Source organism: Maniola hyperantus, chromosome 17 (genome assembly GCF_902806685.2).
Source record: "Maniola hyperantus chromosome 17, iAphHyp1.2, whole genome shotgun sequence".
In the NCBI taxonomy this organism is placed as follows: Eukaryota; Metazoa; Arthropoda; class Insecta; order Lepidoptera; family Nymphalidae; genus Maniola; species Maniola hyperantus.
This window is the reverse complement of record NC_048552.1, coordinates 6,979,867-7,124,045: the sequence shown is the minus strand read 5'-3', so window position 1 is coordinate 7,124,045 and position 144,179 is coordinate 6,979,867. Positions and strand designations below refer to the sequence as shown.

The window sequence follows — 144,179 nt, the reverse complement described above, 5'->3', positions numbered from 1 at the left end:
AAAAAAAACTTTTACCAAAGTAAATATATACGAAATGTATTGACAGTATCATTTTTTCGACTTTACGACCCCAAGGTATTGTCACTGTGTGGTGGTGAACGATATCATATGAAAAATCACGAAACCGCGTTCACATTGTTCCCAGCCGGACCTGAAATAAAATAAATTTTACGATAGCGTCAATAACTTGACTCTTGCAATAAAACTATTGTGAACGGATTTTTATCTTGAGTTATATTTCACTGTACTGTTCCTCCGAATTGTTTGGTTTCTTTTTAAAGTAACTAGGCAGTAGGCACTTACTATCTTTATTATTAGCTCTTTATATTTGTACACGGCAGCTATGATAGCGTAGCTTTGCCAATAGACGTTCGCCTACTATTGGGAGGGCAGAGGTTCGACTCCGGGCCCAACCTCTAACTTTTCGGTATTGTGTGCTTTTTAAGCAATTAAACATCACTTGCTCGTGAAGAAGCCCTTCACATTCTGAGAGGAGACTTGTGGTCAGTAGTGGTCTCTGATTTGAAGACAACTGAGTTACGTTCAAAATCTTCTAAAAGCACGAAAGCCTACTAAGCTTGTTTATACTAATGTTAAAAAAAGAATGTTGCTTTAGCAGATAGATTGCAGAATAAGCTGTTACTACTGTAAGACAGGCCGGAAACTAAAGACAGAGATGTTCTAGTTAAACATGTGATAGTTGGCATGTCTCTTTTCATTGAAATAACTGCAACGGTTTATAGGCTTTTATCTATTTTGGCGTTTTGCCAAGTCTTTAGTACATTTCATCACAGAAGTTAGAACAAACATTGTGATAAGAATAAGGTTTTTTTTAAGTATAAGTCCCGCAAATCACTATTGCACTGGAACCATGTCTCAATTACATCGAAATGACGTCATTTTGACGTCCTTTGACGTATATTTAAGTACAAATATACCATCAGCTCGAAACTTTAGTCTAGTGCGACGTCACTAAAATCTAATTGAGCCTCAATAGCTCAACCGGTAAAGGAGTGGACTGAAAACCGAAAGGTCGACGGTTCAAACCCCGCCCTTTGCACTATTGTCGTACCTACTCCTAGCACAAGCCTGATGCTTAGTTGGAGAGGAAAGGGGAATAATAGTCATTCAACATGGCTAATGTTCTCAAACACACACACATTTTTAAATAAACATTGAACGTTCAATGTAAATGCAAATGTTTTTTTAAGTTAATTTTAATCGGAATAAAATTTATAGGAAATAAAATTTCTTAAGCTAAGCTTCAAGTACCTAGACCTAATATACTCAGTCAGTCTAAGTGCTTTCAGCGCTCTGCATTAGCCGGATGCCGAAGGCCATCATTTGAACGAAAGTATTGTGATCTGAGCGAGGAAAAAATATCTATTCCGTTTATTTTCCTTTTACGGTCCGTTTATTATAATGAATATTATAGTAGATTTATGATTTTTTTTATTGAAAGTATTACAATAAAACTTAAAGCTAGCCTTATCTGTGTAGTATATGATTGTAAGTGTTGTATCTTTATGGAAATCGATATATACCTATATCGTTATTTTTTTTTAACATTAATAATAAAAAGTTATTCATAAGTTTTTAAATAATGTATACCCACCTATGTTATTATAATATAGCGTTTCATGTTAAAAAAAATTCTCCTCCGTTAATATATTGTTAAACTTTAAGGACATCTGGCAAGGGGTTGCCACGACATGTGTCTGGCAGTGCATGACGTGAATACTTATACTATTTCGAAAATAAAATAAAAAAAAGTAGGTTTTATATTTTGATGTAAGATTTTTACACCTTTATTACCTGTTATCTCCCGAAGCCACCATGATTCAAACAAACATTCCTCTCAGTATTGGGGACAATGCGCATAGAAACTTTCAGCTTTTATAAAATAAGGAAGATCTGGCACGCGCTGGCTCTTACTCACTATATTGTGATTTTTAATTTGGTGGATTTCTGACAGATATAATTTTAGACATTGGTTGGGTTATATGTATAAAATACCGGGACACCACCAGTTTTACCTCAAATTATCCTAAATCCTTGTCAACATAAAAAAGCCATAAGCCGTACCTAATATTAAGGATTTCTTTAAAAGTGGAAATCCTTAAAAGGTTTGTGACATGCATCCTATCTTGGTCTGGTCTGTTGAATTTTTTTCTCCCACATTAATTGTTTCGACATTGATAATAATAACTAATACTCGATATCTCGAGTCCATACTCGATAAAGATTAACTATAAATCATATTATAGGTAAACTATATCTGGTGATCGCAGTTAAGAATGATAACGAGCAAAACGGAATGCAGCACAGTGCACAAAAGCGTGCCGGTCGTGGAATAAAGTAAATTTTATTATATGACCGATATATAATCCAGCCTCACCTGCGGACTGGATTTTTATATTTTGCTCAGAAAATATTTATTTTGTATTTCTATTTTCTACACAGTGCTTAAGTGTACCTTTTGGTAGTGGCCGCTTTTTACCCGGCAAAGCCGTAGGATAGGAAGGTTATGATTTGGGCAGTCTATGTAGGTATGTATGTGTTTGTGTTTGTATCTATATATTGTGTTCCAATGTAGCAGCTAAGCTACTGGGCTGATTTTGATGAATGAGGTGTCAATTGATTCGTTGTTATGGTTCGGGAGATATAGGCTACATTTTATATTACGAAACTGATCTGACGGTTGTTACATCCAAAAAGTGGGGTCTTTAATTTTTTTTTGGTATTGTATCGAGTGGGATGTCAAATGAATGAAGAAAAAAATACTGCGTTCATAAATATAAATATCGTGTATATTAAAACATACCAGGTGACAAAAACCCAATTTTACTATAATATTTCAGCGTTTATTAAGACGATCGTAGTTGGATTTTAGTTTTCAACTTTATTAGAAAAAGTACCTCTGATTTATATAAGTATTATAGGTACCCACTACTTGTTTTAAATATTGTAATTCATTGATAAAATATAATCTATTGAGTACTTAATGCGGTATAATTAAAGTTAGGTTCCATAAATTAATGTTATGTCATAGACCTATAAATATTCTTTTAAGAATTTATTATTTTGATCAGAATTTTGTGTTTTTAAATAATAAACGACATCTAATATTTAAGAGGGGTTAATTCGCAGTGCGCTACAAAGTAGTTTGGCTCTCATTTGAATATTAACCAATCAAAAGAGATTGCCCATTTTCTTAGGAGCTTTGGGTCCCCCCTAATATAATTGTTATGTCACCATGGTTTTAATTTTATTTTGTAGACAAATAATTAACTCTTTATATTCTGCAAACGATTTATATTTATTCACCCTGGCTATAAAGAAATCTTATTTTTTATATTGCTGATATTGAGGTTATATTTAATTAATACTTCTTCAAAATGCATGCATTTTTACGATTCTAACTGTAATTGTGGATATTTTCAATAATAGAGTGAAAAAAAGTCGTTATAAAACATAATCGTAAAAAATAACACATTAAAAAAAATAATTAAGTTTTGACACGACGCCACAAAAGAGGGCCCGTTCACGGGCGATCTCCTTTAATTATTTTGTACAATACGTTGTGGTTTTCCAGATTTCCATTAAATTATTCAGTTTCAAAGTAATGCGGTATCAAGAATTTACATACAAATCTTTAAAACCGTATAAATTTATACGAAATAAAGGTCAGATCACTCACTCTATAAAAAGGTGGTAGGAATTCTTTATAGACCATATTAAATTTGAATTGAAGCATTACTAGTAAAATATTCACAATTATAGATATACCTATATGCTCCTCTAGATATTACATTTTTCTAGTCCAAAATATTCCAATTTAATACACGACTATTGCGAGCATAATATTCTCAAATATTATGCGGCCAATTTTCTGCGCACTGACAAATCTGGGTTGAAGTAATATTATGAAGATAATGCTTGGAATGCTTTTTCAACAAAAGAAAATTTGTCAAGTTAACAAACGTGATAACTAAAATACTCTTAAATTTACGATACTTCAGCTACGCGAGTCTCGAAGATGAGTCACTGAGGAGTATCTCACATACATTTGTATGGTGATTCGCACACTTCGCTACCGGTATCCTACGCGTCTGCTATAACAAGTCTCGCGATACCCACCTTGTCGTCGCCCGCGCGTCACGTCTCCTACGAATCTTGGCAAAATGGCGCCGGATCAGCAGTTTGATATTAAAGTTCAAGAAGAATTCTTTGTTTTTAGTAGCACAATGGACGAAACTTGAGTAGCAAACATGTATTCTACTGGCATGCAACTGAGATATCGTCTTTTGCGAGTATCGCAATGTATGAAGGGCCTTAGGGTTATCGGCCACGGTGATTTTTTGCAGCGATACGTCTACAAAAAAGTCACGATACAGTAGCGAGTAGCGACGCATTGCTGGCCCTACCTTCGCCCACGATTATGTATAGCTACTGTGGTGGTTCAGAATTGCGTTCAAGATACGCGCGGCTGTAGCGCTACAAAAGCCCGATATCCCTAAGTAGGAACAGCTTATCCGGCTACACTAACGTTAAATAAAAGGGCAAAACAGATAGTATTGTGTCGTTGAAACCGTGCCAAAAGTTTACAATTTTTGTAGCTAATACACGGAACGTTGCAGCCGATGTTATTTATGTTGAGAAACGTTCCAAGATTCTATCTCATTTTCAGATTCAGGATCTCTAGGGGTTATTCGCAAGTTATATGCAATAATTTTGGATTTAAAATAGGCTTAATTTATGAAGACTATCCAAAAAGGAGAGTACCTAATGTGTTCAGGGTTCATGTACGTAGGTATGGATATTAGCTTCTTTATTCGTTAATTAGATAGGTATAGGAAATTAATTATCTCTTGCTTACTCTCTGGAAGTTTTACTTGAGATGGTGATTAAAAGATTTCAAACGGTGTTAACCGTAACAAAGATTACGAAGTCGCTAGCAAATGCTAGTATTATATAAGTTTTGCATCAAAGTCAAGTTACGAGTAAGATTATTATTATACTTTGATAGGTATAATAATAATCCATCCATCCATCCATCCAATCCATCCATCCATGCGGTAATCCATGCGGATTCAATGATTTGAATCCGCATGTTAACGGTGCTGTGTAAAAAATATGGATGCCAAGCGATGCAAAGTAAAACGCACAAAGAAAACGAGATAAATGATTTTTCATTTAGTGCTCTTTTGTGCGGGTTAAAAGCGGACAGCAATATATGGGAACATTAGTGAAAACAAAGCGCCTTTGTGTTTAGTTTGAGGTTCTGTGTTTGATATGTAGGCAAATATTGAAGGATCGATCGTTTATTTTTATATTAAGTATGTATAGTTATTTTTAACTCTCTCCCTAAAAGTCAAAAGTCTCCCTAGCGCGCTCTCTAGCGCCCTCTATACAAACGTAGTTAAGTTATCATTTAAAAACCATAAAACGAACCAATCGAACTCGACGACATTTTGTAGTCTGTGTCTGCAGTTTGCCAGATTTCTATTACTTATGCGCGTTAGGAAACTTCTTTTAACTGGCTGATCCATCTTCACTTGCATGGAGTTTCTAATATTCTTACTTAGTGGGGTCATTTAGTTGAGCACTTCATATAGAGAAAATATACATTAAAACACCTATGTCTAGACTCAGCAGTTTAAAGCTATAGCTACGTTAGGATTACGTTCTTAATTTTTTCTGGTTGGCCATAATAGGATGTAAAATTGACTCTCTGATCTCAAAGAAACCGCAAAATTAAAAAGTAACTTTTTCAGTGTACTCATGAAAAACTTTCTTATTTGTTAGCAGAAAGTAATAATAAGTCCACAATCCTCTTTACTAAGTTTGAATTGCAGAAATTTTATCTTAAGGCTACTTCGAGGGCTGCCATTTAGCTAATGCGGGCGGGGAAAGTACTAAAATTGTTCCACGCAATTAGGGGCTACTTTGTACTGAGTAAAGATAATATTGACTGCGGAAATAATTTCACTCCTATTCTTTGTAATAAGTGCATAATAACTCCATTTAGCAACGAAATTAAAACAATTTCACAGGGAAAGCTTTAGATAATGGCCAAAAATACTAATGCAGAGAATAGTAGATTTTTTTGATTTTTTTTCTTGTGGAAATCCACAGAAAATAGTACAAATTTATATACCTAATGCTTTTAAAATATGCGGTTTTAATTACAGGGCCATTTTTTAAAATTATGCGGCAATTAAAACCTTTAAAGTTGTAAACAAATGTTCTGTTAGCGATTAGATACGCTATTAACTCCACTTAAAGCCAAGAACTTGTCCATTATAAGTTTATAAACTACGAGAAGTTTGTGTTGTTAGTATCGCTTTCAAGAAACTGTTTACCTCCGATAAAACACTATATTATTTTTGATGTTTGTCTTCAACTCTACATACACTACTATACATTCCACAACCTCCCTCGTGCAGTGGTTTTTTTTAATTTCTGGTAGGTAGCTCTAAGTACAATCTACCCACTTTCATCCAAAAAGATATTATCAAGGACATCGGAAAAACACTTCTCAAGGAAAATATTATGAGCTTTGCTATAAATATTTTGATTTATGCATTGAATTAATGAACTCATATTATTTTACAATTTAAATAATATTGCAAAAAATATTTAAGGAATACTTTAAAATCTATCTGAGTATGTTGTGGGCTCTTCTCAGACCTGGGTATGTTTGGAACCCTCATTTAGCTTTAGTTTTAAGTTCGCGTGATAATTATCACCACTATATCTTACAAATCTAACAACCGAGCATCAAAAGAGTAATTTATTACCTATTTTGAACAAATTATTTGAATTTTGAATTTTTACCTTTATGTTCGCTTTTTGTAAAGTAGTGAACCATTTTACTTTCAGTGTTTAAACAACGTTTGTATCTTAAATTGGCAAAAGCCTTCGTTTAGGGCGGATCATTTGTTAATTAGTGGAAAGCATTTATAAGTGAACGTTCTAAAAGGCTCATTAGGGGGATTTTCTTTTTGAAATCCATTACAGCGGAGCCTTTTTAGTACGTTTGTAATGAATAAGAAATGTCGTAATTAGGAATAGTCATTTATATTTTATTATTGACTTTGTTTCATCGATTTTATTACCTTAGATATAAATAGTTTAAACATAAATTGCTCATTGAGATTGAGATAATGCATAAACAATGTCATAAATTATCTATAGGACCTATTTTATCATTAATTTATATTTTTAAACATCGACATTACTACTATTGTAATTTAAGAATCATATTATTGTACTAGGGGACGCCCGCGACTTCGCGTGGATTTAGGTTTTTTAACTCCTGTGGGAATTCTTTGATTTTCCGAGATATGAGAAAATAGCATATGTCACTCTCCAGTACTTTAACTATACCCATGCAGACGGGTACATACGACGATTAATTTGATGTTTTTTATTTGCCGATATTTCAACCCAATTGCACTTAAATTCTTAGATTAACTATAGGTCAAGGTACAATTTGAAAGGTCATTACTTAAATTATACAATTTTAAATTATGCATTTTAACTATACAAATAGGCGTGCACATTCAATACAACAAGACTTTAGAGCATCTATTAGAGCAAAGATTGATGATAATTGAACGCATTGCATTAACAGAACGTTAAATGGGCGAGGACTTAAATTAGTTAAGTTTAAACAAATGATGATTGTCTCTGTGTATTCGTAAATTACTAAAAGTGTATGCAAGTAGGTAGGTACTTTTAAAATAAATAGCTATACAAGCTTATATACAAGATACTTTTAGGGCCTACACAGATGCTTCGAATTTGGAAGTGGATTGTTTATAGTCTGTTAGATGGATTGGCCTGGATACGTCCTGACTCCTAACTGTCTGACAGTTCTCTAGATGTCTATGCTTTCGGCAAATCAATGGAATCTCTGGTGACGCTGGATGATGTATGACACTTGTAAAATGTGTGGAATTTAAATATAAGTAGGTATATATTAAATCGTTTAAACTCAGTTAACATTTAACATTAGTTACGGTGTTTGTCATGTTGTGTATGACATTTAATGTCTGCCTACAATCTTTATCTCAAACTACGCACTAGACGAGTCATTCCGGACACTTAAAAATAAATATTTCACTTTTTGTGAAATATTTATATTTCATGGTTCAAGTTCGAACAAACTTTGCAAACTCTTTATTGCCAAGTCACTGTCTCTTGGTAATCAATCTACCAGTGAGCGATGTGTATCGCTGATTCTACCAAGTATTTGCCAAGAAATAAGACCTTTTCAGCCCATCTTACAAAAATGAAATAATAAAACATCAATTTTCACAATACGTATTGCAATAACTAAATTTTTAGGTTTTTGAATGATACTGGAATGTTTCTCTGTTAACTTTTCACGGCTAAATTCTTGAACTAATTTTAACGATAGATATCACAGAGATAGGTAGGTACTTTCATTCCAGACAGACAATGTCTAAGAAGTTTGCAATAAGTTTTTTTTAAATGGCGAGCAAACGAGCAGGCGGGTCACCTGATGTAAAGTGAGTACCGCTGCTAATGAACATTTGCAGCACAAGTGGAACTGCCGATGCATTGGCGGCCTTTCAGGAATCTGTTGGTCCACCCCATGAATAACCCCATAATGTAATCTAGTGGGAACACCCCCGCGTTTCTTACAATATAAACGATACCTACAGAAGCCAGCTTAACTTACGGCAGTTTGAAACTTTGAACTGTTCAAGACGTTCAACTCGGGTGTATGAATACTAAGATGAATGATCCGTGAATAAGAGATATTACCATTATAACTCTCCTTAGATAGACAATAATAGGACTTCAGTATAATCCAATATAAGCTTACAATTTATTAATGTTTTGACTTTGGGACTATTCGTTGGCACGATACGTTATGTTTAGTTCTGTTTGTTATTGTATTTGTATTGTGTTTACTATGTGTTGGATCAACTAATAAACGAAATTCTTTTTTATTATTTTTGACGGTTAGGTTAATTGTAATTTAGAAAAAATTGTTTAACTTATAAGACCGACTTTTAAAGTGCGAATTCCGATAGGAAAAAGTTGTTAATCGAACTTTTTTGGAGCTTTAAGTGTTAATTTTTTGTTAAAAACGTTAGCTTTAGAAACAAAATGTTGTTTAAAGATTTATTTGTAGAAATTCTAATATTATCAGATAAATAGAGAGTGGAATGTACTCGTAATACTTCGGAACAAACAATAAAGCAGGGACATGACGCGGACGCTAATGGTAGGTCGGAGCGTTGACATTTCATGATATTATGATCTCATGCAAACTGTTTTGTATTTGATTATACTTGAGAATTTTCCTGACTATTTTCATGTACCATGCATATGCATATGAAAACCAACCCTGAAAACGGGCATTTATTTTTTGAAGAACGCTTGGAGGTGTTAAAAGGTGCGTGAAATCCACGCTTATCTATAATTAATCAGTATCGCTATGCATATGTGTGTCATAGACCCTGACTTTTTAAAATACAATTGTATGAGCTTTGCATATCTAGAGTCTTTGGTGACATAAAAATATCAATTACATTACAAATCATCATTATCATCATCATCAACCCATCCTCGACGGGTCTCTTTCAGAAGAAGAAGGGTTTTTGCCATAGTCCACCACGCTGGCTAAGTGTGGATTGGAAGACTTCACATGCCTTGGAGAAAACTCAGGCATGCAGGTTTACTCACGATGTTTTTCTTCATAGTTAATGCAAGTGATATATATTTTAAAATAGGTAGGTATATTTTTGGGCCACATCTTGATATCAATGAGCAAACAATATGATTTCCAAAAACAACAATGGGGCCGATTCTCTTGTACACAAAGTACATAATAATTTAATGACCATTGCATACTTAAAGCAGTTTAAGTACAACAACATACATAATGCTAGAGCAATTTAGATATGATGTGGTTGAATCCATGCCAAAATCTGCAGCAGGATATTTACATAATTAATGCACAATGCACTAGATGTTCCAACTGTTTTCAAAATTATAACGCGGAAGTTATGACCTCAAACAAATTGTAAACTTTACTTTGCGATCGTCTCCAAATAATGGATCAATCATCATCGTCAACCTATAGGCGTCCACTATTGGATATAGGTCTCTTGTAAAGACATACCATGATCTTGCGCCTCCTGAATCCAGCGGCTCCCTGGCTGCGACTCGAGTGATGTTGTTTGTCCACTTAGTGGGGGTAACTTCTATTGCTGCGCTTTTTTTTTATTCAGATACAAGTTAGCCCTTGACTGCAATCTCCAAGATGGAAGCGGGCTAACCTGGAAGGGGTATGGCAGTTTTTATGAAACACATGCCCCTTTGGTTTCTACACGGCATCGTACCGGAACGCTAAATCGCTTGGCGGCACGGCTTTGCCAGTAGGGTGGTAATTAGCCACGGCCAAAGCCTCCCATCAGACAAACTTACCGGTGGGATGATTCCATTCCAGCACCTTGGGACCCCAACGTCTATTGAGGTTTCGTACTATGTGCCCTGCTTATTTCCACTTCAGCACCGTAATCCGCAGAGCTACGTCGGTTACTCTGGTTCTCCCACGGATCTCCTCATTCCTGCAATGGATCAATAACCTAATATAAAACTTTTGACTTTGAAGTCGGGTCATTTGGATTAGTAGATTGAATTTCTAATGGACAAGCAACCAATATTTTACATTTTGACTTTTAGTACACTGGGAGTTAAATTAATCGCTCCTGAAAACATACACTTTCAATTATATTTGATTTCTTCTGTCTGTTAGGTGTGTATAACTAAAAGTTATTCAGTTATTCTTGTTTTAGACTGATTGATGAAATCGATTAAAATGTTCGACGTAGTCAGTCATAAAGTATAATAAGTAGGTATAAAGGATTAATTTGCTATTAACCATGATCGTGTGTGTTTTTGCAGAAGTTGCCTGGTTGCCTGTAATAAAGATTTTATTTCGTTACCGTTACCTATTCTCGTAGGTATGTATTATAATATTATCTAAAGGTGAGTGTACCTAATAACGAACAGCAATTTGTTGTTTTGATTGTAACACGAAATGTTCATCCGGGGAAATAGGAATAAACTTTTTCAATTTACAGCAGCTTTTTTTTTCAATAATACCTACTGATCTACATATATATCTGATGCCCGCGACTTCGTGTGAGTTTAGGTTTTTAAAAATCCCATGGGAAACACACTTTCGCATTTATAACATGGGTAGTGGTTTATACATATACAAAACACTGTACATATTATACAAAATAATGTATGCTAACACTAATAAACATACACATAATTAATTTTATTTAAGTAATAAAATACTTGAATAGTTATAACGTAATATTTATTTATATGTTCATCGTTAATTTTACGAATTTACAAATATTTCATGAATAACTTCACCGTTATTTTTTCCTAATATTTCTAACTAAATCAAGAAAAATATAAATGTGGACCTATATTTTTCTTTTTTTTTTAATGAAAATATTACAATAAAACTTAAAGCTAGTCTTATCTCATTACTATACAAATCATGCTTGCGTGGAATGGTGCCAAGAATACTGGCTGCATTTCCGCGCTGGACAGCCAAGCTGATGTTGTTTCAATTTTTACTTGTTTCGTGTATATATAATTCCCTACAAGCAGCTTACTGCAGGAAATTATTTCATTATTCATATTCATAAAACGGACGACCCTGTCTCGCCGCAGACATGTATTGTGGGTAAGCAATTAACTTTTCAGTTAGATCTACTCCAGCGTTGAATAGTTGTGGGCATATTATACCCGCTATTGTGGACCAAACATAGCCATATTTGCTTTTATTAGGGTCTATTAAAATATATGAACGAGCCTTATTTTTTATAACGTTACTAGATAAGTACTATACTTACATCGGGAATTTACTTTTTGCTAAATTAATAGTACCCTTAAATTAAAGCGTGTTAAAATAATAAAATAGATAAAAATATACGAAAGTGTTTACCAAAAATATTAACTGCGTCTGTCTTTCCGTCTATATGTTACATTTTCATGGCCCATCTGCTTAACCGATTTTGAGAAGGTAAAGAAATAGCGTGCATCCCGGACTTTATCATGGAAAATTGAATCGTACACGGGTTTGAAAAAAAAACCTAAATCCACGCACGCAAAACAAAATCACGGGCATCAAATTTAATAAACCTATTTTTTCTAGCAATTACGGACATAATTACGTACCTATTTCGCATAAATATAAGAGAAAACAGATACTTCCATCTCATTACGTTATTTGGACCTTCGTCCTATCTTATCTTTAGTCCCGTTTATCGCACCAACCCATCTTCGAGGGAATCTGGTTCACGAAGAAAAGATACATTTATTTTTCCTGCAGTACAGAAAAAAAGTAATTTACTTGTTACATATCAACCTTTTATTTGAGGAATTTCAAGCCTCGTACATACTTTATTTCTTCTATTTTTCCCAACAAAGAACATTTTATGCTCACATAGTACCTACTCGTATTTGTATAGAGTACTTACTTTGTTCACTTTACATCATAATATTCATATTTTAGTCAGGTATAGAATTTGCGCAACATATTTAGCTGGCTATGCACGATTTTGCTATAATATTTTGCTTTATTTATAAGGGTAGAATTCAAAGAAAAATTATTACTTGATAGAAAATTTTTATGCATATTACTATGTTTTTATCAAAGATATAACTTTTTTTATACGCCTACCTGCTAGGTAAGTATATTATGACGTGTAAGAGGTTGATCTTTAATTCTTACTCATATTTTGAAGATTTTTTAATTCAGGTCATATATATTTTTTATTAAACTATTTTCACCGATCTTAGTATTAAGTACTAAGTTTAGTCTAAACTTAAAGTAAAGTTTACTTTTGTAATCAATTATTCATATAATATTAGGTAGATATATATCACGCTCTGTATTAAATACTCCAATGTACTCGTGTAGAAGTGACCCATCCATCATTTTATTTTATTACGTTAAGATAATTATAAGCAGGGTCTGAAAGTTCCCTAATGGAAAGACGATGACAAGAAATATTTTTGACGTAAATTACACCGAAACACATCGGTATTGCCCCTGAAGCTTCCCTCCTGTCGAGTCGTATTACTTTTGCTAACTACCCACAAGTTAATAAATAGGTTTGCGAATATTGTGCTTTTATATGGATTAGATTGATGCTCTATAGAATTATTATTTACAAGCTGATGCCCGCGACTTCGTCCGCGTGGAATTAGGTTTTTTAAAAATCGAGTGGGAACTCTTTGATTTTCCGGGATAAAAGTTAATAAATAGGTTTGCCAAAATTGTGCTTTTATATGGATTGATTTTCCGGGATAAAAAGTAACCTATGTCACTCTCCAGGTCTCCATATCTATATCAACGTTGCGACGTGATTGAAGGACAAACCAATAAACCAACAAACAAACACGCTTTCGCATTTATAATAAGGGTACTGGTTACAACACATTGTTATCCCTGTTTTGTCGAACTAAATATTTATAGTATACAACAAACAACAAGAAAATATCTGCTAAGTAACAGCATCGATTTGATGCGGCAAGGAAAAATATTAAATGAAACTGCTGTGTGCTTTCTGTTTGTTACTTGTACATTTATCTTATTTTCCCAAATATTTTTTAATTTTATTTGTTTATGTAAATACCCATTAATGTCTGAATGCAAGTTATAAGGGTTTACACTACAATCATCTTTGTAAAGAGGGAACACTTGGTCGAAATTCACCATTCATAACGCATTAAAAAACCGGCCAAGTGCGAGTCAGGCTCACGCAATGAGGGTTCCGTACTACAGTCGTATTTTTTCGACATTTTGCACGATAATTCAAAAACTATGATGCATAAAAATAAATAAAAATCTGTTTCAGAATTTACATGTGAAGACCTTTCATATGATACCCCACTTGATATAGTCACTCACTTCGAAAGTTGAAAACACTAATTATTAGTTCATGACTACAATTTAATTTTTTTTGTGTGATCTAACCCTAAATTCACGGTTTTCAGATTTTACCCCAAATGTCAGCTATAAGATCTACCTACCTGCCAAATTTCATGATTCTAGGTCAACGGGAAGTACCCTGTAGGTTTCTTGACAGACAGACAGACAGACAACAAAGTGATCCTATAAGGGTTCCGTTTTTCCTTTTGAGGTACGGAACCCTAAAAAGGAGCTATGAAGGCACAAAATCATATACCTTTTATATAAAAGCACACCCAACGTCGTCATTTTCAACCGGTAAACTCCTCTGCTGGCTGCTATTTGGAGGTATAGATCTCTTTTTGGGGCATACGCCACGGCTACCCTAAGACTCATTAATAATTGACTTTATCCGTTCACCTAGTAGTTCAACGATCCGTAGATTTCATTTCGATTTCATTAGCTCATGGAATTTTTCACTTCTATTCATAAAAGAGTCTTTTACAGTTCATTATCTACACATTTGGAATGTGAAAGTTATAATTGAACTTGTTTGAAAGAAAACTGAACAACATTGCGATTTCACATAGACAAAAGAAGCGCCGAAAGGAAAACTCATTCTATATTTATTTTCTTCTCTTTTTTTATTTCTACACAACGGAATGTTTGATTGTATCTACTCAAACTTTCTATGTTCACGTTAATTTTAAAACGAAAGATCAAAATTATAGTATTGGAAGGTACTAATAAATTAATACTTGGTACAAAACTATATAAAATATGTTTTCTGCACTATTTTTCATCATTTAGAGTGTCTTTATCAGTGCACCCTATTGCTCTAACATGAACTCGAAAGTATATTATATTTTTAGGGTTCCGTAGCCAAATGGCAAAAAACGGAACCCTTATAGATTCGTCATGTCTGTCTGTCTGTCTGTCCGTCCGTATGTCACAGCCACTTTTTTCCGAAACTATAAGAGCTATACTGTTGAAACTTGGTAAGTAGATGTAATCTGTGAACCGCATTAAGATTTTTACACAAAAATAGAAAAAAAAAAAATTTGGGGTTCCCCATACTTAGAACTGTAACTCAAAAATATATAGGATAGGTCTTCAAAAATGATATTGAGGTTTTTAATAAGTATGATTTTTTTCTAAACTGAATATTTTGCGCGAGAGACACTTCCAAAGTGGTAAAATGCGTGTCCTCCCCCCCCCCTGTAACTTCTAAAATAAGAGAATGATAAAAGTAAAAATGAAAATTGGTTTGAATGAGATCTAGTAAGTAGTTTTTGATTTATCGTGCAATATGTCGATAAAATACGATTGTAGTACGGAACCCTCAGTGCGCGAGTCTGATTAGCACTTGGCCGGTTTTATTTGTTATAAAGAAGTAAAATTTGTTACTTTTTAAACTAAGGAGTACCTACCTATAATCTTCGAAACTAATGATCCGATTCAGAATTTTTTTCACAGCTACATTATATTCAAAAGCTTATAGACTATAATATATGAATTATATCACGCAGATATAGTACAGACAAAAAATAGTTAAGTATATTGTCTGTTTGTCAGTACCGAATGTCATGAGCATGATTTTTTAAACTTTATAGACTACCTAGCGCTTGGCTGCAATCAGACGTGCTGGCAAGTGATCATGTAGCCTAAGATGGAGCGCGCTTGTCTAGAAGAGGCCTATTCACTCTTGACATGAAGTTTGATGTTTATTTAAGTAAGTAACACATCCAACTCTATTCATGATCCAATTTCCAAACTAAGAACCAGAAAAGCTAGAAAATGATGAGGTATTATAATAGTTCTTTTGTTCAGTAACAATTTCATAGTTTGCAATTTACCTATAGTGTTCCATTTGATAGATACTTTGCGTACATTCACACCCAAATCACGTTTAAGGATTGGTTGATACGTGACTGGAGACAACGTAAAATGGTGTAGGAAAGCGCTGTTTTTCCCCCGTAATGCCAATTGGGTCCTGGGTGTCCATGCCGGTGTGAATTGAAATAGACGCTAAATGGACGGAGCGGTTCGGGTACGATTTTTATTTTGCCTCAGTTAATAGTTGATTCTTCAGTACAAGTACCGGTTTTTTTTTCCTATCTTTGGAAACGCAGATAAATAAACCGTTGTCCTGCCCTTGCGAAAACCAACAATATAATAACCAAAAGAGAAATACTTGACAGATGAACCTAAACCATAATATAAATACAATATAAGTACAATATTAGCTATGCCATAAAAGTAATTGCAGTCCCGCCCATTGCTGGAACAAGCTGACTTGTGCAAGTTTTATTGATAGTAGACACTTGATACCTACTATATCAGCAGCAGCAGGTAGGCTCCGGTTTATTTTAAGTATTTAGCGAGTTTTTTTTAAATAAATATAAAAACGCGGGTCGTGAACGCAATGCCTAAAATCGTTCTCAAAATAATTACAAATGTCAAATGAGCTTTATGTGGCTTTCATTCTGTGCTGATCTTTTCATCAGCTCTCCAACAACAATTCCTACGTACCAAAATAAAAGTAAGATTAAAAAAAATAACGACATATTTTAATGTAGATAACGGGTACACACCACGATTAATTTGGCGTTTTTATTTGTCGATATTTAAACCCAATTGCACGGGTCGCCCGTCGCGTCGTGACCACGGCCCGTGCAATTGGGTTGAATTATCGACAAATAAAAACGCCAAATTAATCGTGGTATGTACCTATCCGTTATCCACATTAAAATAATACTAATTTATATCGAGCACTCTTGTAAACTTTCAATTATCTATGGCTTCGGGGACATCAGCTGCTCTTGACGGTACACAAAGGCTTTAATATAATTAAATTTTCAGAATTCCCAGACAAGTTTTAATTATTTGTAAACTTTGACGCCACCTACCTACGTAGGTTAAAATTTCTCAATTCAGTAATTTTTCCGTAGAAGTTCCGTAAGCTTATTGCGTAGGTGGCGGATTGAAGGAGGCATATTTTCGACAACATTCTTGGCGTAGTTGTGCGTACTGTGATTTTATGTGTCAAGTCTCGTATTGGATTTGTGGCTGGGTGAATTTAGAGATTTGATAATGATGATGATGATTCACATTTCCCCGTGGAAATTAGGCAGCAGTAGTTTTCCATGTCTATAGTTACTGCCTTGACATGAAACTCCGCGAAAGTCCCACTCTTAGGTAAGTTGTCGTTAGGTATCTATTGTTTTGAACATAATTATTTTGCTGCAGTTTCCTTCCTAATTATTATTATTCATTAATATTTAAGAATATGAGAGTGATTAGCCCCTAGTACTCCGATCACGGTGAAGCAGCTGCCTTGAAAATAGCCGTGCCCGCTATATCTTCTCCCAAATCTCTAACAGGCATTTTAGGGGTAATATAGCCCACTATTTTTTCCTTTTTCGCCGTAATGTTAACCCTATATCTTCTCCTAAATCTCTATCAGACATTTTAGGGGTAGTGTTAACTCAATAATCTTCCCCTAAATATGTATCTATCTGACTTAAGGGGTATTGTTAGGCTGCTGCGTATAAGGGTTCTATCATTTGGAAATTAAAAAAATTTATACTCTTGTAATTTGTGATCAGCTATACACGTAACTTTTAGCAAAACACTCAAGTTTTGCTCACTGAAATCTTTTTTAGTACGCTTTGAAAAATTATTAAGATTTACTTATTAGTCTGAAAATAATTTGAACGACAAAATAAAACGCTCTGAGTGCTGTCTTTTGTTAAAATCACTGGAAAAAAGCGAAGTGGATTTAATAACGTGAACAACTTGGACCTCTTGCAGACCCTAATCACCCTTCAAGTTTTACAAAAATATTTTACGAAAAGAAAATAAATAAAGTTAAGTGCTACTGGAAGGTTTTTCAATAACTTAAGTAATAAAGCTTTACATTCCCAAGCATTAACTATTTATTTGAACTTTTAAAGGCTCATTTAAAAAAAATTTGTATCTACTATCTACACTATTTTTTAACGACTTCATCCAAATGGATTTTGGTTTTATAATATTAATAGGACCTAAATTGCTTGTCGCATCCACTCAAATTCATCTCGTCAAAGGTTGTCTGGAAGAGATTATTTTAGGTATAAGACAGCCTTTGCGAGTTGAACTCGCGTGAAGAGGGTTCCGTACGATTTATATGTAAAGTATACGCACAATCTTACTTACTTAGATTAGTAATCTATAAGTAAAGTACTTTGTGTAATTTTTTTTCAAAATTTCAGGCTCAGTAGTTTCGGAGAAAGGATAGTGGGGAAAGTTTGATCTATTTTCTTAAATAATAATTATTAAAACTATTTAAGTATGTTGAAAGGTTCCCACTAGTGACTAGACTACAACATGCCGGTTATTCAAGGGGCGGACGAACAAATTCCTGAAAGTATGGCAACGCATCGGCAGTTCCTCTGGTGCTGCAATGTTCATGGGCGGCGGTAATCACTTAACTTCAGGTGACCCACCTGCTCGTTTGCCCATTATCTATATTAAAAAAAAGACTATTAAGTATGATAAGACCCTCACAACAAGTTTCTTTTCTAAATCGTTTAATTTTTTAAATTGCCACCAAAAGTGACCCCCATATTCAAAACTCATTTAGTCAGTTTAGTAAGTAGTCAAAAACATCCATGGGTCACAGTAATTATGGGTCCAGTAGATTCAGAGCAAATATGCTCTAAACAGGTGGACAGACAGACAGACACACGAGTGATCCTATAAGGGTTCCGTTTTATTATTCAGAGGTACGGGGAACTCTAAAAATATTAAAACTTCAGGGTACCTGCTCTGTATTCTCCTAAGACAAATTAATTTTCCTATCTCTCTTAAAAACCTGAAAGATAAGAAATGCTTCCCACCCCTTGATTTAACGGCGTAGAAAATAAGCAAAATATTTCGTTACTTGTCTTATCTCGCCCTCAAAATTTCTGTACAAATTAAACATTTATCATTCACGGTCGGCGGCATTTTGTCTTTAAACGTGCAGGTACATTGCTTTCAACAACTCATTCGTTTCTCTCTAATTTCATTATGGACTAGCTGATGCCCGCGACTTCGTCCGCGTGGGATTAGGTTATTTAAAAATCCCGTGGGAACTCTTTGATTTCCCACGGGTAGTAAAAAGTAGCCTATGTCACTCTCCAGGTCTTCATCTATACCCATACAAAAAATCACGTCAATCCGCTGCACCGTTGCGACGTGATTGAAGGACAAACCAACAAAACAAACACACTTTGTCATTTATTCATAATACGGGTACTGATAATAAGGGTATTGATTCTCAAGGTAAATATAGGAAGAAATTCTGTACGCTTCTGTCCATTTAGCGCTACGAGTTGGCTTGTTACCTAGATCAAACTGGTCATCGGGTTATTTTTATTAAATTGCATCTAGATATGTTATGTCTGAAGGTACTTCTCATACCTACATCTTATTATATACTAGATGATGCCCGCGACTTCGTCTCTTTAATTTTCCGGGATAAAAAGTAGCCTATGTCCTTCCTCGGGATTCAAGCTATCTCTGTACTAAATTTCGTCAAAATCGGTTGAACGGTTGAGCCGTTAAAGGTTAGCATACAGACAGACAGACAGACAGACACACTTTCGCATTTATAATATTAGTATGGATGGATAATATCTGTCCCGGCTTTACTCACGTGTTTAGTCGACGTTAGCCCGACTTGTTTCGAACCCATCCGGGGTCCTTTTTCAAGGGAGTCAATTCGCGCACATCTTATTCTCTTGCTAAGAAGAGATGCAGGGAAGATTCTCTGTAGTGGACCAGGATCAGTATGTTGATGACATAATATTGTTATCAATTTTTAGGGTTCTGTACCCGAAGGGTGCTAACGCGACCCTATTACTAAGACTCCGCTGTCCGTCCATCCGTCCGTCCGTCTGTCTGTCAGCAGGCTGTACCTCATGCCTAATAGGTAGGCTGTTTGAAATTTTCACAGAATGTTTATTTCTATGACTGCTATAACACCAAATAGGTAATACACATTCCGAAATGGCCGCCTTGAAAATTAAAAAAAAAGTGGCATTTCTACGGAACCCTTCGTGTACAAGTCCGATAAAGGGGTTTGAAATTTGTGTAGTCCACACGGACGAAGTCGCGAGTATAAGCTAGTTTGTAATAATATGACGTACTAAGTCGTCAAACGTTCATATTGCAACGCATATTGATTCATACAGGCGTTACATTACTAGACGTAGAACCCTTATTAATTAACGTAATTCAGTACTAAGATGGCTAATTGATTGTAAACGCCTCTTGAATTAGTAGATACTAATGCATTTACAATTGTGAGCCGTAAACTAGTTTGGACATCTATTTACTCTATTAATATTAACGTGAAAGTAAATGATGTGTTCAATATTTCTTATTTAATTATCTGAAGTATATAGAACAAAAAGATGACTGACTGACAACGCACAGCTCAAACTACTAGATGGATCGGGCTGGGCATGCAGATAGCTATTATGACTCAGACATCCGCTAAGAAAGAATTTTTGAAAATGCAATCCCTGAGGGGGTAAAATTGGGGTTCGAAATTTGTCTAGCCCACGCGGACTAAGTCGCGGGCATAAGCTAGTTATAGATAATATTATAATAGTATCATTTTGTAGGTTATACCCTGTGAAAGAAAGAAGTTATGGCTTGAGATAAAAGTAATGACGGCGGACAATGTTGTGATTAAAGGAATTAACCATTGATGTTGGAATCCCCTTCTGAATTAACCGTAAACTTTTCTTTACCCTGAGGAATATTTATAAGTTTGCCAGATATCTATTGGATTGTGACTTCGATAAAAGTTTATTGAAATATTATAAAGGGTTGGAATGAGTACTTAGGCGTTATAGTTTATTATGGTAAATAATGGTGATAATTTAATTTCTCAGGATCTCTGAACTAAAAATATAGACAGGTCTAAAAATGTTTTATAATAATAATGATTACACTGGAATTCATAGTCAAGATAGGGGTTTCTTTAGGGGACCAGACGACATGTGTCATATTTAAACTTAATGCATTGCTTGTTGCTTGATTCATTGCAAGAAGCCCTGTCTGAAATCTTTGGAATGTTCCCCATGGGTAAGGATAGCGTTTCTTTTAGACCTGTCAATTTAGATTAGTTTAGAGTACGGTTTTCGAATACCGGATTTTTTCAGTACTGAATTATTATTTTTCCAATTTCAGGATCCCAGGATTCCTGAATATATATTATGTTAATATAACAGTAAGCGGATTTTTCAAGTGTTTCTAAAATACCCTGAATTACTCCCCAAATAGCATTTAACCCAAACTTTTCATAACATGTATTCAAAAACAGCACTATTGTTAGGTTTTCAAGGAAATATTTGGTTTCAATGTAAAGATAGACGAGACCTTTCTAAATACAATTTGCACTATCAAAGGCTCCAGTGTTGATGTACATGAGGTTTTCAATATACATAGTTTACTTGAGTGCCTTTTAAATCATATTTCCCTCTGGCTATTGCCGATTCTGTAGCGGAGGTTTACGCAAATACTCCAATTGTTTGTTGGTAAACAGAGCAATGTTCAAACAATTGAGGTGGATGTGACATACTAGATATACTATTGTGTAGGTTTAATATTTGCTCTAGGGACCTCAGTAACTTAATTGTCTTGGAACAAATGGAATACGTACAGAGATACAGTTAAGTGCTCCTGGTACCAGAAATATTGAGGCACCTTTGACAGCCAGAAACCATTGAGTAATTTGTGTCACTTGAGATACCGACACTATAGCTGGATAGAAGCAGGAGTTACTTTACGCAAGTCCATGATATACAAAGGACTACAATGTACTTACATAAGAAAGCTCAGAGTCATTCAGTATGCGATGGAGAGAGCTATGATTGGAGTTTTTTTAATGTGCTCCAATCCGAAATAAGGAGATCCGTAGAAAAACCATAGTAACTAACGTAGCTCAATGGGTTGCGCAGCTGAAGTGGCAATATAGGCACATAGTTCGGAAAAGGGTGCCAAAATAAAAATAGGTAGGTACGTTCTAAAAGTTATAATCAGAGGAGTCCTAAGTCTGTTCCAACTTCAGGTTAATGAAATATAAACAACCAGTTGCTGTTTCCAATATCGCTTCGGTGACTTTAATAGCAAATCGCTACTACCTTTCCGTCAAGTTTTAATTACTTTTTCTTTTCTGGTCCGGAGTTACCTACTTATAAGACTCCATCAAAACGGACTTATACCCAACGCAATGTGGTATCGGATGTTTATCATAGGAAACACGATGATTCGACTGTGATTCGACTCAATACCGTCGCGTGGTACTAGGACAAAAAATTACGTGTGTACAGTGGCGGACTAAGGGTGGGGTCAGGCAAATCTCGGGTCTAGAGGACCTTCAAACATTGAGAAGTTCTTTAGTAAAATTCCAAATAATATGTTCAATAAAAAAGAGTATGAATGAATATTGAATATGATACGCCGATGTACTGCCGACAGTACTCGCACTAACGAAGTTTTCTGCAATCTGCAATCTGCAATTTCAAGATACCACCGTCCGCGTCGGCCCAGCTGGCGCCTACCGAGCACAACCAACCACTCGGTGGGAGATCTCCCTTTGGTATGGTCGAGCCTGCACACCGCTCCCGTACAATTCTATCTTCATTTGGTCGTCAAAATTATCAATGACATGTTTAGGGTTCCGTACCTCAAAAGGAAAAACGAGCCTACATAGGATCACTCTATCACTTGAGTAGACTCTATTGTCTGTCTGTCGTGTCTGTCAAGAAAGCCTGTAGGGTACTTCCCGTTAGCCTAGAGTCTAGATTCATGTCATTTGGCAGGTAGGTAGGTCTTATAGCACAAATATAGAAAAAAATTCGAAACCGTAAATTTGTGGTTACATCACCAAAAAAAACCGGTCAAGTGCGAGTCAGGCTCGCGCAATGAGGGTTCCGTACTACAGTCGTATTTTTTCGACATTTTGCACGATAATTCAAAAACTATGATGCATAAAAATAAATAAAAATCGGTTTTAGAATGTACAGGTGAAGACCTTTCATATGATACCCCACTTGATATAGTCACTCACTTCGAAAGTTGAAATACTAATTATTAGTTCATGACCACAATTTAATTTTTTTGTGTGATCTAACCCTAAATTCACGGTTTTCAGATTTTTCCCCAAATGTCAGCTATAATATCTACCTACCTGCCAAATTTCATGATTTTAGGTCAACGGGAAGTACCCTGTAGGTTTCTTGACAGACAGACAGACAACAAAGTGATCCTATAAGGGTTCCGTTTTTCCTTTTGAGGTACGGAAACCTAAAAAGTGTTCACGAGTGTTTACTAAATCACTGGCGCAGTCTACCATTAACTTGCAGTGCTCTACATAAGTGTTAGGTAAGTATATCTTGTACGATGGTACGGAACCCTTCGTGTGCGAGTCAGACTCGCACGACCAGGTTTTTATTGTATGTAACCGTGTGTTGTGTAATAAAGTTATTTCGACGAGAAGGTAAGCTGATGCGGGGAGGTAATTTATTTCCAGAGACTCAGGCAATTTATCTCAAGGTAATTCGTGTAAAACGCTTATTGGCTGTCGACGACGCAGGCCAAATGAAGATAGGATGATTTATTTCTTACCGCTAACTACACCAGGCTGAATAGAGTAAGAGACGGCAGTCAAAAACTCTACCAAGTTAACGCATGATTATAAATGAATTAAAAAAAAACGCCTTCCAAAACCACTTCAAAGTAAAAAAATTATTTTGTTTCTTGTTGTTGTGCTGTACCCTGCATCATCAGGGCTGAAGAGTTGGGACTGAGTCCAAGCATAAAGTCGTTGCTTGGTAGCTACAATATTAATACACTATGAACACTGCCTGAATCTTGATAACTTAGGCGGGCAGTAACCCTGCAGCAACAGGATCAAGGAGTTGGATACAGAAATTTTAGGGACTACCTCGGAAACTTCTATTGTTGATTTAAAAAAAACCAGAAACCTCAAAAAATCGATGCACATCGAATCGAAAAGCACCTCTTTTTTGGAAGTCGGCTAAAAGCGCTTTTCATCATCATCATGATCAATACATCGCCAGCCCACTACTCACCAAGAGTCTCCTCTCAGAATCAGAACAGTCTGCCACGCTATCCCAGTGCGGATTGGCAGACTTCAGACGTTTTTGAGAACATTACACATACAAATAGCAACTCTTGTTACGACGCAATAAATTGCAATTTAACTCGCAAATAAAGAAAGAAAAGAAAAAAAGAAAATATACAAATGTAACAAGTTTTCATCTGTAACACCACCTTAAATGGCTGTAGGTACAGCTCGGCATAGTGTCTTGCATCATAATATGTATTAACGCGCATAAAATACAGGACGCTGATTTTCTGTGACCCTAATACTGACAATTTGCTGCGGCCTAAAGGTCAATAAACCCCTCTCTTTCTATCGCTTAAACTCTTAATCTCCCTCATAAGAGAAATCCTGCGAAGGGGTACACCGCCGTGGGTACTTTTCTCGGGTCACGTGACCAAGTGAACCCAGCCTGCTAGTAATATAATTATGACCTTAGTATGCTTTCGCTCGAGGCGGGCTCTGACTGATGAATCATCGCGGCCTATTGCGTTGTAACTTGTAACCATAGAGTAAACGTTGTAAACTATAGCACAGCCGTGTCAAACATGTGACCCACGGGCCGCAAGCGGGCCACTGAGCGTTTTCCTGCGACCCAAATCATAAATTCACGCCACAAATAGACAATGTTTGTTAATGTTTGTCCTTTTTGTAATGTTCTTTTTATTGGAATTTTAATAAATATGCTTGTCCTATGATATGATAATACTTATGTTTATTTTGTTGAGATATTCAGTATAGTTCGCGACAGGTCGAGATGGCAATCGGTGTATGAGTCAGGGGGAAGCCCCGCACATCTGCACGTCACCTACGCTATCCCGCTTCAGGTTGGCGCGAGGGCTGTTCGCCAAGTCGACCTGCCACAAACTATATTTTTTTTATTCGTTTAGCGGCCCACCTAGTCTACGGTCTTCATGCTTTTGGTCCACCAGTGACTTTGAGTTTGACATGAATGTGTAGCTCAACGCATAGAATTGTCTGCTTAAGGAAGGATATACAATGTGCTACTGTAATTTTCGCGTTAAAGAAATCATAGCCATCTCTGTGACTACCTAATAGCATAATACGGACCCTTTCAATACGCCCGTGTAATTGGCTCTCCACCGAAGATGCTAAGTAATAAAATGTCCTTCACTTATATTTTCAATATTAATGATGGTCCTATTGATCAAGTTTAACGCAATATCAGCTTAAATCGTTACTAACGATACGATGTTTGAGTTTCAGAAGTTTTCGTCGAGTCACTTGGCTTGGTATTTATTATTTTAGAACTATATAGTACGCGACAGGTTGAAATGGCACTCGGAAAGGGAACGCCCCGTACACCCGCACAGCCCCCGCGGTAACCCCGTGCGGGCGAGCGAGGGTTTTGTATGAATAATATTTATTATCTTTCTTATACAAAACTATTTATGTATTTATTTATTTATTGCTATTATTTAATTAGAATGTAAAACTATATGATGCCCGCGACTTCGTCCGTGTAGATTTAAGTTTTTAAAAATCCAGTGGGAATTCTTTAATTTTCCGTGATAAAAAGTAGCATAATATGTCCTTCCCCGGGATTTTGATGGGTACAGATTTATATTACACTAACTCTGTACCCAGCAAAATCGGTTAAACTATTTGGCCGTCAAAAGCTATCAGACAGACAGGCACACTTTCGCATTTATAATATTAGTATAGATAGTTAATATGCCAAAATTAAAATCTATGTTAACTAGATCTAGTCTTAGTCTGCACAGCACTGAGCGATGTGTATGCGTGATTGCGCAGAACTATGTTTGTGTATTTAGTAAGGCGGCGAAATGCGTTCTCTATAGTTTGAAGTGGTACACAGTAGTTCTAATGCCTTGGTGGACGGACGACATCAGATGAGTCGCAGGGAGCCGCTGGATCCAGGAGCAAGACCGTGGCGTGTGGAAGTCCCTACAAGAGACCTATGTCCAGCAGTGGACGTCTAATGGTTGATGATGATGATGATGATGATGATGATGATTATTAGGATTTCGTGGTACACACGAACGTGCGCGTTCTGCTGGGCTTCTGTCACGCATAGTGTATTTAGGCCCTATCTGTTCAAAATACCTCAGTCTACATTGTTCGACTTCAAAGGTTTCCGAATCTTTCAATAAAGTACTTTGAGTAGAATCCTAAGCAAATGTTTGAAAAGAATTTCAGTACCTTATACGAACAAATTGCTTAGGTTGGGCCCAAAAGTGACCTCAAATTGTTATTGAAAACAGTTTTCAGATTTCTCGCAGAATAATTTGAACCGTGACTTTCAAAAGTTTTAGAATTGAAATATTTGTGGTAAAATAAATGAATAATATCCATAGTCAATACTAATTTTATAAATTCGAAAGTGTGGCGGCTCTCTGTCTGTCTGCTGACTTTTCACGGCCCATCTTTTCAACCGATTTTGACGTAGTTTGGTACAGAGATAGTTTGTATCTTGGCGACTAACAAAAACTACTTTTTGCTCCGGAAAATCCTCAAGAGTTCACAGGAGAATAATTAAGACGCCAAAATCCACATGGACGAGGTTGCGGGCACCATCTAGTTAGGCAATTAAGGTATCTAGATCCCTTTCTTGCATCCCAAGGACAGATAATATAAACTACTTGTTATTTGATTTTCAGGGATAAATAAAAAAATAAATAGCCAAGTCCTATTTCGGGATCTTAAAATTATATTTAAACTACTCTGGGATGCAAGCTATCTATGTACCTTTTGTTAAAGTCTGTTAAATTATTTTAATAGTCACAAAATATAATTTCAAAATTCGATTATTATTTTACAGATTTTGCCTTCTGATATTCCATAGTTGGTAAACTATAAAATGATTTATTAATAACAATAATATTGTGGTTACCTGTTCGCGTTTTAGAAATAAAATAGCGAAATTATTAACGAACATAGAATTTTCATTTAAGTAGAGAAACAAAATGAATATTAATGATGCACAAACAAAAGCAAATTAAAGCCAACCACTAAACCACCAAATTACAACTGCAATAACGCAACAATGATATCAATGAACAACAGTGCAGTTAGCCACTGAACTTGGTTGGCCGGAAAATTAATAATTAAGTAGCTATTTTATTAATATTATTTTACCACTTTTAGCGTTCCAATAGGGTATTTTACACTTTTTGAAGTGTCTTAATTTGATCCTAAAGTAGTAAATAATACCTGGTAGTTTACCCAAAAAAAATTAAAAAAAATAATTCAATCGATAAGTGCAATAAAAATGCATTTATATTTTGCATGTCAAAAATCGCGAAAATGCTACCTGCCATAGATTAATTATTATTGATCTCGCTCCGCTTTACCTGCCATATTTTTAGGTTCATGAGCTGTCATGACGTCACACGGATTGGGTAAGCAACGGTGTTTTCTTAGTAAAATACATTACAATTTCAATACATGTGACGTCACAGTCAGAATTAACTTTGCGGCCGGCATGATAAAGTCGCGGGCATCTGCTAGTAATTATTATAAATGCGAAAGTGTGTCTATCTGTCTGTCTGTTATCTTTTAGGCGCTAAACTTGGTTGGCTGGAAAATTAATTGTTAGCTATTTTCTAATTTTTTTTACTACTGTTGAGTTTCAATAATCCATACCTACTTAATATTATAAATAGGTACTAAAATGTACCATGCATCTGTTACCTTTTCATGCCAATTTTGACGGGTAGAGAAATTGCTTGCATCCTGGTAAACGTTACAAGATACTTTTTTATCACGGAAAGTCAGAGTTCCCATAGGATTTTTAAATACCCTAAATCCACATGAATGCAGTCACGGGCATCATCTAACCTGTAGGTATATTTTTTATATCATGCCACGTCCAAACTGAACCACCGACATTAAGACTATCAATTGAATTGAATTCAAGTTAAATAAGTTTTCAAATGAGTTTTGGTTTCATAATCTACAAAATGTGATTTGGATTCGCGTGGTATTCGCTATCAGAGTGGATAAATTGCTTAAAATGGTTTCTACCAGATTGCTTACCCTTTTTCCGTGTATCACGTAAAATTTTATGCCGTAACGCGATTTTTTACTACACGCTGCCACTGCCTTCGTCTTTATGGTGTTATTTTTCTTCAAATTCTTGAAAACAGTAGATACAGTAGTTAGCTATTCAGTAAAGGGCTCTTTTTAGAGCATACCTACGCCATAGCATGTTATCATCGTCATATCAGCCTGCAGACGTCCACTGTTAAACATAGGCCTTTCTTAGTGAGCGCGACCACACCCTGTCCTAAGCCTTCTCATCCAGTTTCCCTTTTTGATATATCCTCAGTTAGTCGTGTTGGAGGGAGGCTTACTAGTATGCGGTCTCCACTCTAGGAATATATTTTAGCTCTAACGACGGCCATTGGACCTATCACCATAATCTGCAAGTCTCTATATATAAAATGAATCGCTGAATGTGTTGCTGATCGCAAATCTCGAGAACAGCTGAACCGATTTCGCTAATTCTTTTTTCATAATATTCCTTGAAGTACCTACGAGGATGGTTCTTAGAGAGAGAGTGAAAAATTGAATCGACTGTTAGGCGGAACGAAGTTCGCCAGGGCAGCTAGTATCAAATAAATATTTTGTTATGTACATGTAACATGGATCTACAATATAAACACATGACGACGCCTCATTGTCTGTCAATTCATGTCATTCATGATGATGTCATTGTCATGTCTGGGACTGACGTAGCTGACGACGTAGACGTAGTGATGTAGCGCCAATGTCAATGATGATGATGTAAAAATAAAGCATAATTGTACAGGAGACTTTGTGTTTTATAAACTGTGTAATCCTTTTAAAAGTAGACAAAAAAAAATTGAGGCGCATTAATCATAATTTGGGACAGCTCAAAAGCGGCCCGACCTAATGATCTGAAACATGGAAAACTCAGGTCTCTATATAAAATGAAATTACAGGTCCCACTGGGTACAGTCTTTATTTAAATACACACAAAGAGTTATTTTGTACGTGTCACAATAATTAAGACTAGAAGCGCACACTAGCACCCATTGGACCATGAAAAATCCTTAGAGATGAAAAGTTTGCGTAGCGTATTCGTTGAAGGGTTTTTTGCTTTTTTAGCCTAATGCGGTACTCTTCCCCTAAAGGTACTTATTAGAACATGTGTATATTTATGTTTTGAAAATCATCCTGTTCGTGACATTAGCAAAATACAGCCTTCTGTTCAACACGAAAAATGCTTTCAAAATGTGTATTTTACCGTGAAGTATTTATTACCTACCACTATCTATTAAGATCTATCTACCAAAGCTGGAAATAAAGCAATTTATTTTTTACTAGCTTTTGGGGATGATTTTTCAAAAATCCTTTCTTAGCGGATGCCTAAGTCATAATAGCGATCTGCATGCCAAATTTCAGCCCAATCCATCCAGTAGTTTGAGCTGTGCGTTTATAGATCAGTCGACAGTCAGTCAGTCAATCAGTCAGTCACCTTTTCCTTTTATATATTTAGAAGATTAAGTAATGCCCGCGATTTTGTCACTATGGATTTAGATTTTTAAAATCCTTTATTTTACTCTCTCTCTCTCTCTTTTATTTTAAGGAATAAAAATAAGCCTTTGTCACTCAAGGTCTTTAACTATATCCATGCAAAAAATCACGCTAATCCGATATTCCGTTGTTGCGTAACTGACCGACAAACTAATAAACCAACGAACATAAACATTTTCGCATCTAACCAAGCTTAGTCCTGTGGCCACCTTTCATACCCCACCATCAGATTCCGGTCACAGTTTGTAAGATGTCTACCCGTCGTCGAGACTAAATCAATGAGCCCAAACATTTGCTGTAAGTTTTCAAAGAGTTAGTTTGCAGATTGTCGAGGTTGAAGCATCAGATCAAAGCTATTATACCTTTGTAAAGTGATCAGGATCAAGACGCTAGTAGTATATAGTATAAAGTAGTATAAATGAGATGAAATGAGAAGAGAGAGCTGATAATAATCCTTAAATAGCTGAACAGATTTTCATCTGGCTTTTATTAATTAAAACAACATTCTAAACTTTTAAGCGCTACGATGCCACGGCCAGACACACATACAAACAGACATACAAAGTGGTTAATCTTATAAAAACTCTTTGTTATGGTCTGGGAAACATTAAAATCAATACCTAGCTGATACCTAAAACTGAAAAGATATTATTTAATAACAAACTGTAACCATACAATCATCTTTTGCTTGGTAAAAAAAATTGTGAATGTATGGCATATTAATCTAGCCCTCAATTTTCCCTGAACAATGATCACAGATCAGATGAGCTTACTTTCAGTGAAATTCCGCCAAATTTTTCTCATTAAAGATAAGTATAAGCCTGGATCCCGTATGCCTTTATATATGACCCAGGGAACCAAAGAAACTTTTAATTAAGTTAAGCCCGACACAGACGTCCTACTTTTGTTCGAAATAAATCCAATGTCGACAACAACCATCAATCTATTGGAAGAATATGAAGACAACAATAAACAATATATCTATTTAGTGAATTGACACACACACGATGTAACGAACATAGCCTACAACCTAGGGGCCTAAAAAAAAAAATTATATACATAATTTTTTTTATCAATGTAAGTCAGTCAGTCTAGTCGGTGCATGAGAATTCGGTTTTTATTTAGGTTTTCATACGGCCGCCAGTCAATGTAGTCTATCGAGGAAAACTGTCTCTAGTCGGTTGGAGCCTGTGGACCAGACGGTCGCGGGAGTTAGAATCAAAATCAAACACTTGACATTAGTTTTCTCTACTGCGTTGGGCCACAGTTCGAACACTTATGTGAAAGAACAAATTCCCTTATCATTGCAAGGGGTGGTCCGCGAGGGCTGAGCAATTAGCTGGTGGTCGACCATATGGCTTCTTGTGTGTGTGTGTAATGGAAGTGCGAGCACTTAACGTTCGTAGACTCTAACACGCTGACGAGGACCATAGTGGTAGACACCTATAATGAGTAGAGGCGAGGCGGGACATGCGCGCACTAAGGTGCGTGCAGCCTAGCGCTCGTGTGGTGGAAGTATTTGTGGAAATGGGTGCTTGCATTAAGTGCTCTTATAGAGGACATAGTCTTCATTTAAACAGGTCTGTGGAATTATAAAATAGTTGAATGATATGGAGGTGAGGTTGTCTAAGACGGTAGACGTGCTTGTCGGTGGCACTTTGCACTATGTCTATCGCTATTTTTTCCCTAAGGTGCAACTAGTTGAATGATATGGAGGTGAGGTTGTCTAAGACGGTAGACGTGCTTGTCGGTGACACCTTGCACTATGTCTATCGCTGTTTCACTAAAGGAGAATAATTGGAAGAAAGGAACGACCAAGCGGTCAATGTCCTAATGCCGAATCAGTGTTGCGCGTGTTGGGTCCACTGCGCCATACATTGTATGCTACCACTAAGTGGAAAAAAAGGGTAAAATACAGGGATTTACTGGCATAGCCAGAGGTTATACACTTATGTAAATACAACGTCTCTCAAAGCAGGGTGCTATAATATGAACGCAAGAGCGGGCACGCATGCACATGATCGTACGTGCTGTCTATTAGAACACCACTATGGTAGGTGGAAACATGGGAGCATAGCTCTATTGTAAACCAAGTCTGTGATATTATAACTTGAGAGCATAGCTCTTATTACTTACAAGCCAGTTTAAATAGATGGTGCAGTTATAAATATTATCCAAATATCAATATTTCGTTGGAAGGCGCGTGCGGCATCGCTTCGACCCCATCGGTCGGAACGGTGTGTGTGCTCGCAAATTGTTACGTAATAACGTCCGGATTGTGGATTGAGTAATAACTCAACCGACGTTATAAAAATAGATAATATAATCTATCTAATTAAACTTATGTGCTGGACGACACATAAGATTTATACTCAAGTAAGAAAATTTGAGAATGGGACCACTTTAAGTACAAGGATACTTTTCTTATGTTATAGGGGCGATACTTCTAAAGTCTAAAAGCGATTCATGATTGATCTGGTAATGTGGCTGCTTAGGCGAGGTGAACCGCGTGTCCTTTAGGATACTCTGTAAATCCTTGCTTGAGCTGGCAGACAGAGTTGTACTCTGTTTTTACTTTCGATCTATTTGCTGGTATACGTTGGAGTGCGTTGGAAGATGATTATGCGAAGGAGAACACTAGTGCCATTAATGGCGCCACTTGGCGCTTTGTGAATCCTTTGCTGAGCTGATTCTAGCATGCTTTAATAACTACCGATCACAGAGGGCAGGTAATGCTGCTGTTCTGTTTGTACTCTGACATTCGTTGGAATACTTAACCGCCTTATGGTGGTTAGTGAATACACGCATATAACATAAAGCAACTTTAGCGTTCGAGAGCACTTTAGCGAGAGAGGAACATAGCACTCTGGTGTTTGTGCATCCTACCTAAAGGAGAGCCTTGCGCCAAGTGCTTGTGAATCTTTTACTATAGTGATTTCTAGCGTACGCAAATAAGTGATGACTTATCACTTGAGACCGAGCACTCTGAGTGCTAAATTACAAGGGTATGTGTATAAAGGGACACGTTCCTTACCTGTTGGGCTACGCATGTGTCTGAACATTGAATTGAATTGACTAGAGACACCAGATAGGTCTGTTGATCTCTATGTTACCCTAATATTGCTTGGAGCGTTGCATTCTTCTGATGGCTATTTATAAATAATACATAAAGCAACTTTAGCGTTCGAGAGCACTTTAGCGAGAGAGGAACATAGCGCTCTGGTGTTTGTGCATCCTGCCTAAAGGAGAGCCTAGCGCCCAGTGCTTGTGAATCTTTTGCTAGAGAGTGATTTCTAGCGTGAGTACTTTATCACTTACAAGTAAAATACAAAACCCCAACATTAGCGTTTGAAGACACTTATGCGAGAGACGACCATAGCGCTCTGGTGTTTGTGCATCCTGCCTAAAGGAGAGCCTAGCGCCCCAGTGCTTGTGAATCTTTTGCTAGAGTGATTTCTAGCATGGACTACTTTATCACTTACAAGTAAAAATAATAAAATGCAACATACCTTCACACAATGGATTGAGGTCAGGCCTGCGATTATAACTTGCTTCGGCGGTATCGTAGTGCAAGCCGCTCATCCTTGAGATCTCTAAGATCATTACACTCATTCACACACAAAGGATTGAGGTTAGGCCTGCGTTTATAGCTCGCTTCGGCGGTATCGTAGAGTAAGCCACTCATCCTTTAGATCTCTAAGAGATCGATATACCTACACCACACTACACAAACCATTTACAGTGGAACACGCCACTATAAAGTATGCTTGCATGCGCCGTGCTGTTTCATGAGAGGAACGCACCTCTCTTAACCGTATGCTTGCATACATTGCGCTATCCCTTGAATGATGACGCGTAGTGGGGGGGGGGAGCTCGTGTTCGTTGGTATTTTATGTTCTTAATGTGATAGGATACCAAGGGAAAGGCAGAAGCTCACCGTTGAAGGCGCGGCGGAGCTTTCAACCATCATTCACTCCTAACCCCTTTTACGCGAGCTGGAGTGAATGGTGCCATTACACAGGGCTTCTTCTTCCTACAGTAGGAGGAAGAGCTTACATTTAGGTTTACACACGTTGAGTATGGGTACTAATATTATTACACTTCTTTTAATACGTCTCAATTGCTGAACCCACATCTTAAACCCCAATGGTTTAAATTCTATACCCGAACACGGTAGACATTTGGTATTCAATACGCGAACAACTGAATGATCGATCAGACAACTCCTATACACGAACGCACGTTCCAAAATAATGTGTTAGTTCCTATGCGTGAATACATACCTTCAAAGCCCGAACACCTACAGTCATTTGAGTTTCAATACGTGAATGCCCACTTCCTCTGCTCATACCCCGTAAGGTCCGTTAGGTCTGATGAACTCACTATTTCTGATACTCTAAACGTCCTTGGGTTATTGCGTCCACAACATGTTAAAAGGTTTCTACTGTTAGATGATACGCGTGCCACTAAAAGATATGAAATAGGAAGCGTATTCTTTAGGTAGATCAGTAGATGAGGTAGGGTAGATTCATTAGGTAGGCCTCGGATTAGTTACAACACGCACCGCGTATAAAGGTACAAGTCCAACATGGGCTGCAGACCTCAAACTGCAACCGCAAACTGCATGCGACACTACTGGTTTCTATGAATCTGTATGAAATAGATTCGAGCGCGCGGCCGCAGATTTCATCCAAATGTAGTGATCTTAATACACCGAAATTTGCTATTCTTAACTAGTTTAGTTTTTGAGATAGACCTCATCACAAAACTATCTAAAATTGTCAACTTTGATGGCCCTACATTTCGTTATTTATTAACATTAAAGATAATAAAATATATATATATATAATATATATTCGTACTCTATTCAATGAGTTCTAGACAATGATACCCCACAATATCCTAAGCTATGGGAGCCCGCCTGATAAATGATTTAATATAATTCGATATCCGGTTTTGGGTCAACGTTCTACACTAAATACCAAAACTTTAAAAAAAAGTTACAAACCTATTAACTAACTCTTTTCGTCTACGAGCTAGAGACCCATGGGCCGTGATACGCGGACAAACAGATAGACAGAGGGCAGAGTGAAATTAATAGGGCTCCGTTTTACCCTTTGGGTACGGAACCCTAAAAACGTTATTTTTCCATTCTCTACTTTTAAAATTTGAGTCCTCATATAAAAGGAGCTCGTGGTTTATTATCCCAACGTTTAACAGAACATTGTGGCTAATTCCGTTGTACACAATCTCTAAACTAAACTAAAATGGCACGTCTAAATCTATTGCTATCCCTTTCATAATGTTGCTTGCGAAAAAGGAGAGCACTAGATTTAGACCTATTAATTTAGTTTAGTTTAGAGATTGTGTACTAGAGAATCGGCCCCAATGTAAGTGTTATAATTGAAGTTGTTTGAAAAGAAAATCCAACTTTATAGCGAGCTTAGAGGAGACAATGGGAACGCCAAGAGAAACATTATTTTAATTTATATCCTGCAACAAATACATCTGCTATAGAAATATTATTATTGTAGATATTTTGAAATTTAGAATTAGAATTTTTGAAAAATAGAATTAATTAAAAAATAGCACAAAATATTATACTTTTTATTCTTTAAACTTCATTGAAATGCATTGTTACCCGAATTGAACTATATTGCATTGTCAGAGGCATATTGATGGCCTTGCTATAGTACTAGTATTTAAGAAAATTTCAGGCTGATTGATATGCACGCTATGTCACATTAAGGCGCGCGCACATTAGGGCGTTCCGCACTGCAACGCATTGCATTGCAACAGTCCTGCATCAGTTTTGTACATATTGTATGAACTATTGCATACTACACGTGGGCCGCATAACTATTTTACAATGCGATGCGGTGTGGGCAGCCACGGCCATTGACAACACACTAGGTATATAGCCACGGCTGCAATCTGTGCAAAGTTACGAACCTTAACGATAATTCTAGAAGACATGAGACAAGTTAATACTAACGTGAACAGTTTTTTAGGGTTTCGTACCTCAAAAGGAAAAACGGAACCCTTATAGGATCACTTTGTTGTCTGTCTGTCTGCCTGTCTGTCTGTCCGTCTGTCTGTCAAGAAACCTACAGGGTACTTCCCGTTGACCTAGAATCATTAAATTTGGCAGGTAGGTAGATCTTATAGCTGACATTTGGGGAAAAGTCTGAAAACCGTAAATTTAGGGTTAGATCACACAAAAAAAATTAAATTGTGTTCATGAACTAATAATTAGTATTTTCTACTTTCGAAGTGAGTGACTATATCAAGTGGGGTATCATATGAAAGGTCTTCACTTGTACATTCTAAAACAGATTTTTATTTATTTTTATGCATGATAGTTTTTGAATTATCGTGCAAAATGTCGAAAAAATACGACTGTAGTACGGAACCCTCATTGCGCGAGCCTGATTCGCACTTGGCCGGTTTTATTAACTTGACAGTTTATATCTCTTTCTATCCCTTTTGCAGATCCCTTGTAATATAATATACCTAATGAAAGGGTTTTTTAAGGTGATAATGCAGCGGGCAAGGCATGGGTTCGGCTCTTGTTTGACTCTTTTAATTTCAAACGCTTATAATAATACGGTATTTGATAACTAGTCAAATCAGTAACTTTTTATCAAACGTCAAACGTCAAGCGTCAAAACGTGCACTTAGTATGCGATATTCTAGAAAATACTGGAATGTGACACATCATAATGGCGTACTTTTTTAGTTTAATCGATAATAATTTAAAATGGTTATTACAGTTGAAACTACCAAAGGACGTGAATTTTACGTATTTTGCAAGACCTTTTATTAATTAAAATCATCGAGAAAGAATTTATTTTTGATGTAGTCAAATACCCAATTGCGAATGATGACTATTTGTGGTGACGGAGAACCAAAAAAGAGGCCAAGTTTGGACCTCCAAAGTTGGTCACCAACGTGACAGCTATAACTACAAATATGCGAGATCTATTATGTCTACCCTATAGGTCTACCTTTGATTATGTAGCACGTTTTTTGTGACCTTAATAAAATTGTAGAACAAAATTTTCCTTGTTTACCTATATCTAAGTTTAGGTATATACTCGTAGCTGGTCTAAGCTCCGTCGTTTACGATTTAGAAAGTAATGGCTTTGACAGGTGTGCCCTTATTGTCGAGCAGGCCTGCCTGTTAACTTTTAAACCATAAAACTGTACAACGAGAGTCGTAATTACGGAATTCAAAGTACCGCTATAAAATATTTTTGGGAAATTGTTCGTTACGCCTGGTTTGGCACATTGGTGTGAGCGTTAAAATCGAAAAGATTTTATTTTTTGCTATAGAGTTGCACTGATACACACTCAAATCATAATTTTAACTAAATTTCCTATCGTCCGATCTTGTGGGAGGCTTCGGCCGTGGCTAGTTATCACCCTACCGGCAAAGCCGTGCCGCCAAGTGATTTAGTATTTATTGGACCAATCAGGTTTAATTTTAAGTCAAAGTGGCAACTTTTTACATTGACCCTGATATTAATTGCTATTGACAGGATAAGTATCAGGTTATTAGGTATGGAATAAGGTAAAGTTAAGGATAAGATGAGATTATCGTATGGAAGCGATATTACGCGACAGGTCGAGATGGCAATCGGAGTATGAGGCGGGGGGACGCCCCACACACCCGCACATCACCCGCGCTATTCCGCATCTATAAAAATTGTCAACTCGTCTTGTCGCATACATATTCGTGGGTCCGTAAACGACAAAATAATAACACGTACGCGGAAATAATTTTCTACCAGTTTTGAATTAACACCCGCTGCTTACGTTATTATTGCTAATAACCGATACTGAACGAGCTTTGTGTGTTCTCCGATGTACGAAGGAAAACTAATGGTTTAATCCAATACCACTATGATTAGTGAACTAAATCGATTATCAATTTAAATTAATGTAAACCTTTAATAAAAATAAAATCTACAGTAAAAAATAAATAATCCTCTTTTGCTGTTACAACTAAGATCACTTACCACCAGATGAGATTGCAGTCAAGGACTAACTTGTATCTAAATTTAAAAAAAAAATTATATTACTATAGATGAATGTTATAGTCTATAAATGTTAAAACCGAAACAACAACGGTACGCGACAGGTCAGGATGGCCGCTGATCAAAACTTCCTACGCTGATCAAATCGAAATGAATGATGAGTCAATAACGACTCAAGGATGCCGCTGGCCATGACATGGTCTCTAGTGAGAGTGAGTGGTCATGGAGTGTGGAAATCCCTTCAAGAGACTTAAATCCAGTAGAAGTCCATTTGTAGTAAAAAATTATAACTTGCGTTTACAAATTATACCGTCTTCGTGCAGAGGCTATCGAAATCAACGTCCATCAGTTTTTTTTTAATATTTTGAATTCTTCAATTAATGTCGGGGTTCTTAAAATGCAAATTGTTTTCGATACCGTCATCAACATTTGCATAATAATTACATCAAGCCGAATGGAAGTTTGTTGACGTTAACGACATCGTCAATATCGGACTGTGGTTTTGTCTCTGACATTCAATTAGCATTAACGGCATTCGCATTGTGACTGCGTCGATGCGGTCTGTTCTAGACAAGCAAGAAGAGCCTATAATGAAAGACAGCCAAGTTATAGGCATCTCCAGAGAGATGTTGTAATACTGGAGAAACAAACATTTTCACTCCACGTTTCTGATGCGATTCGGTAAGGTGTGGAATAGTCTTCCGCAGTAATAGTATTTTCTTTTAACGCTGGGAAACGCATTTACACATCCCCCCTCCTGGAAGCCAGCCAGATAACCAGCCAGCGAACCAACTGGAGGGAAGGTATATGGAAATCACCGGCCGAGAGGCGACCAGAATACCCACTAAAACCCAGCGACACTCCTGCGCGTCGCCTGGCGACTGGGTCACGGGAACGCCGAAGCAAACAACCGTGACCCAGCCAGCGATGTCCGCCGAGGCGGACCCTCCACCGTGACGTGCGGTGTGGGGACCTCGTGAGCGGGGTCCCCACACCGCACGTCCGAGGCGCACCGACCAAGTGCGTGCGCCTCCCGACCGGGGACGGGGCGACAACTACACACTCCGCGCACGTCGCGTCGCCCACGTCCCCCTGCCAGGTCATTAGCCATGGCTAACAATATCCCCGAAGAGAGATTATTAGCCATGTTACCGGGATGCACCGGCCCGAATACTGCTCTTCCCCTCGGATGCCCGATGCATCCAAAAGGGACCAGCAGCACCCAGGCACACTGGGAGGATACCTGGCTAGCACCCCGCAGTAATAGTATAATCTAAATAGCTTCAAGGCAAGAGTGAATAGGCATCTTCTAGGCAAGCGCACTCCAACCTAAACTACATCGTTGCTTTTTAATAAGCATGATTGTCAAGCTCAAGCCTATTTTACAATAAAAAAAACAACTATTACATTGTTATACTACAGGAAAATTAATTGTTTTGCAAGCCGCTAAGGTGTAAAAGTTGTGGAACGCCCTTCAGGCATCTGCGATTCCTGCCACGTAATACAGCAAAACTGGTGTCCATGAACGTCAGATTGACGTTATTTGGCGGCTGCTTTGCGCGCTCTATAAATATGACATCTCCCTGTACATCTTGACTTTGTGATAAGATATGGCAATAAATGGTTCTCCTGAAGTTGATAGTAAATAAAAACTTCAAGCAATAATATTTCTCTTGCTATTTTGAGTTGGTTGCCCATCCTGTAAAGCAAACATAATATTATTGCGATGCGAGCGCTAAACCAAAATAAAAATAAAATGTTTATGTTATACCCAATGAAATAAAAGTTAGGATCTCCGGCGATGCAATAGAATGATAAACAAGACATGTCTTTTTATAAAGTTCAGTGAAACTACTTACTAGGTTTCAATTCAAAGTGTAGTTATTTATCCAAGAATCACTACGTTTACAGTTATTCACTGCAGAATGTATATGTTAATTTAGAAATGCAATTTGAGAAACTATGCTGTGGTCTTTGAGAAAGTTTGTTGCTAGCTCACTACGTAAATACCATTAGGGCCATCTTAACTCTATAAACATACTAAAACTTCCTTAGTGCGGGAGTTAAATGATTCAATTTTCCTTGGAAATGCAATGGCGGGTCATGTGAGAGATTATAGGGTAAATAAAGCGATCTTCTATGATTGTAGCGGTTAAGTAGATAATGAAGCTATTACTGTAAGAATAAAAGCAATTTATTTTTTACCATGAACGTCACGGAAGGTGAATAATGACGTCATAATCCGTAAACTACAACTTTTTCAATTTTTTAACATAAAATAGAGTAGGTAGGTATGTAATTTTAGCGAGAAAATATTTATTTAGGTATGTTAATAAATTTAAAAATATTTGTAGTTTACGCCATGTGACGTCATTAATCACTTTTCGTACAGCGTGATGTTAATAATTAATTATTTTTAAAATAAATAAAAAACATGATTTTCAAAATGATTCTCTTTAATAATAAATTCTAGGCCCATAAACTACCACTATACAAAAAAATCACGTCATTTTATTACTACGGTCCAAGATCCTATCCTATTGCTGTTAAATTCTGTGAAACTATTGCACTAACCGCCAACATCTTATTATCATGCAGATAGAATATAATCCGATTGGACTTTGCAACTGTTTCGAAGTTTGAATATTGTTCGTTATAATTCAGTTGGATAGTCCGTCTGTTGAACAGTTAGTTGCGTAGATTTTGTACGATTTAATCAACTTAATTATTAATACTTGGAGATAAACCTTTACAAAGTACTTGAAAGCCATCCCTAACAAATTAATAAATAATGAAAAGCTTGCGTAAATATTTAAACTTGAAATCAAATGAAAACAATGATGCTAATTCGTTTCTATACAAATCTCGAAATAATCTAAATGGCAGGTTATCTCGAAAGCTCTAAGCACATGGCGCTGGTATAGTTAGAGGTCATGCTATCTGTCAAACGCCGTTTATTTATAGGTAAATACTGAGTTGAATGAGTTAAAATGCAGCCATCCAAACGTGTGGTTAGGATGACAATAGATGATTATACTTCATGCTTCGTACTCGAGATTATATGAACTAGGTAGTATACGCATAGATAGTAGATACCGTCCACTTAATTGAGATTTTTATAAAATATATTTTTGAAAAAAGATTTGATTGATATAATGTCATCCTGACGCCCGTACGCCTTACTCATTCGCTTTTTAGTGCGCTACCGTTCCACTACGCCTTCGCCTATTTTATCTTAAAAAAGGGATATTTAAAGTGATATTTAAACTGTAAAAAAGGTAAACAAATAACGTTTTTACAATGCCTAAACGAAAGGGTGATAAATGTGAATATATTAAGAAGAAAATTAAAGGATTAGAAACGAAATTACGACTAAAACAGCGCCGACCCTACAAACGTAATTATAAATACTCGGATGATTCTGACTCGTCATCGATTTCACATACATGCATCATACATCCCAAAATGCACTGATGGATTATCAAGGTAAGGTTGGACTGTGTTTATTAGTGCTCGAGAAATGTGTCGTGGTCAGATTATTGACAGACGCGGCTCGGATATTTTCCGATAGTCTTCACACTGACTCTGTCACAAGGAGAAAATATTATGTATTATACTAAGAAAGAGCTTCAGGATCAGCTACAAAATACAAAGATTGACAAAATACAAAGATTGACAAGTTTTTTTTCGGTGAGAACCTTTTCGAAACGTTGAAGTCGGCAAAAGCCATTAAATCAGGAACAGTTTTTAGACCCAAGATATTTCAAAATAAGAAGCTCTCGCAAAACACATCTTATCTTCAATATTTATACGAGATACATGATAATATAATTAACCCTTGAGCAGGGACACAGTATTGTGGACAGTTCGTGCTTTTGTATTGGGACTGTTTCTTACTGTTTATTGTACTCGTGATAGCTAATAAACCTGACCTGAGTGAAAGTGTTTTCTTACGAAACACACAGTATTGTGGGCAGTACTTGCTTTTGCATTGGGACTGTTTCTTACTGTTTATCAGTATTGTGGGCAGTACTTGCTTTTGCATTGGGACTGTTTCTTACTGTTTATTTTACTCGTGATAGCTAATAAACCTGAACAAATGAGTTTTCTTACGAAACACACAGTATTGTGGACAGTACTTGCTTTTGCATTGGGACTGTTTCTTACTGTTTATTTTACTCGTGATAGCTAATAAACCTGAACAAATGAGTTTTCTTACGAAACACACAGTATTGTGGACAGTACTTGCTTTTGCATTGGGACTGTTTCTTACTGTTTATTTGTCAGTTTGTGGGCAGTTCTTGCTTTTGCATTGGGACTGCTTCTTACTGCATATGATTAACTTGAGGAGGAGTCTATTTCAACTATAAGAAATAGTATGCGGACAGTACGAGAAGAAATAGCTGTGTATCAAAATCAGCACATCATTTTTTGTTTACTGAACGTCTTTATACGTCGTTTAATTACAATATGTATTTTACATGTTGATTTTAGACATCATGGAGGTTGCTGACAATGATGACGTCACGCCAATCTTAGATGGAGTTTCAGAACAGGAGCCTAGTTCCGGCCCGGTACTTCGAGTGCGGTTCTATCCAATCAGGGAGCTGCGCCGAAACTTCCTCCGGAACCTGGTTCTTCGGGAGATCTATTGGAAATACCCATGGCTGAAAGCTCTGGACTTAATAGTGAGTTAATGGATATTCTGGGTATAGAACCAACTACAGATAAAAACATGGTAAGGAAATACAAAAAGAAAGAAAAAATTAGCTCTTAGATTGCAACATTAGACCACTGTGGGTCTAACAAAGGGAACAGCGTAAGGAGCTAAATGAAAGATATTTAACTCCTGAAAATTCCAAGCTGATAGATCCACCAATATTAAACGAAGAGCTTAAAGCAGCTCTTTCATATACTTGCTATAGCAAAATGCAATAAAGCAATAGGAAACAAACAAGCTAATACGTGTCTTCGGCTATTAGTTGTTTAGGAGAAGCCATCACGCTGTTATTATCCTCAAAAGAGAGAAATAATACTTTGCTCAAATGCTGCAAGAAGTTTAAACTGGACGGGTCAGGGTCCGGCTCGCAGGCCGACGGAACCTCGACACGCAGTCGGCAAGACTACTGCTCGAAGCAGTCATAGAATCCACAGCAGCGAACGAGCTACAAACATCGTTAAATATTATCGTAAAACCTGCTGGTAGCTAGGCTATCTTTATTCTATAAGGAATGCTCTATGATAACTAACGGCCCTATGGTGGTTCTTTTATACATCAAGGGTTACAAAATTCATTTTTCACGAACACCAATCCAAACAGTACCTCCTAGTAACCGTCTATATTCTAGCAAAGAAAGAGTACATTTTATGGATGCTATTAGTAATTTAATAGCTTTGGGCGGTATTTCAAAATGTGAAGCTAGATCGGACCAATAGTTGTCTAGCATTTTTTTTTAAATACCTAAGCCAAATGGGAAGATGCGCTTTATTTTAAATTTAAAGACGTTAAATAAATTTATAGATACGAGTCATTTCAAGAAGACTTAAGAACTTTACTAAAATTAATATCAAAAGATAGATTTATGTGCACAATAGAGTTAAAGGATGCATACTTTTTAATAAAGATACATGAGGATGATCGAAAGTATCTCAGGTTCCAGTTTAATGACTCTATTTATGAATTTAGGATTCTACCTTTCGGCTTAAATACTGCTCCTTTTGTCTTCACTAAAGTTATGAAACCCGTAATAAAATTATTGAGCACATGCGGACACTTGTCCACTATATACTTAGATGATATTTGTCTTATTGGCAACGACTATGTAACTTGTTCTCAAAACTGACAACAAATTAGCAACTTGCTTACGAATCTGGGTTTCATTATAAATATTGAGAAAAGTAATTTAAATACATCTAAAACTTGCAAGTTTTTAGGATATAGTTGACACAGAAAATTTTCAGGTCACATTACTGAAAGAAAAAGTTAATATAATCAAAGTAGAAATCATAGAATGTCTAAGATAAAACGATGTAAAATTAGAATGTTTGCTAGTTTTGCTGGTTTATTGGTTTCTGCCTGCCCTGCTGTTCAGTACGATTGGCTTTACACCAAAACTTTTTGAAAGATCTAAGTACCTTAGTTTAAATAAATAAAAATAAAAATTGTAATGATTATGAAAATTTCATGAATATACCAAATACCTACATTAAGACATGAGTTTGAATGGTGAGATCGTACTATTGACCACCCAGTATGTAAAATTACAATAGATAATTATGACCTGGAAATTTTCTCTGATGCCTCAACGACTGGGAGGGGTATTGCCTGTGGAGATCAGGGAGCTAGTGGCTTATGGAGTGAAGATTAACGTAATCGTCATATTAATTACATATTTGGAAATTTTAGCTGTTTTTATTGGTCTAAAAATATTTGCCAGAGAACTGTTTGACACACAGATCCTCCTTCGTATTGATAATACCACGGCAATTTCATACGTTAATCGAATGGGAGGTATTCAATTTCTACATTTGATAAAGGTTACTAAACAGCTTTGGCAATGGTGTGAAAGCAGAAAATTGTAGGTTTTCGCTTCATATATTAATTAGCTCGTCGAAGAACTTTGAAGCAGACCAAGAATCTAGGCGTACGCATCCGGATATTGAATGGCAACTTGCAGATTACTCTTATAGACAAATTATATTCAAGTTTGGTTCACCAAACATAGATTTTAACACCAAACATAAAGTCGATTAAATAATAAATGTCAGAGATACATCTCATGGCACAGAGAGCCAGATGCGTACGCAGTAAATGCTTTTACTATCTCATGGACTAACCTTTATTTTTATGCATTTCCTCCATTTACTATGATTTTGAAATAGTTGCGTAAAATTATTTCTGATAATGCCAAGGGTATAATGATTGTTCCATACTGGCCTACCCAGCTATGGTATCTACTGTTTAAAAACCTTTGTGTCAGAAATGTTAATGTTTTAAGGTGACGATGGATTAATCTTATTAAATGATTGCAGTCGCCCCCACATACGCGACTCAATTTCCCTGGTGGCAGGAATCTTATCTGCGAGGCGAGGATTCGAAGAACTGTTCCAGATTCATCTTTGGGTATCGTTATGAGCTCCTTGTCAGAGAACACTTACTGATAAACAGTATGAAGGGTGCTACAAAAAGTGGTTCATTTATTGTAATCAAAATAATTTGAATATGTATGAAGTATCAATCCCTGATGTTATTGCTTTTTCAACTACGATATATAATCAGGGTGCTCCATATGGGATATTAAATTCATATCGGTCAGCGTTGATTAATTGTGAAAGATTTTCTGAGAACGAGGATATTAAAAGATTTTTTAATCGTTTCGTTTCGTTCTAGACCGCCGTGAGCAAAGTATGATGATACTTGGGATACGTCGTTGGTCTTAAATTACCACAACTTATATTCCAATCAAATCCTAAATCTTTAAACAATTTCTAAAAAATGAGTTATGCTTTTAGCACTCGTAACTGCACAAAGAATGCAAACATTATCAAAAATAAAAGTTTGTAACATCAGTATATCTCCATCAGATATCAAAATAAAAATCCCGGATTTTATTAAAACATTTAGGGTTGGAACAAACTAACCCTTATTAGTCATTCCATTTTTTGAAGAAAAACCACAGATTAGTCCGGGAAGGACAATGATTGTATACCTTGAAATTACTAAATCACTTCGGGAAAATGCAGATCCCTAATTATTTATTAGTTTTAAAAAAGCCTCATAAGTCGATTGGTTCACGAACTTTATCACGTTGGATAAGAATACCTTGAACCAAAGCGGAATTGATATTTCTACGTTTACTGCTCATAGCACCCGGCATGCTGCCACATGTGCTTCGTAAAGGTCAGGTGTTTCAGTGGATCAAATAATGAAAACTGCAGGCTGGAGCTCAAGTTCCCAAACGTTTGCTAACTTTCATAATGATTGTTTTAGCAGAGCTATTATGAATGATTCAATAGAAACAAATGATTCATATTACTCAATAACATTGTTTATAATTAGAGGAATATTTATGGTTTGGTAAATTATAATAAAAAAATTATAACATTTTCTTGTAACCATACGCTTCCTCATATTTTACGAGTCTTATCTCTAAAAGTCTACCTAGTTCATATAATCTCGAGTACGAAGCATGAAGTATAATTACTGATTAAACGAACTTACCTGTAAGTGAAGTTCTATCATAATTATACGAAGGCTTCGTACGAAGAGATTATAACCCTCCCACCCTCACGCTACGCGTTTACCCTGAATCGTAAAATATGAGGCGAATTGTTGGCTAAACTCTAAACTAAATGAGTAAGGCGTACGGGCGTCAGGATGACATTATATCAATCAAATCTTTTTTCAAAAATATATTTTATAAAAATCTCAATTAAGTGGACGGTATCTACTATCTATGCGTATACTACCTAGTTCATATAATCTCTTCGTACGAAGCCTTCGTATAATTATGATAGAACTTCACTTACAGGTAAGTTCGTTTAATCAGTAATTATGGTATCATTGACCGATCATAATGGAGGTATAAGGTGAACATTGGAGCTGACTGATGGTATATGGATGTGGATGGATAGTCAAATTTAGCTCATTTGTTTTGTTTTCATGAATACTTTAAAAATATTGACAAGAGCCTTAATGACGCAGATGAAAGGTGAGCATTAGAACTCCATAGTCACCGGTGGATTATGATAGAATGAGTATTTGGGTTTGGTCTTATATGTTATCTTGTTTTCAAGAGTAAGTTTTTAGTAATTAAAAAAAACTATTAACTACACGACCTTGGGGCCGTGGGGCCCGGGGGCTCGAGCTCTTTTTGAAGAAATTGCGAAAAGAGTTATCGAGTCAACCGGGGACCCGAGAGCTGGCAGCTACCTTGGTCAAAGAATTAGTTTGGCCATCCAAAGGGGTAATGCTGCCAGCATCTTGGGTACAATGCCTCGCTGCGGTGGTCTCGACGAGGTTTTAGATTTAATTTAATTTATTTTAGTTTTAATTTAATGTTGTTTTTTTAGATTTAAGTTTATTAATAGTTTATTTGTTAACCATTGATAATAAAACCCAAATTAGGTATTTATAAAAAAACTATTACTTTAAAAATTAAAATGTATAATAAAAAGTACATAGTATTATATCTTGCCGTGGACCACGATAAGACTGTACCAGTACTCGTAGTATGGTTCCAATTTTTACCTTTACCATGTTCTTAACCAGTTAAAACAAGAAATAATTTAATTTAATTTATTTTAGTTTTAATTTAGTGTTGTTTTTTTACTTTTAATTTAGATATAAAAAATATTTCTTTGTATACTGTTGGCTTCCTATTAAATAAACAGTTAAAAAAGATATAATACTTTATTTATTGTGTATTTCAATATTATTCTGGCGACAGAATAAAGGGAAGTACGACAAGGAACAACAACATGTGAAAGCTTCGTAAAAGCGTTGCCTGTCATCACATGATTGTAAAACGAACACGATACGACGCGAAAATCCGGACGGCCCAAAGGCTGTTCGTTTAAAAATACCAGGATATAATGTTTATGAAGAGATTCTAGGAAATAGGAAAATGTTTAATTACTAGCAGCATGCAGTACATGAGTACTTTAATTTATTAGTTAAAAAAGTAATACCCGCGCTTCTTCTGTATGGATTTAAATTTATTTTGAAATCCCATGAAGAAAAAATTTGGGAATAAAAAGTAGTCTACAACATCCAGCTTAGGGATGCATTGCAAACTATCTTTGTACTATAATAATATTTTTACTATAATTTAGAGTATATACTAGTATATTTTCAATACAAGAAACTATTCTAATAGTTTCTTGTATTAAAGTCGAAATCATGCAAGGATTTACAAAAACGCGCACGTTAGCTACGTGCGCGTTTTTGTAACGAACAGCTCTATAAACTAAATAGTTTGTGCTAAATTGATTATTGTACTTTAATTTATTAGTTAAAAAAGTAATACCCGCGCTTCTTCTGTATGGATTTAAATTTATTTTGAAATCCCATGAAGAAAAAATTTGGGAATAAAAAGTAGTCTACAACATCCAGCTTAGGGATGCATTGCAAACTATCTTTGTACTATAATAATATTTTTACTATAATTTAGAGTATATACTAGTATACTTTTAATACAAGAAACTATTCTAATAGTTTCTTGTATTAAAGTCGAAATCATGCAAGGATTTACAAAAACGCGCACGTTAGCTACGTGCGCGTTTTTGTAACGAACAGCTCTATAAACTAAATAGTTTGTGCTAAATTGATTATTGTTGAAATCTAAATATATAAAAGAAAAAGGACTGACTGACTGATCTTTCAACGCACAGCTCAAACTTCTGGACGGATCGAGCTGAAATTTGGCATGCACATAGCTATTATGACGTAGACATCAGCTAAGAAGAATTTTTGAAAATACAACGCCTAAAAGAGTAAATTAAGGGGTTGAAAGTGTAATCCACGAGGATGAAGTCGCGAGAATAAGCTAGTATAACATAATGCTAAACTATTATAGAGGTTTAAATCATAATGATTCATATTGAATCAATTTTAGTCGGAGTACTAAGACGATCATCAATCTTGGTACCAAAATTAATAATGGATAAGTACAACGTTATCAAGGTGACGCGGCGATAAATCTAGAAAATTGAAAGGACTCAAGAGCGCCTGACGTTTATATTGAAACTTCTTCAATCCAGATGTCGTTATCATTAAGTATTATTAATGGAAAATGCTTTGAGTGAGAATATCAAAATAATAAAGATTTAATTCTGAAGTACTCGTACAATACATACTTACAGTACGGCGCCACAAGTAATGTACATCGGCCTTTAGAATGACATTTCGGCTTTGTAGAGTGTTGTCTCTGTCTCTTATTCCTATATGACGTTTTGTCGGTCTCAACGACAGGGACGATGCTCTACAAATCTGCTATCTCCTTCTAAAGGTCGATATTCATTACTTTTGGCCGCGTACTGTACCTAATTTATATGTTAACCCTTGGTCGATAAAAATAACTCAAGAACTACCGACTATACCTACTTCTCTTTAAATACAAATAATATGGGTACTATACCAGCCTGGAGGCATTATCGAGCGAATCTTCTGTTCTGTCATTCTTCTCTAATTCTGTCATTCTTCAGTCATTTTGTCATTACTTTTGCATTTAAGGCATCTGACCACACATTTAAGGCACATAGACAGAAAATTAATATTCTTCCGGAACGAAGGCCACGGGCGGCGGTCTATCTCAAGGAGACCAGCAAACTCCACAGGAGATACATGTGCGTTAACATAGTTCACTCTTTGTTCCCTTTCTTTCACAGTCAGAAGGGAAGGCAATCAAATGAACGCCGGACTGATAGCTTTGCGTGCTCTCCAAGATGAAATAGCAGTACCAACTTTCCAACACCGTGCTGCTACTTCTTCTCGCACCGGTCGCTCAATTTGGAGGATCGTGGCTCTCTCGAGATATCACCTTCTTCACGATGTTGCGCCATTATTCCCTGTTGGAGGTCGTACGGAAAGCATTGTAGAAGGGTGTAAGGGTTCTCGTATCTGGTCGGACCAACATTTTGGGCTTCATCCGTGGGGTCTCTTTGCTGCTACTAAGAATTTCTAAATGGAAACCCAATCTCAATAGCACTGAAGAAACGAGGCAATGACAAAAATATATTATGTACTTGTACTGTCTTAAGGATGCTCATGATGATGAACAATTCGTTTATAGTTATATTACCACTATTTGAACCGATATTACGATCAAATTGCCCAGTAGAAACGGCTAGATTCTATTATCATTCTATTCTTGTATAGTACCTATAGAAGATCGCGTCAGTCTACGATACTCGTAAATAAATGTCACAGTATCTTGACACCACACAAAGCAATCCAGAACAATACGTTTACGACCCTCTTGTCGGATGCAGGCTATATGGGTCATTGTTATCAAATTTCAACAAATAACACGTTGTTTATATGATAGCTTATTTTGCAATGTAACGCGCTGCTGCTCGACGCTACTGTAATTTAGGCAAACGGGTCTTAAATAATTAAGCGGTAATTAATTGCAGAAGAAAACGAAAACATTAAATCAATTTAAATAAGTGCAAAAGCGGGTATCTGGTAAAATAATTTCATAAAAATCTTCTTCTAAATATATAAAAGGAAAAGGTGACTGACTGACTGACTGACTGACTGACTGACTGATCTATCAACGCACAGCTCAAACTACTGGACGGATCGGGCTGAAATTTGGCATGCAGAGAGCTATTATGACGTAGGCATCCGCTAAGAAAGGATTTTTGAAAATTCAACCCCTAAGGTGGTGAAATAGGGGTTTGAAATATGTGTAGTCCACGCGGACGAAGTCGCGAGCATAAGCTAGTAATTTCATATATCGTTTAAACGATGAACCCGACTGAGCCCGGATGTAATTACTTGAAAGAGGAAATCTCACCTAATGAACCTTTCAAAAGAGGAAACGTCCATCTGAAATTTCCTACTAATCAAGAAGCTATCCGCCTTTTAACGAGGCCGTTATTCACTTTTGTCACGGACAGATTTTAATCACTGTATAAATCTTTGTAATACTTAGAGAAAATTGACAAAACCTTTTTTTTTCGTTTATCTAAGGTTGTTATTTCGGATTTATTCTAAATGGTTTCAGTGGCACTTCAGTTTCTGAAGTAGGATGTACTAAGTAGCAGTGCATTTATCATACTGAATTTAATGTTCAGCGATTCAATAGATTAGCGCACATATTGTCTTTAAAATTACCAATTATTTGTGATTTTATACTAAACTTTATTTTTCCTAGCCCACCCGGGTACCACACTAAAACTAGGTAATCCTATGTAACTGGGAAGTTCCATTTGAATCTATACGAAACTTGATCACATTAGCTTATGCCCACGATATCGTCCGCGTGGTCTTCACAAATTTCAAACCGCTATTATACCCCGTCAGGCCTAAATTTTCAAACAAAAAATCTAAACGGATGTCTATGCTATAATAGCTATGTGCATGCTAAATTTTAGTTTGATCCGTCCAGTACGTAGTTTGAGCTGTGCGTTGATAGATCAGGCAGTCAGTCAGTCACGTTTCCTTAAGCCTAGAATATTTAGGCTATAGAGCGCACTCTGACTTAGCTTAGACTTAAGACAGAGTTAAAACGAGACAGAGCTATATCTCTCACATAAATCTGTCTCGTTTTTACTCAATCTTAAGTCTGAGCAAAGTCAAAGTACGTTCTATAGATCTCAGTATTAGAGTCATGTTTGAGTCTAAGAATAGGATGTAAAGAGAGACTTTACGGAGAATATCCTTATGAGGTAAGGCGCGATGTAGAAAATTTATTCAGTACAGGTATTGCCGGATACAAATCTCTCCGTGTGAATGATGAAACCAAAACACGTTTGCGTACTAATTTAACTTGGTCTGACTCTGCTACTGGGGTTAGAGTGTTACGTGTAACAGAATTTATTTATGGCGATTTATAATCCTCTCTTTTTATTCTAAATCCTTCTTCACTTCCATTTCTACTATCGCACCCCAAGGCATTGTTAAGGTCTGCACTCATACGTAGTCAAAATTCAATAGATTTGCTTCCTCGTTTCTAATTTGAACCACTAAAATATGGAACACCCTTCAGTCACCAGTTTTCTTGTCCTATTTTAATATAGTTAAGACCTTTAAAATAGGGATAATCTAGGAAAGCACGCTTCACGGCTGCATTATCATCACTTGTCAGCAGTTTTGATTGCAGCAAAGCGCTAATCTGTAAATGAAAAAGAAACAAATCTATTGGATGAAAGATAAACAATTAAAAAACATAGAACACAAAGATAAATGAAGCCAAAGAAATTGTGGCAAATACCACTCACGAGCTGTATTGTGTGTTCTCGCTAACACATCACTATTGTTCGAATCTCAGGTTTGTACGTTACTGTTCGAAGGCAAACAATGGTTGTATTTGCTTGAACCTGCGTTATGGAATCATCGGTGAAATTGAAAGGTTACTGATATTAACAATCTATTTCGCTCAATTATGACTATCATTAGAGAACACGATATTATGATGAAATATTACTTAACACTAATAAACTATTAGACCTAGTATAGATAAATATAATCTCTAAAAATGAATCGTTGAATGTGTTGCTGATCGCAAATCTCGAGAATAGCTGAACTGATGTAGCTAAATCTTTTTAAATAATATTCCTTGAAGTACGAGAATGGTTCTTACGGAGAGAAAAATTCAAAAAAATCCTGAAAAAGAATCGACTGTTAGGCGGTACGAAGTTCGCCGGGGCAGCTTGTATAATATAGATTAGAAAGATGGATAGGCTCAGTTTTCAGCGTAACGTAATATCATGACAGATACGTTTCTGGTAAAAAATATACGTCTCTGTTATTTGATTATTATTTTTCATGTCTGCGTCTTTTGATAATCTAAATAACCAATAATTAACTTCTTTTAGTTATTGGCAACGACTTAAATATATAAACTGGTAACGGACCGTCATGGTTTCAAGCACGCTCATAGGGTGTCGTTTTGCCCAAAGGAAAATAAACAGCTATACTTTAGTTTTCTTTAGCTGACAGATAAACAATTAATCGCAAAAACCTACTCTGAGAAACGCGTAAGTGGCAGTATCTGCCCTGCGCTTTAGATCTTCTGAAGTTAGGTTTTCACTCGTATCGTGATTTCATTGTCAGTTCGGGGTAACAAGGTCTTATTCTAATCTTATCACTAGTGCGCCTCTTACGCATTTTTTTTAAATAGAGATAGCGAGCAAACGAGCAGGCGGGTCACCTGATGTTAAGTGATTAAGCTGCCGCCCATGAACATTTGCAGCACCAGAGGAACTGCCAACGCGTTGCCGGCCTTTTAGGAATTTGTTGGTTAAAATGAGAATTTTAAAAATCGAAACTCATGCGGACGAAGTCGCGGGCATCACCTAGTAGAACAGGTGACATTTTAAGCAACCAACCAAAGTGCTATGAAGAAATTCAAGTATAAAGAAAAAAAAATTTAAGACATTCTGTTTTCAGTCAACCGGACTACTTTTGTAAAACGTCTGTGTACTTCGCCCACAGCTATTAGCAAAATGAAAAGCATCGCTTCATTTTAATTTATTCAATACAACATTTTGTACTTTCTTGATTAAAATAGTTGCTTGTTTGTAGTGTGAATTCGTGGTTCTTTCTTTAAATGAGCTGTTTTCAAAAGATACTTGAATGATGACTTGTTAAACGTGGAGTAAGTAAGTAATTCTTTAAATAATTCGCAAAAACTTGAATAAAAACCTGAGCCTAATGCAAAGGAAATTGGAAAAGCAAACCAAACATCACGAGGCCCAGGATATTGCTTTTCGGAAATGAAATATCATATGAGCGGATATTTCTTTAAAAGAACTTCCGTTGTAGTCAACACGTACATAAACGCTGCGAACTATTTAGTGTTGTAGTGTTCCTGAATTACCTACTCTTACTTGATGTCGATCCGTCCGGTTGTAATGAGGAGATCTGTAGGGGAACTAGAGTAACCGGCATTGCCGACCGACCGTAAACGCATTTCCCAGCGAAAGTTTAAGAATTAAGAAGAATAAAGATTAAGATTAAGCATTTCCAGACAAATCTGTTCCTTATAGGTCCAAAGGTTTTTTTTGGCTAGGCGTTGATATTCATCGGTCAGGACTTTTTATGTATTTAGAACTAAAGTCTAGCCCGATTAATAAAAAAATATCCTTGAATTATTACTGTGCAATTTAAAACCTTGTTTAGTTCAACTCGCGGACGCAAAATATAAAACGTATGAAATGGTATACAACTCTTTTGCAACTGGAACAAAAATAAGCGTATTTGCCATTGTGCATACGCCTTTCCTTTTAAATTAGGTGCTTTAATGCTTTAATGTATGTTTTGTTTAGTTTTATTTTCTCTATTTCGCTGTACCTACCATAATATAATACCTATACTATTTTCGTAGTCTTTTATGACATATTTACTCGTAAATCATAAAAAGTATCGCAATAACTTGCCACATGCTGAGAGGGACAAACCGAACGGTTTATGCCTCTAACCTTGCAATATTATTCCCAGCGGGTCGATCCAGTTCACGCAGTCTTGTAATACGCTGTCATTTCGATTTTTATAGTGATTCAACGGGCTTATTACGTGGGTACAAGCAGTTACTCGAGTAAAAGCTCCTGTTTACGTAAAACTGAAATACTCTACGCGTGCTGTATTTTTAGCAGAAAAGGAAGTACATAGGTAAAACTTCGATTTATTATAATTTTGTAATATTATAACGTTCTACTAAACGGATTTGGAAATATAAAATAAAAATTATTTTCGTGATACAACGATTTTGTTCTTGTAATAAATAAGTAAGTACAAGTAATAAATAATAATTCAAAATATTACAAAACGAGAATTTCTTCCAGGAATAACCCATAAATCAATAAATGATTTTGTAAAGGATATGACTTAAGGGAAACCTGAATGATTTAAGGAAAAAAATAGTAATTAACATTTAGATCACTCTCGATAGGTAGAGTTTACTATAATATTGACCTTGTGGTGGGGATTGAGATAGACAAGTGCAAGTAATAAAAATAAGTACTCCTATCAACTGGATGACTAAGATCACTACACCGGCTGAGAAAACAATCCTTAAACGGTTAAACAAATTGTCATCAAGCTTAGCTAAGCCATGTTGATTAAACGGGCTTTCGAATAAAATAAATTTGGGAGCTACAATGCTACAGACAGACTCAGAGATCTATCTGCATGCCAAATTTCAGCCCGATCCGTCCAGTAGTTTGAACTGTGCGTTGATAGATCAGTCAGTCAGTCACCTTTTCCTTTAATATATTTTAATGAGTCTAGTTATAATAAACTGGTTTTTCTTTATTGATTGATAGAATAACTGTCATTTAATAATTTGTTAATTAATTTCAGTCTGCTTTAAATTATAAAAAAAGCTTACTGAAAAAAAAGGTTGTACTACAAGTTCCGCAAAAGGTCATTAATTTATGTAATTATTTTTTCCCCAAGAATACACGGTTTTTAGAGAAAATAATAATTGTAAAAAGTGTTTAAAAGAGAATGGTGGTGCTGTTGATGACATATTTATAATATTTTCGTAGCAATCTACGACGTAGAACCACTTTTGGCTACGCAGACCGAAACCAGTTCTATAGAGTTGTCTAACTAAGATTTGATACAATTTTCAAACTAAAAAAGTAGCTAGTCAGCAGATTAGATATATTTTTAGATGGAAAATTACAGAATCTGTTTATTTTTCATATCAGCTTAAACTCAGCTTTATATTCTTTGACATACGACTGATATTGGAAAAATGGCAACAATAAACGATTGCAAACTCAACACATAATGTAGAACATAATTATTTAGCTGATCCGAGGAAGAGGACTGATTTTTTTATTACAGATCTAAAAACTACCTAAGAAGGAAAGTGAGTTATTGATCTTGTGATAAGATTGTAATTTATATTTGAACTGGCAGTATTTAATACATTATTTAATGTACCAGAACAATCCTATTAAAGTACAAAAACAATTACACGGATAAACAGCATTTTATTTATTTTATTGTATCTTACAAGCTGTGATAGCCTAGTGGTTAGGACATCCGCCTTCTAATCGGAGGTCGGGGGTTCGATTCGGGGCACACACCTCTAACTTTTCGGAGTTATGTGCGTTTTAAGTAATTAAATGTCACTTGGTTAAACATTACACATACACAACATTTAAGGAAAACATCGTGAGGAAACCTGCATGCCTGAGAGTCCTCCATAAAGTTCTCAAAGGTGTGTGAAGTGTACCAATCCGCACATGGCCAGCGTGGTAGACTATGGCCAAAACCCTTTTCACTCTGAGTGGAGACCAGTGCTCTGCAGTGAGCCGGTGATGGGTTGATCATGATGATGATTGGATCTTCTCTGCAGATACGCGTTGCGCCTTAAAGCAATATGCAATCACAGTTTCACGTTTTACATACCTCGAGAACTTGGTATGCTAGGTCGTTGATATTACGATCCAAATTTGCATTACGAAGAAAATTGCCTGTACTCCTCAACTCATAAGTTGGAGCTGATGTTTATTAAGTTCAAGCCATTTCAAGGAGTATTTGTGTTGTCAACTACAGACAAACTTAATCAAACAACTGATAAAACAGTTTCTTGAATTGAGTTTGTTGATTGCTATCTAGTTGCTCTCTTAATTATATCGTGAACAGAGGGATTAGAAAATTCGGTCAATGTATTGAATAATCAATGAACGGTCGCTGCAAGGCGGACTCGCACAGGAAGGGTTTCGTACCATTGCTTGTACAAGATTTAACACAGTGTACTTTTAATTTATTTTAATTTGCAGGCTTTATATCTTTTATGGTTCATGAGATACAGCTATCTGAAAAACAGACAGATCAGGCGTTGGGGCAGATGGACGGATAGCTGAGGCTTTGGTTTAGTTTTGGTCAACCACCGATAAATAAAAATCAAAAGAAAGTTAGACAAAAGTGGAAGAAAAAAGAACGAAAAATATATTTTTATTACTTAAGTAGGTACTACAACTAACTTCACTATTATTTACAATGATACGAGCATAAAATAAAAGTACTTTCTTCTGAGATTAACTGTAAATAAAAATGTATAGAACTGGAATTTGAATTGTATGGCTATAGATAATTTTCGCAGCTTTATGAAAATGGATGAACATTGTTTCTACAAAATAACGTCAGATACGTAGACAAAGCTTTGTGAATGTTACCGTTTCATCAGATTAAGGTTCGCTGTTCATGGCGACCTTAATAGGTACATTGTGAAGATGCTAATTGGCTGTCAGGGGCATTCGACGACACGTGGAACAGGCTAGCTTAGTTCAGACAATACATGGAAATCTGTGTCGTGGAGAATTTCTAGTGGAACTGCAAAGCTACAAAACTTTTACAAAGAATCTAAGTTTTGTTGTTTGAAGTAAAATATGAAGGCGTATTGAAAATTTTCTAATGGTCATCTAACTTTCATGGTCGCTAACTATGGGCCTCATAAGAAAGCTCAGAGTCACTCAGCGGGTGATGGAGAGAGCTATGCTTGGAGTTTCTCTACGTGATCAAATCAGGAATGAGGAGATCCGTAGGAGAACTAGAGTAACCGACATTGCTCAACAGGTTGCGAAGCTGAAGTGGCAATGGGCAGGGCACATAGTTCGTACAACCGATAGACGTTGGGGTCCCAAGGTGCTGGAATGGCGACCTCGCACCGGAAAACGCAGCCTTGGAAGACCTCCCACTAGGTGTACGGACGACATCAGACGAGTCGCAGGGAGCCGCTGGATCCAGGCGGTGCAAGACCGTGGCGTGTGGAAGTCTCTACAAGAAGAGACCTATGTCCAGCAGTAGACGTCTATCGGTTGATGATGATGATGTGTATGCTATAAATTATTATATTATGCCATAAAATACAACTATCAAAAATACAACCACAATTATTCTGAAAAATTGAACTAAAAGTATTTTCATATGGTTTAGCACTTTTATAGTTTTCTTTTGCTGTTTGTCTCTATTTTTATTTTATTATCATTAATATCTGAAGCATAAAGAAGCGTCACAATAACTTGCCACATGCTGCGTAACATAAACCCCAGGCCATTCGCTTTTTACTGTGCAATATTTTTGCCAGCAGGTTGCCTTCACTTTTCGCTGGCTCGTCGGATGTTGTCTGTGATATTTTATGGTTTTTGTCCTTTATTAGAACACTTGTTTATACCCGGCAGCTTAATTTAGTAGGTGTATGATTAGGTAAACTTAGTAAATACAGGGTGTAACCAAAACGCTAGAAAAACGAAAACAGGTGACTGATGATTACTGATATGATACCACAAAAAAGAACGCGAAAAATATATAAAAAATAGATAGAGAAACATCTGACTGACGCTAAAGGTCAGATGTTTTAAACGAAGGTTGCGTAAGTTGGCCACTCAGAGTCAATGTCACGTCGTTTTGGGGCATTGACTCGAGTTTTACTCGCTGTACCTACATTGCGAATTTGAAAATTACTAAATCACTAAAATTACAAAATGAGGTAAATGGTTATTGATATTGGATTGTGTTTAGGTAGTATAACAATAACGCTAAGTTTTTGCTAGCGTTCTGGTTACACCCTGTATAAACATACATTTTGTGCGACACGGCGCGGTCGGTCGGCAAAAAAAAAAACTATACTAATATTATAAATGTGAAAGTGTGTCTGTGTCTATCTGCTAGCTTATCACGGCACATCATCGGTTTAACCGTTTTTGACAAATGTTGGTTTTTTACTATGAGTGTTAATGAAAACAATATATTTAGCTACCGCCCCCGGTACGAAGGTAACTGCACAGCCTATTTACATTTCATTATCCCCAAAATTTCGCGGCAAATGGAGGCTTTATTCATAAATAATATTATTACGAGAACGGCATTCCAGACATGTACCCGAACTACATATTTTCTACCCATGTGTATTTCTAAAATACGGTTATAATTTTAAACTAGCAAAATTAGCATAAAAATATTGAAATTAAAAAAAATAAGCCCAATAATAACAGTTCACTCCATAAAGTAAAAATATGTATTCTTTGCAAACCATACACAATTAACTTTACAATTTGATCTAGGATACTTTCAATCTGTTATATTAAAAATCAGATCGAAATATTGCTTTGAATAAAAAATATGCACATCATTTTTTTTCCGAAAACCTCATAATGATTTCAAAATGCCTATTTAACAAGGTATTGTTCGAGGGGATTGACCAAAATGTTTCTCACGACTCATGTTTTTCATATATAGGAATTTATTTTGCCCCCGCGTAATAAATTTCTATAATTGTACTAACATTCAACCTTAGGTATAAGTTATAAGTTGCCTATTTTTATATTGGCGGTAGCACATAGACAAACGGACATGATAAACTGGATGACCTATAAGGGTTCCATGTTTTACCATGTAACCCTAAAAACCACTATCCTGGTATCTAGCCATAAATGATTTAACTGAAAAACAAAGAATTTTTATTTCAGGTAGCCGTTAAGGAATAAGCCGATTATATTTTTGTTTAATCCGTAAATCGGATTGGGTTTTATGGCGACCCAATACAATTCCTGAAACAGAAATACGATTTTCCAGTGTGGCATCGGTGTGATGAAACAATTTGTATTATACTCGAATATAGGTACCTACACACATATAAATACGTGTGTGTGTGTGTGTTTTTGTCAGTTACCTCAAACCCTTATAACTTTACATCATCCTTATCGACAGACATTCGATCGACAATCAATCGACAGACATCCACCGCTGAACATAGGTCTCTTGTTAGGAGTTCTTTACGCCATGGTTTTGGCTCCCTGCTTAGCTAATCCTTAGTAGGTAAATAGGTTTTCTTTTTTTTTACTCTAGGCGACTTAAAGGAGATTAATTCTTCTTCTTCTTCTTCTTCCTTACCTTATCCCACGCTACGGGGTCGGCACAACATGTCTTCTTCTTCCACTCATTCCTGTCATTCGTCAACGTATTATCCACCTCTTTTTCACGCATATCCTCTTTCACGCAATCCATCCACCTTTTCTTTGGTCGTCCTCTCATCTTTTTTCCTTCCACATGCATACTTAAAGGAGATTAATTATCTTCAGTAATTCAATCATAAATCAAAATTTTCAAATATTTTCTTAGGATGTTTCTTTAAAACCCTTAGTTCCTTTAATTTTAGTGTGTACCTACTAGTATAAGGCTTAGATAATAATATTATTATGGATTACCTACAAAGAAACTTCACCTTAGTTAAACTTACAAAAAAATTGTTTTCGATTTATTGATACTTATAATTCGACCCTTTTATACGCTAACAGAATTAAATCTACATAGAGTTGGTTTTAACTAAACAACAACTAAGTCAGTCGTTTTTTTAAAATCATTAACTCACCACACTTACCACCATCACACAATGATATTTCAACAAACCAATGATATTTCAACATGATATTTTAGCCAATTTCAAAAATAGAGCTTTTTAAATTATAAACTCATTGAACAGAAATAGGTATATATTTTTGTTAATATCCCAAAAAATAAACAGAAAGGGATATAACAGCAAAACGAAATATAAAATATAGAGATCACTCCGGCAAAAAAAAGGTATTAACTGATACGGAATAATAGGCAACCCAAACCGGTCGTTTCTTTCATTTGGCATCTATTTGAATTCACAGGGGCATAGATATCTAGGGCCCAATCGACATTACGAGGGAAAACCGGCATTTTTCTACACCATTCGACGTTTATGTCGTCGGTCACGTATCACCCAATCCTACACGTGACTCGGTTCAGAATGCGGGCAAAGTAAATATCTATCAACAGAATACTTACTGTATCGGCGAACTATCTATGTAAATTTTAGCTTACAATAGGAAAGTCCTGTAACTGATTTTTGCATACGAAACGGAAAATTATTTTTCGTGAGGCAAACGGAGCGTCTGGAAATGTGAAAAAGAAGTTATTGTAAGATTTTATATTGGCTAGCTTCGTCCGCGTGGACTACTCAAATTTCAAACCCCTATTTCACCCCCTTAGGGGTTGAATTTTCAAAAATCTTTTCTTAGCGGACGCCTACGTCTTAATAACTTTTTGCATGCCAAATTTCAGCCCAATCTGTCCAGTAGTTTGAGCTGTGCTTTGATAGATTAGTCAGTCAGTCAGTCAGTCGCCTTTTCCTTTTCATATTTAGATTTTAGGAAAAATATCCTTTGTACCTATTTTAGCGTTTAAACTACCGTGAGTGATTTCCATTATAAATACTATCTGTCCCGACTTTACTCACGTGTGTAGTCGACGTTAGCCCGACTAGTTTCGAACCCATACGGGGTCCTTTTTCAAGGGAGTCCGTCCGCGCACGCGCCGCGGTTTTTACTTTGAAAGTCAAAACCGCGGCGCGAAAAGGACCCCGTATGGGTTCGAAACTAGTCGGGCTAACGTCGACCACACACGTGAGTAAAGCCGGGACAGATAGTATTTATAATCCTTTGTACCTATTGGAGAAGTTGTACGTCGTCGACCAATGCCTACAATCATTGAGCTGCTATTGCTTAAAGAAGAAGCAATACTCTAATTTTAAAAATTTCAAAGGCCCTATAACAGCTGTTCTTACAAGCAGAGTAGGTACCTGCGATGGTTGTCAAACTGGCTCAATATTGGAGGGCAGCAGTAGGTGGTTATCATCCAAGACGATATCCTACATTATTCAATTGTTATGCTATGTTAAAGCAATTCGGATCTACAACTTGCTATGATGGGACATTTTAAAAACAGTTCAAGGCAATGAGTAATTCCTAGGTCAGTGGTTCAAGGACTTTTTACATGGCCATCTATGTAACGGGACTTGAATTCCTAGCTCAGAGAAAAGGATGTTTTATAACGGAACCATCTAGAGTGTATCCCGTAGGAATTATTTTGGGAAAATCTCGCTAGATGGCATGTTGTGTTTGCATTTCATTGTGCTTCGAGTTCCATTCACATCCACAGGTTCAGGCTAAAGGTTCCTTGAAACGTTTTCAAATGCATAGCATAGATGGCATATACATCACTTTGTCACACTAAGCTGAAGGTGACATTCGTAATATCCTAAAACAAGTAGATAGGTCCCTACTGATCTCTACTAACAGCCAATCCACTATACGATTTTTCCTACTTACATAGCTCGGAAGAAGGAATTTTAATTTATTACGGGAATTTACATCTTAAATAATCTTAAAAGCATACAGTATGCGGCCGAAAGTAATGTATATCGACCTTTAGAAGGAGATAGCAGATTTGTAGAGCGTTGTCCTGTCGTTGAGACCGACAAAACGTCATATAGGTATGAGAGACAGAGACAACGCTCTACAAAGCCGAAATGTCATTCTAAAGGCCGATGTACATTACTTTCTGCCGCGTACTGTAAGTAGTTCAGTTACCTTTTTTATTAATCTAAATTACTCGTGGTTTAAATTAAAGTGGTTAAGTTACTATTAAAGTGGCTGGATGAGGAAGGCTGAGGACCGGGTGTGGTGGCGCTCTTTAAGGAAGGCCTATGTCCAACAGTGGACGTCCACAGGCTGATGATGATGATGATGATGATGAAATTACTCATATTAGGTACTTATCTATGCAATATATTATCACCTTAGCAGGCATCTTAATTTGCGACTCTATCGTTTTAATATAGTTTGGCGGTTATCATGCGAGGAGCTTATAATCTAAAGCTTTCTTCCAATTTTGTGCAGCTAGGGCCTGTCCACCTTCATATTATTATATCGTCTAGGTAGCTACATGCGTTTTTTTTGGTCTGGACTCTGGAGCACCCTGATTTGCAATCCTTCCTTTCAACACTAATCTTGGGACTGAGAATTGAATTTCGAATGTTTTTGAAAACATTTTCGAATCGAATCTTGAATATTTTTTGAAAACATGTTTGTGATTGGCTGGTTAACGCCCACTGCAATTTTTGTCTCTATCATTTGTATGGGATTACGTAACAAAGAGAGCGCTATACCTACTAACTTCTTCCTGCGTATATAGTATAGTTATTGCATACAATTACTGACCAATTTGAGATCAGTTTACAAGCAACATTATGATTTGAATTTCTAAGAATCCGGCCCGTATTATATAACTATACTTAGCATAGTTTTGTGTGAATTAATTCACACTAATATGGCAAGGTCACAGCCCACCTACGGACCAAGACTAATATAAATAAACACTTTGATACTAAGTTGTTTAGTTTCAAAGTTCAACTGAGTTGAATATGATTCCAAATTACTCGCTGTTACGCATGAGTGATATAACGTTTTGATGTAGCTACTTATATTTCCAGCTTAAAGTTATAAATTCTCACGAAATTCACGAAAATACAATATGAGGAAGTTCTCATAAGTTATATCGTGGACTTACTACCTACCTACGAGGTAAAATTATTCAAAAAACTGAACAAATGAAAAAAAACTCAAACTGAAGTTTCCCTCAAAACCTCTTTTTTACTATAACTAGCTTATGCTCGCGACTTCGTCCGCGTGGACTACACAAATTTCAAACCCCTATTTCACCCCCTTAGGAGTTGAATTTTCAAAAACCCTTTCTTAGCGGATGCCTACGTCATAATAGCTATCTGCATGCCAAATTTCAGCCCGATCCGTCCGGTAGTTTGAGCTGTGCGTTGATAGATCAGTCAGTCAGTCAGTCACCTTTTCCTTTTATATATTTAAGATAAAGGTATGTGACGTCGCAATCATTTGACGTCCTTTTTACTTTAATCGATAATTTAAAATGGTTATCACACATTAAACTAATAAAGGACGTGGATCTTACATATTTTGGAAAACCCTCTATTTAATAATCACCGAAAAATAATTTATTTTTGAGATAGTCAAATACCGTGTTTAGATTTTGACTCAATTTCAATACAGACAACTATAACTATTTACATAGGTTAAATAAATTACTGGCTGTATACTCTAAGCCATTAGTAATCATTATATACTATCTATTTTAATTTGTTCAATAATAATAATAATTAATCTTGACATAACTTTACATATTTATTTTGCAATTATCTACAATATGGATAGGTACATTTAATGTTATTCAATAAATGTATGACGCTCGTTCCTTGGAAAATGGGCAGGTCGCTTGTTAGGGATGCAACGTAAGCAGACACTTTAGCTGCATCCCACATACAGGCGACCTCCTCTATGGCGGGTGCAACGACCATCAGCGCCGAACGGGCCAAGAGGCGCAAATATGAAAACCTCAATGAGAGCTTCATATTCGTGCCTTTTTGTGGAGACCTTGGGGCCGTGGGGCCCGGGGGCTCGAGCTCTTTTTGAGGAAATTTCGAAAATGGTTATCAAGTCAACCGGGGACCCGAGAGCTGGCAGCTACCTTGGACAAAGAATTAGTTTGGCCATCCAAAGGGGTAATGCTGCCAATATCTTAGGTACAATGCCTCGCTGCGGTGGTCTCGATGAGGTTTTAGATTTAATTTATTTTATTTTAGTTTTAATGTTTTTTTCTAACTTTTAATTTAGATTCAAGTTTCATCATCATCAACCAATAGACGTCCACTGCTGGACATAGGTCTCTTGTAGGGACTTCCACACGCCACGGTCTTGCGCCGCCTGGATCCAGCGGCTCCCTGCGACTCGTCTGATGTCATCCGTCCACCTAGTGGGGGGTCTTCCAACGCTGCGTCTTCCGGTGCGAGGTGCGAGATTCAAGTTTATTTAATAGAAATTGTCTGTTATTAGTATACCTTCGAAACGAATAATATAGATTAAGTATGTTATTCATAGAAGATAATTTTACTTTAAATACTAAAAGCTCTTTTTACTTTGAATACTGAATGCTCTAACATAAATAGGTAGGTACTAGTACAACCAAGTACTTGCCATGGACGCAAATGCCATTCAGAAATCCTGTAAAACGAATTAAAAGCTTATCGTTTTGTCTCGTAATCTTTATTGCTAAGGATTTAAGCCCTCCCATTAAGCACATCATGGTATGTTTTCTGATAATATGTATTGCGTTTGGAGAGATAGCCTCAATAGCTCAACGGTTAAGGAGTGGACTGATTTCCGAAAGGTCGGCGGTTCAAATCCCCATCCGTTGCACTAATTGTCGTATCTACTCCTAGCACAAGCTACACGGTTAGTTGGAGGAAAAAGGGGAATATTAGTCATGACTAACATCATGGCTAATATTCATTTTTTTTTAAAAGATAGAGACAAAGTAGACAGAGAATATTAGTGAAAGCCTACATGCAAAATTTCAAGTTTCGATTTGACATATTATTATAGGCTGCAGGCGTAGATAGAATAATAGGTAGATGTACAACAACAAATGACGTATGAGATAGCGATAGCACGACGTAACGATGAATAACACGACAAATATTACCATAAATCGTCCAAGATTACCATTGTTTAGTAGTCAATATTTGTATTAACCGATCTTATGTGAAAACAAGTAATAACTCATGAGAAATACAATTACGCCACGAATTCTCAAAGTTTGTTTTTCAACTTCTTGTATGTATTCTTGAAAAAAACCAGTTACACGATAAGGGACAAAAAATAGGTTAGCTGCGTCTCTGTTTATCACATTAGTAACTTTATCTGTGCTCTCTTTTTCAGGATCAAACCTCCAATCTCCCGAAACGAAGGCTGACGACGTCTTAACCACTCAACTATCATCTCGTTAAAAATATTTTTTTATGAATAAAAGAGTTATAGTAGAAAAATAATGTTATTATTTCGCCAATAAAAACCTAATGTGGCTAAATACTTAAAATTCTGTAAGTACTTAGACGCAGCATCAGATTTTAACATAATATGGAAAAAATGATAAATGAGCTATATTCGTTACTATAAATCTAAATATATAAAAGGAAAAGGTGAGACTGACTGATCGGCTGATCTATAAACGCACATCTCAAACTACTGCACATAGCATCAGCATAGCGTAGTGTATAGGACGCGGCAGAAAGTAATGTACATTGGCCTTTAGAATGGCATTGCGGCTTTTTAGAGCGTTGTCTCTGTCCTATATGAGGTTTTGTCGGTCTCAACGACAGAGAAAACGCTCTACAAATCTGCTATCTCCTTCTAAAGGTCGATATACATGACTTTCTGCCGCGTACTGTAGCTACCTATGTGTATGCTTATTATGACGTGGACACTAGACATCCCCTAAGACAGGGTTTTCGATAATTCAACCATCAAGGTAAGTTAGGGGTATGACCCTACCTAATATAAAAGTGTAATAAAGGCAGTCCCTAAAGATAAAAGATGAAAAATGGCGAGCAAACTAGCAGGCGGGTCTACCTGATGTTAAGCGATTGCCACCGCTTATGAATATTTGTAGGTATTTAGACTAAAATATGAGTTTCAGTTTTAAGGTATGCCTTTTTTCATGAAAACAAAGTTTTGCCTCCATACTTTTATTTTACTTTGACTTTTGTTAGTTAGTTTATAAAGTTTCTCGAATCGTTTACTTAGGAGAAGTTTCCCTAGCGTGTTCCACAGCGCTCTGCATAGGAACATAGTTTGGTCAAATCAAATTCAATAAAATCTTGAAGATATTATGTTCTAGAAACAAATATATGTGCCTATAGATTGTCACTTGTCAGATTTCATTAAAACTACGTACAGTTTCAAAACATGTACTTACGTAGACACAGATTTTCTAGAACGTATTTAGGAAGTTTTATTGACTTTAATTGATCACTCAATCAACAAGAATCAAACTACGTTAGTTTAGAACGCACTAGGAATAAATTCCTCTTAATTGATTGAAACCTTTTTTTATATGAATGAATATTAGCCAATTTTATTATGTTGACTAATATTCCCCTTTCCCCTCCAAGTAAGCGTAAAACTTGTGCTAGGATCAGGTACGACAATAGTGCAACGGGTGGGGTTTGAACCGGCGACCTTTCAGATCTCAGTACGCTTCTTTAACCGTTGAGCTATGGCCTTTTTGTTATATAATTCGCAGAAATCTCGTGTAATGGTATTGTAATTAACTGAACACTAGATTTCAGCGAATACAATAATTAAAGTTACACGTGTATAAAGAACACTCGAATCGTACCCACATACACCATTAGTTAGGCTCAAGTATCGTTATGGAAGAGTTGAAGCGACACGACGCTTGTTTCTAAACTTTCGCAAAGTAAATTAAACTTTGTTTAGTTAGTCTACTAAGTAGGTACCTACGCATAATTGTAATATTATGTGAGAAATTAATTTAAAAACCAGACGGTATGACTGTTGTCCCGTGGAAGCAAGGTAGGTCGCTTGTGTGGGATGCCACGTGTGTGGATGCACTGGCGCTGTCACACGTACAGGCGACCTCCGTGGCGGCCGGAGCGGCGGCTACTAAGGCAGAAAGGGCCAAGAGGCGAAAATATGAGAATATAGAAAATAGTTTCACATTTGTGCCTTTTGGGGTGGAGACCATGGGTTCGTGGGGCGAGGATGCTAGATCCTTTTTTAAGGACCTTTCATCCCGTCTCGTGGAATCCACGGGGGACCGGAGGGCTGGCAGTTACCTCGGTCAGCATATTAGTCTGGCCATTCAACGAAGTAACGCTGCCAGCATTCTGGGCACCCTGCCTCGTTGCGGTGGTTTAGATGATATTTTCGATCTGTAATTTTTATGTTCTAGAATAAGTTTGGTATTTTTGTTTATTGTATTTAAAAACAAAAATAACAGCTAGAAGTTAGTGGATACGCGTTTTTGCGCCTCTTTTTAATTTGCTTTACGTCACTCAATGGAATTTTAGTTGACGTAGGCGCCATTTCCACGACGGAACGAGAAAATCGCAGCGATAGTCTCGCCGTGTGACAAAATTCGATACAAACTATCGCCGCGATAGTATCGCTCTGTGTAGATTGGCTAATAAAGTTTGTATCAAATTTTGTCTCACGCACGGCTAGACTATCGCCGCGATTCTCTCGTCGCACGGTGGAGATGGCGCCGAAACTACAACCTTAGTTTACGTACTTAAGAAAAGGCGTGTTGCATTTCTGTAACTCTCCCCAATATGCTTTGAGCCATAGCCTTGTATGTGACGTAACTACAAAATCAATGTGTACGAATATATTTTCAATTAAGGCTAAAATAAAACTCAAAGATCTTTTTTAATATTTTATTTCTAATATTTACAATACAGATCGAAAAAAAACTACCTGTTTCATGTTCACAAAAATCATTCTATGTAAAAATATGTACCTATTGAGTAAAAGAGACCGTAAATTAAAGTAAATCTACAATATCCGAGAATTTGTTTAAGCAAAGCTTTTTACGTAAATGTAAATTTATCTCTAGACCGTGTGAGGGTAATATTTTATATTGAACTCTTTTGTATTCAGTGCTGATGCTCTTAACCCCTTCATTAATCTAAGGTTTTGTTGGAATCTACTTCCAGGTCCTTCAGCGTACGACTTGACTAAAATATGATTTGAACTCCGTTTTACAAGGTACAAAGGTACAAGATATTAAATAAAACAAATAAATTCACAAGAATGCAAGTAAGATAATAGTTGGTATTATAGTTTGAGTTTTATACATTCTATCGTTCATCATGATCAAGTTATAAACCCATCACCGGCTCACTACAGAGCACGGGTCTCCTCTCAGAATGAGAAGTGATTTGGCCATAGTCTACCATGCTGGTCAAGTGCGGATTGGCAGACGTCACACACCTTTGAGAACATTATGGAGAACTCTCAGGCAAGCTGGTTTCCTCACAATTTTTCATTCAACTTCGAAAAGTGCGTGCTTGAGATCGAACCTCTGACCTCCGATTAGGAGGCGTACGTCTTAACCACTAGGCTATCACAACTTTTCATTCTATTATTAGTAGGTAAACAATAGGGACTGGGCTCTCTATGGAAGTAACAGAACTCTCTAAAGGTTGAAGTCGCTCACTCATCCAGGGTCGCAGCTGTCGTGACTAGTTCACACGATAAACTAAATTAAATTAAACAAACAATCCTATTACGTATTATGACGAATTTTGGTTATCATCTATTCAAAATCAGTGTTGCGTTTATATCAAAATATTTGTCAGGAAAGTGAAGTGCTCACGTAATCACTAGTTTCAGTTTTGCAAATGGACCAGTCCACCACACAAAGATCTGTATTGTGTAATTTAGGTACATTATTAACACATACCACCAGTTATACAATATACACGCCTAATAGCCGGGCACACCGATTGCCAAGCTTAGGCAGTTGCTTAGCATAAAAGTCTGCCCACGCCTGTTCGGTACCCTCATTCCGCACACTGTCTTGATTACGTGACTTTTGAGTCTACCAATCACAACAAAGCATTCTCCCCTGTCCCCCCGCCAACATTAAACGATTTTGTTTTCATGCAAAACTTTGTATAACATGGTATGTACGTTAACACTAAAACCTTTGTACAAAGAAAATAAATAACTTTAATTAGAAATAGTACACTAATCTTAAATAAGTTTTCCTACTTACACGTTTAAGTAAGTATTTAATACATTTATTTACGTTCATGAAAAGTATTGTATAAAACTTAATCTATGTACATCCGTATTCTATATTTTTTTTTATTACACACTCACTATAATAATTTATTATGATAATGACTAGCTTTTATATCACACTAACAAGATTTTTCGGCAATAATAATATAATTGAAGTAGTATTTACTCCTATATTACACATAGGTTACAATAAATTCACATTCTGTCCATTGGAGTACTTGGCTGATGACCTCAGTGACCTGATTGTAGTCAGTCTCACTGATGAGGTGTGGTCGCCACGGCGAAGTAAGGATGCATGATGGCCACCAGATTCCCTGCGAAAATATTTAAGATTAGTTTATTTGTCGTGCATTCCGAACAAACGTGTAGTACGCGAAAGGTCTAGATGGCAATCGGGGAGGAAACGCCCTGCTAACCCGCACAGCCCCTGCGATAACTCCTTAGTGTATAAGTATTAACATAGTTATTAAGTATTTATTGTTACTAACACATAATGGATCAATTGTTGTCCGATTTAATAAATAAATTAAATTAGATAACCCGGTGCGGGCGAGCGCGGGTGACGTGCGGGTGTACGGGGTGTCCCCCGCCTCATACCCCGATTGCTATTTTAACATATCGCGGACTATACTTTGCTTCAGTTAGTCGTTTAAATACTAAGCAATCAAACTGAATGAAATTTTGTAGATATTCTACAAACTATCTGTGTCTTTGGGTTTCCGTTTCCGTTCACCTAGTGGGGGCTTCCAACGACACTGCGCTTTCCGATGCGAGGTCGCAGGGAGCCGCTGGATTCAGGCAGCGCAAGACCGTGGCTCGTATCCTTACAAGAAACCTATGTCCAGCAGTGAACGTCTACGGGTTGTTGATGATGATGATGTTAAGTTTTGAAGTAACGCGGGCTCTAGGATTTACCTACAAATATTTATACTGTTACTTTAAAACTAGATGATTTAACGGAAATCTGGCAAACCACAAACACAGATATTAGTTTCCAGAATATGACGTCTATACAATTTCATTGAGTTTGATTGGTTAATATTCAAACGTCTACACAATTTAATTGAGTTCGATTGGTTAATATTCAAACGTCTAGACAACTTCATTGAGTTTGATTGGTTAATAGGTACTCAAACGTCTACACAATTTCATCGAGTTTGATTGGTTAAAATTCAAATTAGAACCAAACTACGTTTGTATGGAGAACGCCGGGTTGTGCGTTACGGAAACTTCTGTAAAACCGTAAGGAATAGATCATAGAGTGCGCTAAAATCCGGAAAAGTGATTTCACATCTCACTGGATTCTATTACGGAATGTCTATTTGTATTAACTTGACAAAATATACCTACATTTTGTCAAGTTACAGTACCTACCTAGTTGCAATCTGCAACAATGTTGTTTAATATTACCTATACGAATGATATATTTTGAATTATACGTTGCTACATAAATGAATAAAACTAAGAAAATATATCTAAAAATAGCTGATGCCCGCCGATGTTGCGGTCGATGTTTTTTTCTGGTTCTTCTTAGTAGGATGAGTATTCCGAACCAGTGGTAAATTCATTTGACGATTCAAAAGTACTTGTAAAATTTTATTTTAATAAAATATCTTTCTATGTCTATTTCAAAACGTATTTTTCGTTCTAATATACACATTATTATAAATGAGCTTAATTTAATTTCTCATGTTCAGTAGATAGGTATGAATAGAAAATTAAACATGGCTGTAAAACAAAATCCCTTACTGTCCATAGTAAAAGCTAAAAGGCAAATGAATAGAGCATTAATTATAAAATACCCAAATCTGTCTACGGCGCCTTTTGAAGCACTTCCACAAATTAGAAACATAATTTATTGTCATGGCAAAGTGGATGATAGACTTTGCTTGGTATTTGAACTAGAAATTCATTTGTTTTGTTTGAATAGGACAACTAAAATGAATATGACTTGAACAAGGCCTATTTGCTTTCGGAATATGAAATGACGCAGATAATAATTATTATTCATATAGACCACGCATTAAAAATAACAATGAGTAGGTAAGTAGCATAGATTCACGATATGATCGGCTGATTCTGCTGGGCAAATTGATCAAGGGGTCAATTAATCGTTTAAATACTAGTCGTAATAACCTCTTTTTTGGTATTAGTGGGCCGCGCTGGAGGGACTTCAAATTTCGACAAAGTTTTTTTTGTATGTCACAAGCACGCGCTGGCACCTGCATATTCTAGAAGTGTCAAATATAGTTTTTTCATATAACATAGACTTTTAAAGAAGTATTCGTTATTTTTCAAGATTTGAAATTTAACAAAAAAAAGAGTTGTCTTGAGAAATCTCAATTCACGCTGATTCGGGCACTTCGGGATTAGGTATGCAGAGATAATTGCAGTTGTTTCTATTCATATATTAATTTCCTTACAACTATAAGCTTAAGTTTGAACTTGTATCGTGTCCTAGTTCAAACTATGCTGTAAGTGTTGCATCGTGACGAGGATTACCTACATATCGTGTAGTCTAGTTTCCAGCACTTGAGATTCGAAACAGCAAAGTTTTATACGAACGCACACAAGTATATAAAATACTAGCTGATATTTTCGGCTTCATCTGCGCCGTACAGACGTTATTTTTATTAAAAAAAAACCCCATGTAAACTTGAATTTATATGACCATCTTTATTTAAATGAAGTTCATTTAAGAAGTACCTACCTGCTTAAAAAGCAGAAAAAAAAAACGTTTCACGTAAGAATTTCATACAATGATTACAATCAATCGTCAATAAGGCGAAGACATTATTATACAGACTTATTAAGGACTTTCACATCAATCACATGCCAAATTAATTTCTATTCGAATACAGTCTGAAGAGGGTGCCGGAGAATATAGTATGAAAATCCTTTTCTCAGACACGTATTTCGACGTAACTAACATTTTTCTTTTGTTGATTTAAGATTTCTTAGAAATTCAGTGCCTTATATGCTCCATCTTTTTCCGAGATAATGGAAAGGTTCATTTTCTTAAGGTCTAGTAAGTAATATATCATACATTCGGGGAATTTCTATTTTACAAAACAAAGTTCTCAACTGTAAGAATATTTTTCCAATGAAGTTTTACTTGTAATTACAACTAAAACTTTATTGGGAAAACACTATCTTCTTTTACTATAACTACAGAAAAATTAATATCTAGCCTGCGTTTTGAAAAGCGCTTCAACGTGTTTTTTTTAGTTGAAACATTGTTTTGATGAAAATAGTATTTAGTTAGAACTGAATAGAATAGAAAAGGGAAAATTGAAAATGAAAATGAAAAATAGTTATTTACCAAAAGCAATTTTGTCAATTTTAACATTGTCTGATAAATATTTTTATTCAAATAAACTGTTAAACTCACTTTTGGATCGTAAAATGCATCTACCGCTCATACCAAGAAATACTTTTAAAAATAGTGAAAATCTCTAGACTACACTGATAGATACTAATATTATAAATGCGAAAGTGTGTCCGTCTGTCTGTCTGTCTGTCTCCTAGCTTTTCACGGCTCAACCATTCAACCGATTTTGACGAAATTTGGTACAGAGATAGCTTGCATCCCGAGGAAGGACATATGCTACTTTTTATTTCCCACGAGATTTTCAAAAACGTAAATCCACGCGGACGAAGTCGCGGGAATCATCTAGTTAGGTATAATTCTTATTAACTTGTAAAAGACTTTATCCTAAGCAGAACTCAGCTAGAATGTGGAAGGCAATTTTTATAAATCGTTAGTAGGTAGGTATACGGTTCTCGATTTGGCTGGTTGGTTAGCTGGCTGGCTTCCAGGAGGGGGGATGAATAAACGCATTTCCCAGCGTTAAAAAAGGTAAAAAGCGTAAAAAGCGTAAAAAAGGTATACGGTTCTAGTAAGTACGTACGTTCAGCTTAACATGATAATTTAGTACCTAAATTATACGTCAACTTGACAAAACTTGTGCGCACGAAATTTAAATTATCGTAAGGGAAATATTCCCAAAGTCAAATGCGAAAGGTAATCAATTTAAAAGATCACGTAAAGTTTATATCATTTCCAATGCAATTAAAGCGAAACTCTCCATTCCTATTTACATTATTTACAGAAGTAAATAATGTAAATAGCCTAATAGGCCTTTTGGTGCCTAATGGTTACTTATAGTGTTTTCAAATACCGCATACTTATATTATTCTGTATTCATGAAAAAAGGTTGTTATTTTCCGCTCTTGTTCCAATAACATTCATATTTTGTTTGTTGCCTTTTACCGAAATTATTTAAAACATAATTATTTTAAGCTCATCAGAATATATTATTTACTTATCACAATATCTCAATTCTATGGTTTTAAGTATAAATTTGACTTTTTGACCAAATATAGCACATGTTATTATGTCCAGAAAATGCCATGTAGTCCTGTACACGTTCCGGCTAATATTTGTGCTCCAAATACATTTCCCCAACCCGATATTGCCTATATAAAATGAAGCTCTTAAATTATATTAATATGTATAGTACCTGTCACTGTGTCGCGATCTTTTCTTCTTTGGCCATAAATGGAAGGCCCCATATATGACGGGATTGACTAGACTGTTTGACATGCCAAAGAAAAATATCCCCGATAGTAGGTCTTCGCTTTGCTGAGAACAAAAATAAAATAGTAGGTAACTGGGTATTAAGTATTTTAATGTAAACGAAAAATAAGGTCGTGTCCACATTAGGCAAACTGTGAAGGGCTGACTGTCCGGCTAGCTGGCTCGGAGCGGCGTATCGGTCGCTAACTCAATGTCGATTTGGTGGCGATCTGAAGAACTTTTGGGATGGAAAGTAAGCAAAAAAATTAAGCTGTTAGCAAGCGAATCGCCGTAAACTGCGTACATTATGCACTTTATGGACACTCCATTTAAAAATTATATGGAGGCAAACTGTATGCAAAATAGTTAGCCGCTCACTTTTCACCTAGTGGTATTTTCATCAAAAAAGCGTTGAAAGAGATAGAGATGTCGCACTGATGGTGCTCAAGTTTGTAAGTTGTATATTGTCCTACATCATTTGCCATCAGGAAGCTTTTTTATAGTTCCATGAAGCTAGTGACTCGTCACGGCTTCGCATGGGGTTGAATTTTATTTGGTTAAAAATGGTTATTGTTGAATTTTCTATAGATATTGGCGTTACGGATCTTCTTGTGTTTTCGATTATTTCATTAGGAAAGGTCAGTGATATACAGTGTACTACGTCGGTTCTCGTTAAAGGTGACGTGAAAGGTGAGGTGGTGAAGGTCGTGGAAGGTAATAACGGTGAAGAATTCATTCAAATTCTCTTAAGTACATAATATATGATGCTATTTTCTTATGCTTAAAGTATCTACCTACTACAAATAAAGCTTGAAGAAATCAGTGGTTATTTTCATGTAAATGTCAATTTTTGTAAGATTTTATCATACAAAACTTGCAAAGGTTGACTTGCGCGTGTGCTCATTGCAAGTGACTTGCCAGAACCACCTTCTGCTAATTTTGTTGCTAGTGGGGAATTGGTGATATACTCATCATGATCAATCCATCGCCGGCACACTACAGAGCACGGGTCTCCTCTCCGAGTGAGAAGGGTTTTGGCCATAATCTACCACGCTGCGAATGTGCGGATTGGTAGACTTCACACACCTTTGAGTACATTATGGAAAACTCTCAGGCATGCAGGTTTCCTCATGATGTTTTCCTGATGAGATGCGTGCTCGGGATGGAGCCTCCCACCTCCGATTAGAAGGCGGACGTCCTAACCACTAGGCTATCACAGCTTATAGGTGTTATACTCGCAAAAGATTAATTTAGAATGCGACTTCGCTTTAGTCATACTATTTGAGTTTTCAAACTTAAATGACTAATTTCATAAGTGCATATTTTGAACTAGCTTTTACTAACGATTTCGATACTGTGAATTTAAGTTGTTAATAATATCCCGTCGTAATCCTTTAATTTTCTGGATTTTAAAATAAATTATGATCTGAGTGAAGTGCCGAATTTCCTTAAAATCAGTCGAATAAGTTGGATGTGAAGAAGTAAAAAACAAACACACACACACACTTTGTGTTTCGAAGATAGATAAAATATATCAATACCATATTTTTAAATACCAAAGTATTTATTTAACCAAAGTGTCTTTCTTTGTTAGTGTGTCCTTCAAAGTTCAATCACGCAGCAACGTGATTTTTTGCATATATTTTGTTAAAGACTTTGAGAGTGGCATAAGCTACTTTTTGCTCCGGGAAATTAAGCGGGATATTTTAAACCTAAATCCACGCGAATGAAGTCTAGTTGCTAGATCTAAACAGCTAATAAATCATAATCACAATAATATTATAAATATGAAAGTGTGGATGTTTGGATGTTTGTTACTCAATCACGCGAAAACGGCTGAACGGATTTGGATGAAATTTGGAATGGAGATAGATTATACTTTGGATTAATACATAGGCTAATTTTTATCCCGGAAAATCAAAGATTTTCCGCGGGATGTAAAAAAATGTAAATCCACACGGTCGAAGTCGCGGGCATCAGCTAATTGTTAATAACTCTAAAAACAGCTAATAAAGTATAACATATTATAAGTAACTGTAAGATTAGTCAAGTAAGGGGTTAGATTCTGATACTTACGTCTTTATCAGGATTGAGGAATGTGAACATGATCATCATCACATAGTAAGGCGTCCACCATATCATGAAAGCTGCTACAATAACCACAGACATCCTTAAAGATTTCATTTTCGCCCTATCTATTAACCTCCTTCGGTTAACGTCAGGCGTCAAATATTTCTCCTGTCGAGTCACTTCTGGTTGGAACACCTTTTCGCTTTCTAGGAACAAAATTAAATGTTTCACATAAAATAAACTAAGGTTTACCACACCCTTGTGTTGTACAGAATGAAAATGGGAAGACATTAATGTTTGTTTACTCAAATTGCTTGCAATTTTCGGTAATGGAACGATAATGGAACCATGTAAAAAGTTCTTTAACCGTAAACAATTTATGATACCACAAGTTTTTTTTACAAACTGTTTCAACTTCACCATATTATTATAATCCGATTTTGAAAAATCTTTCACCAGTACAAAGTTACATACTCATTACCCATGTATGAAAAGCTTAAGAATCCTTTCGCGTAATCAAGATGCAAAAGTAAAACAATGTTACTTAAGTTGGACAACGTCTAAAAATCGGGCACAGGAAAATAAAGAAAGAACTAAGTTTAAAAGACAAGCTTCTTCTCGTGTTCCTGTATCAATATCCCAGTATAATATTGTAACTAGTTCTTTTTTACTGCCAAGGTAATTATTATTAGACTAACTAGTAAATATTTCTCTATCTATTAACTGAATAGTAACTATTTCTCTATCTATTTGAAGATTATTTTTATAGGAATAAAGAAAAATATTAAATAAATTAAACAAACTTGAATTTCTCACTAATCAAAGTCGCGGGTGAAAAATCTTTTTCTTAGTATTTTTTTGCTTTTATATCGGTAAATAACCTTTCACAAAAAATACAATAATTGGAAAATATAGAATCATTGGTTATCACACGGTATAATAAGGAACCTTCACTCGTTAAAGGTTTCCTATTATGTGTGAGTAAGTAGATTTTTCCAATTATAATACCGAGGTTCTTTCGACTTTGAAATATTCGCGTATAATTTAGTTTATTTTGATCAGCATAATAATTTGTTGACCAAAAATTCATTCCATAATACTAATAAGTTAAATAGGACCGTACTTAACAAATTGTTAAGTAGTTAACTCTAACACCAAAATATTCCAGTTGTGTATTTTAAGAGTATACTCTCTTTATCTTCAAATAAAACATGGATTACTGGGATACATTGATGGATACATGGATTACAAGGATATTTATTTCTTTTTGGATTGATAGTTAATATTACCATAGTAATTACCGGAAAAGCTGACAAGCTGCTTTACTGGTAAAGTACCGTATATCTACCACCTGGTTTATTAAAACTAGAAATAAAATCATGTAATGGTATATATACCATACAGTGGCAAGGTTTTATTTAATCCACTCCTGAGAAAAGGGCATAATATTATCTAATTAATTCAAGTGCTAAAATAAATATAAGGATTTGTGGCGATTACGTCGCGACCACCTATCTTAGGGCACCGCGCTACTTTGTAAATCCATATAAATAAAACCGCGCGACTGCAACGCTACACACGCGCTGCAGCCGCGCATCTGTTCATCGATCAAAATTATATGGATCTACAAAGCAGCGCAGCCGCAGCGCTGCAGCCGCGCTGTCTCCGCGCGGCACAATGCAGCATATCTGAAAGCGCCCTTAGTGTCAACATAGGTATTAGATAACCAAAATGGTACTTACTAGCTATAGTCCTTACAGTAGACACATAAGTAGAGACTAGAATGATGAGAGGTAGAATGAACATAAACACGAGAGACAGCGTCGTGTATGCTTGTTCTTGCCATCTTTCAGTATAAAAACCATGAGTCACACATTGGTAGAAGTCTTCAACAAATGGCCCCTTCGCTTCTCGAAATACGACGGTCTGAAATATAAATATCGTATTTAAATACAGGGTGTAACAAAAACGAAGACAGTAGTACTGGGGATTACTTATATAATATAAAATAATGTATTCAAAAAAATCCTATAATTTTGTAAAAGTTTACGATATTTTGCAAATAAAACATCTGACTGACGCTAGAAGTCAACGAACGTTGTGAAAGTAGGCCACTCGGAGTCAATGCCGCGTCGTAGGCTGGGCATTGCCCCGAGTTTTGCACATTGCAGGTTTGAAAAGTTCTAAATCACTAAAAGTACAAAACGAGGCAAATGGTTATTGGCATTGGATTATGTTTAGGTAGTATAACAATAACGCTTAGTTTTTGCTAGCGTTCTGGTTACACCCTGTATATAATAATAGATGATAGTAAACCGGTGCAGCTATAGTACGCGACAAGTTGAAATGGCAATCAGGGAGAAAACGCCCCGCACGCTCGCACAACCTCCTCGCTAACCCGGTGCGGGCGAGCGCGGATGACCTGCGGGGGTGCGGGGCGTCCCCGTCTCATACCCCGATTGCTATCTCAACCTGTCACAGACATGATGGGCTAGAATGGTCCTAAAGGTACTATTAAGTATTCTGTGGCCCTGACGACCCTCGGCCGGCGGGTGTAATCCGCCGCCCATTACCTAGTAATATTATATATTAATGTAATGTATGCAAGTATATTAATGTAATGTATGCAATGCAGTGTATGCAAGTTTAATAAGTTTCTTTTTGGCTTTTATATGTATTTACTTGACGATGCGTCTTCGTCCGCATGGAATAAGTTGTTTAAAAATCAAGTGGGAACTCTTTGATTTTTCTCAATAAAAACCGGCCAAGTGCAAGTCAGGCTCCCGCAACGAGGGTTCCGTATTAAAGTCGTATTTTTTGATATTTTGCACGATAAATCAAAAATTATGATGGATAAAAATAAATAAAAATCTGTTTTATAATGTACAGGTGAAGACCTTTCATACGATATCCCACTTGATATAGTTATCTTATTTCGAAAATTGAAAATACTAATTATTAGTTCATGACCACAATTTAATTTTTTTTGTGTGATTTAGCCACAAATCCACGGTATTCAGATTTATTCCTTTACTTGTGCTTTAAGACCTACCTACCTACCAAATTTCATGATTCTAGGTCAACGGCAAGTACCTACCCTACAGGTTTTCTTGACAGAAACGACGGACAGACGAACAGACAAACAGACGGACATACAGACAGACAGACAACGAAGATATTTCCTTCCTTTCCTTTTTCCTTTGAGGTACGGAACCCTAAAAATTAGACTTTATACTTTGACGTAAGATTTTTTTACACCTTTGTTACCTGTTATCTCCCAAAGCCACCATGATCTAAACAAACGTTCCTGCCAGTGTTGGCGACAATACGCAGAGAAACTCTTAGATTTTATAAAATAACGAAGGTCTGGCACGCGCTGGCTATTAGTCCATTACATATGAAAAAGTAGTTATAGCTAGGTGATTACGGTAAATGACATCGCAACATTCCCATCGCAAAAAAATAATCTGTTTCTAGAATTTTCTCTTGCGATGTGTTATGTCATGAAAAATAGTTGCCAACATGGATGGATAAAAGAGACATTTTACCGTAATTTCCCAGCTGTAAAATCAGTTTTTTGATAATATTATAATCTCAATTTTGGATTGCAACGTTTTTTTTTAGAAAAAAGGTCTAATAATTACTTTCAAAACCTTGATATATTTATTTAAAGAAGAAGGGTTCATTACTATAACAATAAAATGAAAACGCTTCTTGTGGAGAAATAGATAGCCTTGTTTTTCAAGCTGGGAGTTGTAGTCTATCTGAAAATCCGAGTTGTTTGAAGGAAGTTTAATTGCTTTTTGCATTACATCAAAGAAATGAACAAGTTACTTATAATAAAAATAGGTGATATTTTCTGATTTTTTAAAATATATTTCTTCTTTTTTTACATCAATATAATGCTTATATATTATATATGTTATAGTATGTATAGATATGTTATGTATAGTATGCATTACATATGTTATGTATAAATTAATTAAGAATGTATCCATTAGAGTGTATCTTTATGTATAACTATGTATGTGTAGTTATGATATATGTCCTAACCATTAAGCTATGATAGCCTAATGGTTAGGACGTCCGCCTTCTAATCAGAGGTCGGTTCGATCCCAGGCACGCATCTCTAACTTTTCGGAGTTATGTGCGTTTTAGTTGATTAAATATCACTTGCTTTAACAGTGAAGGAAAACATCGTGAAGAAACCTGCATGCCTGAGAGTTTTCCATAATGTTCTCAAAGGTGTGTGAAGTCTGCCAATCTAGACTATGGCCAAAACCCTTCTCACTCTGAGAGGAGACCCGTGCTCTGTAGTGAGCCGGTGATGGGTTGATCATGATGATGTATGTGTAGTTGCGTTGCGACTCCCCGTCTTACATTTCTATAAGTTCAAAAGTATGGGTTACCTCGAAGAGATCATTGGTAGTGATAAGGTCGCCCTTTGTTTTTAAGCATATCCTGAATTTATTATTCTTTGTCATTGTATTAAGCAATAAAGGTGTTTTAAATTAAATCAAATCAATTTACGGATGTTTTGGACTCGTATTTTATCAATGGTGGTATCTGTAAGATGTAATGGTGTATCTTTATTTCTACTTAGCTTTTTTAAATTAGCAAGTATAGTATGTGACAGGTCGAGATGGTAATCGGGATTTGAGGCGGAGATACGTCCCGCACACCCGCACCGGGTAAGCACGGGGGCTGTGCGGGTGTGCGTTACGTTCCCTCCCCTATTGCCATTTCAACCTGTCGCGTACTATACCTTGTTCCTGAAGCTGAGTGCTTTGTGGAGAGGTAATGCCGATAGTAAAGTTAAATAGTTTGCCATTCTAGTCTGCAGTTTCAGTGCACCTTACAGATTTTCGCAAATTGCTCTCTCACTCTTGGTAGTTTTACCTAACCGAGTTTGCACCTAATTTTCTTTCTTACTTTATTGGTATAGTTTTTTAAGGATTTTCATTCAAAAACTGATTGCATTAGTTTTATGTTGGTTTGAAATGCATTTACCTACTTAGTGCTTGGTACCACGTATGCAATGATTGTATTTATATACTAGCTGATTCCTGCGACTTCGTCCGCGTGGATTTACGTTTTTTAAAATCCCGCGGGAACTCTTTGATTTTCGGGATTGTTGTCGTTGCTTGGTACATACAATATGAATTCACTATGAACACTTCCTGAATCTTGATAACTCAGGCGGGCAGTAACCCTGCAGCATCAGGATTAAGGAGATGAATCCAGAATTTTTTATGTGACCACGACGTAAACTTTTTGTTGATTAAAAAAAAAATTTGCAAATCGGTCCAGAAACCTCGAAAAAATCGATGTAGAAAAAAGAACCACCTCCTTTTTGACAGTCGTTTAAAAACCGATGACCTTGAAATATTTACGGAACAATCTTTAAAATATCCCCTTTCTAACAAAAAAAGAATGAATGAAATCGGACTACGCGTTAATGAATTACAACTCAGTATACATTTTAACTTTCGTCCCCTCTCCTACGGGAACCATGCTGAATTTCGGGATAAAAAGTATCCTATTTTAGCGTTTAAACTACCGTGAGTGATTTCCATTATAAATACTATCCGTCCCGGCTTACTCACGTGCGTAGTCGAAATGGGAATGGGATGGAAGTCGGATGGGTTCAAAACTAGTCGGGCTAACGTCGACTACACACGTGAGTAAGCCGGGACGGATAGTATTTATAAAAAGTATCCTATATTCTTCTTCATAGTATGACCTCAAATCGTACCAAGTTTCATTGGAATCCATTCAGTAGTTTGAGCGTGATGCGCGGCCGTGATACAGACAGACAGACAGACAGACAGACGGACAGACAGACAGATAGACAGACAGACAAAAATGAAAAAATTACAGTTTTGGGTTCAGTATCGATTATAGAGTGCCCTCGAAAAAAATTTTTCAAAATATCTTCAATGTACAGAATTTTACCTGTTACAGTTTTATTATAAGTATTGATTGATGATGATGTATCTAATAACAGTCATAGAAAACCATTTTCAGCTTGTGATGCTTCGCAAGGCCCGAAGATCAAGCAGCATTTTTCTCTGTATAACTATAGTACGCGACAAGTCAAGATGGCAATCGGAGAGGGAACGCCGCTAAACACCCCACGTTAATCCGGTGCGGCCAAGCGCGGGTGACGTGTGGGTGTGCGGGGTGTCCCCCGCCTCATATCCCGATTGCCATCTCAACCTGTCGCGCACTATACCAACATAAACTTTTTTTATAAAACACCTGTGTTAATTTACAAACATTTGTTCTCACAAAATTTTACAAAAACCTTTCATATAAACTATCACCATTACATACTGTAGTTATTGCATAATATTATATTTTACGAAACGAATAATTAATATTTTAGTCACAATTTTCCTTGTAAATATTTCCAGTGTAATAAAAGTGAGCAAAAGATAAAAAATTCGAACCACGGGTTCGTCCACATAGATCTAGATTTTTAATAATACCATTGGCACTTTTTAATTTCCCGGGATATTAACCTTCACCCGTCCCCGGGATGCAAGCTATCTCTCTACAAAAATTCATGGACTGGAGGTAAAAAGCTAGCAGGCAGACAGACGCATTTTTACATTTGTAACAGGTATTATTAGTATGGATTAAAAAATTGAGACATCACGAAATACTTACTTGAGGTACGCTGAGAGCGAAGCTTAGAGCCCAGGCAATTATCACCAGTCTAACACTCCTTGAAGCAGTGCCCATACTCTTCATCGGGTATTTAACGGCCAGCCATCGATCTACGCCGATCAGCACCAGTATGAATGTACTTAAGTACAAAGCAAACATTTGCAGAAATTTGAACAGCTTGCATGCTATGTTACCCGCGTACCACTGCACAGCAAACGACCAAGCCGCTTCTCCAGCTATACAGAAGACTGTAACTAGTAAATCTGCTATACTAAGTTGGAATATCAAACTATATATAGCCGTCCATGATGGCCTGGCTCTTCTGCGACCTCTTTTACTTCTCCGAATACTTATCATAGTCGCAAAGTTTCCTAACAATGATAAAATAGCCATTACGGAGAGAACACTCGCTCTGATTATGGTGCTTTTGGTTAATATCGGGGCGTGTTCCAAACACGTGACCCTAGTACCGTTATAAACGTGTACGCTGTTTGTTAGATCATTGCCTAAAGTGCTGTTTGTTAAATGTGCTTCCAAACATTTCTCTATTGGCCACCTATCCACCCCCGCTAATATATCGCTGAACTCGCTTCGAACTGCAAACTCGCTCGTATAAAGTGTGTTATCGTCATATAATGTGGTATTGTTGCCTACACTCCCCATGTTTTGTCATGCGTACTCAATGATGTCCTCGTTTGAAATCTGAAAATAAATACCTTAATTAATATTGTATTTTCTAATGGGAACAAAATACAAGATTATTCACATTTTTTCAAAACATTGAGCTAAAATAATATCATCATCATTATGATCAACCTATTACCGGCCCACTACTGAGACAGGTCTACTCTCAGGACGGGAAGGGTTTAGGCTTTAGTCCGTCATGCTGACCTCACACACCTTTGAGAACATTATGGAGAACTCTCAGGTATGTAGGTTTCCTCCCGATGTGTTCCTTCACCGTTAAAGCAAGTGTTATTTAAATTGTTTAAAACGCACACAGCTCCACAAGTTGAAGGTGCGTGCCCGGGATCAGACCTCTGACCTTCCGAAATAGAAAGAGAGATATTATGATAATATTTTTTGTGTTTGTCGTAAAAATATGTCAATAATTAATTAAAGTGACAAATAGTTAGTTGTTACCAAAGTTATTTGGAAATGGTTTAATGCAAAAGCAACCGCAAGCACGGTTGCTTTAGCATGAAGACTTTCCAATACTCTCTAAATTAGCTAGATTAATAATAATTATTATTCAACAAAGGTTAATATTTAGAATAACTACGAGCTACGCTGGAATTTGCAGTAACAGCGGTGTGAACAATAATTAACTTAATTAGCTTAACGAAATTCAGTGATTTTGTTGACGAATGAAAGTTAAGAAAGTAATATAATTGCGAAGAAAATTTGAAAAGAGCATCCGTCCTGTTACTCGCTGATTTTCTAGGTGGGAAAGATATTTTCAAGTCGTACTTAACCAGTGAGAAATTCAGTTGAAATTTCAAAACACTTTGTACAAGTTTCTTAGTATTAAAAATTTCTAAAAATATTTTGATAATATTTCAATATTACCCAAATAATTCATTTTTTCTCTCTACCTTTTCTCTATAGTCTCAAATCTTTACATACCTACTATAAAACAAAGTTGCTCCCTGCCGTCTGTCCCTGTGTACTCTTAAGATCTTTTAAACTACGCAACGGATTTTAACGCGGTGGATTTAGGTTTCCTAACAATCCCGTGGGAACTCTTTGATTTTCTGGGATAAACAGTTCTTAACTAGTTACAGACTCTATGTAACTCCGGGTAACTTCCCCGGGATGTAAGCTAACTCTGTACCAAATTTCATCAAAATCGGTTAAAGTGTTGGGCCGTGAAAAGCAAAAGACAGACAGATAGACACGCTTTTGTATTTATAATATAGTATAGTAAGAGTATTGACCGTATGGATATCACGTTAACTTAATTTATGTTAATGTACACTTCTAAAGAAGCAGCAGCAGTACGAAATTGTCCAGCAATTTATATTTTTGTTGTCTTGGAAATTGCTAGCGTGCAGTGGCGCGCACAGAGTTTGAAGCCAGGGTAGGCATTAGTTGGGCAGGAACCTGTTTACTGGCAGGTCATAGTGAAAATTTATGAATATGCATTGGGCTATTACAACTGGGGTAAGCAGTGCATTTATGCCTCTATAACCTGCACGCCACTGCTAGCGTGCGTATCGGAAAGAGCCGATTGACGTTTTGATTTTTCAGAATAATAAACCAATTTCCGAACAAGTGGAAAAAAATAATTAAATCACCGCAAACCTGTTTATTAGGTATTTAATATAATATTTCATAGATAGAACGGAGAGGAATAATTTGCGAGAAATGCTCGTATTAATGCTCGTATTTAATTTCGTGCCATGGAATTAATTAGGCCTCCTTTCAGTCAGCCAGACCTTGTCATTATTGTTACGAGTAGGTAAATGTTCTTCTGATAATCATTACCCATATTATAAATGCGAAAGTTTGTTTGTCGGTTTGTTGGTTTGTCCTTCAATCACATCGCAACGGAGCAACGGATTGACGTCATTTTTTGCACGGGTAGGTATATAGTTAAATACCTGACATAGGCTACAACTTTTTATCCTACGGGATTTTAAAAAACCTAAATCCACAAACGAACGGAATTCAGCAATCGACAGTCAGGACATGTGCACAATAATACCCAATCTAAGTAAATGATTTGACTTTGACTTTGATTCAAAAACAAAAGTTATAAGTATAAGTTCATTTGAATAAAAAATATAGATTTTTTAAATTCAAATAAACTATTTCAAGCAGTTAAATTTTACAGTGGGGTGTAACCTTATAGCGAGTCGAAGTCACAGCAATATTGGGGGTCAGATGTGTAGACAGACATGAACTTAAGATTAGAGACAACTAGCGGGAAGAAAAGCTTGTGCGGAATTCCGCTTCGATGTTTTGTATGGAAATAGATGGAGCGCGCGTACAAAACGTCGAAGAAATTTTCCGTATAGAAGTCCGCTCGCAAATTTTCACTAGATTTTTCCTCGTCTTTATATCATTTTTAGTCTTATGCGTGGGCTAGGAAAATTATACAGATAATAAATATCAATGATAAATAAAATTATAAGAAAGTACCTACCTACGTACCTACTTACAAAAATGTACTTATAAAAAATTGGCAGTTAGTGGGGACTGCCGACAGAATTGAAAACTTGAAACTTTAAAAAATTACGGTGTTTTGTTTTAGATTTTCAAATTAATTGTAGTAAGTATCAAAAACCCAGCCAAGTGCGAGTCAGACTCGCGCACAGAGGGTTTCGTAAGTACTACAGTGGTATTTTTTCAACATTTTGGACGATAAATCAAAAAGTATTAAGTATGCATAAAAATAAATAAAAATCTGTTTCAAAGTGTACAAGTAAAGCCCTCTCATATGATACCCCACTTGGTACTTCTTACTTTGAAAGTTGAAAGTACTAATTATTTGTTCATGAACACATTTTAATAATTTTTTGTGATGTAACTACAAATTCAGTTTTTGGATTTTTCCCCTTGCGTGTGCTAGAAGACCTACCTACCTGCCAAATTTTATGATTCTAGGTAAACGGCAAGTACTCTGTAGGTTTCTTGACAGACACAACAGACAGACAACGAAGTGATCCTTTAAGGGTTCCTTTTTCCTTTCGTGGTACGGAAACCTAAATATTAAAATTTCATGATTTTAAATTGAAACCATAAACCAGTTTCTACATCTATGGGCACTCTCAGTATTATAAAGTTAGCATGTCAAAGTTTTTAAACATCCCAAAATCGCCCAACGCGCCTAAAGAAACGTTCACTTCAATAATATTGTTCAGTAAAACAACACTTGACAAAATATGTTTACAAAACAAGCAGCCAGGTGTATAAATTTTCACTTCAGTTTACTTGGGAAATATTGACATAAGTTGCCATTGTTGAATAAGTCCACATTATGTCCACATCTATTCAAGTAAGTATATTCTAGTCAAATGACTGCAAAGAAAAACTGTATCGCCTCCTACTTGTACCTACCTATACAGAACACGTCCGTTACGTAGTCAAAACAAATATAAAATGTTGTTTGAAGTTTTCCCAAATCTATATTTTATGCCAATTCCGTTATATTATTTCACCAATTTTATTTTCATATTTTATATTCATACCAGCCCATACGACCGAAATGCGAATATTGAGATGGATGTGTGGTGTGACAGAATGGATAAGATAAGGAATGATTATAAGGGGAAGTTTGAAAGCGCCAGTGGTAGAAAAGATGAGGGGTTATAGGGACGCATGGTATGGGTATGTAATGCGGAGGAAAGAAAATCATGTGTTAAATCAGCAGACACACAGACAGACAGACAACAAAGTGATCCTATAAGGGTTCCGTTTTTCCTTTTGAGGTGCGGAACCCTAAAAAGAGGAAAGGAAGACCAAAGGAAAAGGTCGCTGGATTGTGTGACAGACGCAAAGAAATTTTAAGTACTACTTGATGTAATAAGAATTATTACTTTCTATGTCGATGGACTGCAGACGATATGTGTGTGAAAGGGGTGGATAATATTATGTTGACGTATGACAGAAATGAGTGAAAGGAAAAATACATGTTGTGCCTACCCCACATAGCGTGGGATAAAGGATAAGAAGATGATTCATACCAGCTCCAGCCGTGATTTGCTCTGCATTGTTTAGAAATCAGATTTTTTCTGCGTTACCTACTTATTGTGTGGCGAATTCTTTGAAATACGTTCAACTGTTCATGTATGATCGAATAACAAACATCTGTACATTCAAGTATTCTTAACTAACTTAGACGTTAATATTATTAAAAAAGTTAGATATCACTTACTTACAGATGAAAGTAATATTGATGTCAAAAGCTAAGTTTTTACTTGATTTGCAACCTCGAACGAATTTTTATAATGATATTCTTTCTACTGGTTAGGACGCGCAAAATTTATTACTTTGATGTTCTATAATTTCCGGTTTTTTTATAAGTATTCCGGATTCATTTTAGCCAACACGGTGATTTATGTTTAGATAGTATTTATTCAAAAATAAATACTATCTAAACATAATAAATGTTCTGAAAGCCCTAAATACACGCAGACAAAGTCGCAGGCATTATCAATTTAGTTCAGATGTAACTTGCATCCCAGGGACGAGCATAAGCTACTTTTTATCCCGGAAAACAAAGGATGTTTTTTTTTTTTTTAATACAATAAAACTTAAAGCTAGCCTTATCTAATTACTATATAAATCATGACCGCGTGGAATGGTGCCAAGAATACTGGCTGCATTTCCGCGCTGGACAGCTAGGCTGATCCGCTGCGCAAAAAATGAGCCAGCCCTTCTGTCACCAGTTGAGGCTATTAATCGCGGTGAAATGTCTCGTAAAAAATTTTTAGCACTAAGACTCCATGGCCCCAGGGTCTCCACGGCAAACGGCACAAAAATGTAACTCTCTATAAGAGAGGCATACTTGCGCCGCTTGCCGTTTTCAGCTGTTTCTGCTGCGGCTCCCGGTCTTGATGCTGTCTTCCTGATATGACACGGGGCCAATGTGTCAACGCAAGTTGCGTCCCACATTAGCGCCCGTCCCCGTTCCCAGGGAACCAGCGTCAATCCATCAGGTCTCTTGCCATCATCCCGACTAATCCCTGCCGGCTCAATGAGCGCAGGAATATTTATGGTGGCAAGAGCTCTTTTAATTGTATCGTTAAGAGAGCCATGCCTAAACAGCCTACCGGAGCTCCTTTGGCAAGAGAGTCCGTGGATTCCAAATTTATCAACCTCTTTTCCACACGGACATCTGTGCTGATGGAATTATTTTTTATTTATTATTCAGATACAAGTTAGTCCTTGACTGCAACCTCACCTGATGGTAAGTGACGATGCAGTCTAAGGTGGGAGCGGGCTAACCTGGAAGGAGTATGGCAGTTTTTATTAAACCCATACACCTTTGGTTTCTACACGGCATCGGACCGGAACGCTAAATTGCTAGGCGGCACGGCTTTGCCGGTAGGGTGGTAACTAGCCACAGCCGAGGCCTCCCACCAGACACAATTGTCACGGAATTTTTTAAAAACCTAAATCCTCGCAAACGAAGTCGCGCCCAGTATCGAGTTTTGTAGAAATTACTTTGCAGATAAATTTTAAACCACTTAGGTATTTTATGCGTAGATAAAACTATTGTATTCATAGAAGTTTATCTTACGTAGGATCTATCTACCTAGAAATCTGTCTGCCCTTTTCAATCAACTAGGGTGAATCCACAGAATACAGATTATATACTGTATACAATATACCATGTATTCTGAGGGTGAATCAGTTGAACGGAAAATTAATATCAACTATAAAGTATTATTATAGTAAGTCCTCGTAGGTTCGAAAAGATTTATTTGTGTCTGCACTAAGATACTAATAGTCAAGCTGATATACTTATTTTATTACCTATGTTTCGACTCTCAATGCTTTGCTCAATGCAGTTTCTGAATTTCACGCTGGCTAAGACGAAGGAAAATTTGTAAATAGGATTTTTTTTATTTTAAACGTCTTTCCGGGAGTCTTCACTTTTAAGTACCTACTTAATTCATTGTATCTAAATTCTCTAGCCAAAAATATTACTCATTGTTGGATAGCTTACTAAAATATTTGTAAAATTACATTCAAATTATTATTAAATAGTCATAACATCACTAATTAAATTGTCCGTATCGTACAGGGATTTTACTTTCGTGACCCTTGTATGAATTATATTAAATGGTATTTTACTATTATAGAAATATGAGATGATGCCTGCGATTTCTCCCGCTGGATTCAGGTTTTTTGAAAATCCTGCAGGATTCTTTAATTTTGCAGGACAAAAAATAGCACATTATGTCCGTCTCTGGGATGAAAACTAAAACTTTGGCAAAATTGGTTAAACGAATGGTAATAGACAAACATCCTTTCACATTTAATATAATATTAATATGAATTTCATCCAACTGAGCAGCCTTGTACTGATTTCCGTGTAGATACCTATTTTCACGCTTTATAGCATTGTTGCCCAAACTAGACCCCAAAGGAAATTTTGAGGAGATGGTTGATAAAACTTAGACGTAATAGTTACTTAGAGTTAAATGAAACTGAAAATCCAAAATTTACCCATAAGAAGGTATATTATTTAAAAATGAATTTAAACTAATAATAAAATAAAAGCGATTTTGTCGAGACCGGTGTTTGTTTTCGAAAAAAAGCCATATACCTACGTTATATTACAAAGTTTGCAATACCGAGTAGGAACCTAAATTCCATGGTGATAGTGGTGACAGTGACAAGGAAGCGCAATCAGACGAAGTGGAGTAAGATGGGAGTAAGCCTCTAGTGTTTTATCAATTTAAACCCAGCTTTATATTCGTTGACATACAGTTGAACAATATACACTGTAAACAAAATATGGACGAGATTCAAAGGACGCGCAACACGACGCGACGCCTGGGCACAGGTGCGCTTGGACGAGCTACTGCTGCCTCTGTGCCATAAGCTGTTGTAGGTTTTATCAAGAAATAGCCACGCTTAAGCTTCAATCCACTACACAGGTGTGCAATGAGCCTAAGGTGGCCCAAAAGACCTATCTAGCAGTTCCACTTTAAATTCAAACAAATTATAAACCCGCCCCGGAAAAGCTGGCAGGTTTAGTTTGCCATAATCTGGCAATGTAGAAGAACTTTCTTACGTCAACTCAACTTATCAACTTTAAGGTTTTATTAATCACCTCCTCAAATTTACCCACGGAATTTCGGGCCATTGTTGGCGAAAGTAGGTAGGTACTTACATGTAATAAATTTTGTGTGGATGGTGTAGGCTCAATATACTCGTAAGTCAAACGAACTTCTCAAGTAGATACGCCCCTTTCGTGACTGGGAAGAATAATTACTTTTCGACTTACGTACTGAAAATCTGATTTCTCTAAAACTAAAATTAAAGTACCTACTCGTATGTTATGAAAGTGTATTTAAAAGGAAATCTTTATTTAAAATAAATTATACTACATCATTAAAGCGTCAAATCATAATCATTTATCAGGATAAAAAAACGAGTTACTAGAAGAAATACAAATTAGGTACAAAGTACGTAAGTATACCTAATTCCGTACGTATGATTCTCCGCTGTCGTACCTATAATACGCGACAGGTCGAAATGGCAATCAGGGAGAGAACGTCCCGCACACGCACAGTCCCCGCGCTAACCCGGTGCTGGCGAGCGCTGGTGACGTGCGGGTCCACCCCCCTTGACTGGTTTGTCCTTCAATCACTCCGTAACAGTTCAACGAACCGACGTAAATTTTTGATTAAATATATTCAGATTGAAAAGTTAATCAATCTGAATATATTTAATCAAAAAAAACCCTTCTCACTCTGAGAGGAGACCCGTGCTCTGTAGTGAGCCGGCGATGGGTTGGATTACGATATTCAGATAGATATAGGAATGGCATGATATAGATTACTATTTATCCAGGGAAATCAAAGATTTCCTACAGAATTTTTAAAAACCTAACCCTTCGCCTACTACCTACGCGGGCAACATCTTATCACTACCCATATTATCACTACCCATATTATAAATGTGTTTGTTTGTTGGTTTGTCGGTTTGTTGGTTTTGTTGGGTTGTCCTTCAATCACGGAGCAACAGATTGACGTGATTTTTTTGCATGGGTATAGGTGAAGACCTTTTTCTAGCAATTTAAAGGAGTTCCTTTTTTCTAGCAATTAAATGACTTCTGAAGTAATTTACGCCTTCAGAAGTGAAAGCCTGGGCAATTCATTAAAAGAATTGGTAAAATAAAACAGACTCGAAGAACTGCAGGTGCTCGTTAGTGGCATATTATTTTTTTGTTTCTTTTACTTTTTCATTTCACTTAAATGCTATGCCATTTGAAATACTTTTTCGGAGAAATCCACCCATAAAACGTGAATAAAAACATAGAAAATTGTTGGATTGAGCACGGATCGTACCTTCGTAAATAGTTTCATGATACGTAAAAGTTTATGTGGTGACATTCACGCTTGATTAAAGTCCCGCTTAAGGCGAGTCACCGAGGCTAAGCGGAAAAAACTGGTTTGCTAGATCAAATGTTTTAGGTATTTACTATTAAATAATGGCCTTGCTAAAAATATACAATATACCTAAAGAAATTGTCTAAAGAATGTGCTACTTTGATATACAATAGGAAGTACTTCACTCGATCAAATAAAATCTTGAAATAAGCCGAAATAAAACGAATTATTTAATACTAAAATTTCTGACTTGCCAAAATATTTTTATATGGAAATATTTGTCTTTAAGTACTACAGAAAACATGCTAAATTTTGGTTTTCAACAGGACTTCGATAATTTATTAAATTCAAATTTAACGTTTGAAACTCAGAATTTGAACGTTGCCAAGCGGTTTACTTCAAAGCCGCGCTGCCCGCCTCGGTGACTCGCCTTAAGGCTTCTATCACTACTAATATTATAAATTCGAAAGTGTATTTGTTTGTAAATTTGTTTTTCAAGCACCCTGCAGTGGAGGAACGGATCTACGTGACTTTATACTTAGATGGTTATAATTTAAAACCTGGAGAACACATAAGCTACTTTTTATCCTGGGAAGTGTTTCCTTTGTTCTACTGAGGAATTCTGGACAAGAAGACATCTCGAAGCTTTCTGAACGCTGCTCAACCGAGTTGAGTTCGTTTGGATATAGGTTTTTAAAAATCCTGTGCGAACTCCTTCATTTTCCGGGATAAAAAGTAGCCTATGTGTTAATCCATCCCCATTCCAAATTTTAGCCAAATCCAACTATTAGTTTTTGCGTGAAAAAGTAACAAACATACACACAGGCGAATGTTTGTGTGTGTGTGTGTGTGTGAATGACACACAAACATTCGCCTTTATAATATTAGTGTGAAGAGATTAGAGGGATTTTCAGAAATTCAATCTGAGTGATAGAAGTTAGAATAGATCAGTCTTTTTATACAAAAAAGGGAGATGAAATCGATTAAAGTTGTTTCATTATACAGAATTCGTTCAAGTGAATACCATTGCCGAAGGACATTTTATCTAGATATCTAATCAGGTACCTAATACCTACTGATGAGTTCGTAAGGCTGATGCCATACTTTCTTTTTCAAAAGAATTGAAATTAATTAATTCTTTTGAAATGCAAAGTTTATAGCTGAACGATATAATTTAAAATTAATTTTAAGTAGATATGTAGATTTAACGATAGTTTACTGCCGTTATGGAAGCTCCTACGTAAAATTAATAAAGAGCTATTATAGTTATTCGTGTTGCAGAATATAATGAGAGAACAAAATTATAAGTGACTGAAACATAAATAGTTAAACGGTCTTCTAGTTAAATATTCAATTATACACATACAAGTATTATTATCATCATCATCATCATCAAACGAAAGAATATGTCCACTGCTGCAGGTCTCTTGTCAAGATATAAAATTTAAAAAAAAACTCATGACTAACTACAGTGTTCCCTTTTACATAAAATATATGTAAAAACCTGTTCTAAGGTAATATCTGGATAGAAATTACCCTTGCAGCGTGATATAGGAAGAAGGGTCGGATAATTTAATACACAAAGAATCCAGTATTTTATACCATTCCACGTGCGTATGACTTGTTCAAGAAAAAATTGAAATAATTCAATTGTTTTCGCTTTTGTTTTACATTTTTATGTTTACATATTATGTGGGTATGTGTACAAACCTCTGTCATTCAGGAATAATGTAGCTTTCTATTAATGAAAGAATTTTTAAAATCGGATCAGTAGTTCCAGAAATTACCCCCTACAAGCAAACTTACAAACATTACCTCTTTATAATATTAGTATAGATATAACAATATCAGTTCAAACTTTTTGTCCGTCGTTGATATTGAAAGTATTAAGAATTTTACTTTCCCGCAATATTTTCGTTCTAAAGGTGGCCCTCAATATGGCTCTATTAGGGATCAACCTGTACAAAAGACTCCTGAAATGTAAGCATTATAAACGTCGTTAAAAAGTTCGTTCATAGGCAATTATTATGAAATGTCGTTGCGACGTAATTAATGAAATCACTTGTTTACTAGAGCTTAATAATTCTATGCTCGTTTTAAGCTCTACTTATAATGCCTCCATATTTATTGTAATAAATAAGCATCTAACTAACTGGATTCATGTATCTAATATTATGACGATAAAATATAATAAATTGAAATATAATAATAGTATTGTAGGATCTTTAAAGTAGGTAGGTATATATCTATCTTAGTTGCTGATGCCCACGACTTCATCCGTGTAGATTTATGTATTTAATATAATTCCGTGGAAAATCTTTTATTTTAGAGTAGCTTATGAACTCTCCAGGTCTTTCTACATCCATGCAAAATAACGCTGATTGGTTGCACCATTGCGGTGTCAATCGTCATAGAAGGACAAACCAATAAGCCAACAAACAATCATACTTTTACATTATTATAATATGGGTAGTGAGGTAATGATTGATATGTATGTGAACTGTATATGAATAGGGACTCGTAGAAAAGCATAAAGAATTATCATAAAAATTCCTTATTTAGCAGCAGATGCTGTTAACTCCAATTTGCGATTCGATGCCAATTCTCCTGCTATGTTCGAATGTTGAAACTTTGTTATAGCAGCAACTTACAATACTAGGAGTTGTGTGACTTGTTCTATAATAGGGGACATTAAAGGCTAGTGTAACAGTTGGTCATACCAAAACAATATACGATATAAATTTTCGTAAAATAGACATAATTGACCGAGAAAAGCGAGGTTTCCGAGTCTACTTGGGTGAATTAGCATTTGTCCATCCATGTGTTCCGTTTGTCAGACCCTTTTCGAAGAATTAATAAATTTACTTTAAATTCACAAAAAAATGTACATTGATAAGCTTGGGCTTATTTTTAAATTTTTAAAAATTACAAAAAAAAAAAACTTTATTTGGGGGCGCTCATAAATACAAGTCGAGGTGAGTTTATGCATAATATGTAAAAAAATCTTGTCATTTTCAAAATAACTTTTAAAAAAAACCAAAAAAAAATTACTTCAATAATTGAATTGAATTTGTCAACTCTTAAAGTATCTAGCTGTATTTCACAGATATTTAACAGACCTATTCTATTTCCCGGGATTTCTCAAAAACAGCTAAACGACAAAAACTGCACAACGAATGTATAATGTCAGTCAGTGTAGAAAAACAACAAATAGGTACTATTATCAGGCAAAAACAAAATAAATACACTTTTTCCTAGAGAAACTTTCCCCTTTCCCAATATTTACGAACTTATAAAACACAGTCTTAGTTCGGGACGAACCACAAACATTATTAGATTTCAAAGTTCTTAGGTTTTAGTTTATATCAATGTCACTATTTTATCAATATTTACTGACTTTTGTAACTGATATCAGCGTAGTAGGAGAGATTCAGGTATTAAAAAGCCTAAAAAACCGGCCTAGTGCGAGTTAGACTCGTGCACCGAGGGTTCCGTACTACAGTCGTATTTTTCGATTTTGTACGATTTTGTACGATAAATCAAATACATAATACATATTGACATAAATATAAATAAAAATTTTATTTTAGATTGCCAATCCGCACTTGGCAAGCATAGTAGATAATAGATTATGGCCTAAGCCCTTCTCATTCAGGAGACCCGTGCTCTGTAGTGAGCCGGCGATGCGATGGGTTGATCATGGGTTGATGATGAATAAGAAATACTAACTAACAGCGCTAACTTCTCAAGGTAGCTTTTTGTGAGTCGGATTTGTAAGAAGAGGTTTATGTTGCGTGAAGAGGTTCAATTCATTAAGTCGGGATTTGACGACTTTACGGATGAAAAAATTAGAGATCGTCATTGAAGTAATATTATATCATAAGTATACGCAACAAGTCGAGATGCTTACGCGACAAGTCGAGATGGCAATCGAGGAGGGAACGCCCTGCACATCCGCACAGCTCCCGCGCGAACCCGGTGCAGGCGAGCGCGGGTGACATAGGTAAGTCTTAATACATAATTTAATTACGAGTATCGTCCAAGGAAAAGGTGACTGACTGACTGACAGATCTATCAACTCGCAGCTAAAACTACTGGACGGATCGGACTGAAATTTGGCATTCAGATAGCTATAATGACGTAAACATTCGCTAAGAAAGGATTTTTGAAAATTCAACCCCTAAGGGGGTTTAAAATTTGTATGGTCCAGGCGGACTACACAAATACATATACTTTAATACAATGCTTAATAAACTCGACAGCTGTTTCTTATTTATTTTATTTCTTATCCGTACTAATAATATTACTATTCATATTATAAATTCGAAAGTGGGTTTGTTTGTTGGTTTGTCCTTCAATCACGTCGTAACGGAGCAGCGGGTTGACGTTTTTTTGCATTGGTATAGTCAACCTGGAGAGTAACATGGGCTACTTTTTATCATCTTAAAGCACTCACACCTCTAGCTGCGATAGTGCATATCAATGATTGTGCTGATTTAGCAAAATTTATAATAATTAAGTCAATAACTGGATGGGTAACCTATTTCGGATTATACATCGAGTTCGGTGTTTTCGTTTCCTCCATGCCTTGGAGAGGTAAGCCTTGGTCTAAGTTAATATCACAAATATCCGATAATTAACTATCGTTAAGCCTAAGGGTAATATCCGGAAAGTTATGTAAGCCCACCCGCAACCCCGCCACAATATTATCCCAAGAAAACTTCTACATTATGTAATTTATGGAAAGGGGTAATGAACCGTAGCAATAAGGAATGTGACGCGGAGAGGGAGCGTGCTCTTCCAGCTCTTAAGAATGTGGAAGAATGTGTGTGGGTGTTGACATGAACCCATGTCCCGAACTACGAATATCGGTTTAACATTTATCTACATTATTTGGCAAGTAGGCACGGCACATACCTTGAGTGTGAAGTTGCAATAAATGAAGTCAAGTTTGACAGTAAGGCAGTGGTCCGACCGCCGACGATGAACGAGAAACGAGTAGAACTAGGAACTTAAACGAGTTGGCGATCAGCGGGAAGCGAGTGTGTAGTTTCGATAGTTTTGTCGCCAGGCTAGCGAGTGTGCAAGTGTGACGAGCGATTACTCGCGCCATTCGCCGGCGCGGGTCGGACCACTGCCTAAAGAAGCTAGTTTATTTCCGTTATGTAGCGCCATAACGACTTTGCAATACATTTGCACGTGGTAACGAGATGATTAATACCTTTATGCCTTGCGTTGAAGTATACCGTACCGTAGATTATATAATCACTTGTTAACATATCGCTGTGCTAAAGGCGTTCTCTAAATTATTCAGGTATAGATATTTTCAAAAACTTGAAAATTGAGTTTCTTTTCATTTTGCTGTACAAAGTGAATTTATTAAACTTCTGTTCTTATGTTACTATAATATTATGTAAAAAATAAAATAAGTACCTACCTAGTTTAAATAAGTACGTAATCTTTCGGATCATTAAAATTTTAAAAAGGAGGTAGGTATATTTTTTATCTAGTGATTTGCTTTTAAGAATATTATACTATATTAAATCACACACTGTATTACAGGAGAATCTCTGTATTTACAATAATTAATTGTGTCACACTCTGTACTTATACAAATCATTACAATAATTTCTTAACGGAATAAACAAACTGTCACGTGCGCTCGATCAGACTGACGTCCCACACGCCAGCGCGCCCCCCCTCGCCCAAGCTCGGCTACCGCCGACAACGGCCGAAGCGCCATCGGTACCGTCGTAGCGACGCGGCGCGTCACATCGGCCATCCTGCAAAGTGAATACCACCAGGGTATTCACAACGTGTATTAGTGGAGAATACAATGCTTAAATTATTATGTAATTGAATAGATTTGACCAGATCAGACTGAAAGTCAGATATCCAAATTTCCAGAAGATCTATAAGATCTTGCGTAGGTATCTACAATGTCTGCTTCACTATCAGAATCTTTGCTTTTGCATGACAGTAATGTATCAGAAGCAGCTACCGCTACAAACATGTTGTAGCCTTTCATTCCTTTTACACTCTGGAATTGATATCGATCATCCTAGAATTACCTAACCTGCGTTACTTTGTATGTCGTAACATAAATTCGATCTATCTTGTGATTGACCCCAGTATCGGAATTAGCGGAATGATTATGCCACAAATCATATTCTCTATTGTTTCCTTCCTTTCCTGCTTCTTTCCTGTCTTCATTACATTTAGTCCTTATATACAGCTGTTGCTTCCTCATATTCTACTCGCACTGTTCCTTTTTGAGGTGCTGTCTTCTGCAGAGTTTCTCATTTCCGGAACTAAATTCTCCTTTTGGGTGAACATGAACTCATAATATGGCGTGAATTTTTGTCGTATCTTAAACTGTTTGATTGATTCAGATAACTAATTCAGGAGCTGCGCTGTCCCATAATGTTGGTTCCTGAGCACTAGCTCTTATCGCATCTAATGGCCTCCTGTTTAGTCGTTCAGCTTGATCGTTGGCCCGTGGAGCAGCAATAACGTGTGATGAATCCTATGCGTTGTACAGAAAGCTTTAAAATATCGATTGGATACAGAAAGCCTTTGGTTGGAGATATTATTCAGTTATATGGGTATATTCTGCTAAACGTTTTACCATAACTTCTCTTTCTCAAACAACTACTTTAAACAGACACTCACATATTATCTTTATAATACTTGTCATGCGGTAAAAACAGTGGTCGGTCTCATCTAACAGTAGTATGCATAGTATCTCTTAGCAGTCTTAGCCCAACACGACCTACGGCGGCATCATGAAACATCTTCATCTGAATCACCATCAAGCATCCTTAGGCACGGCAAATCGTTCACTATTTAATGTATTCCCTTAAATGCGTCTCTCTGACACATGCAAATCTCTGACAAAATAACGACATTATTTGTTTTTTCAGTTCAAATTTGATTATAGATGGACTGAAGTTTTCCATCTTGGAGCTGGGCTAACAGAAATCAGTCTTCAGCATTTATCACAGCTGAGATCCTAGAAATTGGATTCCGATGTAGTGCATCGACATATTTTATACTAGTTTCTAGCCTAAGATCCACCTCCATAACATAATCCTGAATCTGGAACCACTAACGTACAATTCTTAGTACTAAGTCTCGTTTGGCACAGCTAAAAAATCAGTTATGTCTTTGATATTATGTCAGAAATGTGACTCCAGTTATGTAGATTCTGAAGCGTTTTAATAAGTCTACACCTGGGTTATCTTTGTAAGAGAATACTTACAATACCAATTTCTCTCGCATTCGTAATCGTATGTATTTCTGTTTCATACTTAAGATTATACAATGCAAAAAACAGTTCCAGTACAAAATTTCAGCTCTTTACCCTCAATATTAAAAAAAATCTTAAACTCCATAGCAAAATCTTAAACTCAATATCAAAATCTTAAGATTCAATTTCATTGTGGCATTCTTAGCCAAGGTTGTCAAACAACATACATAGTTCCATCGTGGCACTCATAACTAAATTCATCATCAAATATAATACAATACAATTTAGAAATAACAAATCAATGGAATGTTTAGTACGGCACATATAATTGCATTCGCAGCATACAGCTGATACATGCTGGCTGAGTTTCCTGTGGGCTCTTCTTAGACCTAGGCGCGTTTGGAACCCTCACAGCTTTAGTTTTAAGTTCATGTAATCCACCACTACACCATTGTATTGCAAATTCAGCAATTGACAATCACAAAGTCTGTTAACTACAATAATACTCAATTTGAATAAAGGATTTGAGTTTGAGTTGAATAACTGCGCTCGTGGAATATATATATTTTCTTTTCTTCTTCTTAACTAAGATAACCGGTGAGGAAAAGTTTGACTACAATACATTAATTATTCCTGATCTTATTATTCACAGAACCTTAACCTTAGCCCGCACTATATGCAGTTCGGTCTTAGCAAGCCTATATGTTTTGCGAAAGACTGGTGTCGAAGAAGTCAATTCACTTTTCATTTCGGATAAATTATTTGGTCCAAGATCTTTCGTGTCAGCCGCGAAACAATCTCCATATTCCAGAAGCAATTCATAGTCTACACTGATTCTGTCATGCTAATTCACCAATTTTGAATTCGGAGAATTCTGATTCACAACCTTGCGAGCTCGAAGGTATGCAACCATCTGTTCTAGTGCTAGGTCATATTATATTTATTTAAATACGTATTTCTCTATGAAGTAGAAAATTGTTTTTTGAAATGTTCTGCAGTCTGTTCTGGTAAAATCAGTTCAAAAAAATACCAAATAAGGTTCAAACTGAGATAGAAAATAAAATCTACAGCATCATGGTATCAGAATCAGAATCTAAAATTTTCAGACAATAGGTACACGTAATACACAGTTCATAAAACAGAATGTAACTAAACAGCATAATAAATAGCATGAGTCGAAGTTGAAAGCGATTAGTTTCAGTTTCATAAATATGTGTTTCGTGTCTGAGGCAGAATCAGATAAAATAAATGTACAAATGTTATATTTTGCAATGTCCTGACGGGGCTTCATGTTGTAATATTGTAATATTATATATTTTATAATGTAAAACATGAATGCAAATAAATAAAGAATAAATAAAATCAGCATCATTTATCAGCAATAAAAACAGAATTGGAATCAGAATCGGAATCTGAGGTGACAGAACAGGAGAGGGAAAAGATTAGAACCGGTTGGTATGAGGATTGGTTCCGGATAAAATCGGCATCAGATAAGAATCGATATCGGATCAGGATCGGTATCGCATCTGAATCAGTATCAGATCAGAATCGGTGTCGAAACTGTATCGGTATTGCATCATAGTCAGTATCAGATCTTAACGATATCTGATTGTATCCAGTATCGCATTTGTATCGATATCGCATCAGTATCGGTATCGGATAGGAATCAGTTTCAGATCAGATTTGGTATTGGATCAGGATTTGTATCGTGTCATAGTCAGCATCAGATCAGAACGATGTCGGATTATATCCAGTATCACATCAGTATCGGTATCGTATAGGAATCAGTATCAGATCAGAATCGGTATTGGATCAGGAGCGATATATTATCAAGAGTCAATATTAGATCAGAATGATATAGGATTAAATCCAGTATCGCATCAGTGTCGGTATCAGGTAGTTATCAGTATCAGAACAGAATCGGTATCGGATCTGGATCGGCATAGCATCAGAATTAGTCAGAATAGGTCGGAAGGATATCGGATAATATCCAGTATTGCATCAGAATTAGTATCACATTAGAATGATATCGGATAATATGCGGTATCATATCAGAATCAGTATCAGGTCAGAACGACATCGGATAACACTCGGTATTGCACCAGAATCAGTATCAGGTCAGAACGATATCGAGTAGGTAATATCCGGTATTGCATCAGAATCAGTATCAGGTCAGCACGATATCGGATAATAACCAGTATCGCATCAGAATCAGTATCAGGTCAGAACGATATCGGATAATATCCGGTATTGCATCAGAATCAGTATCAGGTCAGAACGATATCGGATAATATCCTGTATTGCATCAGAATCAGTTTCAGGTCAGAACGATATCAGATAATATCCGGTATTGCACCAGAATCAGCATCAGGTCAGAACGATATCGGATAATATCCGGTATTGCATCAGAATCAGTATCAGGTCAGCAGGATATCGGATAATGACCAGTATCGCATCAGAATCAGTATCAGGTCAGAACGATATCGGATAATATCCGGTATTGCATCAGAAATCAGAATCAGTACCAGGTCAGAACGATATCGGATAATAACCAGTATCGCATCAGAATCAGTATCAGGTCAGAACGATATCGGATAATATCCGGTATTGCATCAGAATCAGTATCAGGTCAGCAGGATATCGGATAATGACCAGTATCGCATCAGAATCAGTATCAGGTCAGAACGATATCGGATAATATCCAGTATCGCATCAGAATCAGTATCAGGTCAGAACGATATCGAATAATATCTGGTATCACATCAGAATCAGTATCAGATCAGAGTGATACCTGATAAGATCCGGTATCGCATCAGTATCGGTATCGGATCAGCATCCGAATTCCGAACAGAATTTCAGATTAGTCAGAATCAGAACAGACAGATAATTCAGATACAGAAAACAGAAGCTCAAGGCCAACAGACAGATTAAATGAAATAAAAAAATTACGCACCTTAGTTTTCTCGGCCCGAAAAGGACTCAACTCGTCACCCTCGACCCCTGCTGTCTTGTCTTCACCAGTTTACATGGTACAGCACGTGTAATTAATTCGCCTTTCTGCCATAATACATCCTATTGTCCATGTTAATAAACTCTGAGGTCGCCAGTTGTTCCAGTTCATAAAGTTGCCGGTACAGCAAAATACTTGACAAGATTTAAAACTTTAGTGTCGTACACACACCATCATTATTTGTATTTCAGAATTCCCTTTGAAATAATTACAGATTGACCTAAAGTATGTTCACATCAGCTGGAGGCCTTAAGTGTGTCACTACGGCTGCAGTGTCATATCTGTTAATCTGTCGATTAAACTGTTTTGACCCATGGCTGGTACAGAATCACCGGCAAATTCCTTTTAACATTGTATCTGCCGTTATCTATTTCTTGTAAATCTAGTAATAAACCCTTCTTTCTAGCATCTAACTATTTGAACATATCAGCGTATTTAGAACTTCTAGGAAACACCTTCACACACAAAGACTTTCATTTCTTCGAGTAAAATCACTCAACTAAACGATTAAACCATAACGGTGATTGGTCCGCCAAGGGAGTTTGTATTATCACTATTTTTCGTAGTCTTTCCATTTAATGAATTGTATCCAGCCAGTTTTCCGCGTTCTATTCACGTTACATTATTGTCAGGATCAAACGTAGGTAGTCTAGAAAAACTTCTCAATTATTTTCTTCACTTTCTTTTTTATCCGTTGATCACTTCATTTTTGGGTCCTATTTACATAATACCACTTCTGAATATTAAATCACACACTGTATTACAGGAGAATCTCTGTATTTACAATAATTAATTGTGTCACACTCTGTACTAATACAAATCATTACAATAATTTCTTAACGGAATAAACAAACTGTCACGTGCGCTCGATCAGACTGACGTCCCACACGCCAGCGCGCCCCCCCTCGCCCAAGCTCGGCTACCGCCGACAACGGCCGAAGCGCCATCGGTACCGTCGTAGCGACGCGGCGCGTCACAACTATTATATGGTTATCACGTTAGTAACATTAGCTTTGCTTTATGTTATGTTAAAATAAAACAAAATCAATTTCCTATCAAAAAGTTTCAGAAATTTAAAGTACTTACTTTACTACGATTAAATTACTTGGCCTGGCGCACTGGCGTGCGTCTCGATAGACGAAAACAAATTGTTAATTCCTTCGTCAGCGTAGAGGACAGTAAAAAACAGAAATGAAATTCCACTCTTGAAAAGGCAGACATTAACAAATAAGTGAATGACCGACGTAACCAAGACGAACGTAAAATACTTTATCAAAATTGAAATAATGAACTGTAACCGTAGTATAAGATTTTACGTCTCACCAAACGTTGCTAGAATTCGAGAGTCGAAACACAATAGGTAACATCAAAGTAAAATGGACCTGAAGAGCCATGAATTGAAGTCAAATATTCAATGCCACTGATTTTAATTTCGCAATGTTTCCGCTTGGAGCGCTGGCTGGCTGGTGTAGACAAATTTGAGTTTTAAAACAAGGCTATTAAGATCCAATTTACGCGGAAGTATTTCGACTCTCGAATTCTAGCAAGGTTTGGTGAGACGTAAAATCTTATACTACGGGTACAGAGGCCTACATCGAATTTTTGGTGTTTTTTATAAATGTAAAAAATTCTTGCGTGAAAGTTTCTGACAAAGTAACATAAGCGTGTAGCATCCGCTAGTTTCTAATAAACATAATTAAGATTGTTTTTGATTGCCAGATATAAAAACTTAATTGGTCATGTTTTTTTTCCTTGTACTAATTTAGCTACATAAATAATAAATATGTTTCTTATAAAAACGCTATAATTACATATTAAAACATAACGCACACCTACAAGGTATCGTGGAGCAGACACAGCGTTTTTATTGATGACAACTTAAACTCTCAGAGTGCATCATTTACATATTCGCGTGAGGGCACAAATGGTGTTTCCGGTCTCATCTCACAATTATACAGCAGCGAGATTATGAGCGAGCATGTCGATAAACATTAATGGCAAGTAGCGCAACGCGCAACGATGCCAAATATGTAAATGCGTGATTAAAAAATCGGTATAACAGTTAAAATTGAAATTGGAGCCCGGCACTCTTATTCGCTGTTGCTATACCAAAGTAAATACAGTTGAATTTAAATTGCTATCGGAAAAGACGCCACGCTTCAGGTCTACTTCACTCTACGTGTGTGCGTTGTGCCTATAAGTTTTATCCTAAACTAGATGATGCCCGCGACTTCGTCCGCGTGGAATTAGGGTTTTAAAAATCCCGTGGTAACTCTTTAATTTTCCGGAATAAAAAGTAGCCTATGTCCTTCCCCGGGATGTGTACCAAATTTCATCAAAATCGGTTGAACTGTTGGGCCGTGAAAAGCTAGCAGACAGACAGACACACTTTCGCTTTTATAATATTAGTATGGATTAATGACTGAGCATAAAATGACCTACAAATTAACGGGTGGGTTTCTCCATGTTTCATGTAGGTATGGCAGAGATACAATTTCTTGAGAAACCGAGGCGCAACGTAATAAAGAAGTACATAATTGCTGTCGCATTTTTTTACGTCAAACATGAATATAAAACCCTGATCAGGTATAGTGCATGACGGTAGAAGCTCAGCAGAGCACTGGAATCTGACTTTAATTCAATCTAGCGCTTAAGGGCGGTTGCACACTCATCCGATCCAAATATGCGTTCCGAAAATACGTCTGAAATAGTCATAGAACTATTTTTATTGTATAGCTTACGCTCTATATTCGACTTCCGTCATCCGATATATCCCCGTCATCCGTGAGAATATCTTGGATGTGCCCCGGATTCAAATCGGACTGAATTGGATAAGAGTTTTCCATATTCGTATTTTTACGGATTTGGACCGGACGAGTGCGTGATCGCTCTAAATCTTGCAGTTAGTATATTGAATGTATCCTTGAGGAAAACGTCGTAATTTCTACATCACCATTCTAAATGACAGATTTACGCACAAATAACAAAGTCATAATTAAGTGATTCGTGAACGTCGTACAAGCTTTCGCGGCAGCTGCAGCTTCTAGAATGATTTGTGATCTAAGAAAACATTTATACTTATACGTCCACGTACCTAAAGTTCCTACCCAAATTTCACCTTGTTTTATTTCATTATTTTAATTAACTGACTTTAATATCAGAGTAATAGCATAAGCTGTGATAGCCTAGTGGTTAGGACGTCCGCCTTCTAATCGGAGGTCGGGGGTTCGATCCCGGGCACGCACCTCTAACTTTTCGGAGTTATGTGCGTTTTAAGTAATTAAATATCACTTGCTTTAACGGTGAAGGGAAACATCGTGAGGAAACCTCATGCAGGTTTCCTCACGACGAACTAAGAGTTCTCCATAATGTTCTCAAAGGTGTGTGAAGTCTACCAATCCGCACATGGCCAGCGTGGTAGACTATGGCCAAAAACCCTTTTCACTCTGAGAGGAGACCCGCGCTCTGTAGTGAGCCGGCGATGGGTTGATCATGATGATGATGATGAATATCAGAGTACAGTCACGTACACGTTTCTCAGTTGAGTTTTTGTATATGCTTTTAGGATGGTTATAGCATATTTTTTTTAATTCTATCAAATGTGGGCTGACCATTTTCCTGATTCAAATACTTAAGCCTAAAAATAGGTAAAAGGAAGACTTTCTTGAAGAAACACATGAAAATTATGGATAAGTCTTGTAGAACATAAAAGAATCTAAAAGAAGTCCACGCCAGCACAATATGAGCATAAGCCTGTATTAACCCGCAAAATAGAAATGAAATTTTAAAAAACCGGCCAAGTGCGAGTCAGACTCGCGCACCAAGGGTTCCGTACTAAAGTCGTATTTTTTCGACATTTTGCACGATAAATCAAAAACTTTTATGTTCATGAACACATTTTACATTTTTTCTTGTGATGTAGCCACAAATACACGGTTTTCGGATTTATTACTATATTTTGACTATAAGACCTACCTACCTGCGAAATTTCATGATTCTAGGTCAACGGGAAGTACCCTATAGGTTTCCTTGACAGACACGACAGACAGACGTCTGTCTGTCTGTCGTGTCTGTCAAGGACGGACAGACGGACAGATGGACAGACAGATAATAAAGTAGCAGGCTATATGGGTTCCTTTTACCTTTTGAGGTACGGAACCCTAAAAATATAAAATAACGCGACCAACGTCACGGAAAAAATACTTATTAGCTGAAATGAATTCCTTGACCATAAAAATTGTAAATTAGATTTCAAAGTTACAGAAGTTTAGCCGGTTTTCAAAGTTAACGGCAGCCATCTTGAAAATAATATACTTCAAGCCCTATGTTGGTAAGTAAACTTTTTGTGTCGCTGAATACACCTAATATTAAAAGCCAAAAACCGGCTATATCCGAGATATGTATGTATGTATGTATGTATATACTTTTATTGCACCACAGAAACAAAAATGACAGGATACAAAAAGAAATCCGCCTTTTTGTACCTACTTCTTATGTAGGTACAAAAAGGCGGTCTTATCGCTAAATAGCGATCTGTTCCAGACAACCTTAACGCTAGGGAGAAAACGAACAAATGGACAATGGGATAGATAGTTTATAGATCCGAGTTTGTTTTATCTCATGATAATATATTGACCCGTCTATAATAAGATCAGGTGAAAACTACCTACCTACTTTATCCGGCTTAGACGAATATTTCCAAGGTTGGAGGCAATCAGGTTTTACGAGCCGTTCTCGCGTTGAAAGTTTTCAAACTGACGCCGTAGCACTTTATATATTTTTTTCTTCTGATCAAGTAACCCATTTTGATCAAACTAAAAAAAAATAAGAAAAATTTGGAAAACCTCAGTGGAAACCGCAGTGGAAAGGCTACTTTTTTATTATACTTTATAATATTATGACTAGCTTATGCTAGCGACTTCGTCCGCGTAGACTACATAAATTGCAAACTCACTACTCATGAAGAAAAAAACGGCCAAGTTCGAGTCAGGCTCGCGCAATGAGGGTTCCGTACTACAGTCGTATTTTTCGACATTTTGCACGATAATTCAAAAACTATGAATCATAAAAATAAATAAAAATCTGTTTTATAATGTACAGGTGAAGACCTTTCATATGATACCCCACTTAATATACTCACTTCGAAAGTTGAAAATACTAATTATTAGTTCATGACCACAATTTTTTTTTGTGTGATCTAACCCTAAATTCACAGTTTTCAGATTTTTCCCCAAATGTCAGCTATAAGGTCTACCTACCTGCCAAATTTCATGATTCTAGGTCAACGGGAAGTACCCTGTAGGTTTCTTGACAGACAGACGGACAGACAGACAGACAACAAAGTGATCCTATAAGGGTTAGGTTTTTCCTTTTGAGGTACGGAACCCTCAAAAAAAAGGCCAAGTGCGAGTCAGACTCGAGCACTGAGGGTTCCGTACTACAATCGTATTTAATCGACATTTTGCACGATAAATCAAAAACGATAATGCCTAAAAATTAATAAAAATCTACTAATAAATAAACCCCTATTTTACCCCCTTAAGGGTTGAACTTTCAAAATCCTTTCTTAGCTGACTTAAACCGTCATATTAATAGCTATCTGCATGCCAAATTTCAACCTGGTGCGTCCAGTAGCCAGTCAGTCTGTCAGCTTTTCCTTTTTTATACAGGTATAATATACTATACGTATAAAAGATAAATATAAGAAGATTGCTAGCCAGATAATAATACAGGATATTTTAGCGCATAATTTACTCCAGTCACCGGATATTCCGCGTTTGGACATCCGACTCCAACATTTTATGTTTACGAATTATGTTGTTGGAATAATTTTTGGAACCCAGTGAATTTCAAAGTTTGTTGGGTTAATCCCTACGTAGTAGGTAGTAAGTATTCTAATTAATTCCTACAATTAGGAATGAATAATCTCCTCCTTTTGAATAGAATAGAATAGAATAAAAAGGTTTTTACGGGAAGAAACTTCATATTACTTAAGTTCTGTTGAATCGTCAATGAATCTACCACTGGTCCGGAATGTCCTTCCTAATGAGAAAAAGCAACAAAACTCAGCAATTTGCTCTTTTTCAAAAATTCGTTTTGAAGTTGGCTCAATATCTTCAAGATAAAACCTCATTGGAGTATTATTATGCTAAATGAATGAATTTGAATTTATTTATGTGCGGTCAAATTACTTTTATCAAAACTTTATACGGCTCAGATAACAGTTGAGGCAACAAAAATCTCACTGTTGTATAACTATAAGTACCTAGAAACGCAACAGGTCGAAATGGCAATCGGGGAGGGAACGCCCCGCACACCCGCATAACCCCCGCGCTAACCCGGTGGGGGTGAGCGTGGGTGATGTGCGGATGTGCGGGGCGTCCCCCCAATACCCGATTGCTATCTCGACCTGTGACATACTATACCTACTTACTACGCACAGAGATTATAAATGTTAGGCATTACTTTTGTAAAAGTTTCTCAAACTATCTAATGTTTAATGTCTATTGTCACAAAAAAAATACAAAATCTTATTTAGATTTCGTGTTCTTTACTTATTTAGATAATTTCTCTTTGAACAAATTTAATCAGTTCTATATCCCCAAGTAGTTGTTGTATCCCCAAAACCGCAATTTTTCAAAGCGTTCTAAAAAAGTCAAAACGATGTTTTACGCTGTTCTCTTTTAAAAATACAATGATTGTGTCTTGGGTGCTTTAAAAAATGTATTTTTACCTTTTTTTTATTTTTAAATCGTACAAATAATTAAAATAGAAGTTGTTATTTTAAAACGTACCACTCTAATTTTGCGGCTTACCATAACTTACGTGCAAATCAGGTTTAAGTATAGAAAAAAAATCGACCAAGTGCGAGTCGGACTCGCGCACCGCGGGTTCCGTACTCGAGTATTTTTTTCGACATCTTGCACGATAAATCAAAAACTAATATGCATAAAAATAAATAAAATCTGTTTTAGAATCTACAGATAAAGCCCTTTTATATGATACCCCACTTGGTGTAGTCATCTCACTTTGAAAATTGAAAATGCCAATTAGTTGTTCATGATTTGTGTTTTAACCACAAATTAACCGACAGACGGACAGACAGGCAGACAACAAAGTGAACCCTAAAAATGTTATTATCTACATAACTAGGTATTAACTACTTACATTTGTATGTTTTCACTCAGCAATAAGAAATATTATATTAAAATATAAAAAAATTAAATATTAAAAATATAATTTTAAAAATTCACGCACTATATTTTCACATAAAATTAGTTTTCCATTTCAATACTATTTCAAAAGGAATTAAAAATACTTGGGCTAGAAAGATTCTCAGAGCAAGCTTTACAACATTATCGTAAAATTAATTCGCAGAAGGAGGACACAACGCATCTGCGCCGGCAGTCGACAATGACTGTCAAATGCTACACACAATTGCAGAGTACGGAATTACGTGGAGGTTCCTACTTAAAATTTTAGTACCCTTGATCGTTTAGGTGGTCATTAGACGAACAATCTTGGCCCTGTGACCTTGGCCACGGAATAACGCGAATTGACTGTAATAGAAATTATTTAGATAACATAGGTCGAGAGTTTTCAAGACATACTTTATATCATTTTTTAATTATAGAAAACAAAAAAAAAATGTTTCTACCGTTGTGCGTTATAGAATATGAAACCATTCAACTGATGCACCCCAAACCAGTTTCATAAGAAAGGCAATAATCCGAAGATAGATATGGATTTAGAGGATTTTTTATTAGCGTAATGGCATACGCCGGGTATCTGCTAGTATCAAATAATCTAATAATACCTATACATTTTTAAGCGTTTCTGTATGACTGGTAAATAACTGCTTTTAATTAAATTCATAGTTAGATAGACGTGAGAAAAACCCAAATACCAATTTTTAAAGTTGTTTTATAGAATATCTTACACCAGTATTAATTTAAAGACTATTCTTTTTTGCGTTATTTTGTTTCAATAAAATTAACATGTCGAAAGAAAATACTATATTAGGTACGGTTTCATTAGAGTGTGGTAATGCAGGCCCAAATAAGACAAGACTGTTGCTTCAGTGCGTGCTTTAATAATAATCCCTTAATTCTACCGTGCGTTACATTATAAGTGCTTGTATTGTGCAAGTGCCTTGGGTCACACATTACACCTCCCAGGGCACTTGAAAAAAAAATTAAAACTAAGTACAATTTTTTTTTCTAAACGATGAAAATACACAAAGTAAAACATAAAGTTAAAAAAATACACAGTAAAAAATAAAAAAAACAATTAAAGTCAAGTCCGGGTACAAGTCATTTTTAATTCATTTAATTGTGTTAAATGCTGGCCAGCTATTTAATAAGTCACATCATTTTTTCTATTTCTTCCTAGGTCTGTCATCATCCGAGTTCGTGTGCGCGCGCTATTATATTATTACCTACAAAAGTCATATTTGTATTAATTTCATCATATTATTATAAACATAATTATGGCATAACCTCTTTCATTCATATTATTATTATTTTATTCATAACCGCTTCGTTATGTAACTTTTTAATATTTTCATTTAATACTCATTTATACTCCTATGCACAATTACTCTCACGAAGACAACTACTGTACATCATGATCGAGATAAAAGGCGAGTATACATTCAGAAGCACAACAACTTATATAAAAAATAGTTGTATCGATTATTAACTATGCCATAATGTTCGGGTGATCAGTCCGTCCACCAATGATAAAGTTAAAATCGATAAACTTATTAACACTTTCCCATTCCTATTTCAAAGAAAAAATATATCTTGCCATGTGTTATCTAGTAACACAACCTATCTTCAATAGTTTTCATTCCATATCCTTTCACAAATATTTTATACCTTTACCAAATCCTTTCCAATTCCATAATACCATTCCCAAAATGCCATTATTTCATTCATCATATTATATTATTTTCATTACTTTTGTACCTTTTGCTCCAGTCTTTCACGCAGACGAACTAGCGTACAACATGATCAAGAGATGGGCCGGTAACTTACAATATTTATCATCCTCACATTTATATTAATACTTTGCAATCTCTTTCCAACTGCGTATGCATACCAAACCAAACCTTACATTCTCTTTAAATAAAACAAACCCTACGTCTTCTGCTAAAAAAAAATACATTCTCATCATTCAACTCCTAACCAAATCATTACACTCTTTCAATTCACTTCATATTCGAAACAAACCCCAACGTCTTCTGCAAAAAAAAATTAACCATTCTCATCATTCAAATTCCGGAAAAAATCATTAATTACATTCATTTAATACACCTCGCATCCATTATGCGGAAATTTTCTACGTAAAATCCATATGAACTCCTAAATCGTGTTCAAGTACTCATTAGCCTATAAAACGTCATATATTCTGCTACCATTCATCATCAACGATATTCAATACGTCACATATTTACATTTGCCAAAACTTTTTATATTATAAATCAAAATAAGAAGAAGTACTAAATAAAGTTGCTAAGTTATCAAATTAAACAAATCTGAAAACAATTAAGTTGCTTAGTTATCAATTAGATATAATATTTTATCATTGTCCGAGTACCTATTGTTCTCTAATTCAATAGCAATTATTGTATTGTGATACAAATCGCAAAGGTTCGTATCAGCGTTTCTTTTGTGTTTCATATGACCTGTTTACTTTGGTCATCGGCAAAAAGTTGCAACACAATGTTCTTGATACCTAATATCATACCTAAAGAATGATTTCTATGTTAAAAAATGCTTTTAATAAAATCTAAAATCCAAGTTATAAATCTATTCCGTAAACTTATCTGAACTTTTACTGCTTTAAAATAGTACTTTCCTACTAATAATTTTATAAAATAAATGAAAACTATTAACCACTATTAAGTTTAAAAGTTAGACAAACTGTAAATGAGAGTAAATTTAATAACTGAAATCTATAATTTCTAAAAATTGACTCGTAACGAAAATCACCGATTTTCGAAAATCTTTTCAAATAAATAATTACTTAATTGAACTCTAGAAATAAATTAATAACTATCGCAAATTCTTAAAGCATCGCTTTAAGTTAAAAGATACCTACCTAAAATCAATTAATTAATATTGAAAAAAAAATCCAAATTCAGAGTCAAAATTACATACCTAAATTACTGCTTACACTGGACCAAGATTTCATTACAGCATGTACTCAGATGGCCTTGTAATCCTATGTATTTTGTAAAAAAAAATTAAGCTGAAAAACACATTTTAATATAAAACCATGCGAAGTCACTGTGCGAAGTAAAGTCAACAGTCAGGTCAAATAATGCAGTCAATACAAGAAAAAAATAGTTGTGTTACAAAATAAATTAAGCAAATTTATATCTGGACACCGTTAAAAAAATTACAATTAGTGTTATGTCTAAAACACCTTAATTTTTACCAGTCTCTAATTTAAAATTTTCACTCATGTGTACGGTCCAAAACTTGTCTGCACATAAAAAAACACAATTTTAGAAAAACTTCGGAAAACACTTTACACTTTTTAATATCTTCTATGATTCCATATTTATAGTTATGACGCCCCATTTTTCGCCGCCTGTAAATATCAGGAATTATATAAAATTTTATTTAAGTGACGTATTATGACGAATTTTTTCTTCCTTCTTTTATTTATCATGTCCATATTTTTTCCATAGCCTGGTATTATTTATATTATTTATTCCATAGTTCTCATTCTCATACAGTGGACCATTTAAAAAAAACATTCAATTTTAAATTCTCCATTTTCAAATTTTTATATTTCTAATTTCGGTGCCCAGCCGGTGCACGCGCATGGTGGCGTCGCGCGCACACCGACTGGCAGGGTCGCCATGTGGTAATGCAGGCCCAAATAAGACAAGACTGTTGCTTCAGTGCGTGCTTTAATAATAATCCCTTAATTCTGCCGTGCGTTACATTATAAGTGCTTGTATTGTGCAAGTGCCTTGGGTCACACATTACAAGAGATTCATTTAAGATAAATAAATTGCTAATTTAATTGATAAAAGAATTTTATGTACTTGACTTTTGGTAAGTAAAACAGCAAAAGTAACTATATTTCAAAATTTCCCGAGTTCTGATATTTCTTGGAAAACCAAAAATATTCTCGTTTCCTGGGAACGGGAAAAGGTCGGGGAAAACGAAACCCTAGTTTATTCAGAAAACAATTTTCTCACTTGGCCGAGGTCTTGATACCTAGTTAATTAAAGGTCAAGTCTTGTTACTACTAAGTATTCCTCCATATTTACCTAATAGATATATTATTCATGCTATGGTAATAACTAATCTCAGTGTGTTTTATTAAAAGTCAAGCGAATCGGAGCGAAATTATATGATTCATAGGTACCTACCTACCAGGACCAGATGTGGTCTGACTTTTTGTTCCAATTTTGGTTGTCAAGTAGATTTTAGGAGCAGTTTAATTCGCCTTTATTTATACATTCATGATCGAGTCTTAGGTATCAATTTGGCAGATGATTAAAGTGACCCAAAATACCTAACAGTTCCAATTAAAATAAAAAATTGGTAACCCACTATGTTCGCCACACATAAATAGTTAAAGTAAAAGAATGAGTGAAAAGACGTGAGGCACGGGGGGAACGCTACCTTCTCAAACTAAAAGGTAGCTGTAGGTATCGTCACAGATTTTCAGATTTTGACACACCATTCTTACTCCCTTTATCACTAGTCATTAAATCTTCCGCAACTGGTTGCTATAGATCGCTTCAAAGCGGTTAGGCCGCCCTAGATCCTATTTTTATTTTATTTTTTAATAGATTTATTTTTTTGCTTATTCGCATTTCTCTTTAGGAGTACAATGAAGCATAATATTTCAGTCATTCATATCTTCCAAAAACTTTTCTACGGGTTCTCGGAACAATAGTAAGAAATGTATTTTATCATTTTTATTTAATGCGTTCGATTCATACAAGCGTTTAATTATACCTGTTATCAATTAAGTGATAACGAGGCTTGTCTCTCATATCAGATTAGTCCACTTGGAATAGAAAGCTTAACATTAATGTAACTACGGGATACTCTAAATATTGCTCTAAATAATTATTATGAGTGATTTCAGCACCTTGATGTACACTTTATGACGTTTCGAATAAACGTAAAAGAAAAATTGAGAAACAATTCAACTCAACTTCAAAACATATTTGAGATGATCGATAGCAGACAAAATTGCACATTATTTGTGACTTTGAGCAAACGTTTTCCATAGAAATACTAAATTTCTTTACAAGTACCTAATGTTTCCCGTCACATAATATATGATGTAGGTACAAGGTAGGTTCAATTCATCTGAATCGTAAAATACATATTATGTTGTGATATTTAATATCTTTTGAGTAGTTTTCTCATACCTACCTACATTGTGAACTACATTATACATATATTGTGACTTTTGCAAATTAAAACCTGACCCTGCCATGGACGCTGTGACAGAGTTATGACCATTCGGCTCAAAAACGAAGCAGTTAAGGAATTTTTAACTGTAAATAATTATTTTGAGAAGCAAGAGAAAAAGGGCATTTACATAGCTAGGTAGGTAATGCTAGTATTACCTAGTAGTAGGGGAATTGTATAGTGGGTACACAGAAAAAAAGATGAAGAATGTGATTTGGTACTCCTGCGAAGGCGATTCGGGTGTCATTTGAGCTTACGATGGCGGTGAATATATATTATTTAGTCAAAAATTGAAATAAGACTAATTTCCATAATTAAAAGCCCTACCTACAAGCAAAACGTAAAAATATTTTTATTTTCCTCAAAGAGCAACAGTCTTGATTAAATCTATCAGAAATTCAGACCGGAAATATACGATTTTTCATTAGTCCCTTAATATTTTTTCCACGAGCCGTTACTTTAGTAAACAAAATTAAATTAAGCCCACTCTTCACTTCCGCTGCGGTTTCCCGCGCACTGCGTGAATTAACAGTGTGCACGGTCTTCTGCCCTTGCATTTGCCCTTCGTAGCAATCCCCGGTGTCAGTTTCTTGTCTCTAATTTTATTCGTACGACGCATCCACACTGGCAGTAAGGGTGGCTTCAAATTTGCCACAAAGTCTGCGCGGAGGCAGCGCGGCTAACAGTAGCATCTAATATGCTATGTCGAGTGGTAATGGCTGATGCTTAATATAAAAAATGTAACGTCTCATGGAATAAAAAACTTAAGCTGCTGAATGTTATCGAGCAAAAATCATGCTAACGCACTCCAAACATAAATACCACAAGTTACATAATTTTTTTTTACAAAAAAAATAAAAACCGACTTTCATACCGAAAAAAAAAGAATTTAATTTATTACCGAATATATTATGTATACAAAAGTTAATATAGTTCCATAATAATACTTTTTGGTGCCGGTGCCAATTAGCTTTAGCTGCGCGAATCGTCTAGACTTCATATTTTTATAAGACTCCACAATGGCACCTCATTGGCACCGACCCCAACAAATATTTGACAACTAGTCAAATGAGTAACCTTTTATCAACGTCAAAACGCGCACTTAGTATGCTATATTCTATGAAATACTGGAATGTGACTTCACATCATAATGACGTACTTTTTGAGTTTCATCGATAATTTAAAATGGTTATTACACTTAAAACTAACAAAGGACGTGGATTTTACGTATTTTGGAACACCCTCTATTTAATAATCACTGAGAAATAATTTATTTCTGATGTAGTCAAATACCCAATTATTATTATAGACAACAAATATTCTATACTTTACTGTGCCACTATCCGCCAATTGCTAACAATAGTACAATACAAAACAGACCACCTTGTTAAATAGTTTCAAGTCTGCTATGTTTATATAACTGGTTAAATTTAGGATAGCACTACGTAATGATGCACACACTGCAACATTAAATTAACTGACCAATACTATGTCCGATAAATTTGAAATAACTAAACACATTATGTTGGGTTTATTAATCACGTAGACGAAATATAAATTTCTTATAATAGACGATGTGCAAAGCAAATTTTCTCGGCAATAAACACATTAAGTAATTGTTTTTTTAAAATATCGATAAAATTGTAGAAAATCGTTATTATTTAATTCAATACTAGCTGACCATAGCTACTTTGCTGGGGTGAAAGCTTGGCCAACATGCTAAATTGTATTGCAACTCAAATGCGTTCTATAGTTTCAGCGTGGCGCACAGATAGACAAAAATTAAAAAAAATGTTTTATACTCTATATTAAAGCTTCTTCAGATTAAGATTTTAAAAAAATGCTCAGAGAAATTGTCCTTACAGTCTTATTACGAGTCTAGATTTCAATTATATAAAACTAGCGCGTGCGATGTTCAAAACATGAAGCAAATAAACGATTCCGTTTTTTAACCTTTGCCATATTAGATGCAAACGAACTGTGTAGGTGTATCTGTGGAATTGTAGTAATTTACCAACCAAATTCAAGCGAAGTCATTAAAAATTAAACTTGATTGACTGGTTATAACCCACCGGAAAAAAGAATAAATCATATGCTTACATTTTTTAATTAAATAATTCATCGTATTGATATCTCAATAAATATTTTATTTCATGAATATTTATGAGGTGTTAGCTAATAATTAGTACTTAATCATCATAAAATGCTTACGTATAAAAATTACGGCTTGAGGTCATATTATTATGTCATGTGTTACACTCACTGACCTCTACAAGTACGTTGGACCTGCGACTATCGGCCTGTTTTCGAAGCGACTTGATTTTCACCATTTAAGCGTTGATAGCAGTTATAGTGAACGTCATGTGAGCGTACTCGGAACTATAGTATGCGGCAGAAAATAATATACATCGATCTTTAGAATGATATTTTGGCTTTTTAGACCTTTGTCTCTGTCACTCATACCTATGTGACATTTTGTTGGTCTCAACGACAGAGACACAGAGCTCTACGAATCCGCTATCTCTTTCTGAAGGTCGATGCTCATTATTTTCTGCCGCGTACTGTACATGTTAATGATGAGACATCTGTCAACATTTATTGTGAACACGAGGACCATTTAATCCCGGTACGTTCGGTGAGCTGCTTCGAATCGGCACAAGAAATACTGTCATTTTGTATGCCACACCTTGTACTCTTCCAGCGTACTTGTTTAAAGTCCATTTCAGAGGTCGCACTATTTAGCTCAGTCGCATCTTGATTAATATGTGCGCGTTTCACCACTGTATTAAGGAAGTTCCATTGTCTAATACACAAAAAAAGTTGATGTATTAATGTCCTCGGAGACTACATGCCTTTACATACATTACGGATTTAGCCGCTGGCTTTACAAAGTTGGCAATCTAACGGGCTTTATCAGGCGAATAATTCATCAAGCCCTACTAATAGACTAGTAGCTGGCTTCCCGTTTGATTTGTTGACATAAAGTACTCGTGTCTAACTAATAATAATTGATGATACATAATTGCGAAGGGACGCCTTCTAAACTAGAATCTTCTAATTTATTGTTTGATTGGATCAATTTACGTAATTCTTTACTCGGACACATTGCCTGTGTTCGCTACTTTGTTTGCTGTACCTATTATTGCTTTATAAGCATCTAGTTAAACTATTTCTTTTTCTTTCTAGAACTTTAAGTCGGTTTCCAAGTAGAAGTAAAAGCTATGAGTCTTTACGTGAATACGCATTTATATTACAAAGCTGTGATTGAAATAGGTAACTCAAGTCGAGTCGCAGGGAGTCGCTAGATTAAGGCGGTGCAAGACTGTGGCGTGTAGATGTTCCTACAAGAGACTTCCAACAGTGGACGTCTATCGGTTGATGGTGATGATGACATGATGACCGCGTAAATCAAGTGGAGACTTTTTAATGACACATTTTAATGTCTATAAAGTCTTGACACCTTCTTAAAATGAATGAAATAATAATAATAATATGCACGGCAAACTTTACATGACATAAATATTGAGCTTAACATTTTTGCGAAATTATTTTCCGTACCTCGGAACTTTTATATTGATTATTTTTCTATATTTTATTCATATTCTGAGAGAATATAGCAAGTCAAATGTAAATAAATTTTTCCATTCTTCAAAAATAGTTATGAACTTGCTTCCATACCATTGAAGCTGCTCACTTAAAACTTTAAGTAAGTGAATTGTAATTTTGTAATTTTTTTAAGTATATGTACTTTATGTTACGCTTACAAACAAATCTTTTAGCCGGTGTAACTGTGAAAATACTTTCACTTTTCACGGAATAAACCACAAATACAAATATTGGTTTCTAGAATGATTTATAAAATTTCATTTTCGTTAAATTCAAATGAGAACCAAACATAATTATTAATTTGTATGGAAAGGGCTGGAAAACACTAAATAAAATATTCAATTTAATTCACTCTTTGTATAACCGGAAGGCGCAGCTTGGAAACCTCCCACTAGGTGGACGGATGACATCAGACGAGTCGCATGGAGACCCTGGATTCAGGCAGCGCAAGACCTCGGCGTGTAGAAGAGACCTATGTCCAGCAGTGGACGTCTATTGGCTGATGATGATGATGATCTACTGTACAACCTTTGCTTTTATACAAGAGTAGTTCTGAATGGGAAATAATAGATAGTGTATCTATCTATTGTTGTTTATAGATTGTGTGTTGTAATAAATGGTAAAATAAGACTTTGATTTTTGAGAGGTAATTAGAGTTTTAATTAAAAAGGGTGAAGTACAGTACATTTTATGTGTAAGCATTTTATGTATTACCACTGAAAATAATTAATTTAATATAAACACACTTTATGTAGTAGATAAATAATATATTCTCTTTATTCCTACTATTTTACACCAATGGTTTTACGAAAGAGTACAAATATTAACCCATAAATCAAATGCCATTTTATTATATCACATCATCACTATAAGAAAAGAAAGAAAGAACCAAGAAGTTTGACACCAAAGCGCTCAGTACTTACCATTTCAACACTAAAGATTATTTTCACTGTACCTACGTAGTTTTTCCATTTTGGATGTAATTTACGATTTATAAAATTTAAAAACTTTCCAACTTCTCGCAATCGCAAACTTTGCACCTGGCAATTTACGCTGCAAGTCCCCGGTTTGCCGGTTGACTTAGCTAACTGAAAATTTGTTTAAAACTTGATGATTTGCTTCGCCCGCGAGGATTTGAGTTTCTCAAAAATCCTATGGGGCTCTTTAATTTTCCGGGACAAAAGGTATCTATCTTACGTCCGTCCCCAGGATGTCAGCTATCCTGGTATCAATTTTCGTCAAAATCGATCGGAATTTTTTGATTTTCTGGGATGAGAAGTGATGTATGTCTCTGTATTTTGGATGTAAAATTAATTCTATACAAAGTAGATGATGCTTCATGCTTGTAAGTTTGTCCCTGTGACTTTAGATTTTTAAAAATCCTTTGGGAACTCCTTATTTTTCTGGGACCAAAAGTAGCCTATGTCCATCTCAGGGATTCAAGCTATCTCTGTATGAAATTTCGTCAAAATCTGTTAAGCGTATGAGCCGTGAAATGCGTGCAGCCAGACAGACAGACACACTTTTCCATATTTATATTTTTAGTGTGGATATTATGAAAACGTGAAAGTGTATAAATCTTTTCAGATGCTGAAATAATATCGTTATTTCGAACCTTACCTAAGTATTACCTATCCCTTGCTAGAAATTCATAGAATGCTTACTTGGATTTCACAGACCATGGTCTTGTGCCACTTGGGTCTAGCATTCTATTATTTATCTAGCATACTATTAGATATTAGTCATTTAAAATGGCTAATATTCTTTAAAAAGAAAACTTGTAAGTCGTAACTGACTTCGTTAAATACTTCGCTATTGTTCGGACTTGTCTATTGGTTCTTAGAATAGTGCCCTGCTCATTGACATTTCTTCATGAACTACGTCTGTTACTCAACCCACTTGCACTTTTCTTTACTTTTGATTCGTTTATTGAAACCTTCAATTATGATATTATGTAAGTATCTACGCCTACTGAAAATCAGCGATGACTCTCTTGATACATTTCTTGATTGGTTTCTTGTCTGATAGGCCCGGAATCCTAACTCAAGCCATAGAAAGCCAAGAGAAGTCATTGAGCAACGAGGCCTATATTATAAATTCAACTCGACCGACGTAAAAGTGCATCTTTCGGTCGTGGTAGCACTGTTGGTTCGCCAACCAAGTCCAAGTGAATATCTCACTAACCAGTACCGTTAAGATTATAGGTATACTCGTTGAAATGATGCTTTCTAGTATTTCTACTTTAAAATGATACTTTCTAGTATTTCTGCACAGATCAACCTCTGAGCTTGATATCATATTGCATCTCGAAGACGTTTTAAGGGTTCCGTACCTCAAAAGGAATAACGTAACCCAGGATCACTTTGTTGGCTGTCTGTCTGTCAAGAAACCTATAGGGTACTTCCTGTTGACCTCGAATCTGAAAATTTTGGCAGGTAGGTAGGTCTTATAGCATACGTAAGTGGAAAAGTCCGAAAACATGAACTTTTGGTTACATCACAAAAAAACATGTGTGAAACAAACACAAACATGTGTGTGTGTTGAAAATACTAATTATTCATGAACAAATAATTAGTATTTTCAACTTTCAAAGTAAGATTAATATACCATGTGGGGTATCTTATAAAAGGACTTTACCTGTCTGTACATTTTAAAACAGATTTTTATTTATTTTTATGCATTGTAGTTTTTGATTTATTGTGCAAAATGTCGAAAAAATACGACTGTAGTACGGAACCCTCATTGCGCGAGCCTGACTCGCACTTGGCCGGTTTTTATAATAGTTATCAACTGTTGTAATGTCCGCGATTTATCCGCGCTTGGCCGGTTTTTTTTAATGAACACAGGAATATCTCCATCTAGTGGTCCCGCGAAAAACTCTATGCAAATGACGCGGGAAACAGCCAGTTTAAAATAAAAACAAAACAATCAAAACGATTAGAATACTGTCATTATAAATAAAATTCCGTTCCACTAATTCCCCAAATATACCTAGAAACATACAAAACGGTAATGGAGCAAAAAAGATGTTTTGCTAAATGCATGAGTTTAGATATTCAAGGTGACTGTTTTATTTACTGTCCCTGTTGTACCTATTCGTATGTGATCTAATGCGTGATAACCATTGCCGAATAAAGATCGAATCACTTTGCGGATGTTAAATCTAGAGATATTCAGATTATACCAAGGTGAATTTGTATCCGGGCTCAATGACAAAACCGGATTAAATCAATTGGGTTGATAAATCAATGTGCAGCCCAAATACAGTTAATGCGATAAATTATGTGACGCTGTGTGGTGTATTTCGCGTTGGCAAAGCGTAGCAAATGAGACGCAAAGAAGTCTTGAATGCAATATAATTTTAAAGGCTTGCTGCATACGATAAAGTACAATTTATTATATAAAATATAAATAGGCACAAAAAACAATTTGAAATATCTTAATAATTAAACATTTAAGTAATATTATGTTATAGTATAATATTACCATGTGAAATATGGTAACATTTAATATAACGTAGTTAAAAATAAAAAGTTAAAATATTAAAATTAAATTATTCGAATAGGTTAAATTGATATTATAATTTATTCTTTTCTAGTATGTAAGTAACCTGTTGCAGCTTGTGTACGTGTGATTTCTGGTAAGTATTGAGTTAAGTGGGTATAGTAACCAGTTAATCTAACCTTAAACTTCGCACTTGACTTGGTTTTTAGGGTTCCGTACCTCAAAAAGAAAAACGGAACCCTTATAGGATCACTTTGTTGTCTGTCTGTCTGTCTGTTTGTCTGTCTGTCTGTCTGTCTGTCTGTCTGTCTGTCTGTCTGTCTGTCTGTCTGTCTGTCCGTCTGTCTGTCAAGAAACCTACAGGGTACTTTCCGTTGACCTAGAATCATGAAATTTAGCAGGTAGGTAGATCTTATAGCTGACATGTGGGGAAAAATCTAAAAACCGTGAATTTAGGGTTAACTTACACAAAAAAAAAATTGTGGTCATGAACTAATAATTAGTATTTTCTACTTTCGAAGTGAGTGACTATATCAAGTGGGATATCATATGAAAGGTCTTCACCTGTAAATTCTAAAACAGATTTTTATTTATTTTTATGCATCATAGTTTTTGAATTATCGTGCAAAATGTCTAAAAAATACGACTGTAGTACGGAACCCTCATTGCGCGAGCCTGACTCGCACTTGGCCGGTTTTTATAATAGTTATCAACTGTTGTAATGTCCGCGACTTATCCGAGTGGATTAAGGTGTTTTTTAAAATCTAGTGGGAACTCTTTGATTTTGGGTATAAAAAGAATCCTTTGTCCTTCCCCAGGATGCTGCGACAATTTTTGTAGAGATTAATTCAGCAGTACAGGCATGTGAGGTAATAAATACTACAATATTAGTGTGTATGTGGGTTCCAATTAGTCTCTTTCTTAGTTTCCTATTTGGAAGTTGAAGAGCAAAAATAATTTCAGTTTCTTATGAGAGAGAGTGACATTAACTTAATACTTCGACGAAGTAAGTGTCAATCATAAACATTATTATTACTACCATGTACCTACTGATACAAGTTATGACTTTCATCAACATCACTAACGTACCTTTATTTCTGTTTGTTGTTTTTGTACTTACCTACTTACTTTGTTTTGTTTTTTGTGTACAATAAAACATATTTTATTTATTCATTTATTCATCAGTGCAAACTACTTAATTGGGTATTTGACTATAATATAAAAGACAAATTATTTCTCAGTATTAAATAGAGGGTCTTCCAAAATACGTAAAAACCACGTCCTTTGTTAGTTTCAAGTGTAATAACCATTATAAATTATCGATTAAACTAAAAAAGTACGTCATTATGATGTGACGTCACATTCTAGTATTACATAGAATATTGCATAGGTACTAAGCGCGCGTTTTGACTATTGATAAAAAGTTACTGATTTGACTAGTTGTCAAATACCGTATTATACTTAATTCATATCAACGAGCTACGTGGGTAAGTCTCATAATGACCTTTTTTTGTGAGGAAAGGTTATCATGGCTACCACCCTTACATATAGTGAATTTGTGGTTACATAACATAAAAACCGGCCAAGTGCGAGTCAGGCTCGCGCAATGAGAGTTCCGTACTACAGTCGTATTTTCTTGACATTTTGCACGATAATTCAAAAACTATGATACATAAAAATAAATAAAAATCTGTTTTAGAATGCACTGATAAAGACCTTTTATACGATACCCCACTTGATATAGTTATTACTTCGAAATTTGAAAATACTAATTGTTAGTTCATGACCACAATTTAATTTTTTTTGTGTGTTGTAACCACAAATTCACGTTTTTCAGATTTTTTCCCGAATGTCTGCTACAAGATTAGATTAGAAGATACCTACCTGCCAAATTTCATGATTCTAGGTCAACGGGAAGTACCCTGTAGGTTTCTTGACAGACCGACAGATAGACATACAGACATACAGACAGACAGACAGACAACAAAGTGATCCTTATAGGATCACTTTGGTTCCGTTTTTCCTTTTGAGGTATGGAACCCTAAAAAAGAACAAAGCTGTTGAGATAGGTTCTGCCCGTGACAGTTTAAAATTGACATCTCGTAACAACACAGTCTCGACGACGTGACCACAATCCTGAAATCCACTCTGATCCACTGGGATGAAAATATATCACCACAATGACTTCACTAGTTGTACCCTATCCTGGGAAAGAAGTAAGTATAGCGCTCTTTCTGTAACGTAATCTAAATATATAAAAGGAATAGGTGACTGACTGACTGACTCACTGACTGACTGACTGACTGACTGACTGACTGACTGATCTATCAACGCACAGCTCAAACTACTGGACGGATCGGGGTGAAATTTGGCATGCAGATAGCTATTATGACGTAGGCATCCGTTAAGAAAGGATTTTTGAAAATTCAACCCCTAAGGGATTGAAATAGGGGTTTGAAATTTATGTAGTCCACGGGGACGAAGTCGCAAGCATAAGCTAGTGCTTTAATAATTATAAAAGCAAAAATCTCAGCAGGCGCTAGCCATTTTGAGACACCAACCAGTCGTAAATGAAACATTTTCTAATTTAATTTTGAATGTTTTAACGAGTACTGAGAGTTTTGCCTCTATCACGTGTAGGATTACGTAACAAAAAGAGTGCTATACTATCTTCTTTCCGCGGATAGAGTATAGATACCCACGTTGTATACATTCTAATATTATTATAAATCCCTGTTACCTATCTATGCACTGTAAATATACATATTTTGACGACCTCCCTGGCGCAGTGGTAAGCACTGTGGTCTAATTAGTTGGAGGTCCCGGGTACGATTCCTGGCAGGGTTTTGGAATTTTATGATTTCTAAATTTCTGGTCTGGGTTGGTGGAAGGTTTCGGCCGTAGCTACTTCCGGCAAAGCTGTGCTGCCAATCGATTTAGCGTTCCGGTACGATGCTGTAACCTGTAGAAACCAAAGGGGTTTAGGTAATAAAAACTGCCATACCCTTTCCAGGTTAGCCCTCTTCCATCTTAGACTGCATCATCACTTACCACCACGTAACTTGTATTTGAATAAAAAAAAGAAAAAAACTATTTTTATTAACTCAAAAATTTACGTTTTATATGCAAAACTTCCAAGATGCAAAATGAAGATTCTCGCATTTCTCCTATGTCACGGAGAGCAAGGAAATTGAACGCGTGTATGCAGAAAAATATGGTGTCAGAACGTGTCAAAAGTGCAATATGTATAAGTTATAGGTACGTGTAGAAAATATAAAGTATTTTCTATGAATACATCAAAAATATCTTGCAAATATAAACAATGGTATACCCAGGTATTTTAATTCTATTATTATACTATCTGTATTGTTAGGAATTTAAAAAAAATTGATACCGGTTTCAAACATAATATTATTAGGTATATGTATTTATAGTAGCATTATGCTCGCGACTTCGTCCGCGTGAACTACATAAATTTCAAAGTTCCATTAAACTCACTTAGCGGCGGAATTTTCAAAAATCATTTCTTAGTGAATACCTAGTACCTACTGTTTACAAAGAGCACACCCTCCAAATTTCATGTATCTAGGACCAGCGGTTTAAGCTGTGCGTTGATGTATAAGTCAGTCAGTACTTTGAATTTTATATACAGAATGTAACTAGAAGGCTGGCAAAAACGAGGACAGGTGAAAGTACTGATGATTACCGCTGAAAATCATTGTTTTCTTCAAGATCCTCGAGTGGGGTATTATATTGAAGGATTTTAAAAGACCAGTACGAAAATGTATACAATAATATATTTTGAATATAACATGGCGGATTTCATGTGCTTTAATGCGTGGACTGAAAAAATGCAGTGCAATCCGCAGTCGGGGTTTTTTTTAAAACTTTTTAATTGCTTGACATAATAAATCATTGATTGTAGGTATGTATTTTAAGATTTTAACCGATTCGTTGCAAATCATTTATCTATAATTAAGATTTTTTCTTAACCATCCTTTAAATTTGTATGTGAATTGTTAAAAATTTGAATAATTACATGTTTGGAACGGCGTTGGTCCAAACACTTGTATATAACTAGCTTATGCCCGCGACTTCGTCCGCGTGGACTACACAAATTTCAAACCTCTATTTCACCCCCTTAGGGGTTGAATTTTCAAAAATCCTTTCTTAGCGGATGCCTACGTCATAATAGCTATCTGCATACCAAATTTCAGCCCGATCCATCCAGTAGTTTGAGCTGTGCGTTGATAGATCAGTCAGTCAGTCAGTCAGTCAGTCAGTCAGTCAGTCAGTCACCTTTTCCTTTTATATATTTAGAAAGATAACCATATCTAATCATCGTAACTTGTTAACAAGTTTTAAAAATACCTGTATTACTATTCCATATATCGAGGTAATTCCCGATTGGCAATGCGAAAGGTTATAGAGGGAGTAGAGATTTTAGTAGGTACTTAATCTAAGGGTATGTAAACCATAATTTTGATATGACAGTTGACTCACAGAGCAAATAATATGGCGAGTGCATTCTCAAAATGTATGCATTATACATCAGTTTTTTATCAATACTACAATAACACTATTACTAGAGCTAAAATGAGATAAACTATTTCCACAGCTCAATGATGTGCTTGTTGCGGCGAAGATGGGCCTCAAATTGAATTTCCGAACGCAGACATTGAGTAATTTAGCAGAACTGTCGAGGCATAGCATTTATTTGTAAAGGGTTTATTGCCTTCCTTTGAAAGGCCAAAATGCCAAAGGTACAAAGTAACACTTTCCCTGTTTGCGGAAAAGGAGATTTGTTAATATATTTCAGTTGTTAATATACCTACTCGTATTTCAAACTTTCTTGAGATCTAACCAGAAACCGTTTAATATTCGTAATCAAATTTTCATCTTTGGTTCGAATATGTATAACTAGCCGATGCCCACGATATCGTTTGCGTGAATTTAGTTTTTTTAAGTCCCGTGGAAACGCTTTGATTTCCAAGATAAAAAGTAGCCTATATGATACAAACTATCTCTGTACCGAATGGATGATGCCCGCAACCTGGATTTAGGTTTTTAAAAATTTTGTGGGAACTTTGTGATTTTCCGGGACAAAATTTAGCTCCACGAAATGCAAGCTCAGAATGGAAGGAAGAAATTAACGAAAAAATTGACGAATTTGGCTTCCGTTTTGGAAGTCTGTTAAAAATAGACAGGAAATGAGACACTTAATAGAAAATCCACTGTAATGTAATCCACTGTCGGTTAACTATAACGAATTTTCAGGTATTCATTTCAAACATCTTGACATTTCAATTTTACATAACTGCCAATAATAATTATTATGTTGCTTTACGAATAATTTTCTACTTAAATAAAGGAATATAGGACATTGTTTACATGTTTTTTCCAACGTCTAAAAAGATACTTACTTTTGAGATTCATCTCTAACGAGTGTTTCCACACATTTCCCACGGCATGTAGCGACAAAAATTCGTCAAAGAGATATTTTTTCACGTAGAATAACAAATGGAATCACAATTAAATTATGTATGTATATTGTATACCTACTAAAATATTTTAACGATGTACGAGTAATTCAAATTCATTAGTCAAGTATCTCTGACTTTGAGTTTTTAAAATATAAATAAATAGATGATGCCTGCGAATTTCTTGCGGTTCTTCTCGGTAGGAACTCGGTAGGTCTGGCATTCCGAACCAGTGGTAAATTAAACTAGTTGACGATTCAAAAGCATTTGTAAAGGTTTACTTGAATAAAAATATATTCTACTAGCTTCTGCCCGCGGCTTCGCCCGCGTGGCCTACAGGAAACAAATGGCATTTTGTGATCATGTTGATAGATCAGTCAGTCAGTCAGTCAGTCACTTTTTCCTTTTATATATATAGATTAGTTCAAAACTGACAGAGTTTCATACAAACTTCAAACCCCTATTTTACCCCTTTAGGGGTTGAATTATGAAAAATCCTTACTTAGCGGACGCCTACGTTATAATAGCTATCTGCATGCCGACTTTTAGCGTGATCCGTCCAGTAGTTTGAGCTGTGCGTTGATAGATCAGTCAGTCAGTCAGTCAGTCAGTCAGTCACCTTTTCCTTTTTAACCGACTTCAAAAAAAGGAGGAGGTTCTCAATTCGTCGGAATCTTTTTTTTTTTTATGTATGTTCCCCGATTACTCGAAGACGCCTGGACCGATTTTGAAAATTCTTTTTTTGTTTGAAAGGGTATACTTCAAAGTTGGTCCCATTTAAATTTGGTGAAGATAACGGACGGATAAGAGTAAATTGCTCGCGATCAGTGTAATAGCTTAGTAAACAGTAGATTTTTAACCAGTCATAGCATAATTCCATGGGACCACTAAAAATTGTGAAATAAAATTTTTTTACAAAAAAAATAAAAACCGACTTCGATACACAAACACTAAAAATTGAAAAATAATTTAATTTATTACCGAATATTATATACAAGAGTTAATATAGTTCCATAATAATATTTTTTGGGGTCGATGCCAATGAGGTGCCATTGTGGAGTCTCATAAAAATATGAAGTCTAGACGATTCGCGCAGTTAAAGCTAATTGGCACCGGCACCAAAAAGTATTATTATGGAACTATATTAACTCTTGTATATATAATATATTCGGTAATAAATTAAATTATTTTTAAATTTTTAGTGTTTGTGTATCGAAGTCGGTTTTTATTTTTTTTATATATATATAGATTCTATTATATTCTATATTTTCATCCGCGTGGATTTCGATCATGATCATAGATAACAGATCATGATCAACCCGATACCGGCCCACTACTGAGCACGGGTCTCCTCTCAAAGTGAGAAGGGATTAAGGCCATAGTTTGCCACGCTAGCCCAATGCGGATTGGCTGACTTCCCACACCTTTGAGGTCATGGAGAACTCTCAGGCATGTAAGTTTTCTCGTGTTTTCCTTCACCTTTAAAACAAGTGATATTTAATTGTTTTAGAAACGCACAAAACTTTGAAAAGTTAGTGGTGCCCGGGATCGAATACCCCGACCTCCCGAAAAGAAGGCGGACGTTTCAACCACTAGGCTGCTAAGCGGTAATAGCGTGGATTTAGGTTTAAAAAATTTCGCGAGAGCTCTTTGATTTTCCGGATTAGAATGTGCCCATATTATGTTGATTTTGGGTAAAAGCTATCGCTGTTTCACAGCCTATCGGATCTGTCAATGTGGCGTAAAGGAGTAACAAAATATCCAAACATACAAATTAGTAAGATAAAAATTTGCCGTGTATTTTGAATTCTTATAAAAATTTATTAATATAAAACAAGATAAAGTTAAACAGCACTAAATCCCGACTACAACCCGAGAACTGCCAATACATAGCGCTAGTTGAATATAGGAAGATTGTGGTTTCTGTCGTTCAGTGTATTTTAATATTGTACTATGTTTATATTTATGAACTCAGAATTTTCTCCTCTTTCATTTGATATCTCACTCGATACGATAACCAAAAAAAAATTCATAGACTTTTTTATGGGTATATGTAACATTCTGCCATACTGATTTTGTTGAAAAAGTAAAGATAAGAGTTGTGTCACTTTATTGTAACATCAAAGTACTGTTACGTAAAGTTTCAAAACGAAGCACAGAAGTTAATTTTAGTTAAGAGCGGAACCAGCTGTGTGACTTAATTACGAGTAACAGAGGAGCCTGGTTCTGACTCCTTTCCATCTGCTATTTATAATTTCGTCGGAAAAACGTTACGGGTTCTTGAAAAATATAATTCATTCTTGTTTTAATTAAAATACGTTACCCACGACTTTTTATATTTTTTTTTTTATTTTTTTTTATCTTTTATTAACAGGCTTTTACATTTATGTATGTCAGCCTGACTTTTTATATTTTATACACGGGTATTTTAGCATTGCGGAGGGGTTTCAATGTTTTTGTTTTACATCATGATACAGATTAGTAGGCACTACCTATTTCTAATCCTTTTAAAATTGTAAAGACTAGTCGGTCCACTCTGGTTTTTGTCGGATAGTATTGTGATGATATTTTTTTATGAAAGTGTGTCTGTCTGTCTGCTAGCTTTTCACGGCCCATCCATTTAACCGATTTTAAGGCAATTTGGTACGGAGATAGCTTGCATCCCGGGGAAGGACATAGGCATTTATCCCAGAAAATCAAAGAGTTCCCACGGGATTTTTAAAAAGCTGAATCCACGTGGACGAAGTCGTGGGCATCATTTAGTATATAATAATTTCCCAGACAACAAACGAAACATAGAAAAAGAAAATTCAACAAAATATTGAAAACCATTTTATTAGAAAAGTGCTACTAAGTATTTCATAAATGATTTTTTAAACACAATAAAGAAATTGAAATTGATCTATCGCACAGAAAGTCCTGCATTTAAATCTTAGCAGAGTTCAATAAGTCCGTATTTCCAAACGGTGTATTATGAACTTTGTAATTAGGCTAACAAAGCCACAAAGCTATGTTAACGAACTAGAGCACATCGTTGACTACATAACCCTCTCGGGAGTCCTCATTCTCTACCGTCATATTTAGATGTAGGTACATTATATACTACTGTGTCTTTATTGTTAGAAGACGTAATAAGAGGTCCAAAACTCTGAAAGCCAGATTTGCAAAGCAAATTAAAACTTTATCGTCTTGGTAAGGTGGAGTTACTGGTATGAAAGACATGATTAAAAAAATATTAATCGTTAAAAACACAATAAGTGACGATAAAGGAATGCTGGTGATGAAGATTTTATAGTCCAATCCAATCCAATCCATCAGCCTGTTTGCGTCCACTGCTGGACATAGGCCTTTCCAAAAGCACGCCACCAAACACGGTCCTCCGCCTTCCTCATCCATCCGCTCCCCACCACCTTCTCCAGGTCATCGGTCCAGCGGGCTGGAGGTCGTCCCACACTGCGCTTACCGGTACGCGGTCTCCACTCCAGAACACGTCTGCCCCATCGGCCATCGGTTCTGCGACAGACATGACCTGCCCATTGCCACATCAGCTTGCTAATCGTTATTAATTATAGTGCCTATGGTTAAATAGATTTTAGACAAAATACTGTAGGCGTACATATATCTATAGTGCGCGCAAAATAAGTAAGCAACAACAAATTGCAAAACAAAAATTTAATCACGGGGAAAGCCGGCGAGATTGCTAAGTATCTGAGTTATCTAAATATATAAAAGGAAAAGGTGACTGACTGACTGACTGACTGACTGATCTATCAACGCACAGCTCAAACTACTGGACGGATCGGGCTGAAATTTGGCATGCAGATAGCTATTATGACGTAGGCATCCGCTAAGAAAGGATTTTTGAAAATTCAACTCCTTAGGGGGTGAAAAAGGGGTTTGAAATTTGTGTAGTCCACGCGGACGAAGTCGCGAGCATAAGCTAGTTATTATAATAAACAGTAAAAAAATGAAGAAAAACTTTAATGCATAATTATCTCATATAAATTGTCGTTACATCCAAGCCAGGGTTGCGTTATTAAAAATGTTTTTGTAATGTGGAATGATACTTTTACGTTATACGTATTTAAACATTATTTAATTATTGCTTTTTTGAATTATGTCACGGTTTCTACCACTGACCTCTACTAATACAAGTACGTTGGACCTGACCCGTTTTTTAAGCAATTTGATTTTCGTCATTCTGGCACTGATAGCAGCTGTGAGTTGTGACCATCATGTGAGCGTACTCAGCACATAAATGTTAATGATAAAAGAACTATTAACATAATGAATGTTGATGATAAAAGATTTATTAACATAGTGACAACACTGCGACCACTATATGTGTCAATTTTAATTTCACGGTACGCTCAGTGAAATGTTTCAAATAGGTATAAAAAATAACTAACCACTTTAACTAACTGGAACTTTACTCCCGAAGCGCTTTGATTACCTGGGATAAAAATCACTTGTATCCATTTCCGGCGTACAATCTCTGTTTTTATCGAAATCGGTTATCGGTCTCGAAAAGGTAAGTAACATGCCGACTGACAAACAGACATATTACAAATGCAAAAGTGTGTCTGTCTATCTGTCTGCTAGCTTTAGTTTATTTTAGCGTTTAGACTATCGTGAGTGATTTCCATTATAGGTACATGTATGTATGACGAAACGGTTTTACTCACGTATTTCGTCGACGTTAGCCCGACTAGTTTCGAACCCAACGTCGCCGAATAACGACGACGAGGCTCACGTCGACGAAATACGTGAGTAAAGCCGTTTCGTCATACATGTCTACAGGGAGTTTAATCAAGCGCGCCTAGTTAACTACCTATCTAATTATATTCTACTGGGAAAGCTATACCTACCTACTGCTAATTATTATTTAGATTATGGAATAATATTGAATCTGATTAGAAGTTTGGATCTATAAATAGCAAAATAATATAATGGCTGACTAGAAAAATAATACTCCCACATTAAGATGCATTATACCACACTGTGCTGTGACTTATCTTTGTTATTTAAATTTTTTATACCTAATAGTAAGCAATCGGTTTATTCTTAAAAATGCAAAATGTATTTTGTCATAATATCAAATCAACTACTTTATATTGTATTTTCCTACAAGTTCAGATTCACTCAGCCATTTTAGTGTAATAACCATTTTAAATTATCGATTGTACTAAAAAAGCACGTCAAATCATTGTGACGTCACATGCCAGTATTTCATAGAAGCTACCTACTAAGCGCGTGTTTTGACGTTTGATAAAAAGCATCGATGTTAAAAAGATACTGGTTTAACTATTTAGTTCAAAGAATTTCTAAGTAATACTTCGTAGGTGTATTCCTATGTCGATGATTTAGTTACACCGGATTGCCATGATTGCGCTCAACAGTGTGACGTGTTCCTTGTATTATCCGTTTAATATGACTTCCTGACCTGCCGTTACGGTGAGCTGCCATCGCACTTTGTACCTGACCCTCTCAATCATTATGTGTTAGTTCATTGTTCTGATTTGTACGCCACTTCCACGAACCGATAATTATCGGCACGTTGCGATTAACTCGCGGCAGACTCACGAATAAGTGAGTCAATTCAAAGTCCTGACTGACTGACTGACTTAAGTAGGTATATATCAAGACACAACCTAAACCACTGGTCCTAGATACATGAAATTTGAGTGTATGTTCTTTGTAATGAGTAGGTATCCAACTAGAAATAATTGTTCGAAATTCAACCCCCAAGTGGGTTAAATGGGGGATGGAGGTTTGTATGAAAGTCTGTCACTTTTCAAGTTATTTGCATAAAAATTGGTATTTGGGTTTTTGGTTACAAATGAAGAAATACGTGTTTCAGGATTTATGGAAATTCAACCCCACCTCGATTTTCTAAATTCCTACCGAGCGAAGCCGGGGTGGGCCAGATAGTTAATAAAACTCAAAGCACGAGTGTTTAACCACGGATGATTGACTGAGAGAGATAAATCAGTGAAACGCATCAGAAGAAATACCTGCAAAATTTATTATAGATATTTCAACGGTAATGAGGCAAAATATAATTCTTTTGCAACGTGTTTTTGTATTCCTTGATTTTGTATTCCGGTATAAACCTGCATATAAATCGGACTCTAAAAATGTTGGCGCTACGGCTAGGATCAATGCCCAACCATTGGCTAAGAATTCCGATGTCGAAAAATATTAGATATTTCATGACAAAGTTCATTAACCCCACTAAATATTTTGCGATAAGGTTTCGCTTATTTAATATTTGGCAATCATGGCTGCTCTTCGAAACAGATAAACTTGACTGAAATCCAGCAGAGCCAGTTTAAAACTCGACCAGTTTATACGATTATTTATTATTATGGCCAAGGTCACATGACATTGTAATATTGTGTTGCGGCTGTTTAAATAATTAAGATATACACCACGAGTATCTTTCTTTCCTTGTTTATTAATTTTAAGCTATTTTCAAGTATACAGTAAGTAAATGGATAACAATCTGAGGGCCAAGTTTTAATCGCAAAGTAGCTAACTGAGAAATATTTTGGAGGTTTTTTTTTATTGGAAATCTGTCTAAAATATTAAGTTAGCTCTGAGTCGAGTAATAAACTATTATTCTTTGTCCTTTATTCTTTATACATGTAGATTTCATGGCCAAACTAATCTTATGATTAATAACTCTTCTAAGTATGTCCTTCCGTCGTGATTCAAAATATAAGTTTTGCAGATCTTTATACTTGTAGGCAAGGGTAGGCACCTACCAACGTGATTTAAATAATATTTTTTTAAATAGACAATACCGATTTTACGACACCGCTTTCTAAAGTAAATCAAATCTTACGTCATACTTATTAAATTGTGATTAACATTTTTGCGGAAAATATCATATAATATATAATATATAAGGGAAAAACTTAATATTAGTTTAAGTACTAACGCCTCCTTAGGTTAGGATGGGTTTTAATTGTTTGTGTTATGTTGCGTCACTTATAAGTACTTAATTTTATTTTGACATTATCTAAAAAGATTATAACAAGTAAACACGATCAAAATATACAACTTTAAATACAGTTCGTATTATTATTTAAAATCTATAAAGTAGTTAGTTTTATTTACACCATTATAAGTACTTTAGAAAATAAAAATCATAAAAGTACTCACTGTATATTTTCCAGTAAAACAAACACCAAAGTTTATAACTTAACTTTAAATGATTTTATCTTGTATTAGCTAGGAATGGTATGTATATATATATATAAGTCGTATTGTAACTGAGGACAGTTGACACTACGCGTCATGGCCGCACGGTCACAAGAGATAGACTGCCAAAATGTTGTTTTTTGCAACTGAATCACAAAGACATCCCCTGTGCGAAAGATGCTGTATCTAATATTATTGTTACTGACTTTACAAGCACGCTGGACTTGATATTGCCGAACTGTTTTTGAAGCAACTTATCAAATTTTGACGCAGTACTTTACAGTACAGATTCGCCAGTCCAGTCAAAACGATTGCCCCGTTCATGCAACGAGTGGCAATGAACGGGGCAATCGTTTTGATTGGATTGGATAAAAATATCAAATGAATAAATTGCTGGTGTTTAATTAAACTCACTCTAACTATACCATTTCCTTTTTTATTAACTGCTAATCTAACTCTTTCATAACAATAAAATAATAATAAAACTGCAAGAACACCTGCTATTTAAGAGAATTACGTGAAAATTTAACGGTTAGTTGCGTTATAGCTTCGGAGGTAGTTTTCGAACTATTGGTAAACAGAATCTGCAGAACTGGATTGAAGGATGAGAGTAAAGTTCTTTCTTAGTGTAAAATTCTACTTTAAATATTTGCTTCTGATCTTCGCTTACTTCGCTTGCTTTTAATCCGATCGTGCTATAATAAAGGTTATAGAGTTTATTTTGTGTTTTAAAATTGTTTATTCATGAAATCTCCATGATGCATTAGTGAGCGCTGTAAGAGTGAGAGCAGCTCGTGATTCTTCTAAAGGGAGGTCCTGGGTTTGATTTCCGGCACAGGCAATTTTGAAAGAATATGGTATTATAGAACAATCTGTGCGTCTGCGTCGATAGATTCCTTACGATGAATAAAACACCTAGGTATACCTAAGCTGTAACCCTCAAATGTACAGGGAATTGGAGCTGTCGGCTAATAAAGTTCAAAAAGTTATGATCAACTTAGGATTAGACTCAGACGTGGACGCGTTTGGAGCTTTAGTGTTAAGTCTACGTAATTAATTATCACCAATTAAGTATTGTCTTACGAATCCAACATGTGACAATCAAAAAGTGCACAATGTAAGTGTATTATTTTGAACTAGATGATGCCCGCGACTTCGTCCGCGTAGATTTAGGTTTTCAAAAATCCCGTGGAATCTCTTTGATTTTCCGGGATAAAAAGTGCCTATGTCTTCCTCGGGATGCAAGCTACCAAATTTCATCAAAATCGGTTGAACGGATGGGCCGTGAAAGGCTAGCAGACAGACAGACAGACACACTTTCGCATTTATAATATTAGTTTTGAATAAATGGCACTTTTCAAAAAAGGGTAAAATCCACATAAATTAAAGATTCTAACGGTCGCCGTCGACTGAGTTGCTGGGCGACTAGTTGACCGTGCGTGGCTCTAAGCGTTTAATGTGCCGGTACGTTTTGTTATTAACTTTGTTGTTGTTGTTGTCTGTTTCAATGAAGTTAACGGAATAATTCGATAAAATGATAATGCAATTCTATTAACACCGTTCAAGTTTAATTTCTATTTGATTTCGTCTCTGAGTCTACAGAAAAGTAATTCCTGTAGAATATTCAGTGATCTACAACAAATAAATGGTAGGAAGTATTTGTAACATCTGCCAAGCACTTGAGTTTCAATGCCGCTAACAATGCTTTATTAAAATCAAGAATATAGGTTGATTGATGATTTTTGTTATAGCTTGCCTGCAAGTTATATCTTCCTAATTCTTAGGTAGATACCTGTACATTTTTCTATCGGCTTTCTTTGTTATAAATACCTAAATAGTTTTTTGGTCGAATGACAAAAACACCTTTTTATATCTAACTTTGAAAGTCAATGTAATGGCAAACCTTTAAAGAAAACAAAAAGAAACTAGCAAATAAAATTAAATGAAAGCAAAGCAATGAAAAGAAAGCCTGCAAAACATTTTAAAGTTAAAAAATAAGTTAATCCAGCGACGGGCATCATCATAGAAATATTTAAATGAGACACGTAGGTACTTAATATAAATTTTTAACATAATTTTCCAAATACACCAATTTGCTATTGCAATTTAAATACTGTGTTAATAAACAAAATTCGCGCTAATTTGTTTTTCTTTTTCGCGCTAATTTGTTTCAACGCGCTCCTTGCATGGAAACGGTTGGCTTTGCGCAGAGCCAGCCTGAAATATAGTGTTTCATTACTTACGTAGTTCTACATATTGTAACATTTTGCTTTTAAAAAAGAGCAACTACTAAGTTTCTTCGAGATATCTCCTCGTATAAAACTCCTCAGGGCTTGAAGACCAATGTCACAAAACAGTGTGTATTGCATGTGATGACATATAGATCAGAGACATGGTCTCGTGAGAAAGCTTCGAGTCACTTAGCGAGGGATCAAGCTATGCTTGGGGTTTTTCTTAGTCATTACTACCCATATTATAAATGCGAAAGTGTATTTGTTTGTTGGTTTATTGGTCCTTCAATCACGTCGCAACGGAGCAACGGATGGACGTGACTTTTTGCATGGGAATAGCTAAAGACCTGGAGAGTGAGATAGGCTACTTTTTATCCCGGGAAATCAAAGAGTTCCTACGGGATTTTTAAAAACCTAAATCCATCCGTACGAAGTCGCGGACATCAGTTAGTAAGATCATAAATGTAGAGATCTGTAGAAGCACCAGACACATCAACGGTCTCAAGGTCTGCTTTCCATACTAGGTAGTAGATTCTTGACATAATCTTAATAAATATTTCATTTCATTCCATATTTCTTTGGTATGATTTTCTGAAATCAATTAAACTGGCCAGGTATGAGTCAGACTTGCGCAACAGAGGTGTCTTGAAAGAAAACGAACAAATAGTTATTTGGTTAAATAAAACTACGACATCAAAAACAAATAGATAGGTTTGTTTGAAACTGAATAACAAAGTTTTTTTGTATAAACACAGTGATGATTTCTTAAAAATTATTCTAGTTGCAAACTTTTTTTTATTTTTCGTCCTATAGTTACCTCATCATCACTACAATCTAATTAATTATTTCAGATTTTCGATATGAAAACTTTGTAGGGTAAGCGGGGAGAATATTGTTTTTTTTTTCGGATAATAGTTAGCCCTTGACTGTGATCTCACCTCATGTTAAGTGATGCAAGATGCAATTCTAAGATGGAATGGGCTAATTTTGAAGTGGTATGGCGGTTTGATTAAACCATTATCGGTTTCTATGCGACATCGTACCGGAACGCTAAATCGCTTGGCGGCACGTTTTTGTCAGTAGGGTGGAAACTAGCCATGGCTGAAGCTTTCCATTAAACCAGACCGGAGACAATTGGAACCCGGCTAAAATAAGCAGCCGTGATGGATGGATAGATACATACACGCCGTAAGGGTTCCGTTTTTTTACATTTTGGTACGGGACCCTAAAACGGATAATTTTGATAGAGTAGGGTAGCCCCGACTGATGCCACATGTTGTGCATACTAAACGCCTTGATATTTTCTAACTAGTCAGCCTTAATTACATAGACACAATAGTTGGTCGTCACAATGGCTTTGGATTGAATTTCTAACAGACGTGGGCTGTCCAACTAAATATGAACATAATAAATCAAGCCTAATCTAATTTTATTAGTTTAGGAGGCTCTGGCGAATCACTCAAGTTAGGTAATGTCATAAAAGCAAAAGAAACAATAATAATGATAATTAATTATTACATTGAATTTATCATTAAGTATATCATAGTTATTAACATCTTTACCGCAGTGGTGCGAACATTCAACGGCTTTTTGCCCGTTTTGGTTTTTACTTTGAAGGAAAACATCATGAGAAAACCTGCATGCCTGAGTTTTTGATTAAATTGATTGATTTGGTTTGATTTCCATAATATTCTCAAAGGTATCTGAAGTCTGCCAATCCGTCCTTGGCCAGCGTGGCGGAGTATGGCCTAAACCCTTCTCATTCTGAGAGGAGACCTGCGCTTAGCAGTGGGATGGCGATGGATTGATCATGATGATGATGCATAGCCATAAAAGACCTGTAGTTTTTCAGCAGTAAAATAAAGTAACGTTATATTGGTTAGCAAAAAAACTGACCAAGGGTTCCATATCTATCTATCAAAACTAGCAAAAAAATCACGTTTGTTGTATGGGAGCTCCCTCAAATTTTTATTGTATTCTATTTTGTATTTGTTGTTATTGCGGCAACAAAAATACATCATCTGTAAAAATTTCAACTGTCTAACTATGACGGTTCATGAGATACAGCCTGGTGACAGACGGATGGACAGCGGAGTCTTAGTTATAGGGTCCCGTTTTACCCTTTGGGGGCGGAACCCTAAAAAAGGTGGGTTTATCTCTAGGTATTCACATTTTTTTTAGAGATGCAATATAAATAAAAGGCGTTTTAGAAAATACTACAGCTCATATAATCGAAGTTACACTTTCATTTCATTAACAATGATCACAAAAGTTTCATTTCTTCTGTTTACGCACCGCAGATAGGTAAACCACTCGCATAAAACTAAAAACAATTCATAGTATTTGAACCTATTTATTTAAAAATAATTTACTGGAAACCTCATTTATATATTTACATTAAAATTCACAAATACAACTTTTTACATAATGTCTTATTTTTTATTTAATATTTACAATTTCTATATTAATCAATCTTAAACAACTTTTGGTCAATTCATCTTACAAATAAAGTACTAATTTATAGTTCAGTGGTAGCATAAGGTGACGAACTAAAATGAAGTAAATTGTTATAATAAAATAAATAAAAAATTATAATATGTTTGGATTCAAGCCAAAATAAAATGCATACAGCCATATATGCTCACTTTTTATGCAATGATTTAACAGCGCAAAGTTTGACTAGCAAAATAATAATAAAAAGTACCTATTATCAAAACTTATTTAAATGTATATAGATAAACTATGCCAAAAGTAACAACGATATAAACTATACAATACTAGTTCCATTTGTGGGCTAATATATAAAAATATCTTTATGAGAAGAAGAATAACTATGGACTACCCCATAACAAGCTTAGAAACGTCTAATTATTGGAATTAGGTCTAATTGTTACGTTTTCTTCGGAACAGTATTAGAGATCACGTCATGCGTTGCCAGCAAACACTTATTGTGGTGGCAATAATAGGTACTATTCCGAAGATAATATAAAAATTAGACTTTTACTTTGACGTAAGATGTATTTACAACTTTATTACCTGGTATCTCCCAAAGCCACCATGATCCAAACTTTATAGTCGCTGATCGTTGCTCCCTGTGTTGGGGACTATAATTATGCAGAGAAACTTTCAGCTTTTATAAAATAACGAAGGTCTGGCACGCCCTGGCTCTCTGTCTAATGGTGAGTTATGTTAAACTTTTAAAGTAATGTTTGCATATGTTGTAGTAGAAACCTTGATGTGAATCCGCAAAGCTTTGATAAATCCATACTTCCATACTAATATTATAAATGCGAAAGTGTGTCTGTCTGTCCGTCTGTCTGTCTGTCTGTCTGTCTGCTAGCTTTTCACGGCCCAACAGTTTAACCGATTTTGATGAAATTTGGTAAAGAGTTAGCTTACATCCCGGGGAAAGACATAGGCTAGTTTTTATCCCGCAGAATTGAAGAGTTCCCACGGGATTTTAAAAAAACCTAAATCCACGCGGACGAAGTCGCGGGCATCATCTAGTTCATAATATTGTAATTCATAGCGACGGAATTTACAATTTACAACATACTTTTAAAATTATTAGATAAGAAACATTTTCATACCTTGACAAAGATAATAATAAAATAAGGAATAATTAGAAGAATAAGAAATAATAATATATTACTAATTAATCATTTCAACAATAGGTAGGTGTGTAAACGTTTGAGGCATAATCGTATCTACGACTAAATATGCTAATTGGTGTTACAATCGAACTACTAATAGGATTTTTTCTATAACTAAGTATAGCAAAAAACTTCGCGCAAACTTAGGCGTTTAACTGTTTATCTACATGAATAAAAATATCCATTTTCTAAGAAAATGTAACTTTGTGTAAATGTATACCTACCTAATCTAGCTTAGAAAAATTCTATAAAAAATTAAAAGAACAGAAATGAAAATAACTTACTAATGAGTAATTAATGTACAGTGTGCGGCAGAAAATAATGTACTTTAGAATGATATTTCGGCTTTGTAGAGCCTTGTCTCTGTCACTCATACCTATATGACGTTTTGTCGGTCTCAACGACAGAGACAATGTTCTACAAATCCGCTATCTCCTTCTAAAGATCGATGTACTTACATTATTTTCTGTCGCTTCCTGTACTTATAAAGAACTAATAATTTTGTTGGTGTTACTTATTAAATATGCGTATTGTGTTTGCAATAATAACTTAGTACCATTACAATTTATTACTTATAACATTATGTTTTTGTGTAGGTATATTGTATTTTATATTACTTTATATTTCAAACATAGTTAATTAATTATATTGAAGACCCGTCTAGATTCTACCTACAGACCATTTACTATTCAGTAGTAGTATGTGACACATATTGTTTGGCGTTTTGTTAAATATACTGCAAGAACATTTCAGACACACAAAGACTAAGTTACACTAAAATACACGCCACTGAATGTAAGTGTAAAATTTGAAAAACTTGATACCGCAGCTTCGTCAATCTGCCTTTTTATTAATTTTATCTATATAGAGCAAGATTTCATTGCCGCCGGACGTTCCTTATTTTCTGAGAAACAAAATGTGTGGCTTAGAGTAGTGTTAGTGTGTACCTACTATTAACGTACGCATATCTGCTAGCTTGTGCCGTGGACCAATTTTAATAGGTACCAGCTTCTGACAGTACCTATTTTAAAAAAATTAAGTCTTTTTTTTTAAAGTCTGACTGCTGATTTTCATGTATGTTTTACAAAATATTGTTAGTAATAAAATTAATATTCAATACTGCCAGACACTTCCTGTCGCGGTCGGCGGTAATTTTCGCCAGACGCTTTAAAGCACGCAACATAGTTTATCTTACTTATAATCTGAGTCGTGATTTTTACATCATGATACTTAGGAAATATACATAAAAATCAGCACTCAGACATTAAGAAAAGTGAAAAATGTTTCACGTGCCTTTAGCAACTGATATCTTTAAATTGGCTCAAGGTAAAAGCTGGAAAAAATGCGCTAACCCGGTGCGGACGAGCGTGGGTGACGTGGCGGTGTGTGGGGCATCCCTCCGCCTCATACCGATTGCCGTCCCACACATTTTGTTTCTCAATAAATAAGGGAGGTCTGGGATCAGCGGAATCTTGGACCATACCAAATGACAGGTTTAGGGCAACCTATTTATGTCACTCACCTAATAATAATTTACCATTATCTTACACAAAATATAACAAGTAGCTTATCGCGTGCTTGACAGTCCCATAAAACTCAAAAGTAGGTACATTAAGGCAGTCTTATCGCTAATTAGCGATCTCTTCCAGACAACCTTAACGTTAGGGAAAAATTGAACAAACGGATATAGTTGGAGGTGGTGTATATACTATAAGAAACATAAGTGCATATAAATAAGTAGATAAACTAGCCAATATTATATAATAATTACATATTGATACATTGATATTATATAGATACAAAATAATAGTACCTTACATTCCAGGCCTGAAATAAAGCGATTACTGGCCGAGTATTTGAAGGCTGAGGCGAAGCCGAGGACTTCTGAAGTGATTTTGAAAGGACGAGGAGCCAGACGAGACCTTTTAAACTAAATGAGGTTGGTAATTGCTAATTTCGGCCAAGAATTGTTTAGCACTTTTATTTTAAAAAAAAATTAAATAGTCTCTTTCACGTAGCGTGCTCTGTGACCAGTAGTCACCTCGTTTAAAAATAATAAAAGTAAAAGACCTAGACAAAGACACATAATATATGTCGGCGCGAAGGCGTTAATAGTTAATCGTAGTCAATCAAAATTTAAATATTACCTTGTTAACCAAGTACTAAAATAGCCTCAGAGTTTGTAAAGTTGATTAATCATAGTGAACAATTGAAAGTGATGACGAATTGTTATTGTAAGCGATTGATTACGCATGTTTTGGTATAAATACAGGCGGGCGACGTCTCAGGATTCATTATTGCTTGAGACGTCGGCGTCGTGCTGCTCGAACCTCTCGAGATTTGCAATAAAAGTAAAGTTCAAACGAGTATTGTGGTTTCATTCATAATGGATGAAGATACTGAACACGGTTACGTCAGCAATGCTGACGTCACTCTTCTTAAAAATGGCTCTGAAACTCTTCAGCCGTCATATACAAATTGTATCTTTATCGATAATTAAACACATTAATTATTTACTTACATTGTGTGAAATGTTATTGGTCTTTTGATAGTTCTAAGTAGGTATTAAATGTAGGTATAAATTACACTATTAAATTATATACGTACTAAATAATTTTGTAAACCAGTGAAGTATTTAAGGGTTCCTTTGAGAACTGAAAATCCATAAAGAAATTGATCCCATCTCTCGTAATCATACAAGCTACAAAATTAGTAAGTATTAAAATTACACTATCAAATCTTACTTTTTCTATTTACATATTCATATTTATTTATATTAAGATAATAAAACTGAATTATCGAAATTTTCGTAGTGTTTTAGGCACTATTTAGACAGCCATCAATCTTAATGTCTTATTACAAAGCTTTACTTAATCTAACCCGTACAGCATTTCCATTGTCCAATCTAGTATCGGTATAGGACGCTGATCTATCCCTTGTATATTATTTTAGACTTGATGTTCTACCATAGAATACAAAGAAGCTAGAAGTATTTGCAATTATTTAAGGCATCGCATAGAAACCTCTAGGAATGTCACACCCTTTCGACGTCCTCGTTTTCTGGACGTCGAAAGTAAGTTGAGTTCAAGGTAAGTGTGAATAAGCATGTTTTAGGCAAGCGCAGTCCATTCTAGACCTCATCATTGCTTTCTATAATAATATCTTCAAGCGCAAGCCTGTCGCAATAAAAAAATAACTGTTATATTTTAATTAAGTAGATCCAATCAGCGTCCCATATCGATGTCGCATAGTGTGAAAACGCTCTTACACTTGGTACTAAGCAAGAAATTTACCGGATAGCGTCGTAATGCGTACAATAAAAGGTATGATTCCAAACCACGCTGCACACAGCAGCGTTGCCGCATCGGTGCTGTCACCAGCTGTCACAGTCCTGTCGCGGCACTACTGATCCCCATGCAATCTCTATAAGCTTATATGACACTAGCTGATCCCCGCGGCTTCGCCCGCGTAGATTTAGGTTTTTAAAGATCCCGTATAGCCTATGTCACTCAGGAATAATGTAGCTTTCTACTGGTGAAAGAATTTTTAAAATCGGTTCAGTAGTTCTAAAGATTACCCCCTACAAACAAACTTAACGACATTACCTCTTTATATAATATAGCTGATCCCCGCGGCTTCGCCCGCGTAGATTTAGGTTTTTAAAGATCCCGTATAGCCTATGTCACTCAGGAATAATGTAGCTTTCTACTGGTGAAAGAATTTTTAAAATCGGTTCAGTAGTTCTAAAGATTACCCCCTACAAACAAACTTAACGACATTACCTCTTTATATAATATTAACGACATTACCTCTTTATTATATAATATAGCTGATCCCCGCGGCTTCGCCCGCGTAGATTTAGGTTTTTAAAGATCCCGTATAGCCTATGTCACTCAGGAATAATGTAGCTTTCTACTGGTGAAAGAATTTTTAAAATCGGTTCAGTAGTTCTAAAGATTACCCCCTACAAAAAAACTTAACGACATTACCTCTTTATATAATACTAGCTGATCCCCGCGGCTTCGCCCGCGTAGATTTAGGTTTTTAAAGATCCCGTATAGCCTATGTCACTCAGGAATAATGTAGCTTTCTACTGGTGAAAGAATTTTTAAAATCGGTTCAGTAGTTCTAAAGATTACCCCCTACAAAAAAACTTAACGACATTACCTCTTTATATAATATAGCTGATCCCCGCGGCTTCGCCCGCGTAGATTTAGGTTTTTAAAGATCCCGTATAGCCTATCTCACTCAGGAATAATGTAGCTTTCTACTGGTGAAAGAATTTTTAAAATCGGTTCAGTAGTTCTAAAGATTACCCCCTACAAACAAACTTAACGACATTACCTCTTTATATAATATAGATAGCTGACCTGCCCCGGCTTCGCTCGGGTGGAGTTTAGAAAATTGAGGGGGAGGTTGAATTAAATTTTTCTCTCCGTAAGAACCATCCTCGAACTTCAAGAAATATTATAAAAAAAG

At 35.8% G+C, this 144,179-nt stretch overlaps 1 protein-coding gene across 5 annotated transcripts; it reads right to left on the bottom strand.

The window, feature by feature from the left end:
- Positions 1 to 68,308: 68,308 nt before the first annotated feature.
- On the bottom strand, positions 68,309 to 133,912 carry CrzR (corazonin receptor). 5 transcript variants are annotated; one of them, XM_069504305.1, is made up of 6 exons: positions 133,778 to 133,912; positions 82,239 to 82,940; positions 77,309 to 77,492; positions 75,573 to 75,772; positions 73,441 to 73,562; positions 68,309 to 69,231 (listed from the first exon to the last, which is right to left on the bottom strand). In XM_069504305.1, exons 2-6 carry the CDS (start codon positions 82,899 to 82,901, stop codon positions 69,102 to 69,104), a joined length of 1,299 nt encoding a protein of 432 aa, XP_069360406.1. In that variant the 5' UTR covers positions 82,902 to 82,940; positions 133,778 to 133,912; the 3' UTR covers positions 68,309 to 69,101. The 5 variants fall into 5 exon arrangements, with proteins under 5 accessions (XP_069360406.1, XP_069360408.1, XP_069360404.1 ...); XM_069504307.1 differs by lacking the exon at positions 133,778 to 133,912 and adding an exon at positions 130,074 to 130,156; XM_069504303.1 differs by lacking the exon at positions 133,778 to 133,912 and adding an exon at positions 108,736 to 108,972.
- Between the last annotated feature and the right edge of the window lie 10,267 nt (positions 133,913 to 144,179).

Coding starts and splice junctions, on each gene's coding strand:
- CrzR (XM_069504305.1), bottom strand. CDS start 82,901: ATGGGGAGTGTAGGCAACAATACCACATTATATGACGATAACACACTT. Junction 77,493..82,238: donor TCGCTCTCAGCGTACCTCAA/GTAAGTATTTCG, acceptor TTTATATTTCAG/ACCGTCGTATTTCGAGAAGC. Junction 69,232..73,440: donor AGATCGCGACACAGTGACAG/GTACTATACATA, acceptor ATATTTTCGCAG/GGAATCTGGTGGCCATCATG.